Raw genomic sequence first — 122,625 nt, forward strand, 5'->3', positions numbered from 1 at the left:
AGTGAGAGGCCCGCGTACCGCCAAAAAAAAAAAAAAAAAAAGTTGTAGCAGTATTTCAAATGATTAATAGTATTGCCTCAAAACCAGGCCTCTGTTCACCAGTGCCGAATAGAAACGCGGAGACACAGCTTTGGAGGAGTAGAAAGGAGTAGCTTTATGACTTTGCCAGGCGAAATGGGCCACAGCAGGCTAACGCTCTCAAGACTGTGCCTGCCTTCCTGGGAAATAGGAAGGGGTCTTATAGTTTCAGAGTGGAAAATAGGGCTGTAGATGAGGATCGGGGCTGCTGTAGTCTTGGATTCTTCTTTCCTCCTGGAGACACGGAGATCATTAGGGCTGGCATCAGTGTTCTGGAACAGGTTCTGGTGGTCCTCGAGGTTATCTTTCTGTGACTTTCTGGAATGAAGAATGCTCACAGAGGAAAGGAAGGCTAGGGAGTGTTGTCTTGGGGAAGTAAATATCAGGGGCATAGTACAACCTTAGCTAGAGGGTAGTCCTTTTTAGAGTGCAATGAAGCAAGAAAGAGAGGGAAAAAAACCTGTAGACCGGTTGAATGGGTGGAGAGAATAAGGGCCAATGTAATGGGGGGGGGTCTCAGCTAGTTTCTGCTACAGCAATAGCAAGTGAGATTCTGAAATGATGTTGTTTCAGGAGGGAAGGAGAATCGGGAGGGGGATGAACTGTGACAGAACAGGCGAGAGCTGGTACCCGGCTGACGATGGGGGGATGGTGTGGAGGGAGAACTCAGGCTGCAGCGGTGGGAAGCCTGCAGAGGGGTCCTCAGACCACTGTCCATCCTGCCTCCTTCCGGACACGGGCTCGGGGCGGGTGGGAGTGGCCGTGCCCAGTGCTCAGGTTCTCAGTGAGCCTGGATGAGAGGAGGAGGGAAGGAGAGGATCGCGTCTCCCGCCAGCTGGTCTTTGAGAGAAATGCAAGGATCCCTTCTTCCTTTTCAAGTTCAGTTTTTACTTGTTCTTTTGACATAGAAGGTTGCAATCACATTTGTAGCTTTGTGGCGTGATAGATGGGGATGTCAAGGACTTGAAGGGTGTTTATGATGTTAAGGGTAGTAGGTTACTATTCGTGTGTTGTTTTTATTTCTCAAACATCCTCACGTGCTTGTTTCAGTTGCCCCCTGTGTTGCTTAGGACTCAGTTTGCCTGTGGGTCCTAGAATTACCCATGTTAAAACTGTTTTCACAGATAGTTTGTTTTGCTCTCATTCAAGAATCCTTGTACAAAGGCTCTGTAACAGTGTCCTGAGGCTGCCGTTACAAAGCATCACAAACCAGATGGTTAAAACCACAGAATTTTTTTTTTTTTTTTTTTTTTGGCGGTACGCAGGCCTCTCACTGATGTGGCCTCTCCCGTTGTGGAGCACAGGCTCCGGACGCGCAGGCTCAGCGGCCATGGCTCCTGGGCCCAGCCGCTCCGTGGCATGTGGGATCCTCCCAGACCAGGGCACGAACCCGTGTCCCCTGCATCGGCAGGCGGACTCTCAACCACTGCACCACCAGGGAAGCCCAAACCACAGAAATTTATTGTTTCACAGTTCTGGAAGCTAGAAGTCTGAAATCAAGGTGTCAGGAGGTTCAGGGTCTCTCTGAATCCTGCAAGGGGTGAGAAATGGGATATCTCCTACCATATCAGTAAACAAGATGTCACACCCATCAGCGATTGCAGCGCTCCATAATGAGCTGGTGAGCCCTGAGGAAACTCAGGAAGGGAAAGAATACCTGCCATCTAGCAGCCATCAGACTGCAGCCACTCCCTGTGGGGAGCCCTGAGGAAACTCAGGATGTGCAAACACAGGATACTGGCCCCAGATAGCTGAGATGCATATCAAGGGAATGATTTCGGTGAGCCCAGACTCTTGTGTCTTCCCATACATAGAAAAGCACTAAATTCCTTCACTTGGGATATCTGGTTTTCTTTAATTAACAGTAATCTTTTGTTCCCACTACTTGCCCTTTGTTGCAAAACTCCTATATATCCTAGCTTCCGCCTCGCCTCCTTGGAGCAGTTTTCTTGTAGTTATTTGAGAGGCTGCCTCCTGGGCTTGAAGTCCTAAGAATACTGCAGAGTAAGACTTTAGGTTGTGAATATATTGTTTTAGTCGACTCGCCTCTGTTAGCCTCTGGCAGTTGCAGGCACACCTTGGCGTTCCTTGGCTTGTAACCGCCATCACTCCAACCTCTGTCTCCATCATGGTGTGGTGGTTTTCTGTCTGTGTGTCTGTCTCTGCATCTCTCATAAGGCCACCAATGATACTGGACTCAGGGCTTGAAGCCGACTCTGGCCTCTGTATCCCGACACGGAATTAAATCTCGGAGACAGAGTTTTGGGTGAAGTAGCAAAGAATAGCTTTATTGCGTTGCCAGGCAGAGGGGGCCACAGTGGGCTAATGCCCTCAAAACTGTGTGTCCCAGCCTGGAGGGGGTAGTGAGAAGTGTTATATTAATGGTTCAAAGAGGGCGTGATCAGCTGGTGGACAGTCTTCTGATTGGTTGGTGGGGAGGTAAGTGGGAGTCAACATCATCGACCTTCCGGTTCCAACTGGTCTGGGGTCTATGTGCTTAACTGTTAACTTGTCCCACCTCGTGTGGGTTTCAGTATCTGCAAAACAGCTCAAAGATACCTTTCTGTGTGTCCCTGGATGGGGACCCAGGACCCTGCCTGCAGGGCTGTGCTATTGTTTTTCTTGACTGTTCCTCCTTGTCTCCCACCCCCTCCCTTCCCTAATTAACAACAGCTTGAACCTGCCTATTGGAACTCAGGGAAGGTCATGGAGGCTGGACGAAGCCTATTTCCTGTAATCAAAGAAATGGGCGACTCAGAAAGGCTTTTGAGCCCAGGAGCCCTACAGGGTCCTGCTCAGTATCAGGCCCACCCTACTCCAGTGTGATCTCACCTTAATGGATTACATCTGAAACAACCCAATTTCCAAATAAAGTCACATTTTGAGGTAACTGTGGTTAGGACTTCAACATAGCTTTTTTGTGGGGATACAGTTTCACCCCATAACAAGTTCTGTGGTTAGTATGATCCTCCAGGGTGTTAGGGACCCAGACTCTTTCTCTCTTGTTACTCCTCTGCATGTGGCCTTGACCCAGCTGGTAACCTCCAAGGCCCAGGCCGTGGGGTGGATGAAGGTCCTGGATGTTATCACTTTCCACCGGCCTGGATGTAGTCACATGGCTACACCTGTCTGCTCGGGGGGCTGGAGAGAGAGGGCCTCCTTCCAGGCTGCCAGGTGCCAGCTTAAATCTGGGGTTTATTACCTCAGAAGAACGAGAGCAGATTTTGAGGACAGCCAGCAGTCTCTGTCTGCCACACATTCACAGTTCTTGGCGGCAGGGGTTGGGGGGAATGGGCAGTGAGGGTGGTATTTCTCTACCACTGTAGCTTTTCTTGTTGAATTATGTCCAGCATTTGCAGGGCAAGAGGGAGTTTTCCTATATATGATTATGTTAGTTCAGTAGTGGTTCGCAGGACTTGGTTTGTTCAGCTGAGTTGCATTGAATAGCTCCTAAGTGGTATGAAGATAATAAGAAGTGGGAAATGTGGCCATTCCTGCTGTCGAGGAGGGAGGGCACTGACTAAGGAGAAGAGACAAGTGATTGTGAATAGATGCTTGTAAACTATTTCTTGAGAGATAGAAACTTAATAAGAGCATTTCATTTTTAGAGCAATGACTTGAGTGATAGTTAATGACAAGCAGTGATTGATTTAACGTGCCTGAGGAGTAAAGCAGAGTGTACTTAAGTGCCCAGGGAAAGGTCACGACTCAAAACAGGCAGAGCCAGGGTTTTTGTTCAAAGTCTCTGCCATTTGTCTTGTGTTCCCAGCCTGTCCTGTGCCACCTGATTCCTGAAGGCCTGGGAATGGCCTTCCTCTCTGTGTTCCTAGTATGTCACATGGTGCTTGGTACATGGTGGGATTCAGGAAATATTTATGGAATCATTTCCTACCAACTCCCCTGTTTGCTGTTAGTAACACAAAAGTAAAACAATAAAATGTCCAAGTTTTAAATGTGTTGGGGTTTGGAGCCATATATTCTTCTTAAGGAGGAACTAGTAAACCAGTATACTTGTTGAGAAAGTTACAACTTTTCTCATGGTCTGGAACTCTTTATTTTATATATATATATATATATATATATATATATATATACACACACACACACATACAAACATATATGATATATATATAAAATATATAATATATATAATAATCTATACATGTATACTATGTATACTGTAGGATTGTATATACTATATGCTATAATAATAGTATATATTATTCTATATATTATTTAGTATGTTCTGATGTGAACCAACATTTTAAATATAGTTGGCAAAATGATATATATAAGCTGTATAAAGTTTTTTATTACAAATTCCAGAAAAGCGATTATTTTTGTTTGTGTTTTGTTCCTGCAGTTTAAACAATCTGTTTTTCCTTTTCTGTAGACTTTTCTGTTACCTGATGAGATATCACAGTGCAACCCTCAGCTGCCATCAGATGGTAAAACCATGGTGGACGTGCAAGATTTCACTGCTTTTTGGGATGAGGTAACAAATTCTTCATTCTAAGAACTTGACTGCTAACAGACAACTGAAGACATAGATTTATCAGAGAATTTTCAGACTTTACACATGTTGTAAAGTGTGACTTGCTCATTTACTGAAAGTATGTTATAAAAATTCTCAAAATCAGGAATAGGTTTGCAACTACCTGAGATTAAGTATAAAATCAGCCTAAGACGTTTGACATGTTGCTCTCGATATCTCATTTTCAGGAGAGCTTTCAAAGTATTAGCACATTTTGAACTTCAAGTGCATACGTTTGTAATGTTAGACTTTATAGGATTGGACAGACAAAATGCTGCCGTATGGAATGGGTTAACTAACAGGTACATAAACAGTTGTTACAGACCAGAGGCTTTGGGGAATCAGTGTACATGTTTTGCCTTGGTTTCTCAGATCATCTTATTACGTATGGAGTGAAGCCGTGGATCTTCATACGGATCTTTACTGTGGGGCAGGGTGGAGGCTCCCCATCCTAAGCTTCTCGATGGTTCTGCCTACTTTGGTGGCAGCCAGGGACGGGGAGGCGACAGCAGGAGGGCATAGTGAGCACCAGTGATTCCCAGTTGAAGGGTTGCACTGTGTGGCAAGCTGACAGGGAGAACTGGTGATTTCCAACACTTGGTTTATTTATGATGTTCAGGCAAACAGAAAACACACAGGGTCTGCTCTCAAGAAGTTGTCAATATTTCACACCCTGTGCGGCCCCTTTACCGCCGACTGAAACGCTCCCCCTGCCCCGTGGTTCCATGGTCCTCTGTGCACATGGATTTACCTCCAGCGTGGTATTTCTCATAATGCACATTTATGGAAAGCATCATTAAAGTGCCATTATAAAGGCGACTCTGTGTGAATGCTAACACGTACTTTGAATGACCCATTACCAAATTTCTTTTGTACCAAACTATGTAGTGTTTAAAAATGAGCTCCTTTGTTCTTCTTTCAAGAACTTAGTAACATGTTCTCAGATTTCTGTGCAACTTGCATTATGCTACAGAACACCCTATTCTGTTGTCCTGGCCTTGCCTATGGAAGGATTCTGCTCCACGCTGGGGTCATTAGTAATTAGGACCTGTCAGCTTAGGTCATGGGTGAGAGAGCCCTCGGAGGGGGAGGGGCACAGTCATTGGAGGTTTTGGGGAGAAGCTGCTTCTGAATGAAGGGCATGCTGGGTTGGGAGGCAGGAGATAGACATGAGCTCTGTAACCTGCTCCGCTATACAGCCAGGTGGGCAGGTAGGGGAGGTTTTCGGGGACCCAGGTCTCATTCATGAAATGATGGGACTTGGTCTCAGTCTTGAAGCTTTAAAATAAATGGTCCTGTGAGGGCTTCCCTGGTGGCGCAGTGGTTGAGAGTCTGCCTGCCGATGCAGGGAACACGGGTTCGTGCCGCGGTCCGGGAAGATCCCACATGCCACGGAGCGGCTGGGCCCGTGAGCCATGGCCGCTGAGCCTGTGCGTCCGGAGCCTGTGCTCCGCAACGGGAGAGGCCACAACAGTGAGAGGCCCGTGTACCCGTAAAAAATAAATAAATAAATAAATAAATAAATGGTCCTGTGAGAGCCTCCAAATCTCCACGGGATTTCAAACGTTCTCTGCTACAGAGGGGCTCAGCTGGTGATCAGATGATCATCCCTCAGACGGTCCTTGTTGAGTCAGTGTCCCCTGAGCCTGAATAATCAGGAGACAGTCCCCGATACCCCTGGGCTGTCGAGTGCTGCCCCCTTCTGGTCACGGCAGAGCAGTGCCCGATCCTGAAGCCTGAACAGGGAGGGAACTCGGTGTCTGGCCCTGATAGTCTGTGAGGGGCTGCAACGGGAAGCTGATATTTGTATGTGGCTCATTGTTTTGTTGTCATAACTGAGTGAAACGTAGTAAAGTAGGAACCCGAGGTGTCAGACAGGAAGAAAGGAATGGAGAAGCTTAAAAAATGTTTGTCATGTATTAAAATCTAGCCTCTTATTGATAGATTTGTAATACCTTTAAAATCTGGGGCTAGTTTTTTTGGTGATGAAAAGTAATTGTCATTTCTTTTAGTATGTGAATGTTTTATAATTAGTTTAGTTCTTTCCAGCAAAATTTTTCATTTTGAAGATTATGCAGACTCTGCCTTTCGATCTTTTGGGCATTTCATTAATCAAGTGTAACCACTCTTTTTTTCTTTTTAAACAGCAGTTACTGACAATTTTCTTAACACATGCATACACTCTTACGTCTTTCAGGAATACTACCTGTGATTGGCGTGATGAGTACTTTGTCCTTCTCCCTTGCGTTGGGTTGTGTGCTGTTGCATGTATCTTCATGTTTTTTGTTTTTCTTACAGTAGAAGTACTTTATTGCCCCTGTTTAGCCAGGACAGGTAATGCATGAAACATGTATAAATATGAGGCTTTATCACTCTGACCCATGATGTCATAATTAATTTTTTTAATAGAGTTTTAAAAATTAATTAATTTATTCATTTATATTTTGCTGTGTTGGGTCCCCTGCACTGGCAGGCGGATTCTTAACCACTACGCCACCAGGGAAGTCCCCGTAATTAATTTCTTTATTCCCCATTTTTTTTTTTTTTTTTTTTTGCTGTTGGTGTTAAATTAGAACTCTCGTGAAATTAGAGCTTTGACCGTTATTTGTAAGAGTTAATTTAGCAAGAGTGACTTTATCATATAAAGTGCCCTTTTGTGTGCTGAGCATTACTGAGATTCATTCTTTTTTTTTTTTTTTTTTACGGTATGCGGGCCTCTCACTGTTGTGGCCTCTCCCGTTGCGGAGCACAGGCTCCGGACGCGCAGGCTCAGCGGCCATGACTCACGGGCCCAGCCGCTCCGCGGCATGTGGGATCTTCCCGGACCGGGGTCACGCACCCGTGTCCCCTGCATCGGCAGGCAGACTCCCAACCACTGCGCCACCAGGGAAGCCCGAGATTCATTCTTTATCAAATAAAAATGGAGCGATTAGTGGAGATTTCAAATTATTTATTAGTAGAGGGCCAGGCATGTATGCACTTATGCTGCCACCTTGTGGAGATTAATGAAATAGACAGTTAAAACCAAGGGTCATAATGAAAACTTAGAAATGATTAAAAACCTCATACTGAATATTCTATTAAGTACCTTATTTTAATAAGCTAGTAAGCACGTTGTGTTTTCTTTCCTGGTGCTTCATGTTACACAGTTGGGAACTGCTTGTCGGGACTTTGGACGTCTCAGTGAAGGGAGTTATTTACGTGACAGCTGTTCAGGACAGAATGAAGCAATGGGGACTTCTTTCTGTCACAGTGGTCCCTCCAGGAGGTCTGGAGGTTGTAATGGCTCTTCCGGGAAGCTTTGAGCATTTCCTCATGTGACTTGACTTGGTCCCGTCAGTGCACGTGTAGTGAATGTGCAGCCATGTGCTGGAGCTAAAGATACAGACGTGAGCAAGACCCAGACACCTCTGCCCTCCAGAGGCAGCCATGTTCTGGGGCGAGACAGATACGCAGGCAGATTATTTCAGCCCAGCGTGGTGAGCGCTGTGATGGTGTGGACACAGACACGCCACGTCTGTGTGTTGCAAGAGATTTTAAGAACATGTACACATGCACTTAGTCTCCTGTGTTCTGTACAACAAAATACAGAAATCTAAATGTGGGATGTGTACACAAGAGGGTGATGTGTACACAAGAGGGTGATGTGTACACAAGAAGGTGATGACGTCCTTTATGATGGACTTTTGCTCTTTGGACACAACTCACTTCAGAGTTCTTTTAATAATTTTGGATATATTCTTCACACACAGTTTAGAGGGTTTAGAATACTGTACTTAATCCTGTTCCTTTAGAATAAGATTCTAAATGAAAGGGTTTAGATTCTTATTTTTTCGTTATTCTAAAGGAAAGGGTCCTATAACGATAGGACCCAGGGTGGGGACAGGTGTTCTGCGGGCGTGTCCGTCCTGAGTGCCGCCTGTTCACGCGTGTGTGTTGCCATCTGTTTCAGTCGTCACTGTTGAGTGCTGTGCTGGGGGAGCTGCCCCCGAGTCAGGGGCTGGTCAGCGTGCACGGGAGGATCGCATATGTTTCTCAGCAGCCCTGGGTGTTTTCAGAAACTCTGAGGAGTAATATTCTATTTGGGAAAAAATATGAAAAAGAACGATATGAAATTCAAGTAATAAAGGCTTGTGCTTTGGAAAAGGTGAGTCATGATGTTTGAGTTGCATATACTCGAATTTCAAATAATGAGAGTGTTGATTTAAACTACAAGGTTTGTTAAAAGTTTCTTTCAAATTTTGAAGGATTTTTTTTTTTTTTTTTTTTTTTTTTTTTTTTTTTTTTGTGGTACGCGGGCCTCTCACTGCCGTGGCCTCTCCCGTTGCGGAGCACAGGCTCCGGACGCACAGGCTCAGCGGCCACGGCTTACGGGCCCAGCCGCTCCGCGGCATGTGGGATCTTCCCGGACCGGGGCACGAACCTGCGTCCCCTGCATCGGCAGGCGGACTCTCAACCACTGCGCACCAGGGAAGCCCTGAAAGATCTTTTAATGTTGTTTAATACTTTAATCTCGTCTTCTGGGTAAATATGCACACATGTATGTCACTATTTGAATCCTGATGTGATGACGACAATCATAGAATGTCTTTTTTTGGGGAGGGAGTTGTTTCACTTTGTGAAGTTTTATTCGCTTTTAACTTCTCTTTTTAATGGGCAATTACAAAAATTTGTAAAAATAGAGAGCACAGTGTAATGAATACTCATGAACCCACCCCCAGCTTCAGCCAGGATCAGCTCGTGGCCAGTCTTGCTGCATCTTTACCCCTGCCCACTGCCAGCCCCACTCCCACCCCAAATTATTCTGAAGCAGATCCTAGACCTCAGATTAGTTCATCTGTAAATATTTCACTAGTTTTCTCTAAAAGATAGGAAAGCCTTTGGAAAAAAGTCGCCACGTTATTACACCTGAACAGTAACCAAAATTCCTGAATATCATCAACCTTCTAGTCCGTGTTTGCATGTTGTTAATCATCTCACTGGGAAATCTCATTCACTGGTGGTTTGAATCAGGCTCCACATAAGGTCTGCCCCCTGCGCTTGGTTGATGCCTCCTCCTTCCCTTTCAGTCTGTAGGTTTCCCTCTCCACTTCATTTCTGACTTGTATCTTATTATTTAAGGAAAGCTGAACGCTTTAAAATTCCTTCTTAATATTGCATTGTTTCACTGGGGGAAAGGTTGTTTTCACAAATGGCATTGAGTTTCACAGAAAATGGCAACTGAAACATTGAACTCTGTTGGGATTTAAATGAACTTAGTGAATGAATGACGAAAACTGAACTTATCTGATAGGAGAATGTAATTTGGCAAAAAGAAAGAAAAATGTAAATACTGATAAATACTATGTTACTCTCTTGGATTATAAAAATCAGTGAATAATAGCATTAAAGGGTTCCCCCGGGGTCTGTTCAGTGCATTCTGGACGTCTGACTGCCCTTTTATGCTGTGAGGAAAAGGCTGGGGCAGGCTTTCAAGGGCGTGGTGTTGAGGGCTCCAAACCCGCCCGCTTTGTGAGGAAAGAGTAATTCTGCTTGACAATGGCTTGAACATCATGGATTGCATCCGTTGATGTGGACAAAACAGAATTGCTTGCTCGTTTAATGGGCTTCTATTTCTTTCTCCCAGGTTATTGTTAATGGGAGATTGTGCATTTGCAGAAGTGACATCAAGTTAGCAGTAATGAGCTAGATTTTTATTAAGTGGTATATATATTGTGGAAGAAAAGAAGGAGGAAAGCAAATGTGTAACAGTGAGAACAGTAGCTGCCATCTATTCAGAGTCCACGTGCAAATCATTTTTCTATCTCTCACAGACGCTCATGCGCACACATAAAAAGTATATGGGTTGGGCTTCCCTGGTGGTGCAGTGGTTGGGAGTCTACCTGCTGATGCAGGGGACACGGGTTCGTGCCCCGGTCTGGGAAGATCCCACATGCCGCGGAGCGGCTGGGCCCGTGAGCCATGGCTGCTGAGCCTGCGTATCCGGAGCCTGTGCTCTGCAACGGGAGAGGCCACAACAGTGAGAGGCCCGTGTACCACAAAAAAAAAAAACGTATATGGGTTATTAATTTTTTGTGAGCGTCCTCGATGTTACCATCCTCACTTTATAGTTGGTAAAGCTGAGGCTTGGAGAGATGAAACAGCTTTCCTCAACATTTGCACCTCACGTTCAGTCTGTTCCTGCATGACTCTAGACTCCATGCTTTTCCACGGTGTCAGCTGCCTCTCAAATGAAGAAATGTAAAAGAAGGAACTTTTTAAAAAGCGGGTGATGGATGAAGGTAAGGTTGAATGTGGAATAAGCAGTTCTCAGACGTTTCCTCTTTACCTTAATCACGTCCAGCTCCTGATTCCCAGATCATACTCCAGAGACCCAGGCCAGTGTGTGGGTGTTTCTTTCATGACCTTGCCTTTCTGGTGAAGCTCAGCCCTGTCTTTCCCCCCAACATTGAGCATCTCTGGAGAAAAGCAGGTGTTGAGATAGTGGCTGCCATTCAGCGTTCTCCCTGGCGGCTGAGGCTTTACCCCAGCCCCGTGGGGTGATGGGACCAGTGACTCGGGCCGTGTTCTGGGGCTTCACCCACCCTCCGGTGTCCCTGCGGCACAGACTCTGGTGGGAAGGGGCCCCTGCGGGATTGGGCCGCACAGCGCTTCTTCTGCACGTGACGTGAGGTTTACGCACACGGACTGCCCTCCTGTTGTGCTGCGTGGTCGGGACGTAGAGTTGGGGCCCTCGTGCCCATTCCCTCCTTGGCAGGAGGGGAGGCCCAGGGTGGAGAAGGAGCGCAGGGCGGAGTCCTGGCCCCGGCGTTGTCACTTACCTGCTGTCACTTTGGACACGTCCTGTTTCCTTCCTGGGCCTCTGACGTCTCTGCAGCAAAATGGGGGCCTTGGGTCACAGGGTTTCCAAGAGGTTTTGCTGCTGCTCTGAAATGTCGTCTGTGACTCTGATTAGCAAGGTCTTTACGACACCTGGGAACCACTTAATGAGTAATGAGATCCTCTGCTTGTCTCCTTCTGGAATCCCTGTGTCAGCGGATGGGCATTAGACAGTCACCGATAACAGTGGTATTCTGGAATTATTTTGGCCTGTAGATACAGAGACTGCACAGGTAGTAGAAAAGGCTTGGCCTTTGGAGAGAAACAGTCTTGGGTGGTAACTCCAGGTATTTGTCTGTTTCCTCTCTTATTAAATGGGGGAGGTGTGGGATTACTGTAAAGGCTACCGGCAGTGCCTATAAAATGCAAATATGCCAGGTTTTCAGTAAATGGTAGCTATTGTTACTCTTATAGCCCTTTTCTCTACATCCACACGTATGTACGTAGGTACATATAAATATAATAAAGGTTTCTCCTTACAGATCTCCTTACCTCCCACTTCCCCCAAATCCTGAGAAAAAAACAGAAAAAAAGCAACATTTCCTGTATTACATATGTTAATAACAACATAGATGTATGATACTAGGTCTAGTTAACGTAATTACATATGTTAATAATAATATATGGGCTTCCCTGGTGGCGCAGTGGTTGAGAGTCTGCCTGCCGATGCAGGGGACACGGGTTCGTGCCCCAGTCCGGGAAGATCCCACATGCTGCGGAGCGGCTGGGCCCGTGAGCCATGGCCGCTGAGCCTGTGCATCTGGAGCCTGTGCTCCGCAAGGGGAGAGACCACAACAGTGAGAGGCCCGCGTATCACACACACAAAAAAAAATAATAATAATAATATAAATGCATTATACTATATCTAATTGAAGTAAACATTAAAGTTCATTGAGCTGAAAACTTTTCTGTAACAAAATAGAGAGATAAGATGTAATCACATTTGGCAACATCGATTCAGGCTGATGACATCAACTCCAAGGCCCAGGAGTCAGAAGGCTCAGGGATTGGGTCTCAGTGTCTCTATGTGTTTCAGGTGTGTGATTTTGGTTGATTGAACCTTACAAGCCTGTTTCTTCATTTGTAAAGTGGAGATAATAATACTGTCAACCTCATAAAGTTGTTTTGAGGATGAAATGCAGTAATGATCCTAAAGCACCTGATTGCTAAGGATGTAACAAGCACTCTATAAATGTTAGAGTGATTTTGAAAATAAATTAGCTATTAATTATAAGCTCAGCTAGTTTTTGGCAGAATCACATCCATAAAATGTGACATGTAAGAAGGAAGGTATCTGAGTATTTAACTTCCATTTTTGAGTTGATATTTATATAGGTGCTCGACACATAGTACATTATATAAATCAACAATAAAATATTCTGTTACCATAACATAAGTAATATAGTATGTCATATTTGTCTGCATATTACCTTCAGCCACTTGAAGGCTCTTAAAAAGTTTCAGGCAATACATATTTAAAGGTATCACAGTGATAAATTCTAGTTTAATATTTTCTCACATAGATCGCTTGAATTTACAAACCCCTCTTGGGTGCCCACAAGCTTATACTTTTATTTCATATTTACCATATTCCTGCCAACTTGGACATTTTAAGATTGCCTTGACAGTCGCAGAATAATAAGTTTATTGATACTTCCTTATCTAGGTATAGAGGCCTTCAAGTCTTGAATTATTTTAGTATTGCCTTCATTTCAAATATACTTTTCAGTCACCACTTGGATAGCATGATGTGAAAGAGCAGAAGGCTATGAACTGCCATGAGCTTGGTTCAGATTCCAACTCTTCTGTTTAAAAGCTGACAGTCCTCAGACCAACGATGTAACCTCACTGAGCCTCAGTTTCCTCATCTGTGAAATGGGGCCAGTACTTACTGTGCAGCTTGTTGTGAGGATTAGAGATAATCAGTACCAGGGTTCAGAACAGTGCTTGGTGCACAGATCTTACCCTCCAGGAGCTGAGAGAAGGTCCTTCATGAAAGATGCAAACAAAGCCTTAGGAACCCAGCAGGAAAAGAGACGACTCCAGGATGGTTTCATGGAAGAGTGTGTTTGGGCTGAGCCTGGAAAGATGGGCAGGATATTGACAGGCTGTGAGAGGAGGGGCAATTCCAGATGGAAGAAAAACTGTGAAGAAAGGCAGGGGCCTCCTTCTGTTTGATTCTGGAACCCAGCCCTCCTCTGCCAGGACCTCACGTCCGTTCCTCATCAACTATTTCCACAGTCTGCTCCGTGATGTTTCTACTGTAAGTCTCCACCATTGCTGAAGGGCCCTTGATGTGCTTCAGGACGGGTGGCATCAAACCAGCGTCGCCATTTCCTTGTGTTTCTTTAGTTTATGTACTGCTTTTCAGTGAAAATTGGTGAAATTTAACTGAAAGGTAACAATTCCTCCAGTGGGAGGAACTATAATATATGCTCAGCTCAGGCTTTTCCCTTTAACCTAATCGGAAAATGGTGGCTGGGAAATTAGCCTGACTTGGATTTTACTTCAAATGCTTTGAAATGGTTTTCCCATTTGGGGCTGGTCCATAAATAATTTGCAGAGTAAATAACACACTTGAAGTCCTACTACCAGACTCAGCCTGTTTCTTATGCCTAACTGTGCTAAATGAAAGAGTGGATTTAAGTGCCTCTTCTAGAATGTGGTTAAGATTGCTGTGCTATAGCTTGGTGCAATTTTGAGAAGGAAACCAAAATGACGTAAAATCAAGGCGTAAAATCTAAGTGGAACAATTTGCAAGGACTGTCAACAGTGAAACGGAGGCTAAGTAACTGTGTGTGCGCATGTGTGTGTGTGTTTAAGGCTGGAAGCCTATCTTAAAATGGCTCATTGTTTTTCGTGAAAACCAAAAGCAAGAGATGGTATAAACTTTTGAGCCTAACAAAGAAATAATGTAAAATAATGATGCATTTTCACGACAGAGCAATTGCTGCCTTCATTTGATGCAACCCAGTGAGGGTGCAGGGAACCTGTGTGTGCCTGTGTGTCTTTCTGGCTGTCAGGGAGGCTTATGATGGAGATAGTATTTCTCGTCTTCTTAGGGTCATGTGATTTCCCTGTTGGGATTCACACTGTGAATGGGGTCCCACTGTTGGTTTGATGAGAAAATAGGGATAAGTCACCAATAGTAAGTTACAATCAATTCCTGTCCTTTTTCCACTTACAGAGGGTGTTCAAACACTTCTTTTTTTTTAAACATCTTTATTGGAGTATTATTGCTTTACAGTGGTGTGTTAGTTTCTGCTGTATAACAAAGTGAATCAGCTATATGTATACATATGTCCCCATACCCCTCCCTCTTGCGTCTCCCTCCCACCCTCCCTATCCTACCCCTCTGGGTGGTCACAAAGCACCGAGCTGATCTCCCTGTGCTATGCGGCTGCTTCCCACTAGCTATCTGTTTTATATTTGGTAGTGTATATATGTCCATGCCACTCTCTCACTTTGTCCCAGCTTACCCTTCCCCCTCTCCGTGTCCTCAAGTCCAGGACAGGAATAAAGATGTAGAGAATGGACTTGAGGACATACACTTGTTTTTTTTTTTTTTTTTTTTTTTTGCGGTATGCGGGCCTCTCACTGTTGTGGCCTCCCCCGCCGCGGAGCACAGGCTCCGGATGCGCAGGCCCAGCGGCCATGGCTCACGGGCCCAGCCGCTCCGCGGCATATGGGATCCTCCCAGACCGGGGCACGAACCCGTATCCCCTGCATCGGCAGGCGGACTCTCAACCACTGCGCCACCAGGGAGGCCCCATACACTTGTTTTGATTCTCACAGCATCCTTGAGTTTACTGACTCTTGTTTCTGCAGCACATTCTGTAGAAGAGGAAAATGAGACTTAGGGAGATCAAACGACTTGTTTTTCATGGAGACCCCAGTGTGCCACTTGCTTTCTCCCCAAAATTGCTGAAGTAGAGACCAAGAAATGAGGGCTTCATCTGCAGAAAGATTGTGCTGTGTATCCTAGGTTGATGCCTGAGGAGTTTAGTAGATGACAAACTCCCCACAAACTCTGCTTGTCTATACCATGTTCTGTCCAGTGATAATTATAGGCAATCAAGTAAAGGTTTCTAATATAACACTGTATGACTTAAATCTGGTTGTTATCTTGTCATCTGGGGGATGTTCTTGTCATCTTTTCTTTTTTTCCCAGGTACTCTGATTGGTCTACTTACTTCTTAAATAATATTCAAATATAACTTTTGATAGATTCCCAGATCCTCAAGTCAAAACTTCATATCCTTCTTAAATCTGAGTGTTTCTTGCTTCCACGGACAGGCACTTACTTAGTCCAGCTGATCAGCTTGGTGTCCCTCGAGCACACTGTCTCCTTCGCTTTTGTGTTTCCTGCCCAGCCTGCTCTTTCTGCTCCCATTTCTTGTATAGACCTTGTCTGTCACTGTCCATATGTCTTAAGTATCACTGTGAAGACAGAGGTCAGGTGTTATCCCTTCTCTGAAAGTGGGAAGCTGAGGCCGAGATCAGTAAGATGTCCAGTTTAAGACACACTTATTCCTTGATAAAAAGAGTCCTGTGCCTTCACCAGCCTGGGACACCAGCCCTCACACTTGTGCCTCTAGCACAGACCTTCCCACTTGCATATCCAGCTGCACTGTGACATCACCAAGAGGTTGTCTCGGCTCGTCCACAAGCGAAGTCTCCTCAACCTGCGTCCACCATCTTCCCCAGCTCCGTACGCGGAGACCCTGGTCTTCCCCTTCCTCACGCCCCAGACAGCACAGGCGTCCTCTTCTCTTGCCACCCACACCCGTCCCGTCAGCAGGCCTTAGAGACTCCACTTTCCCAATGTGTGTGGAGCGTGTGACCCTGTCTCTCTGTGCTCCCTTCTCCCGCTCTGGTCCTGGCCGCCGTCACCTCTCACCTAGGTTATTGCCATGGCCTCCTAACTGGTATCCTTTCTCACCCTCCTCCCTTCCTGTCTGTCCTCCACAAAGATGCAGGAGTGATTCCTTAAAAGCCTCAGACCGTGTCAGGCCCCCCATTCCCCTCCCCCTGTTACTGGGCTGAAACCAGGGCTCCTCCTGCCCTGTCTCTGCCCTCTTTCTCCTCATTCTCACTGCTTCTGCTCTCCTGGCCTCCTTGCTTGTCCCGGGACACCTTGGCCACCTGCCCCATAGCCTTTGTACTCGCTCATTCCTCTGTGTGGAGCTCCCTCTCCAGGTCTGTGTAAGCCCCTCTGCCCTCCAACAGATCTGCTCAAGCCCCCTCTGAACAGAGCCCTTTCTGACCCCAGTAGTGACTCACTTTCCCTCTTTTACTCCCTATCCCCCTAAGCCGGCTTCCTTTTTCTTCTAGTCCTTAGTACTTGCACTCATGGTAATTTTCCATCTCCCATCACGGAAAGAAACTCTAGGGACTTTGTTTCCTCTTGGCTGAATTCCTTGTGCCCAGAACAATGCCTGGTATATAGTCGATCCTCAATAAATGTGTGTCAAAATAGTCAACTGCCTAAATGCTGTGAAAAGCTACAGAATGAAAAAAAATGAAAAGCCCTGAGGTTTTTTTTTTAATGTTTAAGGTTACAATTTAGTCACTATAAAATATACCCATTGCTGTTGATCACATACTTGTATAAAGAACTGATGCTAAAAAGGTTAGCATGACAAGAGGAGAGCACATTTGAAGTTTTTCTCTTTTTCCCCTTTTCTGTCTCCATGTAGGATTTACAGCTTTTGGAGGATGGAGACTTAACTGTGATAGGAGACCGGGGGACCACGCTGAGCGGAGGGCAGAAAGCCCGGGTCAACCTCGCGAGGTAAAGGGCGTTTCCGTTGCCATCCTGCCCCTCCCTCCCCCATGGCTCCTGGTGGACGTGAGCACGCAGACCCCTCTCACCGGGTGGGCCTGTGTGAAGCAGGGTCTTGGCCCTTTTCCCTGGGCTCTTGGAATGAATCCTGATTTGTTGGACACCATCTTGATTCAAAGACGGGACCCGGGAAGCTGGAAGCGTTCTTCTCCTGATGTCTCTCTACGTTTCCTAGAGCCGTGTATCAGGATGCAGACATCTACCTCCTGGACGATCCGCTCAGCGCAGTAGATGCAGAAGTGAGCAGGCACCTGTTCGAACTGTGAGTTTTTTGCTCCTGTTTTCTGTCATTTCTGCTTTCCGAGAGCCCCATGGAGATCAGGGAAGAGAGCTCAGGAAAGCGCTTGTGCTTCAGGAGACTCCGCTTGTTCTGCACTGGGGTCCGCTCTTCCCTCCCTTCCCTCCACGGAAGATCCATCCTGGAGAAATTTGCATAATGATGAGGTCAAGACAGGAAAATGCAGAAAGAGCTTCCAGGGTGTGGAGGCCAGTGGAGGCCATGCTTTAGGCAGTAGAGGGGCAGATGGCAGGTCTCCCTGCTGCTTGCAGTGAATCACCAGACACTGGATGGATCCAGACCCCAGCAGTAAGAAAGACGGTGTATGGATTTCAAATCGGAGAGTGGGACTCGGTAACCTGGTACTTGGCTGCCGGTCCTTTGACTCCATCATTTGTTGAAGGCACGTCAGAAGTGAAGTTTCCAGTACTGACATAGGGCTTCCGTGGAAAGGCCTTGTTGGTTTACGCTTATTATTCTTTTGGTTTGGAAATACTTAATACAGTCTAGAACTTAATAATGAGTTATTCCATATCTAAGTATGACTTCAGATATTTAACACTGCTTCATGGATGCTTACTAGAATTAATACTTAGACCCACAGTGCACGGTTAACTTGAATTTGTAACTGGGTATCTAGAATCTGGCTGAAATCCTGACTTTCACTTTGAGTTTCTGGAATGTGTTGTCAGGGGCTCTTGTTTGGCCACGGAACCCCTGAAGCAGAACAGCTCTGATGCTTTTCTGTGTATAATGTGTCCTAACACACGCTGACTGAGGCCTCTGTGGAGTCTAGACTGGCCTCTTTGAAAGCCTTGTGGACTTGCTTTTTGTGAAACGGCACCCACACCTACCCCACGGGTAGTTGCCTTGCTGTTGTGCACCTTGTTAAAGCCAGCGAGCCCTTCCAGCTGCACTTATTAAAGCCCTACTGTGTGCACTGAGGTCCATGCCCTTACAGATGTTGCACACAACCTCTTAGTGTACAGAGGAGAACAGTGAGCCAGGAGAGGGGAAGGACCCACACGGGGCAGGATAAGGAAGACTGAGACGTTCAGCTCTCATTTCTGCCTCTAAGGAATCTGTCTCTTTGGAGCTTGTTAAGACGGATGCCTGGGAAAAGTTCAGCAGAGTCGCGGTTTAGAGGGTTTGGATATAGGATGGTAAATGCTAAGTGGAAGTAGAAGTGGGCAGCTATAGGCTTTCAGGTGAAGTTGGAAAGCTCCCTGTGCACTGGCCTTAGCGGGAAGTGCCCTGTGGGCCTGCAGGCTGGAAGGGTTTGTGGAGGCTGAGCATAGGATTCAGTTCCTTTTGCTAAAGGAAGAGTAGAAGCACAGGTGTACCGGTAGGAAGAAGCAAGGCTGTGAGAAGAACAGCAGGCACATCCTCAACTGGAGGATGCAGGTCGTACAGCAAAGAGAAGCTATTTGGAAATTCTCGCTGTCAGTTCCTCTATTAGTTTGCTAGGGCTCTGTCTGTCCAGGCTGCTCTCACAGGAGACCACAGACTGGGTGGCTTATAAATAACAGAAATTTATGTCTCAGTTCTGGAGGCTGGGAAAGTCTGAGGTCAGGGTGCTGGTAGATTTGGTGTCTGGTGAGGGCCTGATTCCTGTGTCTTCTTATGCTGGGAGGGGTGAAGGAGCTCTGTGGGGTCCCTTTTATAAGGGCACTAATCCCATTCATGCAGGCTCTGCCCTCATGACCTGTTCACCTCCCAACGGCCCCATCTCCAGTATCTTCACAGTGGGGATTAGATTTAATGTGTATGAATTTTGAGGACACAACATTGTCTGTAGCAGGCTGTCACAGACAGGTGGGGGGGAGCTTAAACAATAGAAATTACTTTTCTCACAGTTCTGGAAGCTAGAAGTCCAAGATCAAGGTGTGGACTTCTGATGGCATCCTCCTCACTGTGTCCTGTCGTTTCCTCTGTTCACATGCACCCCTGTGTCTCTGTCCTTACGTCTCAGTCTCTTCTTCTTAGGACACCAGTCAGATTGGATTAGCCCCACCCTAATTAAGAATAACAATTACCTCTTGAAAGGCACCGACACCAAATTCTAAGGTACTGGCAGCTACAGTGTCAACAAGTGAATTTGGGGAGACATGATTGATTTACAGCCTGTCCAGAATAGCAAAGTAGAGGGCTTCCCTGGTGGCGCAGTGGTTGAGAGTCCGCTTGCTGATGCAGGGGACGTGGGTTCGTGCCCCAGTCCGGGAAGATCCCACATGCCGCGGAGCGGCTGGGCCCGTGAGCCATGGCCGCTGGGCCTGTGCGTCCGGAGCCTGTGCTCCGCAACGGGAGAGGCCACAGTGGTGAGAGGCCCGTGTACCGCAAAAAAAAGAAAAAAAAAAAAAAAGTAGAGAGACTTCAGCAGAGGCAGCAATGTGAGAGAGAGACGGGTGAGGCAGCCCTGAGCTCTGGACACGAGGAGCTGGGATTCCACGTCCACTAAGCAGGGGTCGGGGGGCAGGATCCCGCAGAGTCAGTACGTACCTGTGCTTAGTGTTAAGGTGATGAAAAGGCCCTGCAGATGGATCGTGGTGATGGCTGCACAGCAGTGTGAGTGTACTTAATGCCACTGAGGTATATGCTTAAAAATGGTTAAAATGGTACATTTCATGTTACCTATATCTTAACACACACACAAAAAGTGCACAGTAGCATTGAATCTTTCAGCACACGAGAGGGCAGGGCAGCCGGCGCGTGGCATGGCCTCCAGCTCTCTGACCTGACCCCCTTTTCCCACCCTCTCCTGATCATGAGTTGATGAATTTTTCCCTTAGAGAAGTGCCTTGTGCCTTGTCACGAGTGCAGTGACAGGCACTGGTGCTGTGACAGAGGTTCCCCACTCCCACCCTCCCGGGTCTTGAGTAGCTCGGCCTCCCTGTTCCCTGTGCCCTGCCCTGCATTCACAGATGTCTGTCCCTCCGTCTTGTGCGTGTCTGCTCAGGTTCTCCATCACTCCAAGCAGTTTCCGCTGGCCATTGCATTCACGTCACAGGGAGGAGAGAGGACGGTGTTCTGATGGCCACGGATCAGCGTGCTTATCACAAAGGCTCTCCCAGGTTCTCTTTCCAGCACAGGAGGTGTTTATAAAGTCCTTTCCAACCTTTTGGATTTAATGACCTTGGATGGACGCTTGATAGAAGCAGCCTTGTTCAGACTGTTGTTTGCTAATCAGAACCACAGTTTTTGGGAAAACTTAGGGCAAGGAGCAGGAAGGCAGTTCAGGAAATCACTCAGCAGCACCTGGAGAATGTTCTCAACGAGTTAGAAAATTGGATGGAACAGTTTGCTATGGAAGATGGTGGTCGTGTCAGAGCTTAGTAATGGGGAGTGTTTTGTATTAAAGTGTATCAGTCGCATTTCTACTTGCTGTTGACAGTTTCCTTCAGTCATGAATATATATTGAAGGTTGTTAAGGTTTGTGAGTTTTACAACTATACGTTGTAAACCTTAAGTGGATTCTCTCACCTACGGAAGGTTAGAGCCTTAGGTGAACTGATGCAGTCTCACCTGTGTCCAGCAGTGGATCCCGTTTTGGTTCAGAGAGCCCCACGTGGCCAGACCCCCCGGCTCCTGCGTCACCAGCTCTCGGGTCTGTCCTGGTCAGGTGCCCACGCTGCTGCCCACACAGTTCGCCCTCCCTGCTGCAGCCCTTCACAGACTCCCCTCCTGTTCAGGCTGCAGCTCCAGGTCCTCAAACGGAGAATGAGCTTCTTTGCCACCTGCCCCCATCAGCCTTTCCAGCTGGTCCTCACACCCACTCGGCCTTCCAGCCATGCTGGCTTTGTGACGGGCCCTTTCTCTCACCTGTCTGTCTGTCTGTAGATACGGCTCCCTCTGTGCCAGAGCCCCTGCCTTTCCCTCCTGTTCCTTCAGGGGGAGCCTGTGCCCTTCTGTCTTCCCGCAGCCCTCAGTGGGTTGCACTTGACCATTTATCAGTCCTTCCCACCTGCTATAAGCTGTGAATGCATGAAGGTTCCTTAGCCTAGCATGTTCTGTCCCAGGACCCTTGGACCTGCTGTGCCTTCTTCTAGCGATGTTGCCCCAGATAGTCTCCCGTGTCACCCCCATCTAAGACCGCAGCCCCCCTTGCTTTTCCTTCAGAGCACACATCACGGCCCGATAGTGCATTTTCTGTACTTGTTCAGTGTGTCTTCCTGTACACGGTGCTGAGTAGTGTCTGCTTTTCTGACCTGCAGATGTAGGTCAAGTGCCTGACACTTCAACAAACCTCTGCTGATTGAAGGAATGAAGGCGGGACTCTGTCTTATTTGTATCCCCTCTACTACGGGGTGTGTCCCCTCTTAACACAGCCCTTATATAGGATTATATATAGGATTATAGGATCAACACAGCCCTTATATAGGAATAACAGGTAAACAACTGGTTGCTGAATCAATCATTTTTATGGCATGACTTGGAAATCTTTATTCTAAAAACTAGAGAAATAGAGTATTTCCTAGAGATCTGGATAAAATGCATTATTTAGGAAAAATTTAAAGTCATCAACTGATCACTTCATTGTAATTATTTATATTACCTCGTCTGTGATGGAATGTTAGGAAGAAAATATTTTAGAATTTTTGGGTTGCTCCATCTTGGACATAGCAGCCCTTCAGATTTGCTTAACATCCACCTTCAGGGACTGTCGGCAGCTAATTTTGAATTAAGGAGAAACAGTTCCATGAAAAGCTTTAGTACTAAGACTGAAGACGGGTTTACTCAGTTAAGAAACTTAGGTACGAAAAGCTGAACTAACACATGTCGAAGGGAAGAATGAACGCTTTTGGACATAATGGAGCGATGGTGTATGTGTCTACGTCCTGGAGTCCTGCTTTTTTTTTTTTTTTTTTCTGTACGCGGGCCTCTCACTGTTGTGGCCTCTCCCGTTGCGGAGCTCAGGCTCCGGACGTGCAGGCTCAGCGGCCATGGCTCACGGGCCCAGCCGCTCCGCGGTGTGTGGGATCTTCCCGGACTGGGGCACGAACCTGCGTCCCCTGCATCAGCAAGCGGACTCTCAACCACTGCGCCACCAGGGAAGCCCTGGAGTCCTGCTTTTGATCACAGACCCAGTGTCCAGCATGTCCCCTTAGGACTTTTCTGTCCTGAGTCCAGAGCACATGACTGCTCGTGGGTTAGCAGGAGTGCAGGAGGGGCTGACGTGTACTGAGCGGATTGGTGGTTTGATTTCTCAGAACATGTGGTGAGTTGTCATTGGCCTTGTTTTGAGATGAAGACACTGAGGTTTAGTAGCTTGTCCGACGCTGTCAGGCTCGTGAGAGGGACTGAGCTGCAGCCTGCTGCCTCCAGACTCTGCATCTGGCTCACTCAGCAGGCTGAGCTGTGGCCCAGGTCCCTGAGATTTGCTCTGCGAGGGGCTCAGGCACCCAGAATACACACCTGGAGCCCTGCTCGTGGTCACCGGGGCCCCGGACCCAGCTACTTGCCTCACTGGAGGGGTTGTCGTCCCTTGTGGGATGGGCCTGGGGCTGAGTCCCTAGGGGTCTGCATTTAAAATATGGAGCAGTCTGAGGGGTTACTGTAAACACACACGCAAGGTTGGATACGGAGGGTGTTTGTTGGGCTGCACCCCGCAGCCTGCAAGGCCTGTGTTTGCCCAGCTTAGACCTAAGAGCGAGCCCGGAGTCAGCGACAGAGACACAGATGGTTCAATGGCCAATGTGAGCTTCCATGTCTGAAGCAAGGTCCTGGAGGGACACCCCACCGTGTATGGTGGACATGGCAGCAGTCTGGGCTCCTGGCGGGGAGGCAGGGGAGAGGGAAGATGACCAGTTACAGGGGAATTGACCTCGGGCTGGCTCATCGGTTACCATGGGAACCAGGGAAGGAGCACACCCCTCACTGCCCCTCTGGTAACCATAGTGGAGCGTTCTGTTCTGATCTAAAGCTAGAACAGTCATTAGCTGGGGCCTGGGGCAAGTGTGTAGGAAGGTCAGTCGTGTGATTGGCGTGTAGGTGAAGCAGGCACTGGACGAGCAGGGGATGGACAGAGAGCAAGAGAACAGCCATCTCCGGGGGCCTGACCACACAGGGGTCTTGGCTATAGAGACTTGCTATGTCTTTGAGCTGTTGGATAATTTCCACTGTGATTTGTGCTGTTTGGATTCTGTTCTTTCATTTTCATATTTGGAAGGTGTTCAGTCCTAATGAAAAAGGATTTGCTTCCTGGATGGGACTGGGAATGTCGTAGAGACGGATGGAGGCCACGCTAGCATTCATTTTCTGTCTAGTATTATCTGGGAAGAAGAGTCTAGAAAATGCACTCTGGCAAAGGTTACCAAGAATCTATTAATTTTTTTGTTGTTAGTATGTACATTATATGTCATAAATAATCAGAAAACTAAGAAAAATGTACCCATTTTTATATGACATAAATCCGTCTTCTCCCATTCCCACAAGGTGATAAAATAGTGTTTTGGTTCAGTCAAGTTTTGGAATCTCAGTATTGCTCAATTGTTTTTCATTATGAAACATGTAAATAATTGTTAAGCTGAGTTTTTGAAAGAAAAAAACCTTAGCTCTTGGTGCGTCTTTCACTGGACTGCTTTTTAGAATTTTTTAGCAGAGCTAGATTCAAGTTTGCTGCTGATGAATTTGAGGCCTAGTCAGAATCACTGGCTTATATTTGTATTTAATTTGTATTATTTATACTGGTATTTAAACTGCACATCTTTAACTGCTGTTTTGTCTTTGTCTCATTATGTTTCCAAATACAGGTTTTCAGTTTGGAGCACGCCCATTAATGTGCTTTTGCATGCTGTACCTTTTACATTTGTAGGTGTATTCGCCAAGCCTTGCACGAAAAGATCACAACCCTAGTGACTCATCAGTTGCAGTACCTAAAAGCTGCAAGTCAGATTCTGGTATTGAAAGATGGAAGTAGTTTCTAGAAGCCTGTGGAACTTGCTAGCACTCAGGTGTGTTGAAGCCCACGCCTCCCAGCAGGTCACTCTCCTTGAGTTCAGGGTAAACAGCCTCGTCTCCCTCAGCTTTATGCCCCCTTCTTCTCAGAGCTGGTATTCATGCCTTTGAGGATGAATCCGAAGACCTGTAGAAATGTCACTATTACACCCGAGGCCACGTAAACCCTAAAGTATATGAAAGTGCTGCGCAGAGTTACTGAATTATCACTGTTCTAGTGAAATGTATTAAGGATAACAATGCTATTTTATTTAGAACTATTCGTGTTCCCTTTCCACAACTTAAGTCAAAGCGTATTAGTATTTGGAAATTAGAGATACTAAGACCTGTTTGTATCCACGTGATTGTCATGCTTGGTTTGCCTGAAGAGCGCCTTCCATTAACACCAGAAGGGAGGCAAGCACCCTAGTCAGAGACGCCCACGCTGCTGCTGTAGCCAGTTGCTGGTCTCACTGCCCAGGCCCCTTTCTGTGCCCCACACCTGTGAGAGCCTGTGCGGCGGTAGGACAAGGCCCTGCCTTCGTGGGGCTTCTGTTCTTATGGGGACACATGTGATGACAGAGAGAGGGGGTGGGGCTGATATCCTGACTCTCTGGGGAGCTGGTGCCTCTCGGGCCTGAGTGACATGAAGGTGAGGCCATCCAGGCACCTGGGGGAGGGGGTCCTAAGGAAGGAGCTGAGCTGGCAGGTTGGAGGAATGGCAGGATGGCCAGCATGTCTGAGGAGAGTGAGCAGGGGGACATGGAGGGCGCTGGTCTCTGAGCAGTGGGCCGCGGGCCAGGAAGTGGGATGGAAGCCGCTGGACGGTCCAGAGCAGGGGAGTGATGTGGTCTGACATGTGATTTAAAAGATTCCTCTGATGTTCACTGGAGGGGCGACAGCCAAAGCAGTTAGAAGTCTTAGTACAGTTGAGAAGACAGAAGTGTGGGCTCAGGCTAGTGTGTCAGTTTCTGGAGCTGCCATAACAAAATACTGCAAACTGGGTGGCTTAAAGCAACAGAAATTTATCATCTCACTGTTCTGGAGGCTACAGGTCCCAAATCAAGGTGCTGGCAGGGCCGTGTGCTCCCTGAAGGCTCTAGGGGAGAATCCTCCCTTCCAGCTTCTGGGGTTCACCGGCCTTCCTTGTGGTTCCTTGGCTTCCAGCTGCAGGACTGTAGTCTCTGCCTCTGATGTCACGTGGCCATTGTCCCGTGTCTGTCTGAGTCTCTTCTCATAAGGACATCAGTCATATTGGATTTAGGGCCACCCTACTCAATGTGACTTCATCTTAACTTGATGACATCTGCAAAGACCCTGTTTCCAAATAAGGTCACCTTTACAGGTGTCATGTTTATAGCTTGAACGTGTCTTTTTTTTGGAGGGGGGCACCATTCGACCCACAGCTCCTAGCATGGTTAGGGGTGGATTGGAGATTAGTGAGAACTTCTCAGACTTGGTGGTGGTTTGATGCTTCACTCCTTGGCTTGTTTGCCTCTGTGCCTCAGCACCTCCATCCTTAAGCACCGTCTGCTCCAATAGGCCCTTGGTGAACTTCCTGACTGGTCTAATGAATTTCTGCTCCAGGTAGGCTGTTAAACTGCAGAACCTCTACCTCTCTAGAAGCAGTTCCGTGGTCAACTGTTCTCTACCCCTCCAGGAGTGGGGGGCTCAGATCTCTCAAGCCTGAGAGCAGTTGATTTCATGCACAGAGGGGGTGATACTACTGTAAAAAACCCCAGCACTGGTACCACTATGAGCATGAAGCAGTGAGCAGGAGAACAACCTATTCAGCCAGTCCCTAGATGTTTTAAGGTCCCCTTATTGCTTCCTTTGAGGACACTACCCTCAATTTTACTATTATCAGAACAACCATTTGTCCACTGGTGAGCACCCTTGGGTGAGTTGGGGTCCATCCTTACTGTCTGTCTGGTCCCTCTCTCACAGCAGAGAGGGGATGACTGCCCTCTTGTCCCCTCAGAATTATCAGTGATTGGCTGCCTAGTAAAATTGCTGTCTTTGTACCATTAGTTGTTTCCTTGTGCATCTTACAGATACTAAGTGGGAAGTGATAATTTCATCAAATAAGGTGTATGAATTTTGCCTCCCAAGTGGAACAAGACACAGCGTATCATGAATAATTTTCTAATCCTGCAGTGTCAGACAATGCCCGAAGGCTTCATTGGGCTTCTAGTGGGCCACCTCAGGGGATAGAATGAGAGGGGTACCAGCTGGGGTCATGGGCCACCTTCTTTACCTGACCTGTCTTAACCAGACATACCCTACTTTAATTAGTTTTTCATCCTGGGATTTTGCCCAATATTTTGTTTGCCACTGAGTGAATCAGCTGAGTCTTGTTTCATGGGGTCAGAAAATAGTGAAAACATCTGCACATTATTTTATATAACTTTGTAAGGGAGGGAAACTGTGCAATGATATGTCACACGTGTTCAAAGAAAACGATTAGATTGGCTGTAGCTTAAGCAGTTGCCTGATTTGGGGAAGCCTGGTTGGCTGCTTGTGATGGGTTGTGATCGATTCTGGCTTAGGTTTTGGTTTGCTGGCACAGGCTGCCAAGGCATTAGAGCCACCCTGGTCTCATGGCCTCCTTGTTTATTAGCTATTTCATCAGCTGGAATATTGAATTTTCAGTTGGGAACTTCCTGTGTTTGTGGGGCAGTTGTGAAGACCATGAAGACGCAGCTCGTGGGTCCTCCGTCCAGGGCTGGTTCCTACATCGCTCGTCTCAGCAGGGCACATGATACTATGACAATGGTCAGCGAAGATTTGATGAGTGACCCTTACCTATGCAGATATGCTCGTGCCCACCTCTGGGTCAGTCTTAAGTTTCTTTCCTGGAATATCCTTCCCAACTGACTTTTTTAAAATCCTGCTTGTCACATGAGGCTTCTTTCAATTTCCATGTTGTCTAAACAGACTGTGTTGATAATATCACCAGCCTCTGTGCTTTTTGATTCCCGAAGTGCCCACGGTAGTTATGTCAATGGCCTCCATTTTTAACACACGAGCACACATTTCTTTCATATCCCCCAGTACCTAACACAGGGTTTGGCAGAGATAGAATGCTCAGTTCTGTTTCGAGTTGAAGCAGATTTGTCAACCAGAATTCCAAACCTAAGGATCATTTTCTTTGGAAAATCATAATTTAAGACCAGTTAACTTTTCTTGATTAGTATTTAGAATAGATTAGTATTATCAAATGCAAATGTATTCCTCTCAAATTCTTTATTTTAGGGCAAAATAGTGCAAAAGGGGACTTATGCTACATTTCCGAAATCTGGGGTAGACTTTGAAGATATCCTTTTAAAGACGGTGAATGAGCAGGCTGAACTATCTCCAGTTCCAGGAACTCCCACTCTGAGGAATCAGACCTCTGAGTCTTCAGTTTGGTCTCAACAGTCTTCCAGACCCTCGTTGCAAGATGCCGCTCCAGAGGACCAAGATGTGAGTTTCTCATCCTGCAAATGCCCTGGTCTGTCCGCTCTTGGTGGACTCATGGACCTTCAGTCTGCTCTGCTCATGACATCTTTGTTTGTCCCAAAGTAGATCCAAAGTTTCCAAGGCCTTTTTCCATGGAATTGGTAGAATTAAATTGCTCCCTGAATGGGGTTCTCCCTTGGGCGTAGGATGGAGAATCTTATGGAGATCAGTAGTGGGTGGACTGCTATGAATTTCTGGGTGTATGTGGCTCACACTGGTAGGAGGACTCTTCAGTTTACCATAGTTACATCCTACTTGCTGTGTTGGCTCCTGGGTTCCTTTATGCATCTAGAGGCGTGATGTTAAGACCTCCTTATATGGAGTCCTGCTGTGGCCCAAATTAAATCAGCTGCTTTCCTGTGTGTTAACTGGCACTGTAGGTGACTCATGGTATTATTTTGCCCCCTTGTCAGATGGTCTGTGATAGGCCAGAGGTAGCCTGTGCAAAGGACCTGACACACAACAGACAGTTTGGAATCAGTTCCCATCTTCCTTTCTTACCATTCAAGCCCAAACCACATCTTATCCACCTTCAATCCCAGTGGCCAGCGTAGAGCCCAGGACATCCTTGGCTCCTGTGACTCTGGAATGCATTCTAAGTCCTCCAGACAGAAATGCACTAGATCTCCCTTAAAAACATACACAGGTATTCCTCGATATCCAAACCCTCACTATCCAAACCCAGGATCCTGGATGATTCTGGTAAGTATTTAGATTAGTCCCTCACATTCCAAACTCAGGAATCCCTCTCTGAAATTCAGGAACCAAGTGGATTCTGATCATATGCTGTTCCCCTGCTATCCAAACTCACATGTCTCCAGCTCACCGTGTGAACTTAGTTTACTGTATTTGGCTAGTATTTTGAGCCCCAAGTATGTTTTATGTTTCCATCACTGAGTGACACAAATAATCTAGAGGGATACATTAGCTCCATATCATTTTGTGTATTATTATTTTGTGTATTATTTTAAGCTTCTGCATTTATACTTGAATCAGGTATGTTGTGTGTGTGCTGAGGCTCATGATCGATTTAAAGCAAAGCCACCCAACAGTGAATAACTTTGTGCAAATGATGTTTCCTTGTTTCTAATGGATTCCTAGGAATAGGATGGCTGGGTCCAAGGGTGAAGGCATACATGGCTTTGCTAGATAGTTCCACATCCTTCTCTGTAGGAGGTGGACCATCTTGCACTCCTTCCAGCGTACGAGATGTGTCTGTTTCTCCACAGCTTTGCAATGGAGCGAACTGTTGAACTTCTAAAATTCGGGGGTTCGTTATTTAAAATGTTGTCTCTCACTGTCATTTTTGCCTCGCAGACTGAGAACACACAGGTTACACGACCACTGCAGAGCTCTTCGGAGGGAAGAGTTCACTTTAAGACCTACATGAATTACTTCACAGCCAGTGCCCACTGGCTTATCATTTTCCTTCTTCTAGTAAACATCACAGCTCAGGTAAGTAAGGACATTTATTTTGGTTTGTGCCCTGAACTGGATATATATGTACTATTTATACTGTATTTATTTTATTATTATTTTTAATATGTATATTAAGAGATTTATTTCAAAGAATTGGCTCATGCGACTGTGGGATCTAGCTGGGTGAATATGAAATCAGTAAGGCAGGCCTGCGGGCTGATTCAGGCCGCTGACCCTGCAGTCTTGAGGCAGAATGTTTTCCCTTTCCAAGAATCCTCAGGTTTTCCTGTTCAGGCCTTTGACTGACTGGATGAGGCCCACCACGTTGTTGAGGGCGATCTCCTTTACTTAAGTTGACTGACTGTGGATGTGAACCACGTCTACAAAAGACCTTCACAGCAGTATCTAGCCGAGCGTTTGGTTGAATCACTGGAGACTGGCCTGGCCAAGCTGACACAGAAAACTGACCGTCACAGAACCTGTCAAGCGTTTTTCCTTCAAAAAATCCTGACATTTATACCATTACTACTGCATTTTGCAGTCCACTTGGATTTTCATTGAAATGCGTCATCTGTGGGGATCAAAACAAGTGAGGCTTTCTGGTATCACATGTGCATGATAGAGAGCTTTCAGGAGAGAAAGGAAGCCTTTTAGAGATTTTAAAATGTCACATGCCCTTCCCGACCTGTGGTTATCTGGGATGTGGGGCTTAGCCACTGACCTGAGCTGGAAGGACTGTCTCCGTTCTCTGGAGCCTTTTCATCACCCATTCTAGTGATGAGTGGGGTTTTGAGGGGGTCAGTAATGTCAGTGTTTGAGTGATTGTTGTTTCCTGCTCCACGTTGCCTACGTCCTTCAGGACTGGTGGCTTTCATACTGGTGAGTGATTCCTGGTCTGACCCAAAGTGCTGTAAAATCAAGAAGAAGCCGCAGTTTCCCACAGAGTCAGGGGGAGAGATGGGGCTTGTTCAGCTCCCTCTTCTGATCCTCACGTAGTTTCCCCTGCTCTCATGATTCAAACTGAGTCTTTATAAGGTAGATGGACACAGGGCCTTGTGAGCTGGGAACCATTTTCCAGCATAAAACACATCTTCCAAATTGAGGGTTTTTTTGGGTTGTTATTTATCTGAATTCTGTCCATACCACTATATATATATATATATATTTTTTTTTTTTTTTTTCTCTTTTGCGGTACGCGGACCTCTCACTGTTGTGGCCTCTCCCGTTGTGGAGCACAGGCTCTGGACGCACAGGCTCAGCGGCCACGGCTCACGGGCCCAGCCGCTCCGCGGCATGTGGGATCTTCCCGGACTGGGGCACGAACCCGTGTCCCCTGCATCGGCAGGCGGACTCTCAACCACTGCGCCACCAGGGAAGCCCAATACCACAATATTTGTTTCTTCCCTGTTCCATAGGGCGAATGGACAGCGTACACTGTACACCGTGGTGTATATGGAAAAGGAAGCTTACTTGTGGTGCCTGATCCTGACTGCTACTTTACAGTGTATTCAGGTAAAATCGGGTAATCTGGTCTATTATACAAGAGTCTGAGGTGCTTACAGTGAGCCTGTGTGAGCAACGAGGGCTTCCAGGAGTCATTCAGTAATGTCGTAGCGGGTTAAGAGTCTGAGTCGCATTTACTCTGTGAATTAATTAGAATGATTATTTTTAAAATCTACTAGAACAAAGAGGTTGAATGAAGACTCTTAATTTGCTCTGTACTGGATTTTGGAAGTTAAACCAGGATTGCACATTCAGAAAATCAGCCACTAGAAGTATGTGGCTATTGTCTATTCTAATAGGTTGCTTTAGCTAAATCTTACCTCATTAGATGGATGGGCAAGAGGATTAGAAACAGATCCCCACTGTGTGATTCAGATTGTTCCAATTCTGTCTGAATAAAATCTGGCTGTTATTGAACTTAGATGAATCCTTTGGCAGCAAGGGCCCCCAAATAAAAGCATTATTTCCTCACAGGTATGCAAAGCCCCCTTTCGCCATACTGCTCATCTCTTGGGCTTCACTAATTACTTAAGAGGGAAGCTAAGCAGGGAGAAATCCAGTGTCGGGGAATTAGGATTGCTTCTCTTTCTTACCTTGAAATTACAATGTTATCGTGTCTGCAACTGTGATTAATTTAGCATCTGGCTTGCTAGGCTAATATTAACACGGCTCTCTGCTTTCAAAAGAGTGCTTAGAATATATGTAGTGTTACATACTTTTTAGAGGAAATACTCATCTAAAATATTAAATATTCCCATGGGAAACCCTCATATAAGCTTTCTGCAGAGATAGAGTGTGATATCTTTGTAAGAACCCACTCATTGAAATTTGGTGTTTATTGTGTTGATCTCTTGCTAAGAAACCTAAATCCATTAGTTGTTTACCTTCTGAATTGGTGGACTATGGGAACTTAAAGGAAGAAGAAAGGGAATCTGTTATACATTCACATAGGATGATGGGCTAAGGCAAATGCATGTTGATGGAATTCAGGAATTTGAGCAGCTTTCAGAGTTGAAATAAGCGATGTGTCAGCTGGAGGGGAGAAAAGAAGTACTTGATGGAATATTTATTATAGAAGTTATGTCCACTCTATTTAGCACTGTCAGTTCAAGAGATGTAAGGGCTATTTTAATTTTTATATGCATAGCAGGTACTCATTTATGTTGTTAATAAAATATAAGTTTAAGTGATTATGTTCATTTCCAAATGCTTTGCATTTCTGTAAAACACTTAGAGATTAGTTGCTCATTTAGATTAATTATGTCATGTTAAAATATAATCTGTAGGGGCTTCCCTAGTGGCGCAGTGGTTGAGAGTCCGCCTGCCGATGCAGGGGACACGGGTTCGTGCCCCAGTCCGGGAAGATCCCACATGCCGTGGAGCGGCTGGGCCCGTGAGCCATGGCCGCTGGGCCTGCGTGTCTGGAGCCTGTGCTCCGCAACGGGAGAGGCCACAGCAGTGAGAGGCCCGCGTACCGCAAAAAAAAAAAAGAAAAAAAATATAATCTGTATTTTCTTGCAATTCAATTATTTAAGAGATTTTCTGCTTGCAACTTAATATGATGTTTTCATACTCTTTAAAGCTACTTGGGCCTGGAATTAACTACTTTACGTGGAATTAAATTTCGATGTAAATTTACCATTTACAAGGAAATGGTGAATCATTTCTCCTGTTCCCTGTTAATTCATGATGGTACCAAAGCATTCCTCAATTTTAGATTATGGGACATGTTTTAATTAGTAAGATTTGAAATATGGAAAAAGGAAGATTAACTACTTTTTATAATTTTCTTTCTTCTGAGTTTTTATTAGAAGTTGTAATTGAATTAGAAAAGCATAGAATGAAATTGTGGTTTATACATGATTTTTTTTCCCATGTGGTTTCTGTTTAATGAGAGGAACATAGTGATTTTTATATTCTTCCTTAAATGTATCATGTGAATGTATTAAACTCTTAAGTAATCCATTATATATATAAATTTATTCTATATTCTATTTATGAATTTATATATAAATTATATTTATAGAATAAAATACATAATATCTTTATAAACTGCCTGCCATGCTTTAGCATCATGGAAGGAAAGGCAGAGATCTTGTGCTGAATGACGTTTCTTTATTTCAGTTCTAACTGTAGGTACTGTCCTTTTCGGCATCACAAGATCTCTGATGATATTCTGCGTTCTTGTTAATTCTTCACAAATTTGGCACAACAAAATGTTGGAGTCCATTTTGAGAGCTCCGGTATTGTTCTTTGATAGAAATCCAATAGGTAAGTCGGACACCAAGTTTCTCAGCATATATATCTTGTTAATGCATTTAGTGCCTGATTACATTTGATATTTGAAATTGGAGAAGATTCTTGGGAGAAAATCACTGTGCATGTTGATCCATCTTGTACAAAAAGCTTTACTGATTTTTTTTTCCTACCAGAGAAAATCTGAATATAAGATCATATAAGCTTTTATTCCAATTTATGTGTGTGTGGAAAGATAAATGAACGTTCACTTTGCAGAATGATTTAGGAATCCTTTTTTTGTGTGGTGTATGAAACACCCTACATTCGATACAAATGTGTTTCAATGTTGTTGAAGAGTTGCTAAAACGTTGCCTGTGTCACATAGTGTTGAGCTAGGTTGTCCCCTCGGAAGGAACTTCTTACAAAGAATGTCTACACGAGACAGGCTGTGTGTTTCTTTCTTTCATTTCCCATCCATTTCTGGGATCACAGTGCTCTGACATGTGCCTATACTTTGAGGTTTACCTAAAAAGGTAATGAGCGTGGTTCAAGATGGCAGAGTAGAAGGCCGTGCACTTACTACCTCTTGTGAGAGCACCGTAATCACAACTAACTACTGAACAATCGACAGGAAGACACTGGAACTCACCAAAAAAGATACCCCACATCCAAAGACAGAGGAGAAGCTGCAATGAGATGGTAGGAGGGGCGCAATCACAGTAAAATTAAAATTGTACGTAATACGTTATAGACTTGTTTCAGACTCGTTTGGGTTTTTTCTACTTCTGACTTGACAAATATGCCACATTCAACCTTCTGATGAACTTATTAACTCTTGGGGATATGTTCCTAGAAATGGAATTTTGGGGTCAGAAGGGATGCACTCCTAGAGTTGTTTATACATATTGCTCAGCTATTCCCCCAAATCTGCCTTTGCAGAGCGATGTGGATTTTCATTTTACACATTTTGTGTAAAATGGATTGGATTCACATTGGATTCACATTTTGTGTCCAAAATGTGATCTGGCCTCCAGAATTTACTGTTATTGTTGGCTTCATGATTCACTATATCCTATGCAGGATAGGGGAGGTGGTGATACCAATTTACCCCAGTACCTGGGGCACTGATTTTAATCCTGAGCACAAGGCATTAAACTGAGACTGGCCATCTGAGTCTGGTCAAGAGGCAGCGGCCAAGATAGGACCCTGAGCCTTATGAAGGATCATTGAGGCACCAAGGAGTAGTTGCTGGAAAGGATATGATTCACTTCATTCAAATATTTGAAAGGCTGCCATATCAAGAGAGATTAGGTTCATTTTGTGTGGTTATAAGGGCAGAAGAAGCGGCAGAGGTTGGATGTTCCAGGAAGGCAAGATTCGGTTTGATGTGAGAAATCCCTGTCTAACAGAACAGACTGAAAATGGATTGGGTTCCCGGTGTTCATGTGAACCCCCTTCCCTCTACCTCCCTGGAGATACTCCAGCAGGGAGCACATGTCCTTTGGATGAAGAGTCCTGGCATGTGTGTGAAGGGAATTCATCGTAAGGATTTCATTTGGAGACTTTTGAGAAAACTTTAACACTATGAGGCCATGAACTGAAATCCCAGCTCTGTTTACAACAGTCTATCCCTAAGCCCGATGAAATACTCTGCAAATACCGTTCATTCTCTTAATGTTTCTTAGTGCAAGGAAGTAGCTACTGAACTTTCTGATTTCACATTTTCTACACTCAGCTCATTGGTGAACAAGACTTTAGTTTTTTGACCTGCTTTGACATTCGGTTCCATTTTTGTGGTCATTGTATGTGAGGAGATAGTTTTTCTCATTGTTTTTGTTTTCCTTGTATTTTACACTATTTGCCAACCCTCGGTCTCTCAGACCTTAAGACTTGCACATCTGGTAAAAGGTAAAGGGGTAGTTTTCACTTACTGTTCATCCCTGAGTAGCCTTTTCATCTTAAAAAATTCCTGTACTGCTTTCAACACTTTCTAAGACAAATCATACTTGCAGTGTTTCTGAATCCTGCTATGTTAAAAAGTTGCATTTTTCCATCAAAGAAATCACAAGCATTTAAACTATGTCTTTTGTGACGTCTATTTTCCTTATTTCTATATTGCTACTTTGGGAAGTTAAAAAATGACTGGGAGACCGCAAAATCCATAAGAATATGTGGAAAAATTGTCCATCTGATTTTAATATTTTTAAAGCAGAATTGATTAAATGATTCCCATCTTCTTGCCCCTCGAAGTGTGATCTGGGAAATAGCAGAAAGGGGGGGGGGTCACCTGACCACTGGGAAGAAATGCAGACTCTCTAGCTCCCCCCAACACTCCTGAATCAGCAAGTGCATTTTAACAGGTGGACATTCCTACGGTGTCTGGTAGACTTTCCCAGGTGACATGATGCTGCAGAACCTGGGGGAATAGTCATTATCTCACCTTGGTGGTTGACCACCCGTTAACTCACCGGGCATTGTGACTGGGTTCTTCACTGCATGAGCCCATTTAATCCTGAGAATCACCTTCTAAAGCAAGCATTCCTAGAGGCTCCGAAAATTTGTCCCTGGTCCTCCAAACATGTCACTAAAAGACGGTTTCTGGAGTCTGGATTTCCTAAGTCTGAGACAGGAGAATTGAGGCCCAGCCTGTAACGGCCTGGCCTGGCCAAGGGCGAAAGCCTCCAATGTCTGCAGCTCCCGGCTTGGGTGCACTCTGTGCTTCCGGTGAGCCAGGCGCCCCGTGGAGGACAGCAGAGCTGGCTCATCCCGGCAGCGGAAACCCAGCGCCCAACCTCTGCTCATTCAGTGTCCAGCTGTGGCTTGGTGTGAAGGGTCTCAGGAGAAAGTCACCTCTGACAGAGGTCAGGAAGAGCACCTAGAGGTCCCACATCTCACCTGCAGGCTGGCTTCCTGGAGCCTCAATTATGAAAGAAGTTCAAGGGCCTAGATAACATTTCTCAAGAGTTGCTACCCCAAAATAGGCTATATGTTTGTGTGTGTGTGTGTGTGTCTTCAATTTCTTTAAATTTAATCATAAAACGACTATTGTCGACTGAAAAAAAAAAAGTACAACCTAAAAGTTGAGAGTTATGCTTTATTCTGTGGACAAAACTGAGGACTTAAGCCCGGGACACGCCTCTGAGATAGCTCTGAGACACTGTTCCAAAGAGGCAAGGCAGGGTGGGGAGCCAGGATACATAGGAATTTTTGCAACAAAGAACAGGTAGTCAGCATATCAAAAGATTACTGTTAATAAAAGAAAACCAGATATCTCAAGTTAGGGAATTTACTGCTTTTCTATGTATGGGAAGATGCAACAGTCTAGGCTCACTGAAATCATTCCTTTGATGTGCACCTCAGCTATCTGGGGCCAGTATCCTGTGTTTTCTCATCCTGAGTTTCCTCAGGGTGCACCATCGCAGGGTTAGCTGCAGTGCCTGATGGCTGCAGTATCCTTTGTTTACTTGATATGGCAGGCGGCATTTTTAGTTCACATTAGATATTTATTAGAAATTATTTCTCATCTTCCAATCCTGCAGCCTTTAGGATATACTGTTTTCGTGGATTCTGAGAAGGGAAATAAAATTAATGATCATCTTTAGTCACTAAGTAATATCTCTGTTTTCCTGCTTCCATCCCTCTGGTCTTCTTGGATGCTTAAGCATGAGTCTGTGTTTGTCACACCCAGAGCACCTCTGAAAATAACAACTTATTACCCCAGTAGTAAACTCGCAACTTAGAAATGGCAGGAATCTACAATTTCCCAAAACGTGAGGTCCTGTGAACCATCTGGAGGGAAAAAATTACAGAGAAGTTATAATTATGTTTATTTAAAAAGTATCACTTAGCAAAATCACTTTTGATAACTAAAGCAAAATTAGTGTGACAATTAGGATTAATTTAGGTATTGTGCAACTGCTTATTTGCTGACTTAGCACTTGGAATGAGTCTTAGATGGGATGGATCTAAAAGGAGGGAACATTCTCAAATCCACCAGCCCTTCCCGTTATTGCCACATGATTTTCTCCCTATTCTTTTTTTTTTAAATAAATTTATTTATTTTATTTTTAGCTGCGTTGGGTCTTCATTGCTGCACGCGGGCTTTCTCTGGTTGCAGTGAGCGGGGGCTACTCTTCGTTGCGGTGCGCGGGATTCTCAATGTGGTAGTTTCTCTTGTTGCGGAGCATGGGCTCTAGGCATATAGGCTTCAGTAGTTGTGGCACGTGGGCTCAGTAGTTGTGGCACACGGGCTCAGTAGTTGTGGCGCGCGGGCTCTAGAGCACAGGCTCGGTAGTTGTGGTGCATGGGCTTAGTTGCTCTGTGGCATGTGGGATCTTCCCAGACCAGGGCTCGGACCCACGTCCCCTGCATTGGCAGGCGGATTCTTAACCACTGCACCACCAGGGAAGCCCCTCCCCCCAGTCTTTTATAATAAAAACCAGGTTTCAGTTTCAGCTCTCCCACCCACTGCCATTTGGTGGCATTTTTGTTTCTCTTTAGATATCATTCTGTTTTCTCTTTCTTTACCACTGATATTGGCTTATTTCATATGAATCTGTAATATATTACATACATATACTTTTAAAATATTGTTTTGATTTGTTTGTGAGTTGTTTCTCTTAAAGGGCCTGTCTGGGGAAATGAGAAATTTCTCATATCCTGTTCTTGCAGGAAGAATTTTGAATCGTTTCTCCAAAGACATTGGGCATATGGGTGACTTGCTGCCCCTGACATTTCTTGATTTCAACCAGGTAACGTGACAGTCATGTCAGAGTTCTCACAGTGCAAAGCAAAGTGCCTGTTTTTCAGGGCCTTTTCACAGGGGCTGAGATGGGCCTTTCAGCCTGACGGTGTTATCTTAATTAAGTAAAAGCCCACGTTTGTAAGAGAAAGGTGTGGTTGTGGTCGGGAGGCTGAGTTAACATGAGTGACACCTGCTGTAGGAGTGGCTACACAGTCACGGTCGAGGTTGGTTCGAAGCAGCGACATGCTTGGTAAGTGGTTCTCCCGCTGCCGTTCATGTATCTGGCGTGGATTCCCTTTACTGTGAGCACATTTCACAACAGAGAATCACCTCTCATGGTAGCCTAGATTAACTAAATTATGCATCGGATTACCACAAAGGACAGATATTTACTGCACCAGTTTTTTTTTGGATAAAGCCAGGTGTGGTTACTTACAAAGAAAAGAATAGTAATAATAAGGTGAAAATAATACTTTAACAAGGACAATAGAGACCGGTTATGGAAGACACAAAGCCTTTAAGAGCAAGTACCTTTTTTTTTTTTTTTTTTTTTTTTTTTTTCCTTTTTGCGGTATGCGGGCCTCTCACTGCTGTGGCCTCTCCCGCTGCGGAGCACAGGCTCCGGACGCGCAGGCCCAGCGGCCATGGCTCACGGGCCCAGCCGCTCCGCGGCATATGGGATCCCCCCAGACCGGGGCACGAACCCGTATCCCCTGCATCGGCAGGCGGACTCTCAACCACTGCGCCACCAGGGAGGCCCAAAGAGCAAGTACCTTTAAGCCAATAATTTGAGTAAGGGATCAGAGTCATCTCAGAAAGTGTCTTTTTTGTTTTTGTAGACAGCTTTTCTTTTCACACGTTGATTGCTCTGTCTTAAGGTGTCTTTTTTAAAAAAAAGACAGAAATACCCACAGGAATATCTTGTATCCAGCCTTTGTTTTGTCTGTGAGCTTGAGGTTCTAAAGAATAATGCTGGGTCATCTCATCTCTCATCCTCTCATTCAGTATTGCTGCTCATGTGGGATATTTTTTCTGTCGCTGAATTTTGTCTCCTTTAAAGTGATTCAGGCTGTGGGGACTTTCTTCATTAATTAATTAATTTTGGAAATGAAATGTATTTATCAGAAGCTGCACAGAGACTTGCAGCAATGAATATCTCACTGCAAACAGCAGAGCCTATGGGCAAAGGCTTCCACTGTTTACCAGCGTGAGCTAAGCTGTGACTCAGGGGCAGATTGCTTTTACTGCAAAGATGTTTGATGGGATATGTCTGATTTTTTTTTTCTCTTCTGCAAACTTATTTTATAAATATGTCCTGCTGGGTTGAGCCACGTGATTTATCCCCAGAAACAGTCTTTCACTATAACGGTGTCACGTTTTGACAGTGATTATTAATTACATTGAGATTTTGTGAGAAAGGTTCTGTTTCTTTGCTACTACAAGCAAGGCCAAGGTTAGGTTTCCAAAGCTGGCCGGCCCACCATGTGCTGAGCCCCTGGTTAGTTAACCATCATGATCAGAATCCGTCACGTGTTTTTGTATGACGTATAGAGGGACGGGGATAGATGCTACCTGATTTCAGATGAGACACGCGCAGTCGTGTGAGGAGAGAAAGTTCTGGCCTCACTGATTCCCAGTCCCAGCTGTGCCACTTTTAGTTCAGTTATCTTGAAGTTTGGGACCTCCAGGGGGAGGTGTCCTGCAGGTCATTGGACGTAAGAGTCTGGTGTTTGAAAGAGAGACCTGGGATGAGTATGGCACCTGTGTATTCTTCACTGAGCAGGTAAAAGCTGAATCTGTAAAAATGGATAAGATTGCCCAGAGAGAGAGTGAAGCATTTCGGGAGCAGAGATCCTTATGGAAGCCTTTATATTCAGAGAGAAGCAGAGAGAGGAGGGCAGCAGAGGAGACACACAAGGAAGAGAGGAGGAAATAGGTTGGGGGACCAAGGAAGGACAAGTCTGTTAAGTGCAAAGGAGAAGGTAAGTCCCTGGAAAGTTGTCGGTTGATTTAGAAATCAGGAGGCTTCTGGTGACCTAAGAAGCAGGTTTCAGATGGGAGGGGCCAGATTGCAAAGGGCTGAGAATGGAGGAGGCGCGGAGGAAGCTGAAGGGAAGGCAGGCTACTCCTGGAAGGAGTTTGAGTAAAACCAGAGAGAGGCCCATCCGGAACGTAGGGTCTGCGGAGGCGTTGCTGGTTGGGTGTTTAGTTTGGGGGTTGGGGGTGTGTGGTGGGTAATATTTTCCTCTGTCGCTCCTTCCCCTCCACAAACAGGGATTAGCGTTGACGCCCTGAAGTGCAGGGCTGAGTCAGGCCGGAATCCTCCCCTCCAGGCCCCCAAGGGGAGGGAGACACACAGAGATCCACCCCTTGCCGCCTTTGGAATCCTAACTGTGGCAGCGCCCTGGCGCAAATCCTGAAAGGCAGACTGGGTGTGGGGCTGGAGGTAGTGAGGGACCCTGGTCCAGGTGGGCGTGGCTTCTAGAAAGCGACCTTTGATCCCAGATGAGAGGTACAGGCTGCTGTGGATGGTGGGGCAGGAGGGGCTGCTGAAGCCGTGTTCCCAGTAGCAACCAGTCTTTTCTCTCTGTCGTCAACTGAGAGTGGAATCAGGAAGAGGCTTGAAGGTGTTGTTTGTTCAGTTCTGTTTTAAAGGACATAGTTGGTGCCAAATGTGTTCGAACTCATTTTTGATGATTCTGCTTATCCTTGGTATATTTGATAAACCTTGGAAGATACTTGATCATGTTCATTTTTATTTTTACTACTTCTAAAGTGTTTATTCCATATACTTTTCCTCATCTAATTCCTTGTCATTCCCGTAAATGAGATATCAGATAATTCATTTAATATTTTGTAATAGTGATGCCAAGTATGGCTGATGAAAACCCTGGATCCTGAGTCGTGGTCCACACTGCAGGACAGTCCATTCCCACAGGCAATGTCATTCAGAGACCACATCCCAACAGAGGGGCGCTCACGAGTTTGTACACCATCATGTACACTGACTCTTGCAGCTACCAGATAAGTTGCCTGTCCAGTCACATTATAGTTGCTGGCCAAAGTGGAGCTGTTTGCAATTCCAAAGGAAGAAGGAAGGAAGCATTAAAAAAAAATTATGTAGTGTGATTCCACGCGATAATCATTTATGACGTCAGCAGCTTTAAAGTGTGGTAGAGTGGGGACGCCCCCAGTCTCCCTTTCCAAGCTTGAGTCCTAGCTCTCCCTCTTACTGTCTCTGCCCCACAAAGCCACACCTCCTTATCTGTAAAATAAAATAATACCAAATTCTGTAAGGGTTGTTGGGAAAACAAAATGAAGTCGTTTTAATAAAATTCTTTGCATAACATCTAAGTGCATGTTGAGCACTAAATAATGGGTGGTTATTTTTTAAATACCACATGTAGGGACTCTCCTGGTGGTCCAGTGGCTAGGACTCCATCCTCCAAGTGCAGGGGGCATGGGTTCGATCTCTGGTCAGGGAACTAGATCCCACATGCCTCAACTAAGAGTTTGCATGCCACAACTAAAAGATCCCACATGCCGCAACGAAGATCGATGATCCTGTGTGCCGCAACTAAGACCCTGTGCAGCCAAATCAATAAATACATAAAAATTTTAAAATAAATAAACACCACATGTATTTTTAAGTAGGAGAAATAGTCTGATGATGGCATTATGTTGCATTAAAATTATTGTCACAGACAGTTTCCAGGCTCATAAATATCGCCTCGTGAGTTTGTATTACAGAGATTCTAGGTTTGTAATCCCTGAAGATTTTAATGGACATTTTCCCATGTAGACTCACAGAATAAAAATCAATTATTTTCAAGATAGACCATTGAGCACGAAATATTTCAAATTAATGTAGTTTTCATACGATTTGCCAGAGTCCCAGATAACACTGAGTAAGGAATCTTAATTATCTACAATGCTTGTCATTAAAATCATCACTTCCAAGAAGTCTTCCTATTAGTAAAATAAGTAAAGATGAAGGTAAGATGTGGAATTCAGGTTTAGGCATTTTAATTTTGTTTTAAAAAGTTTGGGACTGCTCTGAGAATGTGAACTTGCACACAGCTGCCCTCAGCAAAATGCTGTAATTTATTGAGGAAAATTGAATTGCAAAACCTTTTTCCCCACACACCCCTCATTCAGGGAAAAAAAAAAAAATCAGCAGCTTGGCTGAGCTTAAACAACTGACTTTTCATATCCTTTCATGGACACAAAGGGCTAATCCTGAGGCTACTTGAGCCACCAATGCTGGCAGTGGCGGGGACCACCATGGAACGTGTCATTCCCTCCTCACCACACACAAAACACATGGACTGCAGCTTTATGAAGTGAAAATGCCCAAGAAAAAGAAAATGTGGAGGAGGTGTACGCAGTCATTTCTTTCCAGAGGGGGGAGCGCAAAAGAACAAGCTGCTGCATCTGGATATTGAGAACAAAGCAAGCCTGAGACCAGGGCATAATAGGGTTGGGTCACTTGCTTTTATAGAAGCAAAGAGTGGAACTGCCTTTGCTTGTCTCAGTACCACTGACCCTTGCATTTCATTGTGTAGAGATGTCAGGGAAAGTGTGTAGAAAGCATCTCAGCCTCTCTCACTGAACAATGACTTTGTCATTTTGAGGTTTCTGTGGTGTGTTGATCCCTTCCCCACCCCCTCCCTCAAATCCCCATTGGAGATATTTATTTTAATATATATTTAATACTATTCCTTTGTGAATAGTTTCTTCCAGTCTGTGGCTTGCCTTTTTACATCCTTAATGGAGATCAAGTTTCAATTCTGATGAAGTCTAACATGTACTCTTTTGTTTCTTTTGTAGTTCATGTTTTTGTATCCTAAGAATCTTTTTATCCTTAGGAGCGTGAAGATATTGATACTTCCCTATTCTACCTTTTTAGAAATTGATGATGCATCTTGCATTATTTTTTGTGTATGGAAGAGTAGTACATGGTTGAGGTTTATTTTTTTCCAGTTATTCTAGCCACATTTGTTAAAAACACTTTTATGCACTGAATTGGCGCCTTGGTTAAAAATCATTTGACTGTATTTGAGGACGTCTGCGTCTGTATTCTTTATTTTGTTCCACCGACCTGCTTATCTATCCTTATATCAATACCGCAGTCTTGGTTATTATACATTTTAGTAAGACTTGAAATCCAGTAGTTTCGACCTGTTTATCTATCCTTATACCAATACTGCAGTCTTGGTTATTATACATTTTAGTAAGACTTGAAATCCAGTAGTTTAAGTCTTCTAATTTTGTACTTCTTTGTCAAGCTTGGTGTTTTTTTTTTTTCTTTTTTTTTTCAAGCTTGTTTTGATCATTCTAGATTCTTTTCTGTGTTAATTTTAGAAGGCTTTTCAAGTTGTTTTTTCCTGCTGGAATTTTTATTAATATTTTCTTTTATCTATAGATTGATTTGAGGAGCCTGAGTCTTAACAATGTTGAATCTGCAATTATGAATATGGTATCTCTCTACTTATTTAGGTTTTCTTTAATTTTAGGAATGTTTTGTAATTTTTAGTATAGATATCTTACACTTCTTTGGTTTAACTTATTCCTGAATATTTGATGTTTTTTTCATGACATTATTGTACTGTTTTTAATACCGTTTTCAACTGCTTGTTGCTAGTTTATAGAAATACAGTTGATTTATTTGTGAATTCATTTTGCATTTCCTGGAGTTGGTGGTGGTGCTTTTAAAAATTCTGTAGGATTTTGTACATAAACAATCATGTCAGCTGTAAATAATGACAGTTTTACTTCTTCATTTCCAATATTTATTTTCCTTTCTAGACTTATTGTTTTGGCTAGAGTTTCCAGTACACCATGGAATAGAAGTGATAAGACATTCTTGTACTCTTAGGGCAAAATCTTTCAATATTTTTTCATTGTGAATGATCTGAACTGTGATTTTTTAGGTAGATATCTGTTATCAGATTGAAAACTTTTCCTTTAATTCCTCAATTGCCAAGAGTTTTACTTTTTTTTTTTAAATCAAGAATAGGTGTTGAATTTGGACAAATATTTTTTCTACATCTCTTCAGATAATCATATAATTATTCACCTTTATTCTTTTAATGTGAATTATAGTGATTGGTATTTGAAGGTTAACCCTACATTCCTGGAATAAACTCCACTTGGTCATGATATAGTATCTTCTTTTTTAATGTATTATTGTATGTAATTTGTTAATGTTTGGCAAGAATTTTTGTTTCTGTTGTTCATGAGAATATTGGTCTGTAATTTGCTTTTCTTGAACTATTTTGTCAGCTTTTGGTATCAGAATTATGCAGGCCTCAAAAAAGACATAGGAAATATTTCCATTTTGTGGTGGTCAGTTTTACATGTCAACTTGACCAGACTACATTCCACAGTTATTCAATCAAAAGGTAATCTGGGTGTTGTTGTGTAGGTATTTTGTAGATGTGATTAAAGTCCATAATCAGTTGATTTTAAGTAAGAACGATTATCCTGGATAGTCTGGGTGGGCACAGTTCAGTCAGTTGGAAGGGCTTAGGAGCTAAGCCTTCCCTGAAGAAAAAGAAATTCTGCCTGTGGGTAATAGCCTCAGCTCCTGCACAAGAGTTCCAACGTAGCCTTTGTAACAGCCAGCCCTGTGAATTTTGAACTTGCCTAGCCAAGTTTGATTGTGGAGTATTATCATTTTTATATTGTTAGATTCAGTTTATTGGTATGTTGTTTCATGTTCCTAAGACAGTTTGGTTTATAATTTTTCTTTCTTTTAATGTCTTTGTCTGGTTTTTACATCATAATGCTTTACTCAAATTTCCTGGAAGAGTTTGGTAAAACTTCTTTTCTACAATTTATTTGTGTAGCCCTTTTGGCCTAAAGTCTTTTCTGTGGATACAAATTCTTTTATTTATTTATTTTTGGGGGGCCACGCTATGCAACTTGCAGGCTCTTAGTTCCTCGACCAGGGATTGAACCTGGCACCCCAGCACCCTGGCAGTGAGAGCGCCAAGTCCTAACCACTGAACCACCAGGGAATTCCCCTGGATTCAAATTCTTAATTCAATATGGAATTATTCAGATCTTCTGTGTCTTACGTCAGTCTTTGTATGTCATTTTTCAAGACATTTGTCATTTGCCTTAAAATTTAAAAATTTATCAGCACAATGTTTATTATATCCTCTTTATAATACCCATGGTATCTCTTGTGCTATTCTCTTTTAATTCAAATTAATGGTACATTTCCCATTTTTTGTTTTTGTTTTTTCCCTTACATTTCACGGTGATTTCAAAGAACCAAGCTTTGTATTTGTTGATTTTTCTGCTTAGAAGTTAGTTTTCTATTACATTCATGTCTACTTTTTTCTTATTTCCATTCTTCTACATACTTTAGTTTAATATGCTGGGTTTTTTTTTTAATTATAAGATATATTTTAAATTCTTGACTTTTAGCTTTTTCTTTTTGTAAGACTTTATTTTTTGTTAGGATATTTTTGCAGTTCACAACAAAATTACGAGGACGATATAGAGATTTCCCATGTATTCTCTGTAGCCTTTAAAAAAATGTTTAAACTGTAAATTTACCTCTAAGCACAGCTTTAGTTTGCAGCCCTCAAATTTTAATATTAGTAGATTTTCACTTTCTTTTGTCAAAATACTTTCTAATTTTATTGGAATTTTTGAACTAGGTAATATTTTCAAGTGTATTAGTGAGCTTCCAAACATTTACTAATTTTCTAGCTACCTTTTTGTCACCGATTTCTAGTTAAATCCATGTAGGTTAGAATATGTTGTGTACAATTTCTGTCCCTTGAAGTTTGTTGATTCTTGCTTTAGTATAGCATACATGTAACTGGAAAGAATGTATTATGTAGTTATTTACTGCAGTATTGTATATTTCTTAATTAGGTCAAGTTTGTTCATCATGTTTTCAAAATCTTCTATATCCCTCTTGATGTTTATCTGCTTGTTTTATCAGTTATTGAGGTGAGTTTAATTCTCCCACTGTGAGCATGGAATTGCCTATTTCTCCTGAGTTCTGTCAGATTTTCCTTTATATATTTTGGAGCTATGTTATTAAAGGATGCTATAAATTTAGATTTAAAAAAATATCTTCTGGATACATCGACCCTTTATTCTTATGAAACGTTTTCCTTATTTCTAGGAATCCTTCCTAACTTCACGTTCATAGTGGTGTAGATAGATACTCCAGCTTTCTTTTGGCTAGTGTTTTTATGGGGAACCTTTTTCAACGTTTCATCTCCAGCTTCATGTGCTATTATTTTTAAGGTGTGCCTTTTAAAAGCAGCAAATAAATGGACTTCAGTCTTGAATTTTGTAATAAGCATGAACCCTGACAAAAGGTAGAAAGGAAACTATTGATCAGTGAGATATGCTGAACACAAGGGAAGAAGTGCACTATGTTTCCCCAGTGCTTTCTGTTGTGTTGATTAACAAACTGTGAACCAGACACCACCATTCACTCTTCAGCGCAGTTAGCTGTAACTCTCAATTGGGAGCTAATTGAAGGATACACAGGTCCCAGAGCTGGTGTGGTTGTGAAAAGATCCAAGGCAGCCAAATGAGGGATGAAGGTGTGATTCGTGTATCCCAAGGAAAAGACAAGTTTAGAAAAGCTTACTCTTAGGGTTTGTGTACATCTCATCATACAGATATGACACCCCAGTGTTCTGATTGAACAGAGTTAACCGAGGTGGGTGAGGTCAAAGGAAACAGAGGTGAGAAACGAGGGATCTGGGAACCAGAGCTGATCTCTGAACCTCCTGAGAGGTGCAAGGTACTCTGTCAGCTTACATGCAGACTCAACACTAACCCTAGGTTGGCATTAAGTTTAGGAGCTTACATTTAGAAACCTTCCATGTTTTTCCTTTTGCTTCTATTTGTACTGTAATTGAAGGGTAGTGAGTATTGTAGGATAGGAGTTACATTTTATTTCTTAATTCTTTCAGAGTTTTGTGTAGTCTGTTCAGGATTTTACTGTCTCCACAAGAATCTTGTGTTAGCCAGCAGCACAGTCTGTGTGACAGCCATTTCATTGAAAGGTTGTTTTTTAATCTCATATGTTTCCAGAATGTATAGGTAAAGAGTCTCTCCTACACCCACATCAGTAAACAGCTTACTGATCAAAAACTAGTTGTCATTTTTTTCCCTCTCTAAATCACAAGGAAATCTTGCCTTGTTTTCTTGCCAAAAGTTTATTGCACTTAAGTTATATCTTTTGCAAAATCAGTAATAGTTTAAGGAAATCTGGATGATTTGTACTTATCACAGCTTGAAACAGAATTCTTAAGAGTCTGACCGTAGAATTAAAAGCTTTGAAATTCTTTTGAGGTGTTAGCAATCTTAATGATCCTGGTTTTATTTTTTAATACTGTAAACAAATAATAAAAGTAATGTCTACTGATTAAGTGGTTTTATGATTAAATATATATTTCACATTGTGCCCAAAATAGATATCAGAGTGAGCAAGAGAGAATTAAATAAGAATAGAGAGTGAGCCAGAAGTATGGATGGCATATTTATTTGCATTAAATAAGAAGAATACATTGTTACTGATGTTTATAGAAAGCACGTTCTTTGACATAGGCTTCACAGAGACTAGCAGGAACAGAATCCCTTGGAATTAAGTTTAAAGTAACACGTGGGTAGAGATACCTAGGAATTCCTACAGGACTGTAAGCAATTTGGAAGTTAAATGCCAAGGAGGCAAATGGGGCCTTGTATTTCAAACTGTGCTTGTGAAAGGAATGTGTTAAAATCTGCAATATTATAATACAGTGTTAATTCTATAGGTTGAGACTTTCTGGTGAAAATTTAATGTTTTTACCACCATGCAAATACAGGTGTTACACATTTAAACTACTCGGCCTCATTTTGTGTCCTTGGTGTTTATGTATTTATTAAAATTAGATAGGGTTTTTTTTTTCAAGTCATTTTGCTTTCTGGGCTTAGACCTCATCTTTCTTATGAAATTTTCTTTTTTCTTATTTAAAGAATAATTCTTAAATCGACACATGTTAGTGTGTTCTGTAGGCAAGCACTTTTAAGACCTTTTAATGATCAGTCTGCTTTGTGAGCTGAGCAGGCTGTTACTCCCTAACTAGCTGGGAATCTAGGACTGCTCCCCTCATGGGAGAGAACAGATACGATCCCACAAAACCCGACAAAAGTAGACAATGCAGACGGAAGGGAAAATATAATCCCAGTGAATTTCCTGGGATTCACTAGTGTACGAAATCCAGCTTTTGTACTTCCATTGATATCAACCCACGAATTCATGGTGCATGAAATAGCAAATATCAAATTGATCTTGTCTTTGGAATATATTGAATAATCTCATTTGGTTTTGTTTGTTTGGAGGTCCACCACATTTTCCCTTAGTCTCCCATAAATGCTCAGTAGCTTCATAACTAAGTCTTCACCAAGAAAAAGCAAAACTTGAAACAGAAAGAAGATATGGAATAAGAAAACAAACATCTCAAAAAATGTTGGCTTGCTGCCTTATCCCTAAGGTTATCAATCTTTGGAAGACCTAGACTTGGGAAGAAAATACAGAGAGGACAGAAATTGTAGGCATGAGGTTTATTGGTCATATTACTTTAAAAGTGCATCTTCAAACAAAATAGAGCTCAGATACGTTTTTCGCTGTGACCAGAGAAAAGCCACAATCCCTTTGGTACATGTGACATTATTACCACATCTAGGAAAAATAGCACCTGCTCTGATCCATCTTTGGATAGTACTAAGCTGTTCTAGTGGTTAGAATGAGCTGCCTCTCAAGGTCCAACTTCATGAGACTCATAAGATTCTTTGGGCCTGTAAGTCTATTAATACACCTCCTCTCTTCCCCCTGGCTGCTGGCACGCAGAGCATACTGAAGGGTGGTAATGATGGAGTTACAGTTTATATTTGTTATATATGAACTGGTAAGCCTTTTGTATACATTATCTTATTTAATTCCAACCACTATCCTTTTATGTTGTTGGTATATCCCAGTTTTTACTAAGATTAAGAGTAGCCGTAGGGTCTTACCCTCCCTGTTAATATTCAAGAAGGTTAGCCCTAAACCCTATCTCAGTACAATATGTGGCTAATGGAATTTCCACTCCAGGTGTAGGTTGTCATTCTCTGCAAACTAAAGAATGATTCTGAATTGTGAGAAATCACCATGTACTCTCAAGTGAAAGATTTCATCTAGGAAGTTCTTGTATTCATGTGGCTTCATAGACTTTGGATAGAATTTCCCAACTGCTGTGCTCCAAGTGGGTTATAAGCATATCAACATAATGATTCCCCTTATTTCTTGGGGCATTAGGACTTGGGTCACTTGCTTCTAGGTCAACATGCTTCTTGCTGTGTACACATCATCATCTCTGTGCCATAGTGTGACAGAGGTACAGAAGCACTGGCCATGGTGAGGTGGGTCATCATATGGGCCTGAAATCCAATCAGATGGGGGGAGTTGTGTGTGCAGCTTGGATTAGGCTCCTTGGAATTCCTGGAAATATGGAAGGAGAAATGGGATTTGCTTCAGGAAGAGTTGTTTATCATGTACCAGAATCTTTCTTTTCCTTCTTCAGATGTTGACTTTTTGCTTAGATACTATTTTTATCTTCTACCAACTTCTATAAACAGTTTGAGACAGCTGGCAATAAAAGATTCACATGTATATACATAGATACATATAAATGTAAACCCATGTATTGTATACATATATATTTTTTATGAAAAAAATATATTTTATATATTTTTATAATATAATATCCAGTCCACAATGAGGATGGCTATAGTATGACCAACAAGTACAAATAAAACTCTTGGAGAAAGCCTCTTTGAATTGCTTCAGAATTTAGGGGCATGAAATCTGAAGGACCTAACCTAACTGGGGAGCCTCTGAGAGCAACAGTTACCAGTCTTTAACGGGTACCCAAAGAAAGGTGTTGGCACAGCTCCCATGGAGCCCTTTGTTTTGATCTTACCTCTGCTTCCCAGGTAATCTGCCGGGCTGGGTTAGTCATAAAAGACCCTCACCTGGGGAGAGCCAGATTATTGAAACGTGAATGTTGTCCAATCAAATGATGTAAATCTGCTAAAAAACTGTAATTTGAATTTTTTCCTAATTGACATTTCAGCAGGTTTTTTTCCTGACAACCAACAATGGCAAGCCAAGTGACTTTACTTAAGGCTAGACATAGAAGGAGCTGGAAGGACCCTCCCCGTGAGCACAAAGGGTGTGGCAGAGTGGGATGCATCAGTTAATCCGGTGGCTGTAAGAAATTGTTCAGCCATAGGTATAATAGGAGAGAGGTCAGACAGCCCTATTTTTCTCCACTTATGATTGGAATTGTTCCTTCAGACTTCCATTCCTCTTCACTCTGAGTTTTATACTGATACCACGACAGAGACTGGGAGAAACAGGAAAAGCACATGGGTCTACCTCCAGATCATGCAATTTGGTTCACAAGGGCTCCTGGTCATAAAGTCACAGTTCTGGAAGCTTCCTCCTCCTTCCAGGCCCCTCCTGCCTGCAGCTGTGGCTCTGGGATTTCCTGAGTATGAACAGTTCCTGGCTTTCTCTAAGGAACGCACTAACTTTCCAGGAAAACTCAGGACAACTACTTACCTCCCAGCTTCATGTTTCTTATCTGTAAATGGAAAGGACAGTTCTTACTTTTCTTATTCACAAGATGGTCGTGAGGATCCCCTGAGAAAACTGATTTGGAAGAGCTGTGAAACGATAACCTGCATCTCTGTGATACGGGCATTACCCCGCTAACCCGTCCCTCAGAGACGCGCCGGGGCCAGCTGCCCTGGGTGACAAGGCGGGGAGGGCCCTGCGCTGGAGAGCACAGGATGCAGGTGCTGGCGCTGAGAGGACACAGAACAACTGGTGTTAACTCGGACAAGCATCTCAACCTTCCCAGCCCAGCTCCTCTTGGGTCCTAATTTCCATCAAATGCGATTACTACCTGCAAATTATTCACGCCACTCTTTCTGTTTGTTAAACCAGCCTGTGACATTCAGTTGTCAGTCTCTTAGAATCCTCAAAAAAGTGTTCACACATTCTTCCCTGTGTTTCCCCAGCGCTCTGTGACTTGTACAGATCACCACGGATTTGTATCCATCTGAGGCTGTAAAATTCAGAGGCCTTGGCTCAGGCTATGTGAATCTGCGCGTCCCCCCAACCCTACCCCGCTTTCACAGCAGGCAGATGCTAAGTGCTGATTGCATTCCTGTCGCCCGAAGCTGTACACCATGATCTCATACTTCTCCTGATAAAGATGGATGTTGAAATCAGCAGCCTTCAGTGCCTTGGGTTTCTATTCTGTCTGCTGTCTTTTTAAGCCAAGATCATTTCCTGAGATAAAATCACCTCAAGGGATGAGATGACGATGAAGTGAATGTTCATGGAACTCTTAGCACAGTGCCTTGAATACAGTAAACACCTGGTGAATGGCATCTGCTGCTGTTACAATCATTAGCCTTTGAAATGGACATTTTAAATACTTAGCATAATGATGGGAAGTTGGGAGCAAGTTTAAATGTGTCATGATGGCTCGTAACCTGGGCTCTCCAGCTCCGTGCATCTTGATCAAGTTGCTTTTCCTCTCCCTGTGCCTCAGTGTCTCCATCTGTAAGGTGAGATAATACTATTACTCTATAGGGCTGTTGTGAGGATTAGCTAAGTAAATACACGTGAAGTATTAAATGTACAGCCCTGTACACATTCAGCACTCAGTAAATACTGAGTGCTGTACACATTCAGCACTCAGAAAGAAAGAGGAATTCCTACTTCCAAAGGTCAACGTTTGAATTTTTTCATACTTTTCTGGACACTGAATTTGTAATTAACCACCTCTTTACCCCTACATGTATAGATGAAGCTTCTGAATTCCTCATCTGTGGTACCTGCTTGCTCATCTCTCTGGTAACACCTACTGACTCATGATAGTTTGGGATTCAAGTCCTACTCTGAGTCTCGAATATTCTCATCTGTGAAAAACAGTAATGCCTGACTCACAGGGCTACTGAGTGTATCACAAGAGCTAATACCTAGAAAGTTCTTAATAGTGTTTGACACATGCAATAAATAAATATGAGGACCACCTATAATTTTATTTCTTTGGATGGGAAAGCATTGCCTACCATTCCAACAAGTCTTTCAAGGAAAGGAATACAATCCTAACAAAACGGCCAAGTTTATCTTTGAAAAGAATCCTTGACAAGGAGGCCTCTGTATCTCTTTCTGCTATTTTAGACATTTCTCCTTGGGATTGGTGTGGCAGGCGTGATGGTGGCTGTGATTCCTTGGACTGTGATGCCCCTGGTTCCCCTTGGCATCATTTTCTTCGTTCTCCGGAGATATTTCTTAGAGACGTCAGGAGATGTCAAACTCCTGGAATGTGCAAGTGAGTTCCCCGGGGCTCTCAGGTTGGGATGGCAACTCAGGCTGGCTTCCATTTATGCTGTAATGAACCAGACCCCTGAAATTCTGCAGACTCTGTCTTCTGGAATTTCTCACTAAGTTAACATTCAGTAATTGGATATTATGGCCACTGTGAGTCCATGTGGCCCTTAAGGCAAATGGAGCTGGTGGCGGGTCAGCTGCAGCTTTGCATTTTAGCACGAGGAGGACGAATGTGAACACCGTGAGGATGGGGACTGTTTCTGTCTTGTTCATGACATACTTCCTCACACAGAGGAGCCACTCAGTAAACATTTTTCTAAAAAACAAACATGTCATCATGTTGGAACTAATGAAGAAGGAAAACGGGATTTTTCTTCTCCAAAAGTTACTAGAAGTGACAAGGAAAGGAAAAGATGAGGAAAAGGAAAGGAGACATCAGGAAACATGTGTCAGAAGTAATATATTTGACCCCGGTCTGGGAGGATCCCATATGCCGCGGAGCGGCTGGGCCCGTGAGCCATGGCTGCTGAGCCTGTGCGTCCGGAGCCTGTGCTCCGCAACGGGAGAGGCCACAACAGTGAGAGGCCCGTGTACAGCAAAAAAAAAAAAAAAAAAAAAAAAAAAAAAAGAAGTAATATATTTGAAAAATACATTATTTCTCATGTTCAAAGATGGCAATGAAGTTGCACTTGTTAACGCTTTAAAAAGGTAAGTGCTGTTATTTTCAGGTTTGCATTTATCATCACCAGTATCTGGTGTGATACTGCCCTGTTTGTGGACCCTCTTCCCCAAAGCTGTTCATATAAATGGCTGCTGAAAATCCCCTTAGAAGGACACAGGAGGGGGAATCCGTTCAGTACACATTTAGTTTATTACTCCATTCAACTTCCTAGTTTTAGAATAATGGGAAACACATTTTATGATTAATTATTCTATTCTTCAGGTAATCAGGATGAAATAATTCAGAGCTTATCTCACTATTAATGCACATATTTCATTAATATTGAAACAAAAAATATAAGTAGAATTGTTATATATTTTTTAAAAAGGTATAAGGATAATAGACAAAAAGTAAGGAAGGAAGATGTTTACATCAGAAATCCCAACCATGGGTAGTTATTGCAAATTAATACCAACTTAACTTTCTAGAAACCAAGCCAAGAAGAGAAGCATATTGATCCCAAGGTTCTTCATATCTACTAAGTGGAAAAAAATCTAAATTCATCAAGACAAAAGGAGTATTTTTGTTGTGGTACTTGTGTGGTTTTTTGTTTTGTTTTGTTTTGTTTTCGGTTCGCGGGCCTCTCACTGTGTGGCCTCTCCCGTTGCGAAGCACAGGCTCCGGACGCGCAGGCCCAGCGGCCATGGCTCACGGGCCCAGCCGCCCCGCGGCATGTGAGATCTTCCCGGACCGGGGCACGAACCCGCATCCCCTGCATCAGCAGGCGGACTCTCAACCACTGTGCCACCAGGGAAGCCCTGTGTGTTTTTTTTTAAAGTAATAAATTCTTAAGAGGCATTTATCCTAAGTATTTACGTAAAGGATAGTGGGCATCAGTTTCATAAAAGCTGTAGAAAAAATTTTCAGTCATCAAGAGAACCAGCTAAAGCCCCGTGAGGTCTGGTTTTGTGGGGTGTTTGAATGGACTGTGGAGCAGTAGAGTCCACATGTGTGCGCTCTTCTGCCCGTGTGACTTGGTAGGATGGTGGGACCTGGGGAAGCTGAAGAGGAAGTGATGAGCTCCATCCAGTCTTCTGTGCACGCAAGGCTTCAGATGTTGTATGATTTGAGGCCACTCATGAAAGGGAGTCATTCAGTAGTCTTGTTGCAAAGCAGATCTGGTACATTCAAAGAGTTGTTCCAGAAGGAATGCCTGACAGAGATTTTTGCCTGGGGCAAGGACCACCTCCCATCCATATGAGAGTGAGAGGAGGGCACCTCCTGAGGCTTTTTTAAAGAATCAGCGCAGGAATTTTTCAGTGTTTGTTATGGGGGTCTTGAAAACTTGGGCACTGCTCCTGTGGAGTATTTGTGTTGTCGGCACCCTAGCAGGCTGTGACAGTGTTAGACCATAAATTCAATCTGGATACTCCTCCCTCCACTCCCCCAGATCACTGAATGTGGTGGTCAGTTCATTAGAACTGTTTATGTTTTCTCTCTAGATAGCGGGTCTGTGTCATAAATAATAACACTGCTGCTTTCTCTATATGGTAAGTGATAGTAATTCTTAAGGCCACTGCTAGAGCCGCTAGCAAAAAGAAGGACGCCTGATTGCTGTGGCCAGACGACATAAACCTGCTTCATTTTCGTGCTCAGAAGAACTACTAAAGTCCTGAGGTTTATTTTCAGATCCTACTGTGTAGCTGCCTCTGGAAGCTTAGGTTAACTTTTGTCATCTTAATGACAAATCTGCAGCTGATTATAATGGGTTTTTTTTTGCATATTTTTGCAAAAGCGAGCATAGCAGTGGTCAGCCAGGGAGCAGTACATAGAACCAGGATGAAGTTTGGTTGCCTTTCTCTAGCCAGCTTTATTCACTTGGCAGTGCCTGAATGCTGAAGCCATATCCAAGGTCACAGACTCACACTGTCTGTCCCTGACAACAGCAGGTTGTAGCCTAGTTCATGGTGGGGAATGAAAATCGTAAGGGTCCTCCCTGCCCAGCAGCCTGAAGCCCACCTGTTCCCTGATGTGCAGGAGCCAGGCCCTGGTGCTCGTGTTCAGTGTGCGCTTAGAAAAGATGCCAGGAAATGAATGGCCAGTCATGTGACACCAGGCCCCAGACCCACATGAAGTCACTCAAAAGAGAATGGACATTAAGGCCACGGTCAGATTCTAAAAGAGTGATGTGAGTGTCACATGCAGAGTGACCTCCAGAAGCCTCAAGTATCCAGCAGGCAGTTACAAAAACATCCATCAGGTTCATGCAGTGGAGTCAAGACTATTCAGAGATGCCTCGGCTGCCCGGGTCCTACGGGCAAAAAGGCAGTGCGATACCCAGGCTCTGTGACCTGCAAAGAGACTCTTGATGCAGGTTCAGGAAAGTCCCGGGATGCAGGAAGACAGCAGACTGTCCACTCACCTTCCTCTCTCACCCCTGTCCTGTGCCTGGCACTGTTCCAGTTTGGGGGATATGCCGATTTTATCCAAGCCCTTAAGTTACTAATCTAAGGTGGAGATAACACATAGATAACTCATCAAAATTCAGTGTGGTGAGCACTTTCACGGAGAACTTAATTTAAAAATGCTGCCGACTCAAAAATTAGTGGATAGTAGTTACTCAGCCATGAAAAGGAATGAAATATTGCCATTTGCAGCGCAATGGTTGTACCTAGAGAATATTATTCTTAGTAAAGTAAGTCAGAGAAGGGCAGGATAAATACTATATGATATCACTTATATGTGGAATCTAAAAAATAATACAAATGACTCTATATGCAAAACAGAAACAGACTCAGAGACATAGAAAACAAACTTACGGTTACCAAAGCGGGCAGGGAGGGAGGGAGGAACAAATTAGGAGAATGGGATTAACAGATACACACCACTATACATAAAGTAGGTAAGCAACAAGGATTTACTGTATAGCACAGGGAATTCTAGGCAATAACTTGTAATAACCTATAATGGAACATAATCAGAAAAAAACTGAGTCACTATGCTATACACCTGAAACTAACACATTATTGCAAATCAACTATACTTCATCAAGTTTTTAAAAAATTAGTAAACAATTTCCAACTGGAGGGATATCAGGGGAGAATCTGGAGGGAAGCATGTTTGAGGAGGACCTTGATGAATGAGCTAGTAAAAGATTTCTTTATCTAAATCTAGCTGTGATTTGAATTTGGTCAAAGATAGGTTCAGAGAGAATCTTCATGTCCAGGTCATTAAAGTGAAGCTTGGTGTGAGCAGGAGTTGGAGGTTTCATGTGGAGGACCCTCTACAGCAGGGGCATCATCCCTCTTCTCCCAGGCAGCCCACCAGGAAGCCCTTATGGCAGGATGTGCAACCACGGAGCACGAGAGGCAGTTGGTTTCCTTGCATCCAGCCTCCCTGACTTTCCCTGCTGTTTGTCTCTACTTCCCCAGCTCGGAGCCCAGTATTTTCCCACTTATCATCTTCTCTCCGAGGACTCTGGACCATCCGGGCGTACAAAGCCGAAGAGAGGTTTCAGGAACTGTTCGATGCACACCAGGATTTGCATTCAGGTCTGTAAGTTTCTGGACATGGTTTCAAAGGATGGGAGGTGCTGCCTTCTGAGGCTCGAGTCCTTGTCGGGTGGCCTTGCCGGCCCCCACCTCTTTCTGCGCCTCCCCGGCCCTTCCTCTCAGCCTCCCCTCTGAGCTCCCCTCTTCCCCTGTCACACCCCTGCTTTTCTCCCCTCACTGGCTTGCATTGTCCTTCCATCACTGTGACCTGTGGCTTTCTGTCCTTTAGGGCAGGAGTCAGCAAACTTTTTTTTGCAAAGAGCCAGAGAGTAATATTTTAGGCTTTGTTTGCCATACTGTCTCTGTTGTAACTTTTCAACTTTCCTGTTTTAGCACAAGGACAGACAAAGATAATATATCAGCAAATGGCCGTGGCTGTGTTCCAATAAAACTTTATTTTCAGAACAACTGGTGGGCCGTTTTTGGCCCCCAGGCTGTAGTTTGCCGACTCTCTTTTCACAGCATGCAGGGCAGCAGATGTGATTGAGGAAAATAATTCCCTGATTTGCTGCCCACTTGCTGTGTATTATTCTTTGTATCAGTGAAGTTTTTTCTAGGTAGAAATTTCAGAATTTCCTCTAAGTCTATAAAATCCTGGCTCAGTTATCTAGTCTTTACTGTATTTTGAAGATAAAGTGGCATTTTGAAAGCCACATGCAGATCCTGTTAGCCGATGGTTGTTTAGATACTGGCTCGTAAGAATAAACGCTATGCAGGGCCCCGCAGTAAGTGCAGAAGGTGCTGGAAACAGAGTGTGAGCTGAGCTCTCTGCTACTGGAGAAAAGGGAATAGTTGACATGTGAGAGGATGAGCCTCATTTTGAGGCCCAGCACTGCAGCAAATGTACCAATGAGACCATTTTTCCATGTTCTTTATTGTGATTGTATTTCTGTTTATAACCTGTGGGTTGAATTTTTCAGTGCATGCTTCCCACAAAGCCCCTGGACTGATTCCTATGTGTACCGTATGTTGTCTTCTGTCAAAACCTAACTTTCTGGAGTCTTCAGGCTCCTTGGGTGTGGAGCTTTGCTGTCCTACCTTGTGTAAGATCTTCTGCAGCTCAGCTGAGCAAAATGCTGTCCCTCATTAGCAGCAGCTAACATGGTTTTTCTACTTATTTATCATGCTTATTACGGTTCACCAATCCAGAGGCTTGGTTGCTGCTTTCGACTACGTCCCGATGGCTCGCTGTGCGTCTGGATGCCACTGTGCCATCCTTGTCACTGTTGTCGCCTTTGGGTCCCTGATTCTGGCAGGAAGTAAAAGTACAGATGTGAATGTCTGTGGTGTGCCTACAGTTTATAGCTTTGTTTACAGTTATTAAATTAGACTCTTGCCTTGTCTAAGATACACTGTTTGGTTCTAATAAATTGTATTATAGCATTTATAGCGTGTGATTCCACAGTGTGGTCCATGTGAAGTCATTTGTGTCCTGATGAGACCTTTTATCTTTTTTTTTCTTTCTTTGAATGGGTGGAGGTCTTCGCAACTGTAGCAAGCTGACCTTCTGAACATTCCAGGTAGTGTCCTGTAGTTGGGAGGAGAGAACCAAGTTTACCATTAAGCTTTTTGTTCAGCTTAGCACTTTAGGTTTTAGCTTTAGGGCTACTCAGATCTCTTGGCTGTGGGTATTGAGGTGAGAAAGATTCCCTGTAGGGAAGAACAGTATCCTCCCTGCTGTGTGGGTACCAGATGAGCAGGTATTGGCCTGCGTGCCATGAACTCACCATCCCTAACTATTCCATGGTAACAACATTGAATAAGAAACAATGAGAGTAGTATTTTAGATTTAAAAGCACTGGTTCTTAAAACCCATTGCCTTGTTTTTCATGGTTTCACCTGCAGCTACATTGGACGTAGTAAGTGAAATTACATAATGATTCTTGAAACCGTAATGACAAAAGTCTGAATAATGACATTATTCCTCACCTATTGTAAAATGTATGTCAATCCTGTTGGGATTAATGAACGCATGTAACAGTCTTTCTAAATTTATAGTGGGGTTTTTTTTTCACTGTATTATGGTCTCAATCAACAGACAGTAAAAGTATGAGTAATACTATCATTGCATGAAATGATTTAAATAATGTAAAGGGGTCTTCTTGGTAAAGTGACAGAAGGGGCTGAGCAAGGGGTTGAGAATGAGACTGACTTTATTCCCCTTCTCCTTCCTCATTTAGCTTTGGATGCCGGGCAGGTTGGCCTGGCACTGTCTCTCGCCCTCACGCTCATGGGGACGATCCAGTGGTGCGTCTGGCAAAGCGTCAAAGTCGAGAATATGGTGATGTTTATCTTATCTGACCGTTCTTAGCTTTTTCAAGTCTCTTTGCCATTAAGTGGCATAAAAGCAATTCGTATGTAAAATAGTAAAACTGTTATTTTTACGTCATAGCTAAAAGATTTTTTTATATCCTCCTCCATCTGTTTAAAGTTAATGTAAAATAAAATATATATACCTTTTTCTCAGTCTTATGTGTGCCGTATCAGCAGGTTTTATATTCATCAAAGCTGTCTTCAAATATAATAAATGTCTCTGTAAGAGGGAGGTTCTGAAATCCTGGAGAGAATATAAGCTAATTTCTTAGGGGTTTGTTTATTTTTGTTTCTTAATGGATAATTCCTCATTTTTGGTAAAAGAAGAATTCAGTATTTTGAGGTTTATTTAATTAATAGGTTCCTCTGTTCCCCATTTTAGCATTTGATCTTGTATGTGTTGAACACCTGAATTTGCTGGTGTCCCTTTTTTCTGGTAGGAATAAGCCCCCTCTCAGAATGAGCTATCAAAGGTGTCAAATTAAAGTTGTTTAAAAGGCCTTAGTCAAGGGCTTCCCTGGTGGTGCAATGGTTGAGAGCCCGCCTGCCAATGCAGGGGACGCAGGTTCGTGCCCCGGTCCGGGAAGATCTCACATGCCGCGGAGCGGCTGGGCCCATGAGCCATGGCCGCTGAGCCTGTGCGTCCGGAGCCTGTGCTCCGCAATGGGAGAGGCCACAACAGTGAGAGGCCCGCGTACCGCAAAACAAACAAACAAACAAAAAAAGGCCTTAGTCAATATGTAAATTATAGTCTCATTTGAATATTAGCATCTTCTCCTAAAGGGAGAGAAACAATAAAAACAAAATCTTTCCATTTCTTTCCTTAATAGAGTAGAAAGTGATTAATTATTAAAATGAGGTTTGACGACCATCCAGTTCTGCTCATCTATAACAGATGGCCTTTCTGTAGCAACACATTACTGATGGGCGTCCGTAAGTATTCTTTTCTTTAACAAAATTCTTTTGCTTTTTATTCAGGTGTGAAAAGTGGATCAAGAAAATCTTTGCATTCATTTCTCTAATTCTTTAATAAAATGTTGAAGGAAGGAGCTGTAAAGGACAGTGTTACAAGGCCATAAACAAGTTTGCAAATCATCAAAGGCTTCATCAAACTCCTACTTCTGTCCTTTGTGTTTGCTAAGACCTGAGATATTCTTAACCATAGAAACACAGATGTAAAGATTTAAAAGCAGAATGCTTCATTTACAATCTCCAAACATCCATGAACAAGACCTTCCCTTCCTAACTCATGTGATGTCATGTGTGTTTCAGATGATTTCAGTAGAACGAGTGATTGAATATACAGACCCTGAGGAAGAAGCACCCTGGAAATACTTCTTTCATCGTCCACCACCAGCCTGGCCCCATGGAGGAAAGATTTTCTTTCAAAATATTAACTTAAGGTACAGCTTGGATGGGCCTCTGGTATCGAAGGACCTGACAGCAGTCATTAACTCAAGAGAAAAGGTTTGTTTAAGCCATTTGCCTCTTAAAAATCCAGCTTAAGATTTAGCACTGCATCAGCTGTTGGGTTCCTCGTCAGTGTGTTAGGGGGACTCTTCGTTCCTCTTGGATGCAGATTAGATCAGTGACATTGTAGGTGAATCTTTCTTGGAAACTGACCACGGAATGGGGATCCCAGCATTTCTTTCCCTGTGTGGTGAGCTGCCTCACGGTGGTTGGTGGGCCCTGGAGCCTCTTCGAAATGCAGAATCTCAGGCCCACCCAGACTTCTTGACTCAGAATCACATTTAAACAAGACCTCCCAGTAAAGTCGTTTCTCTCCCATAGGCAAATTTTTTTTAATTTAATTATTTTATTTATTTATTTTTATTTTTGGCTGTGTTGGGTCTTTGTTGCTACGTGCGGGCTTTCTCTAGTTGCGGCGAGCGGGAGCTGCGCTTTGTTGCATGGGCTTCAGTAGTTATGGCATGCAGGCTCAGTAGTTGTGGCTCGTGAGCTCTAGAGCACAGGCTCAGTAGTTGTGGCACATGGGCTTAGTTGCTCCGCGGCATGTGGGATTTTCCTGGACCAGGGCTTGAACCCCGTGTCCCCTGCATTGGCAGGTGGATTCTTAACCACTGTGCCACCAGGGAAGTCCCTCATAGGCAATTTTTGATGACTGATAACCTGTGATTTCCAAGAAATTGTCCTTTGACAGTTTGCAGTTAAGCTCATGAATCACCTAACCCCTCTTGTGTCTTAGCATGCGGCTCTAGAAAGTTCTGTGCCACTTACCCTACAAATTTACTTACTTTTATATTCTGCAAATCATGCCTTTACATTATAATCTAATTCTGTGTGATTCCAGTACATTTATTTGCATCTTTCCAGTGGAGTCTGTCTTCATCACAGGCAGTTTTCATCCTGCTGTCTGGCCTTCCCCACACCAGCCTCCTATGGGCACTATAGGTATTTCACCACAGGCTCGGCCCTGCCTGGGCTCGGAGTCAGAGACAGCCCAGTGTAGCAGTGTATGTGCAGCTCTTTCACTACCTGATGGGATCAAAAATTACTCTTGCTGCCCAATGCAGGGCACTAGGTCTGTTTGGCCTGTTTCCCAGGCATCATGTGCCTCCTTAGCTGCAGGTTTCTCTGCCAGCCCAGCTGTGGGTGCCAGTTCTTCCTGCTGACAGCCAGCCTACCTGAGCTCAGGTACCTGTGTCCATGTCTTGCTTTAACTGTCTGGCATAGGATCTGTATGGTAGGCCTGTTCTTTTAACTGCAGCTACACCTCTCCCCACTTTCTCTTCTAGCTACACAGAGGGGCATAATAAGCTGCCAGGCCATCCAGGTGATAAGGAGGCCATCAGCAGAATGGAAAGAGGCCGATGCGCATGTATTTGAGTCCCGTCCTGTGACTTACGGCCTCTGTTATTTCAGGCAGACTAATTAATCTTACTAAGTCTCAATCTTTTCTTTTGCAAAATGGAAATGGTAGGACCTAACCTCTAGGGTTGTTGAACAACTTAAACAAGATAAGACACTTAAAGCACCCAGCATGGAGACTAGCATAGAGTAAATGCCTGGACAAAGATTGTTGTCATTTTCATAGTGGGTAAAATGACCGTAACCACTTATACTGTATCAATTGTCTGCCCCATGAAAATGTGAGGTTGGCCATTTGCAATTGTATTTATGGTGGTAGGATCCATCTGCCATGTCTTTTCTCTGTCCAACTTATCATATACCTAAATAATATGGTAATCAATTTTCCATAAATTTCTCCAGCTTGAGTTAAAAATCTCAGCTCCCTACATAATGCCTCTTTGTCTCAGGACACCACAGGTAATACAAATAATACAAAGGCAAATCCAATACAGATCCTGCTGTCAACACATACAGTCCAGTTGAAAAAATAAGAAAAAGGCCATATTAGCTTTGTAAGATAGAAGGAGGTCATCATTTTTATGGAATTTTAGAAAAAGATGGTATCACGTCTGTGAGGGTTGAGAGAAGTCCACAGGAGGGGTCAGGGAGAGCATTTCTGAGGGATTAGGCCGGTGAGGCAGATTTAGTGATATATGGTTAGGGTTTCAGCAGGTGGAAATGCATGTGGAAGGCATTCCGGAAGGTGGGACCAGCATGAGCAAAGGCACGATGCCCTGATTCAGTGAATGAAGAACCGGGCACCTGCAGAGCATTCAGGGAAAAGAACTGCCAGGTGTATAGCACACATTTTCACGTTCAGCCGTCACAACTGCCTAGTAACCCCAGGGGAGCTGCCTCGTGGAGATGGAGGATGGAGAGGCTAGCAGGGACAGTTTTGTAGCAGAGACTTGCCGGGGTGGAGTGACGGGCACAGAGCCACCTTCGGGAGTTTAATCTGAGAAGTGGGTGCACGTGGACCAGAGTGGGCAGATGCGGAAGGCAGGGAGCCAGTAGCTGCTGGGCCTCCAGCAAGACATCAGGGAAAGTGATTCCGCTTTTTGGAATCAAACTGATGTCAATTAAAACAAAGTTATAACACCTAGGTTTGCGAATGTGCACCTGTGTTTATGAGTGGGAGTAGAAAATGGTATCCGGAATTCCCTGGCAGTCCAGTGGTTAAGACCCAGCACTTTCACTGCTGTGGGCCCGGGTTCAATCCCTAAGATCCCCCAAGCCATGCAGCACAGCCAAAAAAAAAAAAAAAGGAAAACAAAATATTATCATATTTCTGGAGGGTAGGTTGGCTCTACTTAACAGCTTCCTCTGAAAATGTTCATACCTGTTTCTTATCAATTGCACACCTAAGAATTTCTCTTAAGGAAATAATGAAGGTTGTTTGCAAAGATTTAGCTTCAATGATATTTAACAGAGTTATTTATAATAGCAAAATATTGGAGACCATCTACCTATCTGGAAATTGGCGTTTTGTTAAATAAATGATCACACATACTATAATATTATGTAGCCATTAAAATAAGTACTTTTATGAAATACTGAATGAAAGCAGATTACAACAGTATGTTCATGTTAATCTCATTCTGTTTAAGTATATGAGCTTGTATCTTCAAGAACACGTCAACATACAAGTCTAGAAGGTAAAAACATCAACATCTTAAGAATGGTTTTTAATCAGAGTGCTGGGGTATAGCTAGAATTTACTTTTCAAATTCATTTGCACTGATTATGATTAAGGGAAGAGTTTCAAAGGAAAGAGACTCAGTGAGGGGTTGAGTCATGAAACATTGCAGTAGTAGAATCTGCAGGGCTTGGCACCACGCTGAACTCAGGGAAAGCTGGAAGTAAGATGGACATTGTGAGCCCATGAGCCTGAGACAGAAAGAATGAGAGTAAAGTGGGGAAGTCAGAGGAAGCAGCTGTTTTGTGTGGGGCATTGGATGTTGATCATGTTGAATTTGACGTGTGAAGAGAGATCCAGGTGCAAATGTCTAACAAGTTGGTGTGTTAGTCAGAGGCCAACCCTGGCCTGTTTGAGAAAATAGAACAGGTATGTCACAAGACACTGAAATAAGACTGTCTCCAAGTGTCTTTGGTGTTAGGAATGTAAACTTACTGATACTGGTGACACTCTCCACGGGCAACTGGAAAAACCCATTGGTGTCCTGGGAAAGACTTCCAGAGTGTATTTTGATAACTGAGTGGTAGAAATAGCCAGAGCAGATTTTCTTTGAGTTGCCTTTTTCTCAGGCACTCACGTTGTGAGCAGCCCTCGGTGCCCCTGCATATCTCTGCCATTTACCAGGAGTCTACAAGTGTTCCAGTTTGCACAGATGGACCAGTTTCAGTAGAGCTGATAGTATGGGAACATATGCACATTCTCACAGACACAGTTCTCGCCTGTGTCCTGATGTGTGTTGGTTTACATCTGAGAACACCCAGAAATACAGGCATACCTGGTTTTATTGTGCTTCACAGATCATGCATTTTTTACAAATTGAACATTTGTGGCAACCCTGCGTCAAGCAAGTCCATTGGCCCCATTTTTCTTACAGCCTTTGTTCACTCCCTGTCTCTGTGTCACGTTTTGGTAATTCTTGCAGTATTCCAAATCTTTTCAATATTATTATATCTGTTATGGTGATCTGTGGTCAGCATTCTTTAATGTTACTACAACCCAGTGAAGTCTCAGATGATGGTTAGCATGTTTTTTTTTTAGCAATAAAGTGTTTGAAAATTAAGGTATGTACATTGTTTTTCAGATATAATGCTATTGTACACTTAGTAGGCTATAGTATAGTGTAAGCATAACTTTTATATGTACAGAGAAACAAAAAATTCTTATGACTTGCTTTATTTGGAGATATTCACATTATTGTGGTCGTCTGGAACCAAATCCACAATATGTTCAAGGTCTGCCTATACACAGAACACATGAGTCATATATATATACACGCACTAGGGCCTGCCTATATGCAGAGAATGGCCCATCTATATTACATATATTAGGGTTTAACATAGGGTATAAAATGGCTACAAAATAATAAAATTAGCTAAACTCACTTTTCTTACATTTAATCTCTATAGAGATAACTTCTTTTTTGAAATGCTATGATTGATTTTACAGACAAAGATTCGAAACTTTGGAGGCATTCAAATGACAAAATATGAAAAGTTCCCAGCATTCTGATTGCATGCTCAGAAAGACTTAGTTCTTCTCTGTTTAAAGCCGTGAGTTTAAAAAATTTGCTGAATAAATTTACAAATGATTGAAAGCATGTCTTAACACCCCACATCAATTCCAAATTTCTGAATAGAAATGAAATCATCTCTTGGGAAGCTCCCACCACGGAGCTGGGCAAGCTTATTGATAAAAAAGGCCAGTTTCTGTATAGTACATGTTTGGATGCACACATTTAAAAGCCAGTTTTTATAGTATAGTTTTATTCCTGACCAACATTTTACCTGCATTATATTGATTCCTTAATCTTATTCTTTTTTTTTTTTTTTTTTTTTTTTTTTTTTTGCGGTATGCGGGCCTCTCACTGTTGTGGCCTCTCCCGTTGCGGAGCACAGGCTCCGGATGCGCAGGCTCAGCAGCCATGGCTCACGGGCCCAGCCGCTCCGTGGCATGTGGGATCTTCCGGGACCGGGGCACGAACCCGTATCCCCTGCATCGGCAGGCTGACTCTCAACCACTGCGCCACCAGGGAGGCCCCCTTAATCTTATTCTTAATGAACTTAATTTCTCTCTACTTTGGCTTTAATAACTAGACTGAAACTTGCATGTATCTTTCCAAGGAGCAATTATAAGTATTAAGTTGTTTATAAAATGACTTTTGAACTGCTCAGATGAAAGGTCCCATATAAGTAGCAATTGTTGTTTGTGTTTTTGTTGATCTCATTATGTGTATTTTGTCTGCTGGCTACTGTCTTTTACGACACTGAGACCTGCATTTTATAATTTTAAGATGTTTCCTTTCAAGATAGGGTATAATTAAGATATTTAACATCAGGAAGTGATTTAGTCTCTCTACCAAAGAATAATTCCTCTTAAATAATAGATTCCTGAGAAGATGAGTACTTGTTTATGTCTAACACTTCTTACTTGACTTGTCGACATCTCTGTAAAATTACCCACATGATTCTCAAGGTCAAAATGCCTAGACAGTAGGAATAAAGCTAATTTAAAAGTGAACTTCTTATGGGCCACTTAGGGTGGGGTCCCCAACCCCCGGGCCGCAGACTGGTACCAGTCGCAGCCTGTCGGGAGCTGGGCCGCACGGCAGGAGGTAAGCAGCGGGCGAGCAAGTGAAGCTTCATCTGCCGCTCCCCATTGCTCGCTCTGGCTACCGCCGGAACCATTCCCCACACCTCCCACCCTGCCTGTCCGTGGAGAAATTGTCTTCCACGAAACCAGTCCCTGGTGCCAAAAAGGGTGTGGACCGCTGACTTAGGAGACTGCTAGCTTTTTTTTTTTTTAGTTATATATATATATATATTTTTTTTAACATCGTTATTAAGAGTATAATTGCTTTACAATGGTGTGTCAGTTTCTGCTTTATAACAAAGTGAATCAGTTATACATATACATATGTCCCCATATCTCTTGTCTTTTGTTTGTTTGTTTGTTTGCAGTACGCAGGCCTCTCACTGTTGTGGCCTCTCCCGTTGCGGAGCACAGGCTCCGGACGCGCAGGCTCAGCGGCCATGGCTCCTGGGCCCAGCCGCTCCGTGGCATGTGGGATCCTCCCAGACCGGGGCACCAACCCGTGTCCCCTGCATCGGCAGGCGGACTCTCAACCACTGCGCCACCAGGGAAGCCCCTGTCCCCATATCTCTTGCATCTCCCTCCCTCCCACCCTCCCCATCCCACCCCTCGAGGTGGTCACAAAGCACCGAGCTGATCTCCCTGTGCTATGCAGCTGCTTCCCGCTACCTATTTTACGTTCGGTAGTGTATATATGTCCATGCCAGAGACTGCTAGCTTTTCACTGCCAGTATATTGATTCTGTTATTTTTAACTCTTTTTGGGACCAGGGGGTCTCAACCAGGGGACATTTGTCAATATCTGATATTTTTGGTTGCCAAAATGTGGGAGGTGCTTCTGGTATCTAGTGGGTAGAGTCCATGGCTACTGCTAAACATCCTACAGTAATACACAGGACAGGCCCCTGACCCCCCAACAGTGAATTATCTAGCCCGTAATGTCAACAGTGCCATGGTTGAGAAACTTATAGACTACTCTATATAGAACGTTAAAAATTCATCTTCAACAGCCAGGGTTTCTCCTAGGTTTGTTGCATATTGTGAATTCTTAATCCCGATGGATCTCTTTACAGGTTGGCATTGTGGGAAGAACAGGAGCTGGAAAAAGTTCCCTCATCGCTGCCCTTTTTAGATTGTCAGAACCTGAAGGTGAAATTTCCATCGACGGGATCTTGACAACCATAATTGGATTTCACCATTTAAGGAAGAAAGTGTCAGGTGTACCTCAGGTATGCACGTCAGAACGTTCTCACATGTTCTTTTTATAAGGCACCTAAGTTTAACTGCTTTTAAGTTAATTAGTTTTTTCAAATTGCATGAAAGTGTTGATCCGTTTTCCCCCAATAGAGCATATTTTTAGCAGCAGGTGTTTTCAGCAGATACTTTCCTCAGATACCAGAGTTTGTTTGTTCTTTCATTTGTTTTGTGTGCATGTGATTTAATAACTGACCCAGACAGATTTCTGGACTCACACTTCCTCAGGTGCCACAGTTTTATCCACTGATAACCACATAATACTGAGAACAAAATGATAAATGATTAGCTTAGCACTGGAGAGTTTCCTGTAGAGAAACACGAATTTTAAGTGTCTTAAAGATGGAATTTTGCTGTAGGAAATAAAGCTACCTTTTCAAAGGTGATTGTCTCCCTGGAAGGCTTTGTGAAACTGTGGAGCTTTGAGGATTACAGGGTGTATTGATGCTCTGGGGAACCTTTTAGAATTCAACCCTTAATAAGTGATTAACCAGGCAGGCAGTACAGAATAAGGAGGAAGAGCACAGGACACGGAGTCCCATCTCTGTGCACCTCAGTCTTCTCCCCCTTACAAGGCAGCTGACAGGACCAACTCATCGAGCTGCTGTGAGGGCTACATAAGTCAGTGCATGTGGAGTGCTTCCCGTAGACCCCATACACAGTTGCTGTGATGGTGGAGCGTTGAACTGACCTTCTCTTCCTGGGCTCTAATTCTGTTCTCTTTTGTTCTGCTTCTTAAAGACGTATGACTTCCAGGTGTTGTTTTAGAGATTGGATTATATGCACAGTAGAAGCTCCTGCCATTCCTTATGGTTCACCCACCCAACATAATTCAGTGAATATTTACTGAGTAATTACTATCCTACAGGTATATACCCAAGGGCAACATAGGGCCTGTGCCTTCATCATCCATCCTGCCCTCTGCTTTGACAGCCTTGCTGAGTTTGTTTTTTAATTTTGAGGGTTTTTTTTTTAATTCTCTACAATTATCTGGCCATCAAAGGAAGCTCAGAAAAACACCCTCTTGAGATGAGAAACACAAAAAGGAGACGACACAAAAAGATCCAGGCACATGTTCATCCTGGAATGTGGGTATAATGAGCTCTGTAATGCCTGTTTATTAGGAAGCATATAGAACATGGCACCCAAAGGAAGGAGAACGTGGATTTGTGTCTTATGACTTGAGTACAGCAGTTGCTACCTAGCCCTGGCCTCTAAAATACCTGGAATTACTGTAAGTAATTTTGAAATCAAGATATTCCTTCCAGACCACAATGAGATGCCACTTCACACCCCCTTAAGATGTCTACTATCAAAAAAAAAAAAAAAAAAGAAAATAACAAGTGTTGACTAGGATGTGGAGAAATTACAATCCTCGTGCATTGCTGGTAGGAATGTAAAATGGTGCAGCCACTGTGGAAACAAGATGGAGTTTCCTCAAAAAAGTTAAAAATCTAATTATTATATGATCCAGTAATTCTGCATAAGGTTATAAACCCAAAAGAATTGAAACAGGGTCTTGAAGAGCTCTCTGTACAAGCATGTTCATAGCAGCATTATTCTCAATTGCAAAAAGGTGGAGGCACCCAAGGGTGCATCAACAGATGAATGGATAAACAAAATGTGGTACGTATATATACAATGCAATATTATTCAGCCTTACAAAAGAAGGAAATTCAGACACATGCTACAGCACAGATGAACCTTGAGAACGTTATGCCAAGTAAAATAAGCCAGTCGCAAAGGACAAATACGGTATGATTCTACTAATATAAGGTACCTAGAATAGTCAATTCATGGAGACAAGAAGTAGAATGGTGGCTGCCAGGATGGAGAAGTGGGGAGTTGTTGTTTAATGGGTACCGAGTTTCACTTTTGCAAGATGAGAGGAGTTCTGTGGCTGGATGGTGGTGATGGCTGTACAATAATGTGAATGTATTTAATACCACTGAACTGTACACTCAAAAATGGTTGAAGTGGTAAATTTTATGTGTATTTTACCACAATTAAAAAGAAATTTTTTAAGAGATCCCTTTCAGGAAAAATGGGAAGAACTTTTCAGTACATATAATCCCTGTATTTAAAGATTCCCTCTGGCTATTAGATTCATGACTTAGTGATTACAGTAGAAAATAAATGAGTTTAGATTCCCAAGTTTTAAGTTTTGATTGTACCCATTTCTGAAATGGCCAAATGAGACTACTTAGCAGAAATAATGGGCATGTCTCTAAAGTCCTTTCATATTCTCGGATGAAAGGAGCTGGAAGCGTGCCCTGCATTATCTTTAATGTTTCTTAATAAGAAAAGGCTGTATGTTTGTGTACGTAAAGAACTCTATAAAAGGTTGGATGATTCCTGGCTCTGCCGAAAATGTTTGGAAGCACATCTGAGCAAAGACTAAATATACCTTGACATCACCAGGTTTTGGTTCTATTCCATCAGTTTCCATCCTACTTTTGAGCATACTCTGTATACACACTCCAGAGAGTGTGTTTATAGAACAGTGCTAAGCTTTGTATCCATGTAGATAATGATCACCAACCACTGTAAACACAGAACCTTTATTTTCCACTTTTTATGTGTTTGTCTCCAGGGCACAGTGTTGGTTGATTAGAGGGAGAGAATCTGTAGATATTGTGCAATGTGTAAAGGTCCCAGGAAATCATTCAGGAGGCAGCCAGGGATAGAATATTTAAGAGCATAGACTGAGTGTTAATATGACCTACATCTTTATTCCTGTTCTGCCTCATACGAGTTTGTAGCCTTGATGAAGTCACTCGGCTTCCAAGCTTCATAGTCCTCCTCATTCTTTTTTTTTTTTTTTTTGCGGTACGCGGGCCTCTCACTGTTGTGGCCTCTCCCGTTGTGGAGCACAGGCTCCAGACACGCAGGCTCAGCGGCCATGGCTCACGGGCCCAGCCGCTCCGCGGCATGTGGGATCTTCCCGGACCGGGACACGAACCCGTGTCCCCAGCATTGGCAGGCGGACTCTCAACCACTGCGCCACCAGGGAAGCCCCCCTCCTCATTCTTAAACCAGGTCTGGGAACTACGGCCACACAGATTGGCTGTGAAGATGTAAGTGGGTGTGAAAACATTTGTGGCCCATGCCTGGTTCTTGGGAACACTCAGTCCATAGGAACTATCATTGTTCTTAAGGATCAGGGCACTAAACTTTTAGGTATTATTTCTACTTATATAAAAAGAGTAACACATTCTGGGCTGACTTTGCTCTTTAATTTCTGTTAATGTGTCCTTGGTGATTTTCTTTATATTTATTGCTTATAATAAAAACCAAATTGTTTCCATCAGGATTGCAGCCTATATGGAAATTCAAATATGGGTAACACTATGAAAAGTTGTATTCTTCCAATAACTCACACATGCTAAAGAGTATAAACATAAACCTATGTTTTTTAATATACAAAATTATAATCTCTAAAAAAACCCAAATTGTTTATATAAATTTAAAGAGTAAAGCAAAAAAAAAACCAAAACACAGTAGGAGTTTTGGGGACACAGAGAAATGTATCTAATATATCTAATATTTTCTACCAAGAACAAGAAGAGAGAATACCACTTTTTTGTAGTCTTGTGATTTCTGGCTCCCCTCCCAGCAGGTTCTTTCCTGACTACCACCCTCCACCCACCTGTACTTTCCAGCTCCCCACCAAGACCTCCGGCATTGTTTTCTCATCCCTCCCCACATTCTCGACTATATTCTTCCTCTCCTTGAAGAGAGGGCTGTCTCTCTCATTCCTGTTGCTCTAGTGCTTGTTGCAGTCCCTGACAAGTTACACAAGTATTAATACTAATTCCTAACAATCACAGAATCCTCAACACGCTTTAGCCTCTTTTCCTAATCCTCACAATTCTCTCATCATCCTTATCTGACAGATTTAAAAACCAAGGCGTTGTGAGCTCATCCCACTTACCAAGTAAGCGGCAGAGCCAGGATTCAAATTGTGTGTGTGTGTGTGTGTGTGTGTTTGGTTTTTTTAAATTGAAGTATAGTTGATTTACAGTGTTTCAGTTGTATAGCAAAGTGATTTTATATTATATATATAAAAGTTATAGATACGTAAAATTTTCAGATTCTTTTTTAATATAGGTTATTGCAAGATATTGAATATAGTTCCATTTGCTACAAAGCAGGACCGTGTTTATCTATTTTATATATAGTAGTGTATATTTGTTAATCCCAAATTCCTACTTTATCCCTCCCCGTCACTTTCCCCTTTGGTAACAATTAGTTTGTTTTCTGTGTCTGTAAGTCTATTTCTGTTTTGTAATTAAGTTTATTTCTGTCATTTTTTTAGATTCCACATATAAGGGATATGTATCTGTCTTTCTCTGTCTGGCTTACTTCACTCAGTATGACAATCTCTAGCTCCATCTGTGTTGCTGCAGATGGCATTATTTCATTCTTTTCTATGGCTGAGTAGTATTCCAGTGTGTGTGTGTGTGTGGTTTCTATGTCTTCGCTATTGTAAGTACTGCTGCTCTGGACATTGGGGTGCATGTATCTTTTTGAATTAGGGTTTTCATCTTTTCCAGATATATCACCAGGAATGGAATTTCTGGATCATATGTTAACTCTTTTTTCGTTTTTTAGGGAACCTCCATACTGTTTTCCATAATAGCTGCACCAATTTACATTCCCACCAATGGTGTAGGAGGGCCCCCTTTTCTCCACACCATCTCCACCATTTATTTTTTGTAGACTTTTTAATGATGAACATTCTGACTGGTGTGAGGTGATACCTCATTGTAATTTTGATTTGCATTTCTCTAATAATTAGTGACATTGAGTATCTTTTCATGTGCCTGTTGGCCATCTGTATGTCTTCTTTGGAGAAATGTCTGTTTAGATCTTATGCCTATTTTTTGATTGGGTTGTTTGGTTTTTTGATATTGAGCTGTATAAGTTGTTGTATATACAGAAATCTGTTGCATTTCTATACACTAACAACAAAATATCAGAAAGAGAAATTACAGAAACAATCCCACTTACCACTGCATCAAAAAAAAAAAAAAAAGAAAACCTAGGAATAAACCTACTTAAGGAGGCAAAAGACCTGTACTCCAAAAACTATTAAGATTCTGATGAAAAAAATGGAAGACAACACAGATGGAAATGTGTACTGTGTTCTTGGATTGGAAGAATCAATATTGTTAAAATGACCATACTACCAGAGCAATCTACAGATTTAATGCAATCCCTATCAAATTACCAATGGCATTTTTCACAGAACTAGAACAAAAATTTTTTAAATTTGTATGGAAACAGAAAAGACCCTGAATAGTAAAAAAAAAAAACAACCTTGAGAAAGAAGTAAGAAGCTGGAGGAATCACACTCCCTGACTTGAGGCTACACTGAAAAGCTACAGTAATGAAAACAGTTTTGTACTGGCACAAAAATCAGACCCATAGATCAATGGAACAGAACAGAAAGCCCAGAAATAAAACCACACACTTATGGTCAGTTAATCTAAGACAAAGGAGGCAAGAATATACAATGGAGAGGCTTCCCTGGTGGCGCAGTGGGTGAGAGTCCGCCTGCCGATGCAGGGGACATGGGTTCGTGCCCTGGTCCGGGAAGATCCCACATGCCGCGGAGCGGCTGGGCCCGTGAGCCATGGCCGCTGAGCCTGCGCGTCCGGAGCCTGTGCTCCACAACGGGAGAGGCCACAACAGTGAGAGGCCTGTGTACAGCAAAAAAAAAAAAAAACAAAACAAAAAAATACAATGGAGAAAAGACAGTCTCTTCAATAAGTGGTGCTGGGAAACCTGGACAGCTACACATAAAAGAATGAAATTAGAACATTCTCTAACACCATATACAAAAATAAACTCAAAATGAATTAAAGGCTATTAAACACCTAGAGGAAAACATAGATAGAACACTCTTTGACATAATTTGCAGCAATATTCTCTTGGATCTCTTAAGAGTAATGGAAACAAGAACAAAGATAAACAAATGGGACCTAACTAAAAGGCTTTTGCACAGCAAGGGAAACCATGAACAAGATGAAAAGACAGCCTACGGAATGGGAAAAAATATTTGCAAATGATGCAACCCACAAGGGATTAATTTCCAAAATATACAAACAGGATTCACATTTAATTTACGGAGATTTCTGACTCCATAACCTGAGAAGCTAACCACTCTGCTAATGACTTCAATGCACTGTTGACTGCTGACACAACAGAACTGCTTCCTATCATGATTTCAAGTGTGTGTGCACATGCGCACAGAGAGGAACAAAAATTTCACAAAACAATATTACTCTTGCTCTGTACTCTGATATTTTCTATTATATCGGTTCTGTTCTAGTTCATATAAAAGACAAAATGATGGTCATGGGGTACAAAATTGACATCATGATCCATTGGATGCACCTTCAGTTTGACAAACACCACCCCTCACTGTCCCCCTGGGCTAGGCTCCTGGTCCATGTTAGCATCACACCAGGAGCTTCACTGTTGCTCCAGATTCTCATAGCAGCCCCACAGGGTTAGCCCTGTTTTCCAGTTAGGGAACTGAGTCTTGAGGAGATTAATAACTTAGCCTGAGTCAAATAGCAGTAGAATCAGAATTTAAAACTGTCTGACTCCAAATTTATTTCTTTTCAATAAATGTTTGTTGAACTTAATGATGTTCTCATCAGATGTTTTCCCCATTTTTCCTACCACTCCATTCAAAATGATTCTCCAAAGCATAACAAAAGTGAGTAAGTATAGAGCAAAGGTGGAAGATACTACTCCTAATGCTGTGTCCCTCATTTGGAGAGTATCAGTTTAGAAATGTGTTATTCACTTATATGTCATGGGCTAATAAGTGTCAGGAGAAGATACTCGAAATCTTACCCTCCAGAGCCAAGAGTGCTTTCTGTTTACAATGTCTAGCTGACTGCGGAGGTGGAGAAAGTCTGGTCGTTTGGTTACTTGAAGTTACTTATCTAAGTGCAGAAAGCTTACATCCCTCTTCTCCTAAAATGAGTAGGAAGCAGTGTTGCATGTGTCTCAACACCCTGATTTAGGGAACCTACGAAACTGCGAGCAAGCTGCAGAGGGGAGCCCAGTGCTGTTTCTTTGAGTTGCCCCGCTTAGGTGGGCCAGGCCCCCATCATCTTCCCTGGCTCCCTGTGATCCTGGGAGTAGCAGCGAGCTTCCAGGATGTTCTCTCTCCCAGGCTTATCGCCGTCACTGCTGACCCCACCATGAGCGTGTTGGAATTGGGGAGATGGGATAGCAGCAAAGACCTGCATAGGAACCAGAGGCAGGGGAGTGGTGACAGTCAGTCTTGGAGTCCTGAGGGGAACTTTCAAAGACAAGTACTGTATTTGTAAGAATGAACTCCTCAAACTGTTCAAAATTTCAAGAAGAAGCAAAAAATGGAAGCACTTCCTAGGTAATTTCCTTAAACAAAACAGGTAGATGTAATGTATGCAGCATTTGTGTTCACCATCTGAAGTAATTAAGTATGTTCCCCAGAAAGAACACCAAGGTGAGATTATATTCAGGGAGTAGCTTGCTTATCTGAAAGGATCTGGAAAAATGGATTTCAAAACTTCTTTGGATGATCTCTACACCTAGAGGCCCTTGTCCTCTTGGCACAAAGAAAATGTTTTCAGTTGAAGAGGGCTTCCATGCAAATTCAGTATTTATGACTGCAGCCCAAGGGTTGACACACATCAGCAGCCATCATCTTTATCAGTGATTAAACAGATTGATATTTTGTATTTAATAGGTTTTATTTTAAATCAAAGCAAAAGCTAAGTATTTTTTTAAATAGCCCACTCTGCTCTTTTGGTATTTACATTCCCTGAGTTTTCTTCAGTAGGTTAAAGAAGGTGAACCACAGCTGTCTCTGTAAGACTTCTCCCTGGTTACCTGGTTTTATTTCCCTTTTTTTCTTGTTGAGAACAAAACTGAAAGAAGAGAAGAGGTGGCTATGCTGTTACTAGTAAAGAAATACAACTGGATTTTAGTCTAATGCAGTCGGCCCTTTGTCTCTGACACTGAAGTCTTCATTAAATCCCTTAGAACTGCTCCCTGGAGCCCCTGAAAGAGAACTTAATGGGACTTAAATTCTTTTCCCTTTGTTGGCAAAGAATCTTCTTTTCTGAGTATGGATGATGATCAGTTCATTCAGAGGCTATACGATTTAAAAAAGGAGAGCAAGAGGGAAACCAAGATTTAAAGTGATTTCAGATGATTCCCTCATTCTTGAACTAGGTACACTAGTTGACCCTTCAATAAGGTCCTCCAATTAGAAATGGGAACATACCCCTTAGGAAACAGCAGCAGTAGCTGCTTTTAATGATAGATTTTAATAGAGGGCAGTTTCCCAGTTTGGCACTGAAACAGGGCAAACTGTTGTGTATTATCTGCTTAATTTGTAACCACTTGTACTGCTTTTGCCTTGATCCCAAGTTGTTTTAAGCTTAGAAGGTGAGTGGGTAGGGTTTCTTTTTAAGATAATGAGGGTCTTGTCTTCCAGCAGAGTATGCAAAAGATCCAGTAAGACTACAGTTTTCAGTCTTGCAGTTGTGTTGAGGGATGATCAATTTACTACATTAAATGCTCTAATTTAGAGTGGCCATTTTTGGGTCACACGTGTAATATGAACTTGTGTTATGTTAGTAACAAAGGAAAAAATTACTACTGAATATGGCACAAAGGATTAGAGAAGTATAAACTTGAAACCATGATGAAAACAGTTTTGAAGCTAGTGCTCCATTTAAAATATTACATTGGGGCCTCCCTGGTGGCGCAGTGGTTGAGAGTCCGCCTGCCGATGCAGGGGATACGGGTTCGTGCCCCGGTCTGGGAGGATCCCATATGCCGCGGAGCGGCTGGGCCCGTGAGCCATGGCCGCTGGGCCTGCGCATCCGGAGCCTGTGCTCCGCAACGGGAGAGGCCACAACAGTGAGAGGCCCGCATACCGCAAAAAAAAAAAAAAAAAAAAAAAAGAAAAAAGAAAATATTACATTGAATAAGAGTATTTGTTTTCCTGACTTTGTTGTGCCAGCTAACTCTTATTAAATGAGGTTTAATTGTGTACCTTCAGAAAAAAATATACATGGGCCAGTAAATTTAGTGTATATTTACATGAAGTTTGTGTGTCCTACCATAAATCACTACACTGAAGTGTTCTGCCTGCACTTATTTATAAGATTAATTTATTAACTTCACTGCTTAGAGGTGGGTAATTTAAATAATCATATCTATCAGAAATGATTATTAATTTGCCCTTATCTGCTCTTGCAGTATGTGTCTACTGTGAGCACTTTTATTACCTTTTGAAGATAATATAATGGTCTCTTATTTGGCAAGTGATGAAGGTAGAATGAGCAGAAACCAAAATGAACACCATGCATAAAATACATTGACATATTTAAACGGACATTTTTCAAAAATTGCCTGCTGGCTTTAAAGAAAAGTATAGCTTCAATCAGTTGATGTTATAATAAATCATTCTTTTTTTTTAATTGAAGTATAGTTGATTTACAAAATTGTGTTAATTTCTGCTGTACAGCAAAGTGATTCAGTCACACACACACACACACACACACATTCTTTTTTATATTCTTTTCCATTATGGTTTATCACAGGATATTGAATATAGTTCCCTGTGCTATACAGTAGCACCTTGTTGTTTATCCGTTCTATATATAATAGTTTGCATCTGCTAACCCCAAGCTCCCAATCCATCTATCCCGCATCCCACCTCCCCCTTGGCAACTGCAAGTCTGTTCTCTATATCTCTGAGTCTGTTTCTGTTTAAGTTCATTTGTGTCATATTTTAGATTCCACATATAAGTGATATCATGTGGTATTTGTCTTTCTCTTTCTGACTTACTTCACTTAGTATGATAATCTCTAGGTCCATCCATGTTGCTGCAAATGGCATTATTTCATTCATTTTTATGACTGAGTAGTATTCCATTGTATATATGTACCACATCTTTTTTTTTTCAGAAATTTATTTATTTGTAACATCTTTATTGGAGTATAATTGCTTTACAATGTTGTGTTAGTTTCTGCTGTATAACAGTGAATCAGCTTTACCTATACATATATCCCCATATCTCCTCCCTCTTGAGTCTCCCTCCCACCCTCCCTATCCCACCCCCTAGGTGGTCACAAAGCACCGAGCTGATCTCTGTGCTATGCAGCTGCTTCCCACTAGCTATCTGTTTTACATTTTATGTACCACATCTTTATCCATTCATCTGTCAATGGACATTTAGGTTGTTTGCATGTCTTGGCTATTGTGAATAGTGCTTCCATGAACATAGGGGGTGCATGTATCTTTTTCAATAATAGTTTTGTCTGGATATATGCCCATAAGTGGAATTGGAACCTCCATACTGTTTTCCACAGTGGCTGCACCAATTTACATTCCCACCAACAGTGTAGGAGGGTTCCCTTTTCTCCACACCCTCTTCAGCATTTGTTATTTGTAGGCTTTTCAATGATGTCCATTCTGACTGGTATGGGGTGGTACCTCTTTGTAGTTTTGCTTTGCATTTCTGTAATAATTAGCAATGTTGAGCATCTTTTCATGTGCCTGCTGGTCATCTATATGTCCTCTTTGGAAAAATGTCTATTTAGGTCTTCTGCCCAGTTTACAATTGGGTTGCTTGGTTTTTTGTTGTTGAGTAGTATAAGCTGTTCGTATATTTTGAAAATTAAGCCCTTGTCTGTCTCATCATTTGCAAATATTTTCTCCCAGTACATAGGTTGCTTTTTTGTTTTATGGTTTTCTTTGGTGTACAAAAGCTTGTAACTTTGATTAGTCCTATTTGTTTATTTTTGCTTTTATTTCTATTGCCTTGGGAGACTAACCTAAAAAAACATTGGTACAATTTGTGTCAGAGAATGTTTTGCCTGTCTTCTCTTCTAGGAGCTTTATGGTGTCATGTCTTATGATTAAGTCTTTAAGCCATTTTGAGTTTACTTTTGTGTATGGTGCAAGGGTGTGTTCTAACTTCACTGATTTACATGCACTGTCCAACTTTCTAAACACCACTTGCTAAAGAGACTGTCTTTTCTCCATTGTATAGTTTTGCCTCCTTCATCAAAGATCAGTTGACTGTAGGTGTGTGGGTTTATTTCTGGGCTCTCTATTCTGTTCCGTTTATCCATAGTCTGTTTTTATGCCAATACCATGCCATTTTGATTACTGTAGCTTTGTAGTATTATCTGAAGTCTGGGAGGGTTATGCCTCCTGCTTTGTTCTTTTTCCTCAGGATTGCTTTGGCAATTCTGGGTCTTCTATGGTTCCATATAAATTTTAGGAGTATTGGTTCTAGTTCTGTGAAAAATGTCACGGGTAATTTGATAACAATTGCCTTAAATCTGTGGATTGCTTTGGGTAGTATAGTCATGTTAACAATATTAATTCTTCCAAGAGCTTGGGATAGCTTTCCATTTCCTTGAATCATCTTCAGTTTCCTTTATTAATGTTTTCTAGTTGTCAGCATAAGTCTTTCACCTCCTTCATCAGGTTTATTCCTAAGTATTTTAATTTTTTTATATGATTTTTGTTTTTGTTTTTGTTTTTGTGGTACACGGGCCTCTCACTGTTGTGGCCTCTCCCATTGCAGAGCACAGGCTCCGGACGTGCAGGCTCAGCAGCCATGGCTCATGGGCCCAGCTGCTCCGCGGCATGTGGGATCTTCCCAGACCGGGGCATGAACCCGAGTCCCCTGCATTGGCAGGTGGACTCTCAACCACTGCGCCACCAGGGAAGCCCTTCTTACATGATTTTAAAAGCGATTGTTTTTTTACATTCCCTTTCTAGTATTTCACGGTTAGTGTAAAGAAATGCAACCAATTTCTGTATGTTAATCTTGTGTCCTGCTACCTTGCTGGATTCATTTATCAGTTCTAGTAGTTTTTGTGTGGAGTCTTTAGGGTTTTCTATATACAGTATCACGTCTTCTATATATAATGACAGCTTTACCACTTCTCTTCCAATTCAGGTACCTTTAATTTCCTTTTCCTGTCTGATTCCTATCTAAAAAATCATTATTTTCATGCAACTTTTTATTGCAATTTTACTGATTTTGAAATACATATTTGGCATATCATAACAAAGAGGAATATTCTTATTTACTAAACTGTGTTCTTCCATCAAATACTGCTAAATAAACATGTGAAATTGCCCAATATGTCCTTTTAGACTGCCAGTATAGACTTAAGTGGGGACCCTTATTGCAGTGGGAAATCCTTAAACTTATTTTTTTTTCTTTTTATGACAATCAGAAGTGGTTTGATGATAATTAGCAGAACCTCCTTAAGGCCTAAAGAGTGTCTGAGGGCTCTGATTAAAGCTCAGAATGAAGCAGCTGCAGTCATTGGTCAGGGGCTCAGAAATGAGGGATTCCTCTTTCTGCAAAGAATGCCACTTTCGTCCCCCAGTTGTTGGGGAGCTTCATCCCCTTTGAGGAGTTTCCTAAAGAGAAGGTGAGGGAGGTGACAATAGAGAGAGGCTTTGATTATGAAATAGGTGATTGAACTTTAAGTGGGTATCCCTGTTCTCTTGAGCGACAAAAACCACCGTTCCCAAACGTGCTGATACTGTGAGCCCATTCATTGCTCAAGAAGGTCTATCTTTTAAAAACAAAGAGGTTTTTTTTGTGGATTAACTCAGGTAATGCCTCTATAGAGTGTACATTGAAAACCAGGTGGAAACTTCAAACCTTAGACCTCTTACAGGATGTAAATTTGCTCTATGAGTGGGGCCTGAAGGAAAAAATGTGATGGGCAGAGAAATGTTCTTGTCATTATTATAAGCAAAGAGACCCTGTCTCACTTCTCCCAGTTGGGCTCAAAGCTGGTTCATTAACCTGGCCTCTTTCAGGCCCTTTTATCTCCTCAAACACCAGTCCTTGAAGAGGCCCTCATTTGGGCCCCAGAGTAGAATCATGCCCATGGTTTAGAGCACTGGGGAGAAGGTGGAGGAGAGTCAGAGAGGGAGGAATATTGGGGACCAGCCTCCCCTTGACTGGCCATGTCATTTGTGTAAACCTCATGGAAACAGCTAAAGGAAGAGAAGTTGCCTGCATGTTAGAATCCTAGAGGTAATAATAATTACAAGGAGTAAAAAATTTTTATAAAAGTCTAAGTAAAATGATGGTTATTCCCCTGACAAGGAATTCTTACCTTTGCTTACATGGTTGCTTAATCTTTGATCCTAAATTTGAGAGTTTTAAGGGAGACCTTAAATTTGGCTCCAGGGATTTTTCAGTTCAATTCAGTAATCATTTTGAAATGTTATACGACCAGTGATTTTCAGTGCTTTGGAGGCATACTGTCCACTTAATCAACTTTGTGCCAATAAAGCTCCCTTTATAATGTCTTTTTAATTTTGGATTTTGCTTAGTGATACATCTTTTTTGGTGGCACACCATGTGTCTTCTGCATCCATTCTCTCACCAGACTTAAAACTAAGAAAATAGGGAAAGAAGGTACAGGAGGCTCTCTGAGTGTCACTCTTCACGGGCAGAGAAAAGAAGTGTCTGCCTTCTTCATCTTTCTTCTCAGGCTTTTGTGAAGTGAGAAGGAATAGTCCAGCCCCAAGACCAGGCAGGATTTGAGGCTGGTGATTCCGAGCAGTTCCCGGGCACTTGTGGAAGACTCAGATCTCCTCTTGTTCCCACATGTGTGCATCATATTGTTCTATCCCCTTCACTGAAAGGAGCCAATTGGGCTCTTCTCTGCTGCCCGTATTCTTGTGCCCTGGCTTACTAGAGCCTTCCAGAAGAAAACGTAAATGACCTGCATAAGCTTATGTACAAGATTCTCTCTTGAAACCCAGAAAGGCATATATTTCCAGAGTAATTTCCTTGTGGTTCCTCTCAAAGCAGATGAATAGGAAAAGCTTTTTAAATTAAAATAATTTTATTATGGCTCATGTCACAGTGGGTTTCAGGTTATCCTGCCCTTGCAGTTAGTAATGATGTTCTGTGAAGCTTGTAATCTTGATGCACAGGTGAGATAACGTGGGGATCAGCTGATGCAGAATCAGAAGCAGTCTCTTCATGAACAGAGATGCCACGGGCTCCTGTAGTTGACATTCTCTTTGAACATATGGAGATGTTCCTTTCACACATATGGAGAGATTCCCCATCCCAGAAGGCTGTTGTACCAATGGAGAAAATATCCTAGTTCATTCTTCAGTGCCAATGTGGAAAAATTTAACAATTTTGCTTTGAGGCACAAACCTCAACTAATCATGCTGTTGGTATTTCCCAGTATCACACCAAGACTGACAATCAATTTATCTAACTCTCTTGATGTAAAGTTACTCAAATTAGTAAATCCTCATTTTTTTTCTGAGCAGATATTACCAGGAAGGTATTTTTAAAAAATCAAATCTTCCTTTCTCTGCTTCAAGTTTTTTTTTTGTTTTGTTTTTTTTTTTTTTTTTTTTTTTTGCAGTATGTGGGCCTCTCACTGTTGTGGCCTCTCCTGTTGCGGAGCACAGGCTCCAGACGCGCAGGCTCAGTGGCCATGGCTCACGGGCCTAGCCGCTCCGCGGCATGTGGGATCTTCCCGGACTGGGGCACGAACCCGTGTCCCCTGCATCGGCAGGCGGACTCTCAACCACTGAGCCACCAGGGAAGCCCCAACTTCTTCTTAAGATGACACATTTCCATACATTCTTATTAGTGTTCAATCATCCAAATGATATTTTGGAGCATACTTTGTACAGTGGAAAATTAATTGGGAGATACTATTTTGTAAAAAAGCATTTGCAACCTTATTAATGATTATAGGGAATTTTGGTGGTTTGTTTTGTATTTTAATTATGTTCTGTAAGCATTCAAACATGATGAAAAGAGTTTAAGGTAATAACATTCACTATTTGGGGGTATTTAGGAACCGGTTTTATTCACTGGAACAATGAGGAAAAATCTGGATCCCTTTAATGAGCATACGGATGAGGAACTGTGGAATGCCTTAGAAGAGGTAATTTATTGAATGTAATTAACTTGTTAGTATCAGTATGTGTGTGTGTACATTTATAGCAGCACAGGTAATTAAGGGGAGCTTATTGGTTTAACTGACTTTAGCTCCAAGGAGAACACTGATGACATGGGTACATGTGTAAATTAAAACATGTATATTAATGGTGATGAAAACCAACAAGATAATGCCTTATGCTTTCATTTTAGCTTTTCCCTAGAACCCAAAGAAACTAGGTACTTTATCTTGTCCTTAGTAGAACACTAAACTAGAAGTTATAATTATGAGTTCAAATTCTACTAAGTGACCTAGTGAATTAGTTACCTTAATTACCTTGCAATGTTCATTTTATTCCTCTGGTCTTAGGGAATATCAACTAAGTGGAGACAATAGTAGTTTTTCATTATTAACTGAAAGATAAATGAGATCATACCAACAAAATGCCATGAAGTTTCATAAGAAAGTGTCTATAAAGGTAAATTATATAATTGGAATGTGATGATAGTTATTTATTGGCGCTCATGTCCTTTAAATGCCGCAGCATGAATGCAGGTAAGAGAACCCTGGAGCTTTTGCTCAGTTTTTATATGGATCAGTTCATTTCTAGAGGATTTTCTGTTATTTGTGTCATGTTTCCCTTTGGCCCACTTCTTTGAATTTCCTCACCCTTGCGTGAAAAGGATTTTGACTTGTTAAAGTTGCTGTTGGTTTGTATATTTTGATACAAATTATTTTGTGTATTGGTCCTAGTTTTGCAAATTGATTCTACTAATGGCAGAAACTGTATCTAGACTTCTAAACCATAAACAGACTTCTAATTTCTCATAGGACCTAGCTCAGTCTTATTCTTTTTAAAAAGTAAGCACTTAATAAATAGGTACTAAATGTTTGATTGATCTCATTTCAGACAAGTGTGGCTTATTTCTTTAAAAAAAAATTTTTTTACACATATCCAAATGACTGATTGTTCACACTGTTGTTTTGACTTGGTGTGTTTGTCATTTAGTGTCATCCTTCCAGGGAAGCTCTGAAATCTGTAACATATAGATGAGCTTTGACTGTGAGCAAGCAGATTTGGAGGCCTGACAATTTCCTGCGGGGAATTCTGGTTTCTGAAGGCATGTCAGCACTGAGTCTTTACAAACTACCCCTCTTTCCAGCAACTGGGGGGATTTTATTTTCCTAAATCAGGCTGATTGCTTCGCCTTCTCCTACTTGAGAAGCAGTGGACCTCTGATTTCATTTAAGCTTGTGAGTCTTTCTACAGTGAAATTCTAGAGGTGGAGAGAGCAGTTAACCATTAAATATAAGGAAAGAAGGATGATCCACTGCTCTTGAACTCACAGAACAGATTTAATGGTGAAATTGTGACATCTTAAAAAAAAAAAAAACTGCAAGTACTGGTAAATTATTTTCCTATTTGTTTCCAAGCTCGAGATCTCTCTTAACAGAGTCTCAGGTAGTAAAATTACTCTAGAATTTTGGACAGAGAGGAAATATTAATTGGGAGACAAATCCTGTAAAAAACTATCTTAGAACTTGACCCTAACTTATACTTAATTCATCTGTAGGAGCCAAAATTTAGTAGCCTCTCAATTCTAAAAATGATGAGGTGGCGGAAGTGGTAGACAACACTGAGATCTACCTTTATTTAAACTACATTTGGAACTTACTGTAAAAAGAAATAAATGAGTTTATTTCACAAAGTGAAGTGTGTGGTTTCCATGTATTGCTTCTGGAATTGATCCTATTACTTTACTGATATGTCTTAGAGTGAGAAATCATCCCATCATTTTGTTTGCTAGAAATTGTTTCTTTATGACTTTTTAAAATAAAACCTACCACATCTTTTATTGAAAAACATACAAATACATCATAAAGAAATAATTACCAGAGAAACAGAATGATGGGATGATTTCTCACTCTAAGACGTAGCACTAAAGCAATGAGGTCAATTTTTTTTTAACGAGGTCAGTTTTTAAGTGAACTAAAAACTCCAGTCATTGTTTAATAAATGATGCCAAACTGGACATGTGAACCCAAACGCATAGAGTTGGCCTGCAAGTGAGTGAGAGGGCACCACTATGTTTTCCTCTTTAAGAACTTCAATTAAAAGAAAAAGATGCTTTAAAAAAATTTTTTTAGGTCCCCTTAGTTCTGTCTCCTCCTTCTCCCTTGGTGGAGATGGACATTCAGAAGGGAGACAGTCCTAGTAATGGTACCCATCTCATCTTGGTTACTTTTCAAAATATGCTGAAATATGTTTTTCTTATACTGAAGAATAGTCAGCTGACTGTAAACTGAAGAAAGTTCATCAGAAATTGGTGCCAATTAGGCACCTAAAAAGCAAGGGCAGCTCTACAAATATAGCATAAGTAGTGACTGAAGAAGGTGAAGCACTTTATCACTCAAAGGTTAAAAGAGCACAGTAGATAAAACTCTGGAAATGAATCACTGATGTGTTGCTTCTGTTAAAAAATAAAAACAAAACAGCTTAGATACTGGGATTTACAATTGAGAGTGCTATGTCATGTCAAAACTGTGAAGAAATCACCCAGTTATGTTATGTTCTACGTTGATACGTTGATCCTCTGTTAGGACACAAGTATGTCTCATCATACTGAAAACCAGGATACAGAAATCTGGGTATCAGCGGCCTGTGCATCGGGAACCACGTGATTCAGTCCTGGCTTTGGCGACAGGTCACATGTCCATTTCTCTGGGCCTTGTATTTAGGTGAGCAGGCTCTCCTTTTACTTCATTTACTGCTGGCTCTGCTCTACTAAAAGCTCTTCCCCATCTGTTGATTGCATTTCACTCTCTCTTTCCAGCCCACACCAGCCTTTCTTTTTGAAAAGAAGGTTCCATAAAATGTGGAAACCATCTGACATCTGTGTTAACTTCCTATGAGGGGCGTTGGCACCTGGTTGGTAGATACAGTACACGCAGTAGGTTACTTTGAAAATGTTTATGATGATAGAAATAAGGTGCCTTATTAGTTCAGTTTATTTATATATTTATTTATTTTTAAAATTTTATTTATTTTTGGCTGCATTGCGTCTTCGTTGCTGTGCCCGGGCTTTCTCTAGTTGCGGTGAGCAGGGGCCACTCTTCATTGCGGTGCGTGGGTTTCTCATTGCGGTGGCTTCTCTTGTTGCGGAGCATGGGCTCTGGGCGCATGGGCTTCAGTAGTTGTGGCACGTGGGCTCAGTAGTTGTGGCTCGCGGGTTCTAGGGCACAGGCTCAGTAGTTGTGGCGCACGGGCTTAGCTGTTCCACGGCATGTGGGATCTTCCCGGACCAGGGCTTGAACCCGTGTCCCCTGCATTGGCAGGTGGATTCTTAACCACTGCACCACAAGGGAAGCCCCCATAAGTTCAGTTTGTTACATTTTAGTTTTGCTATAGTTTATTATTTTCCGAAGCTCAAAAAAGATCTGAAGTAGTCTATACTGAGATGTATAGTTTTTAATAGTATTATATGCTCCATTTTCCTTAAATTATAACTTTTTAAAGTTCCTTCCACAGTTTAAAGTATGATGTTATGATATCTTGGAGCCAGTTAATTGTTTAATAATATATTCCTTTTACACTTATATTTAATAAGAAAATAGTGTTATATATAAATTATCTATTTATATGGATTTATTTTCTAATTTATAGGAACAGACATGTCACAAGAAGAGATGAACTTGTGGCTTCATTCATACAGCCAACAAATATCTACTGAGAGCTTTCTAGACAGCCACTGTTTCAGATTCTGGGGTTATCACAGTCATTAAAAGAGACAAAGTCTCTACCCTTTTGGAACTTAAATTCTCCTGGAGAAGATGGAAAACAAGCCAATGCATATGTAACAAAGTCTCAGTGCTGATACTTGCAAAGGAGAAAAAGCAGAATACGAAGAGGGGCTAGCTGACAGCATTATTAATAATGGGCAATATCTGTTGATTTCTTTGTATCAATCACTGTTGTAAATTCTACACATAATGACTCATTTTATACTCTGACAGTGTTAGGAGGTAAACACCTTTATTATTACTATAGTCTTATTTAGAGTTTAGGAAGCTAAGATAAACTTCAGGAAGTTGCCCAGTTGGCAGAGCCAGGCAGGACTTATGCCCAGGCTGTCTGGCTTCAAGGCTCCAAGTTTTTTGTTTTAAAATTTTCAGATCACAAGAACATGGAAGGAGTAGTATGATGAACACATAGGCACCTTCACCTTGATTCACCAGCTGTTAATATTTTTCCACATTTGCTTCCTCTCTTCCATATATTTTGCTGAACTGCTTGTAAGTTGTAGAAATGTTTATTAAAAGTTGCAATTCACCTTTAAATACATAAATATACACCTTGTAAGAACAAGGACATTCTCTCACATAACACAGTGTTCTAAATCAAGAAATTTAATAGTAATATCACACTATTATCTGTTTTCAGATTCTCCAGTTGTAACTCCTAGTTATTACTGTCTACTGCCTCTATTGTGTTTTTTTCCATTCTAATACTAAATTATACTGGGTTGGCGAAAAAGTTCGTTCAGTTTTAAGTATAAAAATAAAAGACACTTTTCATGTTCACCAAGACCTTTATTGAACAATGTATTCGCTAACCGAATGAACTTTTTGGCCAACCCAATAACTTGAATATATGATTATAGAAAGCCTTCATATTCGTATTATTCTCATAACCACCCCTGATTCATAAATGAAGACAGAATCTCAGAAAACAGTATTTTCTGAAAAACACTGCTTCTCACAACCCTTATTCCTCATGAGGCAAATATGGACAACTGGAAGGAAAGTAAAAAACCAGATTAGTGATGAGATGCCATCCCAGTAACGGGCAAGTGTAAAATTATTTCTTCAAAGTCAGGATGTCAGTCTTAAGAAACACCAACCCACTTGCACAACCATGCAAATCTTACCCTTTAGATTTTTGTATTTTTCATGCAGTCACTAAATACGAATACCATATTTAATCCTAACTCTGAATTCCCCTTTCTTGGGATTGGACTCCATCAGGAGCACAGTTCGGGATCACATTCATAGAAGTGCTCCAGCATTTAGGATACCACGAAAATATTGCCCACTTACCCTTGGTGTTTTGTTATTTGACACTATAATTCTGTGTCCCTGCTCATTGGCCATCACTCATCAATCTGTTGGTGTCTTAATTTGAAATGTATTTACTCTTTGTTCTTTAACTTCAAATATAGCCTGAGTTTGGTTCTTGTTCTATAGTATTTCTCCAAAATAAATATTCATTGAATTGATCCCTACCACCCAATATACTTTCAGATTAACTTCGGAAGTTAAAAGTTTAGTTTTCTTTTTTATTTTATGATTACAGTTTTATGAAGATACATTAATATAAACACCACTTATACCCATAGTCTGGGGGAAGTAACATGTTATGTTGTATCCTGTTTTTCATGAATTTTCATTCACTGCAAGACATTTTTGACATTGAAGAAAACGCACTTAACTGGTCCAGTATTTATGAGATTAAACTTGGGAAAGAACCATTACCAGAATAGGCTCCAGGATTACTAATGTATGAGGTGCAGTTTGCCATTGTTTGAATTCGTATTTTTTTAAACTTCTAGACCTTCCAAAATTGTAAAGTGCTGATAAGATTATATCTTTAGAGAACCATACTTCCTGTAATATATATATATATATATATATATATATATATATATATTTAAGTTTCCCTTTAATGTACCAACCCATATGCAAAATGTACTTTGGTAAACTTGACTCAACCATAAAATCCTTTTAAATTTTCCATTTAAACCACACTGGGAGAAATAGCTTCATTTTTTGAGAAACTTCCTTAACTAGGTGGGGTTTCTGGTAGGTGTCATGTGGCAGGGAAGGGGGACACTGATATTCTTCTGTCCTGACTTGACTCTACATCTTTCTCAGTGAATGCTAATTGGAAATAGCTCTCCCCATCACGTGGCTGTACATGTAAGATACATAAGAAGTCATGAGGACTTCAAAGCTCTAATGTCTAAGAGGACTGTCTGCTTCAGTTGCAGTTTGTTTAGGAAAAATGTTCGTTCTGTATCCACAGGTATAATTTAAAGAAGCCATCAAAGGTGTTCCTGGTAAAATGGATACTGAATTAGCAGAATCAGGATCGAACTTCGGTGCTGGACAGAGACAACTGGTGTGTCTTGCTAGGGCTATTCTCAGGAAAAATCAGATATTGATAATTGACAAAGCCACATCAAATGTGGACCCAAGGTATGGAGCTGAGGTCCATGAAACCTGGTATCCAAAATTTAAGTGTTGTAAATGGAAAACATTTAGTGATGCCAAGAAATGTTTCTAAGTGTTCTCTTTGCCCGAAAGATATCTCTTGTTAACATTAATTCCAGAAAACAAAAGAAGAAACCAAAGCATGTTATATGGTGTTAATGTTGTTACTAGGCATCCTATGAGAGCTAGATTCCTAAATCCAGCTCCTGACAGTTTCAAGCAATTTTGAGGGAAGACTATTTTCCATTGTTTTATGAAAAATAGTAAATTTCTAAGACTTTTTATACTTAGTTATTGTAGGAACAAGATTATGTCTTAAAGTATTATTTTAAAAACATTATAAAATATTATGATATTTTAAAGTCTTAAGTCCACTTTTCCTGTCTATACTGAACTAAATCAACTTCTCTGATTCCAGAACTAATGAATTAATACAAAGAAAGTCCATGAGAGATTTGTTCAGTGCACTGTGCTAACCATCACAAACAGATTGACCACCATTATTGACAGCGACAGGATAATGGTAAGACCTTCACCTGTGGAATTTCAGTTGTTTCCATTTATGTTCAATTTTTCAATACATCCTTCCTTGTAAAACTTGATAGGAAGGAACCTCCAATAATTTAATTTTCTCTTAGTTTCTCCTCTCATTCCTGACAATAACTCAAGTACTTAACTATACTTTCACAATGTGCTATTAAATAATATATCCAGTAATTTCATATTAACACATTATTGACTGGGGGATTTTTGCAGAAATTAATGCCTGTGGCTGGCGATTTGTTATGTAACTGAATATTGAAATGTCTCTGGTCAATAATGTTCAGATAACAAAAGACATATTATATGTCTCTGGTCAATAATGAGTTAAAAGTTTATTAAATTGTCATTTTTTTAAGATGGCCAACCATGAAAATATTCCAAACCCGTTATGGCTTCATATTTCAGAGAGGTAGAAGATGGTCATCTTGGCTGTGTCACAGTTGTTTCAGCATTTTTGGATTCCCTTAATCAAAAAATTAGCCTTTCATTTAGACTGCCACAAGGTTGTTGGCTAAGGTTGCAGAATTTCTCAGCTGTTGCTCTCAGGGGAGTCCATGAGAAGAAAGGGCCTAATGAGAAAAAGTATTTCAACAGAAAGGATTTAATAAAGGAAATTTGTTACACAGGAATTGGAGGGCTAGAAAAATGAAACACTGGGGTAATAATTTTAGGAAGCATCTACTGTGTCCTAGGACAGATCTCCAGAATAAGAACTCAGAAGAGAGGCTCTAAAGAGTCAGTGCTCAGACCTCCAAGGAGAGGTCTAGTTGCTGGCCATATTTGTGAGGGTGCACAATGAGGCTAGTTCTCCATGTGCTAATAGAAGCTGGGAGCTGGAGTCAGGTCCCACTGCTGAGATGATGCTGCAGGAGCAGCAGAAACCAGGTAGACAATTAGCTCTGATTCCCACCTTCAGTCTCCCTCTAGTGCCCCCTACTGACAAAACCTAACAAAGGCCAGCTGGCCAAAGGTCTTCTGAAATGAGATTTGCAGAGACCCAGCCTTTGCATCACAGATGAGAGTACAGAAAGAAAAGTGGATCAGGGGCTGAGATACTGCATATAAACAACTAGTAAGTCTCACACAGTAAATCTGGACTCTGCACACAAAGCTTGGGCCTCTGGATATCTGTCTAGTATCTTCCTTCCAGGTTTGATTGGCTTTTTCTTCCTTAGTAATTTAATATTTCCTTCCTTCCTGCCTCTATTGCTTTTCTCTCTCATTTTCATCTTCTTTCTTTGTTCTTTCCCTGCTGAGTTTCAATAAATGTTAGGATGTGGCTTTATAAAATGATAAGAGAATCATCCCTCAAAGGAAAAACCTCTGGCTGCATATAATGTCAAGGAATGCAGGGTATTTTAAGGTTAACCTGTAGCCTGTGACAATGAGCTGATTTCACTCATCTTATGGATGGTAACTACTGTCAGGAGACACCACAGTATCCAGTGATGCTGATCAGTAATGAAATAGATAAAGAATGCCTGCATATAATGCATAGGAGGCAACAGATGAAGTTAACCAGTGAATTTGATGGTCCATAAAAAAACAGGTAATAATCAGTAATACCCAAACTTCCTTACGTTTAATGATAATGGTACTATCTCTCTTGACTTCTTAGGCCGTTTCTGGAATATCACGTCCCATCCTACTTCACATTCATTGTCAGATGGGATCATCAGTGGGGGCACTGAGTAGATAGCAGACTGTCAGCACTGAAGCAGTGCCTTTAGCCTCACTCCCCCGAGCTGGACGTGCACAGGAGTGAGCTCTGGGGAGGCAGACGACAGGAGTGGGGCATCCCCAACCAAAGGGATGCTCTAGGCTCCAAGCAGTGTGTCTGGTCATCTGGACTAGGACATCACAGTAGGAAGCAGGCCTCTCCTGCAGACTTCCATGAGGGATCAGGTAACATTCCAAGATTGCAGGACAGTGACCTTTAAATTCCAAAACATTTAGCATCAGGCATCCTTAGTCCCTCACTTTGTGTGTTTTTTTAAAAAATATTTATTTATTTGGTTGCACCAGGTCTTAGTTGTGGCCGGAGGGCTCCTTAGCTGTGGCTCGCTGACTCCTTAATTGTGGCATGCGGGCTTCTTAGTTGTGGCATGCAGACTCTTAGTTGCAGCATGCATGTGGGATCTAGTTCCCTGCCCAGGGATCGAATCTGGGCCCCCTGCGTTGGGAGCATGGAGTCTTAACCACTGTGCGCCATCAGGGAAGTCCCTCTCATTTTGTGGCCTTGAATGAATGCTAATTGGAAAAGTAACATTTTAGTGCTACTTTTTACCTCTCACTTTGTTGTTCTTACCTCTCAGCATTGCAGAATTGTATTTCTCAGACTATCCCCAGAAGTGTCCTTCTTCCACAATAAACGAGTGATGCCGTGAAATCTACCTGTTTCAAGCCCCTTGTCAGGATTTAGAGGCAGCAGCAGAAAGAAGGCTTGATCTCTAGCTCAGTTAGGGGTCCATTCAAATAAATTCTTTTCTCCTAAATGCACCCTGGAGTTTTATTTTTGGTTTTTGGTATCGCAGTCACCTTGCAATATATGATCGGTTAGGGAAACAGTGAGGCAGGACAAAATTTGGCAGATGTGTCAGCTCTTCAGTCCTAAGTCTTATCCATCAGCACTTGATCCACAGGTGTGAACGTCCATAGATGTGAATCAATCAACGTTGTTGCCGTTATCAAAATATGTCCATTTGTTTAATGCTTTAGTTACCAGTATCTTCTGGTAAATTTCTATAACCTCAAATTTTTCTCTCTTGGTCAGTGTCTTTGAACAAATCTTTAACATGGTTTTTTTTTTTTAGAACAAATGAATTTATCAAGGTTAAAGGATATAAGTCAATATAAAAACTCAATTGTATTTCTATATGCCAGCCACAAAGAAAAGGAAACCATAAAAAGAAACCAGGAATGACAACACTAAAAAATCAAATATTTCTTGATTTCTCTGAATTAACTATTAGTGTACAGAAATGCAACAAATTTCTGTATATTAATATTTTTTTTTGCTTTATAACAAATTTAATCAGTTATACATATACATATGTTCCCATATCCCCTCCCTTTTGCGTCTCCCTCCCACCCTCCCTATCCCACCCCTCCAGGCGGTCACAAAGCACTGAGCTGATCTCCCTGTGCTATGCGGCTGCTTCCCACTAGCTATCTACCTTACGTTTGGTAGTGTATATATGTCCATGCCACTCTCTCGCTTTGTCACAGCTTACCCTTCCCCCTCCCCATATCCTCAAGTCCATTCTCAAGTAGATCTGTGTCTTTATTCCTGTTTTACCCCTAGGTTCTTCATGACATTTTTTTTCTTAAATTCCATATATATGTGTTAGCACACGGTATTTGTCTTTCTCTTTCTGACTTACTTCACTCTGTATGACAGACTCTAGGTCTATCCACCTCATTACAAATAGCTCAGTTTCGTTTCTTTTTATGGCTGAGTAATATTCCATTGTATATATGTGCCACATCTTCTTTATCCATTCATCCGATGATGGACACTTAGGTTGTTTCCATCTCCGGGCTATTGTAAATAGGGCTGCTATGAACATTTTGGTACATGTCTCTTTTTGAATTATGGTTTTCTCAGGGTATATGCCCAGTAGTGGGATTGCTGGGTCATATGGTAGTTCTATTGGTAGTTTTTTAAGGAACCTCCATACCGTTCTCCATAGCGGCTGTACCAATTCACATTCCCACCAGCAGTGCAAGAGTGTTCCCTTTTTTCCACACCCTCTCCAGCATTTATTGTTTCTAGATTTTTTGATGATGGCCATTCTGACTGGTGTGAGATGATATCTCATTGTAGTTTTGATTTGCATTTCTCTAATGAGTAAAGATGTTGAGCATCCTTTCATGTGTTTGTTGGCAGTCTGTATATCTTCTGTGGAGAAATGTCTATTTAGGTCTTCTGCCCATTTTTGGATTGGGTTGTTTGTTTTTTTGTTATTGAGCTGCATGAGCTGCTTATAAATTTTGGAGATTAATCCTTTGTCAGTTGCTTCATTGGCCAATATTTTCTCCCATTCTGAGGGTTGTCTTTTGGTCTTGTTTATGGTTTCCTTTGCTGTGCAAAAGCTTTTAAGTTTCATTAGGTCCCATTTGTTTATCTTTGTTTTTATTTCCATTTCTCTAGGAGGTGGGTCCAAAAGGATCTTGCTGTGATTTATGTCATAGAGTGTTCTGCCTATGTTTTCCTCTAAGAGTTTGATAGTGTCTGGCCTTACATTTAGGTCTTTAATCCATTTTGAGCTTATTTTTGTGTATGGTGTTAGGGAGTGATCTAATCTCATACTTTTACATGTCCCTGTCCAGTTTTCCCAGCACCACTTATTGAAGAGACTGTCCTTTCTACACTGTACATTCCTGCCTCCTTTATCAAAGATAAGGTGACCATATGTGCGTGGGTTTATCTCTGGGCTTTCTATCCTGTTCCATTGATCTATCTTTCTGTTTTTGTGCCAGTACCATACTGTCTTGATTACTGTAGCTTTGTAGTATAGTCTGAAGTCAGGGAGCCTGATTCCTCCAGCTCCATTTTTCGTTCTCAAGATTGCTTTGGCTATTCGGGGTCTTTTGTGTTTCCATACAAATTGTGAAATTTTTTGTTCTAGTTCTGTGAAAAATGCCAGTGGTAGTTTGATAGGGATTGCATTGAATCTGTAGATTGCTTTGGGTAGTAGAGTCATTTTCACAATGTTGATTCTTCCAATCCAAGAACATGGTACATCTCTCCATCTATTTGTATCATCTTTAATTTCTTTCATCAGTGTCTTATAATCTTCTGCATACAGGTCTTTTGTCTCCTTAGGTAGGTTTATTCCTAGATATTTTATTCTTTTTGTTGCAATGGTAAATGGGAGTGTTTCCTTGATTTCACTTTCAGATTTTTCATCATTAGTATATAGGAATGCCAGAGATTTCTGTGCATTAATTTTGTATCCTGCAACTTTACCAAATTCATTGATTAGCTCTAGTAGTTTTCTGGTAGCATCTTTAGGATTCTCTATGTATAGTATCATGTCATCTGCAAACAGTGACAGCTTTACTTCTTCTTTTCCAATTTGGATTCCTTTTATTTCCTTTTCTTCTCTGATTGCTGTGGCTAAAACTTCCAAAACTAGGTTGAATAAGAGTGGTGAGAGTGGGCAACCTTGTCTTGTTCCTGATCTTAGTGGAAATGGTTTCAGTTTTTCACCATTGAGTACAGTGCTGGCTGTGGGTTTGTCATATATGGCCTTTATTATGTTGAGGAAAGTTCCCTCTATGCCTACTTTCTGGAGGGTTTTTATCATAAATGGGTGTTGAATTTTGTCGAAAGCTTTCTCTGCATCTATTGAGATGATCATATGGTTTTTCTCCTTCAATTTGTTAATATGGTGTATCACGTTGATTGATTTGCGTATATTGAAGAATCCTTGCATTCCCGGAATAAACCCCACTTGATCATGGTGTATGATCCTTTTAATGTGCTGTTGGATTCTGTTTGCTAGTATTTTGTTGAGGATTTTTGCATCTATGTTCATCAGTGATATTGGCCTGTAGTTTTCTTACTTTGTGACATCCTTGTCTGGTTTTGGTATCAAGGTGATGGTGGCCTCGTAGAATGAGTTTGGGAGTGTTCCTCCCTCTGCTATATTTTGGAAGAGCTTGAGAAGGATAGGTGTTAGCTCTTCTCTAAATGTTTGATAGAATTCGCCTGTGAAGCCATCTGGTCCTGGGCTTTTGTTTGTTGGAAGATTTTTAATCACAGTTTCAATTTCAGTGCTTGTGATTGGTCTGTTCATATTTTCTATTTCTTCCTGATTCAGTCTTGGCAGGTTGTGCATTTCTAAGAATTTGTCCATTTCTTCCAGGTTGTCCATTTTATTGGCATAGAGTTGCTTATAGTAATCTCTCATGATCTTTTGTATTTCTGCAGTGTCAGTTGTTACTTCTCCTTTTTCATTTCTAATTCTATTGATTTGAGTCTTCTCCCTTTTTTTCTTGATGAGTCTGGCTAATGGTTTATCAATTTTGTTTATCTTCTCAAAGAACCAGCTTTTAGTTTTATTGATCTTTGCTATTGTTTCCTTCATTTCTTTTTCATTTATTTCTGATCTGATTTTTATGATTTCTTTCCTTCTGCTAACTTTGGGATGTTTTTGTTCTTCTTTCTCTAATTGCTTTAGGTGCAAGGTTAGGTTGTTTATTCGAGATGTTTCCTGTTTCTTAAGGTGGGATTGTATTGCTATAAACTTCCCTCTTAGAACTGCTTTTGCTGCATCCCATAGGTTTTGGGTCATCGTGTCTCTATTGTCATTTGTTTCTAGGTATTTTTTAATTTCCTCTTTGATTTCTTCAGTGATCACTTCGTTATTAAGTAGTGTATTGTTTAGCCTCCATGTGTTTGTATTTTTCACAGCTCTTTTCCTGTAATTGATATCTAGTCTCATAGCATTGTGGTCAGAAAAGATACTTGATACAATTTCAATTTTCTTAAATTTACCAAGGCTTGATTTGTGACCCAAGATATGATCTATCCTGGAGAATGTTCCATGAGCACTTGAGAAAAATGTGTATTCTGTTGTTTTTGGATGGAATGTCCTATAAATATCAATTAAGTCCATCTTGTTTAATGTATCATTTAAAGCTTATGTTTCCTTATTTATTTTCATTTTGGATGATCCGTCCATTGGTGAAAGTGGGGTGTTAAAGTCCCCTACTATGATTGTGTTACAGTCGATTTCTCCTTTTATGGCTGTTAGTATTTGCCTTATTTAACATGGTTTTTACAAAGCAGTTTACATCCTGGTCCCTCCCCACCTTTCTAGTTTTGTCCTTCTCAGCTCTCCCTCTTTCCTTTAGAGCTAAAACCACATTGATGGTCTTTCAGTTCTCCAAATGCAGTGTTCACTCTCTCTTACAGTTGTGCCCTTTCTCTACTCTTGATGGCTTAGACTAAGGTGCTAGCAGTGGAAATGGTGAGATGGTTGGATTTGGGGTGGATAACAAAGTGGAGCCAAGTGGACTGTGTGATGGATCGAATGTGGGATCCGAGGGAAGAGAGAGGAGTTGATACTGGTTTCTGGGTGTGGAGACTGACCATCTGGGTGAATGGGGAAGACGGAGGGAGAAGGGAAATGCAAGGGTTCTCTTTGGAGCCTGTCACCTTTGCGATGACCAACGTTCTTCATGGTGGACCTTGTCCTTCACTGTGGAGCTGCCCTTCCCACTCCTGTGTTGGGAGACCTTCGGTTTAGGGCTCCCTGGCCAACCAAGATTTCATCAGTGATAATACGGGGAGGTCCCACCAGGAGTTGTAAACATGGCCACTTGTTTATATCCTGGTCCGAGCTGGTTGCAGTCGCTGACTCCTTTTGTAGGAATGGCAGGATTAGACCTCAGAGGACCCAAGAGACATGCATCCCCTAGCTTCAGAGCTGGGGAATTGTCTTCTGTGCTCCATCCACCCCAGGTGTAAACCTTGTATTTTGTTCTAGAGCTTCTGATTATCAGTTGGCTTTCAACTCAACAGAAACACCAATAAATAATGTTCTTTCTCAAAACTTTGATTTTTGAGGCAATTTTTTTCTTGCTTGCTTTAGAAATAAAGGATATTTTTAATATTTCTATTGCACTTCACAGATACTAATTTTTTTTTTAACAAATTGAAGGTTTGTCACATCTCTGTGTAGAGCAAGTATATCAGTGCCATTTTCCCAACAATACTGCACACTCAGTGTCTTTGTCACATTTTGGTAATTCTCGCAGTATTTCAAACTTTTTCACCATCTCTACATCTGTTATGGTGATCTGTGATCAGTGATCTTTGATGTTACTATTGTGACTTGCTAAAGACTCTGATGATGGTATTTTTTAGCAATAAATTATTTTTAAATTAATGTCTGTACATTGTTTTTTTCCACACAATGCTATTGCACACTTGACAGGCTGCAGTATAGTGTAAACATAACTTCTATATGCCCTGGGAAATCAGGAAATTCATGTGACTCACTTTATTGTGATACTCACTTCACTCTGGTGTTCTGAAACTGAACCTGCAATATCTCTGAGGGAAGCCTGTACCTCTTTCCTTTGTGGAAAGCAAGTGATTGTCTGTTCTGAAAGCTTTGTTTTTGTTTTTGTTTTTTTTAAAGTAATGACAGATTCCAGAAACCCAGTCCAGAATATCAAACCATACTCTCAGGGATTGGGCCTGTATTTTTTTTTTTAACATCTTTATTGGAGCATAATTGCTTTACAATGGTGTGTTAGTTTCTGCTTTATAACAAAGTGAATCAGCTGTACATATACATATATCCCCATATCTCTTCCCTCTTGCATCTCCCTCCCTCCCACCCTCCCTATCCCACCCCTCTAGGTGGTCACAAAGCACCAAGCTGATCTCTGTGTGCTATGCAGCTGCTTCCCACTAGCTATCGATTTTACATTTAGTAGTGTATATATGTCCATGCCACTCTCTCACTTTGTCCCACCTTACTCTTCCTCCTCCCCGTGTCCTCAAGTCCATTCTCTAGTAGGTCTGCGTCTTTATTCCCGTCCTTCCCCTAGGTTCTTCATAACCCCCCCTTTTTTTTTAAGATTACATATATATGTGTTAGCATACAGTATTTGTTTTTCTCTTTCTGACTTACTTCACTCTGTATGACAGACTCTAGGTCCATCCACCTCATTACAAATAACTCAATTTCGTTTCTTTTTATGGCTGAGTAATATTCCACTGTATATGTGTACCACATCTTCTTTATCCATTCATTTGTCATTGGACATTTAGGTTGTTACCATGTCCTGGCTATTATAAATAGTGCTGCAGTGAGCACTGGGGTACATGTGTCCTTTTGATTTAAGGTTTTCTCAGGGTATATGCCTAGCAGTGGGATTGCTGGGTCATATGGTGGTTCTATTTTTAGTTTTCTAAGGAACCTCCATACTGTTCTCCACAGTGTCTGTATCAATCTACATTCCCACCAACAGTGCAAGAGGGTTCCCTTTGCTCCACACCCTCTCCAGCATTTATTATTTGGAGATTTTTTGATGATGCCCATTCTGATTAGTGCGGGGTGATACCTCATTGTAGTTTTGATTTGCATTTCTCTAATAATTAGTGATGTTGAGCATCCTTTAATATGCCCCTTGGCCATCTGTATGTCCTCCTCGGAGAGATGTCTGTTTAGGTCTTCCACCCAGTTTTTTGATTGGGTTTTTGGTTCTTTTTGATATTGAGCTCCATGAGCTGTTTGTATATTTAGGAGATTAATCCTTTGTCTGTTGCTTCGTTTACAAATATTTTCTCCCATTCTGAGGGTTGTCTTTTTGTCTTATGCTTTTTTGCTGTGAAAAAGCTTTTAAGTTTAATTAGGTCCCATTTGTTTTTGTTTAAAAATATATTTTTTTTATTATTTTTGGGTGCATTGGGACTTTCTTGCTGCACGCAGGCTTTCTCTAGTTGTGGCGAGCGGGGGCTACTCTTTGTTGCAGTGCGTGGGCTTCTCATTGCAGTGGCTTCTCTTGTTGCGGAGCACAGGTTCTAGGCATGCCGGCTTCAGTAGTTGTGGCACACGGGCTTAGCTGCTCTGCGGCATGTGAGATCTTCCCAGGCCAGAGCTCGAACCTGTATCCCCTGGCAGGTGAATTCTTAACCACTGCACCACCAGGGAAGCCCTATATTTTCATTACTCTAGGAGGTGGGTCAAAAAAGATCTTGCTGTGATTTATGTCACAGAGTGTTTTTCATGTTTTCCTCTAAGAGTTTTATACTGTCTGGTGTTACACTTAGGTCTTTAATCCATTTTGAGTTTATTTTTGTGTATGGTGTTAGGTAGTGTTCTAATTTCATTCTTTTACATGTAGCTGTCCAGTTTTCCCAGCACCACTTATTGAAGTGTCTTTTCTCCATTGTATATTCTTGCCTCCTTTGTCATAAATTAGGTGACCATATGTGCATGGGTTTATATCTGGGCTTTCTGTCCTGTACCATTGATCTATATTTCTGTTTTTGTGCAAGTACCATGATGTCTTGATTACTGTAGCTTTGTAGTATAGTCTGAAGTCAGGGAGCCTGATTCTTCCAGCTCCGGTTTTTTTTTTTTTTTTTTTTTTTTTTTTGCGGTATGCGGGCCTCTCACTGTTGTGGCCTCTCCCGTTGCGGAGCACAGGCTCCGGATGCGCAGGCCCAGCGGCCATGGCTCACGGGCCCAGCCGCTCCGCGGCATATGGGATCCTCCCAGACCGGGGCACGAACCCGTATCCCCTGCATCGGCAGGCGGACTCTCAACCACTGCGCCACCAGGGAGGCCCCCAGCTCCGGTTTTCTTTCTCAAGATTGCTTTGGCTATTCGGGTTCTTTTGTGTTTCCATACAAATTGTAAAATTTTTTGTTCTAATTCTGTGAATGCCATTGGTAATTTGATAGGGATTGCATTGAATCTGTAGATTGCTTTGGGTAGTATAGTCATTTTCACAACACTGATTCTTCGAATCCAAGAATGTGGTATATTTCTCCATCTGTTTGTTTTTTTTTTTTTTTTTTTTTGTGGTACGCGGGCCTCTCACTCTTGTGGCCTCTCCCGTTGCAGAGCACAGGCTCCAGACGCGCAGGCTCAGCAGCCATGGCTCACGGGCCCAGCCGCTCCGCGGCATGTGGGATCTTCCTGGACCTGTCATATTTGATTTCTTTCATCAGTGTTTTATAGTTTTCTCAGTACAGGTTTTTGCCTCCTTAGGTAGGTCTCTTCCTCGGTATTTTATTCTTTTTGTTATGATAGTGAATGGGATAGTTTCTTTAATTTCTCTTTCTGATCTTTCATTGTTACTGTATAGGAATGCAAGAGATTTCTGTGCATTAATTTTGTATGCTTCAACCTTACCAAATTCATTGATTAGTTCTAGTATCTTTCTGGTGACATCTTTAGGATTTTCTGTGTGTAGTATCATGTCATCCGCAAACAATGACAGTTTTATTTCTTCTTTTCCAATTTGTTTCTTTTATTTCTTTTTCTTCTCTGATTGCTGTGGCTAGGACTTCCAAAACTATGTTGAATAAGAGTGGTGAGATTGGACATCCCTGTCTTCTTCCTGGTCTTAGTGGAAATGCTTTTAGTTTTTCACCATTGAGAATGATGTTTGCTGTGGGTTTGTCATATATGGCCTTTATTATGTTGAAGTAGGTTCCCTTTACGCCCATTTTCTGGAGAGGTTTTTTTTTTTATCATAAATGGGTGTTGAATTTTCTCAAAAGCTTCTTCTTCAGCATCTGTCAAGATGATCATGTTTTTTATTTCTTATTTTGTTAATATGGTGTAGCACATTGATTGATTTGCATATATTAAAGAATCCTTACATTCCTGGAACAAATCCCACTTGATCATGGTGTATGATCCTTTTAATGTGTTGTTAGATTCTGTTTGCTGGTATTTTGTTGAGGATTTTTACATCTATGTTCATCAGGGATACTGGTCTGTAATTTTCTTTTTTCTGTGATATCTTCGTCTGGTTTTGGTATCAGGGTGATGGTGGCCTCGTAGAAGGAATTTGGGAGTGTTCCTCCCTCTGCAATTTTTTGGAAGAGTTTGTGCAGGATAGGTGTTAGCTCTTTCTAAATGTTTGATAGAATTTGCTTGTGAAGTCATCCAGTACTGGACTTTTGTTTGTTGGAAGATTTTTAAATACAGTTTCAATTCCATTACTTGTGATAGGTCTGTTTATATTTTCTAATTATTCCTGGTTCAGTCTTGGAAAATTGTACCTTTGCAAGAATTTGTCCATTTCTTCTAGGTTGTCCATTATATTGGCATATAGTTGCTCATAGTAGTCTCTTGTGATCCTTTGTATTTCTGAAGTGTCAGTTGCAATTTCCCCTTTTTCATTTCTAATTTTATTGATTTGCCCTCTCCATTTTTTTCTTGATGAGTCTGGCTGAATTTTTATCAGTTTTGTTTATCTTGTCAAAGAACCAGCTCTTAGTTTTACTGATCTTTGCTATTGTTTCCTTTTTCATTTATTTCTGCTCTGATCTTTATGATTTCTTTCCTTCTACTAACTTTGCGTTTTGCTTGTTCTTCTTTTTCTAGTTGCTTTATGTGTAAGGTTAGATTATTTCACATTTTTCTTGTTTCTTCAGGTGAGATTGAATTGCTATAAACGTCCTTCTTAGACCTGCTTTTGCTGCACCCCATAGGTTTTGGGTCATTGTGATTTCACTGTCATTTGTTTCTATGTATTTTTTTTTCTCTTTGATTTCTTCAGTGATCTCTTGGTTTTTTAGTACCACACTGTTCAGCCTCCATTTATGTGGTTTTTTACAGGTTTTTTTCCCTGTAATTCATTTCTAATCTCATAGTGTTGTGGTCGCAAAAGATGCTTGATATTTCAATTTTCTTTAATTTTCTGAGGCTTGATTTGTGACCCAAGATGTCATCTATCCTGGAAAATGTTCCATGTGCACTTGAGAAGAAAGTGTATGCTGCCACTTTTGGGTGGAATGTCCTATAAATATCAATTAAATCTACTATCATTGTGTTACTGTTGATTTCCCTTTTTATGGTTGTTAGCATTTCCCTTATGTATCGAGGTGCTCCCATGTTGGGTGCAGCTGTTACATCTTCTTCTTTGATTGATTCCTTGATCATTATGTAGTTTCCTTCCTTGTCTCTTGTAACAGTCTTTATTTTAAAGTTTATTTTATCTGATATGAGTGTTGCTACTCCAGCTTTTGATTTCCATGTGCATGGAATATTTTTTTCCATTCCCTCACTTTCAGTCTGTGTGTGTCCCTAGGGCTGAAGTGGGTCTCTTGTAGACAGCACATATATGGGCCTTGTTTTTGTATCCATTCAGCCAGTCTGTGTCTTTTGGTTGAGGTACTTAATCCATTTACATTTAAGGTAATTATTATTATTATTATTTTAATTTATTTTTTGCTGCGTTGTATCTTTGTTTCTGTGCGAGGCCTTTCTCTAGTTGTGGCAAGTGGGGGCCACTCTTCATCACGCTGCATGGGCCTCTCACTATCGCGGCCTCTCTTGTTGTGGAGCACAGGCTCCAAACGCGCAGCCTCAGTAGTTGTGGCTCACGGGCCTAGTTGCTCTGCGGCATGTGGGATCCTCCCAGGCCAGGGCTCGAACCCATGTCCCCTGCCTTAGCAGGCAGATTCTCAACCACTGCGCCACCAGGGAAGCCCCTTAAGGTAATTATTGATATGTATGTTCCAATTGTGATTTTCATAATTATTTTAATTTTGGTTTTTTTTTTTTCTCTATGTGTGTCTTTTTCTTCTGTTTCCCGCCTAGAGGAGTTCCTTTAGCATTTGTTGTAAAGCTGGTTTGGTGGTGGTGAATTCTCTTAGCTTTTGCTTGTCTGTAAAGCTTTTGATTTCTTGGTCGAATCTGAATGAGATCCTTGCTGGGTACAGTAATCTTGGTTGTAGGTTTTTCTCTTTCATCACTTTAAGTATATCCTGCCACTCCCTTCTGGCTTGCAGAGTTCCTGCTGAAAAATAAGCTGATAACCTTATGGGGATTCTCTTGTATGTTATTTTTTGCTTTTCCCTTGCTGCTTTTAATATTTTTCCTTTGAATTTAATTTTTGTTTGATTAATACGCATCTTGGTGTGTTTCTCCCTAGGGTTTATCCTGTATGTGCCTTTCTGAGATTCCTGGGTGGCTATTTCCTTTCCCATGTTAGGGACGTTTTCGACTATAATCTCTTCGAATATTTTCTGAGACCCTCTCTTTTTCTCTTCTTCTTCTGGGACCCCTATAATTCGAATGTTGGTGCGTTTAGTGTTGTCCCAGAGGTCTCTCGGATTGTCTTCAATTCTTTTCTTTCTTTTTTCTTTATTCTGCTCCTCAGCAGTTATTGCCACCATTCTGTCTTCCAGCTCACTTATTCGTTCTTCTGCCTCAGTTATTCTGCTATTGATTCCTTCTAGTGTATTTTTTATTTCAGTTATTGTTCATCTCTGTTTGTTCTTTAGTTCTTCTAGGTCTTTGTTAAACGTTTCTTGTATTTTCTCGTGTGCCTCCATCCTATTTCTGAGATTTTGGATCATCTTTACTATCATTACTCTGAATTCTTTTTCAGGTAGGTTGCCTATTTCCTCTTCATTTATTTGGTCTTGTAGGTTTTTACCCTGCTCCTTCATCTGTAACATATTTTTTTGTCATCCTTTTTTCTTTGATGGGTGGGACTGTATTCCTGTCTTACTGGTTGTTTGGCCTGAGGCTTCCAGCACTGGAGTTTGTAGGCCAGTTGTTCAGGGGTTGCTCCCATCCCCAGAGTCTGGTAGATGCCCTAGTTGTGGGGAGATGTGAACTCTGCATCCCCCTACTCCACTATCTTGACCACTTTTCTGCCCTTAGGAGACTTAATAAATGTTTCCAATTAAATGACATGGGATGGAATTAACTGCAGTACTAGATATGGAAGAACAACCTGTGTCCTGTTTAGAGTTGCTGCATATTCTCTTAAGATAGTTACTCTACATGAAGAACTAAGTACCACCTAACATCAGAACTATCTTTATAGCTATGTCATTTGGGCCAATTGTTTCAGATTCTTTTTTCCCCTCTAAAACCATTATGCAAAGCCACTACTAAGTAGAAAGGCAGAGTTAAGACCCCCTCTCTCTCCCTTTTAATTTTCAACTAGGGATATATCAATGTGAACAAAAGGGCTGAATGGCAGACAGCTGAAGAGAGAGAGAAAGAAAAAGAAGCAAAGAAAGATAACTTGTGAACACAGATTCAGATCCTCGGCAGTTCAGATTGGGCTGTTCCCGGGTACTGTGCAGGCTGTGAGCATTAGAATTTGAAGCTCAATTTCTTGCTTCTTTAGTCCTAGTCAAAGAAAAAATTGGATTTCTTGGTATTTCTTCTGTGCAGAGAAATTCTGCTAATGCTGCTTATGTAGCAGCTCTTTTTGCCAGCCTTTCACTCTCAGAATAATAAACTACAGTCAAAGCCAAATTGAAGAAGCATCTTAACCTCTCAGACAAGGGATTCTGCCCCTCTTAGCAAAGCAACTAACATAATCCAGGACCCTGTCGACTGAAAAAGAAAAAAAAAAGCACAACCTGGAAGTTGACAGATATGTTTTATGTGGTGGACATGGTGAGGACTTAGGGACAAAGCATCTCATAACACTGAGAAATGGTTCTGAAGAGGCAAGAGGATGAGCCAGGATATGTAAGAGTTTTTGCAACAAAAGACCAGGTAGTCAGAACATTAAAAGACTACTGTTAATCAAAGAAAACCAGACATCCCAAGTTAATGAATTTAGTGCTTTTCTATACAAGGGAAGATGCAAAGTCTGGGCTCACTGAAATCATTCCTTTGATGTGCACCTCAGCTATCTGAGGCCAGTATCCTGTGTTTTTCTCATCCTGAGTCTCCTCAGGGTGCACTGTTGGGGGTGGCGGCACAGATTCTGGTTCCATCCTGAGTTCCCTCAGGGCTTATTGTCGGGGCAGCTGTAATGTGGTGGCTTGATGGCTGCAACATCCTTTGTTCACTGATATGACAGGCAATTTTTTAGTTCATAACCCTAAGGAAATTCTGGAGGCATTTACTTTTTTCCCAAATACTAAGATTCTGTCAAACCAACTTAACAATTGCTGTCAGGTCACTACCATCTGGTTTGTATGACATCAACCTGATTTTAGATAGAGTTTGATTTTCTTAAATCAAGAAATTTCCCAACTCTGTGTATCTGTATAAATAGCCCTTAAAGCTCAGAGTCTGAGAGCTAAAAGCACCAACTAATGATAACCACCCCAAATGCCCTTCACAGAATATAAAATGCCAGACTGCTGACTGCTCTACTTGATGCACTGGGGTGACCTAAATGGGGGGAAATCCAAAAGGGAGGGGGTATATGTATATGTATGGCTGATTCACTTTGCTGTGCAGTAGAAGCTAACACAACGTTGTTAAGCAACTGTACTCCAATAAAAATTAATTTAAAGAAATCATAGTCTAAAACTCATTTCTCTTCCTTTCCTATAACATTATAGTAATAAAAGGTCAGGTTAGGCCTTTATCTGCCTAGTAAAACAAATTAATCAAACCATTAAAACACCAGCCAGGCCTACCACCCAAACAGATTTTCTCTATTCTTCCCCTCCTGTTCCTTTACAAAATATTGTCTGAGTTATAATACTTTATTGTGAAACATTGTGTGCAATGGGTTTTTTTTCCTGCTGATTAACAGGTTTTGGATTCAGGGAGACTAGAAGAATACGATAAGCCATATGATTTGCTGCAAGATAGAGATGGCCTATTTAACAAGATGGTGCAACAACTGGGCAAGGACGAGGCTGCTTCCCTCATTGAAACAGTAGAACAGGTAAGCCTGCCACAGGGAGTTGTGATTAAAGTTCGTCTCCAGGATTTACTCTTCACACGATCTCTACCAGGGGACTGGTGATAAGCACTCTGTGCCCTTTTCAATTATAAGCCTCCAGAGACAAAGCTTCATGACTGGGTCTTAACAACACACTGCAATGCAAGTTGAAGGTGGGTCTGCTGAGCATCTGCAGAAGCGGTGAGGGTGGGGTGCAGGACGTGCACATGCACGTGTGCCTGAGAGATTTCGGATTGGACTTTCCACATGTTTGGACTTCATGGGTTCAGATTTCCATAGAGCACAGAACACTCTCATTTTGCAGACCCTCTACATCTCATTCTGATTGGTGCTCAGCACATTGTGATACGAGTGCTGTCAAGGAACATCCAGGAAGTTTGAGGGGAAAAACATCTGGAATATTTCTGGCCTAGGGAGATCTACCAGGGAAAGGTGTAGGTCACTTCTGTTTTCTAACCTTCTAGGAGTAAAAAAACTCCTACATGATACTGTCACTTTCTCCCTAATTCTTTGTTGTTTAGAATTAGGTCCAGTTGCCCCCTATGCTTCCTGTACCTTCTAGATGAAATTGTCACCAGGACAAAAGAATTCACAGTAACCCTAACACTGTAGTCTGAATGGTGCTTGAAGGTTTACAAAGTATTTTCACAGAGATGAGATGTGTGAAAGCACTAAGCACTGTACGTGGCGTGAGAAAGGTGCTTGACGAGTAACCTTTGGGTCACGTACCTTTCTAACAATGGTCAGGTGGTAGCATCTCCTACAGATGTGATAACTGAGGTCTGATTTAAGGGTTAGCCATTGCATGCAGCTGCCTGTAATTCTTTCTGGAACAATGTGGGAGTGGGATTGATGGAAGGAGGGAGGGAGGGAGGGAAGGTCTGGTGTTCTTGCCCACTGAGATGAGTGGCTCATGTGGGAAGAGGTTTCCGATTGTATATGATAAGTCTTCCCATCAAAACTTTATCTCTGGGCATTAAATTCCTCCTCCTTAGAAATGAAGAGCAGTACCTTCCACTGTTCATAGAGTAGGCAATGGTCCAGGGTCACAGAGCTGGCTGAGGAATGGGCAGAGTTGGAGTTCATATCTAGGCTTAGGGATGATGAAGTCTGTGTTCTGAACTTTTCATAAGTACTTATATTGTATGCAAACACACAGAAGCTGCCCTTGGAGCCCTATATTTTTTTATGCCTGAAATTCACAGAGCGCTTTCATTTACTAGAGTGAAACCTTCCTTCTGAAGACCTGATAATAATTTGAGATTCCCTGTATAACCTAGTCACAAAATGGCCAGGAATCTCCCAAACGCTTTTGGTCTTTTGACCTTAGGCATTTCACATCAAAGAGAGATGTCTCCACCTGTGTGTCAAAGTCTTCATTTAAAAGGTGTCTTATAAGATAATAGGGTTCAACATCCTCATTTTACAGGTGAGGAAACTAAGGCCCCTTAGAAGGAAGGTGGTCTTCTATATATAACTAATGTTAAGCTAGTTTGCAGCAGATACACAATTAGAAATCTGTTCTTCCAGTATATGTTTTAAATCAACTGTAACATAAATACAAAAGCAGGGATAGGTCATAGAAATAGAAAGCCTGTGATTCCTGGTCTAGTAATCCTGCACCTACTTTAACAAGATTAATGTTAAGTTACATTTGTGTAGTTCTTTATAATTTATTTTACATACTTCTCACATGTATGATTGCACTTAATCCTCATCACAGTCCTTTTTTTATCCCAGCTCATGGATGAGGAGACTGGGTCCAGGGCTCACCTAAGGTCACAGAGCTGGTCCAGAGAGTGCAGGGGGTGACTTGGTGGGGGAGGCTGAGTTCCACCCTAGGTACTCTGCTCTGTGTCGAGCCTGAGAACGCTGCTCCTTTCATGTGGTAGCCAAGGCGGGGCCAGTCAGCCAAGTTCACAGGGTGGCAGAACATCACTCTTGGATTTCAGTCCTGCCACTGGCTCAGATCGCCTCTACAGAAAGACATAAGGAAATCCGTATCTTGATTCCCATCCTAGTTGAATATCCTCTTGACATTATTTCTGCATATGCTCAGTCTTCTTAGAACAACCTGTCAGGTTGTCAACTTTTTAAGTGTGCAAGCATCAGATATCAGTGCATTGTTCAGAGCTGTAACACAGGGAGGACTAGCCTAAGTCAACAAGCTTTTCACTCTAACAGAACAGAATTCATTCATTTGAAAAGAAAATATCTGGGGAGAGGTGCTTCTAAGCCACGTATTCTTGACCACATAGTTGCTTCTCTGAAAACGTTGGTGCAGGCAAGCTGAATCACTGTCTGATTGACCCTTTTAGATGATCCATGAAATCGTAGAGAAAGTACTTTTTAGATACATAAAGTTGAATGATGCTAGTTTGCTAGGGCTGCCATACAAGGACCACGTAGTATGCGACTTAAATAAGACATTTATTTCCTCACAGCTCTGGAGGTTGGAAGTCTGAAGTTAAAGTGTTGGTAGGGTTGTTTTCCTCTGAGGCCTCTCTCCTTGGCTTGGAGATGCTGTCTTCTCTCTGTGTCTTTGCATGGTCATCCCTCTGTGTACCTGTGTCCTAATCTCTTCTTATAAAGACACCAGTCATATTAGATTAGGGCCCACCTATATGACTTCATTTTAACTTATTCACCTCTTTAAAGATCCTGTCTCTAAATACAGTCACATTCTGAGGTGCTGGGGGTTAGGACTTCAACATAAAATAGAAGGTGACAGGACTCAGCCCATAACAAAGGATGAATGCCTGTCATTCATTTTCTTCTGTGATGAAGCAGACATGATTGAGGTTTTTTTGAAGTTTCTTTGTCCCCAGTGTGTAACAGAGGTGTCATTTTATCTACTCATGAAATCACTAGATACAACCCAAAAGTTATGAAATCCTAATATCCTAGGAGCCTGGACCAGTTTGAATAGGCTGCAGGAGGCACTTAGCCATGTGGCCTTATGTCCCCTAAGGTCTCTGAGCCTCAGGGTCCTCACCTGTATGCAGTGCAGGGATTACAGCACTGCCTAGCTTCTTCACACTTATTACAGGGATCAGAGGAGATAGCAGATGCCTAAGTGCTCTAAGTGCTTTGAGAATATAGTTTTATAATATAAAATGGGATCATTTTTTAAAAGGCTATAGATTAAACCCTTCCCTCCCAATAATAATTTAAAAATGCATCCACAGTTCTTTTAAGTAGCTTTAGAGACACTAAATAATTAAAATGTATTATTTTTAATAATCAGTTTTTAAACATGATACATCTATTGCTACAAAATTCAAACTTTTAAAAAAAGTCTTTGTACATTTTTTATTTCATACATTTGTCATGTTTAAGAGAATTTGGCATATTAGAATAGTGAGTACAATTTAAAATATCTAGTTACTAATTTACATTTGTGATTTTAAGATGAAAAGTATAAAAATATTTTATCACAACTTATATACTATATTTAAGAGTCCACATTATTAGAGTTGTTTTTTTAAATCTTTATTGGAGTATAACTGCTTTACAATGTTGTGTTTTCTGCTGTATAACAAAGTGAATCAGCTATATGTGTATATATATCCCCATATCCCCTTCCTCTTGTGTCTCCCTCCCACCCTCCCTATCCCACCCCTCTATGTGGTCACAAAGCACCAAGCTGATCTCCCCGTGCAATGCAGCTGCTTCCCACTAGCTAGCTATTTTACATTTGGTAGTGTATATATGTCCATGCCACTCTCTCACTTCGTCCCAGCTTACCCTTCCCCCTCCCCATGTCCTCAAGTCCATTCTCTAAATCTGCGTCTTTATTCCTGTCCTGCCCCTAGGTTCATCAGAACCACTTTTTTTAAGATTCCATTTTTATGTAAAAACTTTACTTTTTAAATAGGTTTTTAAAATTTATGAATAAGTCACTCTGCGACTCCTGTCATCACACAGCTCCTCCCCCAGGACGGAGCCCCAGCACAATTGTTGACTGTTCTGTTGACATGTTCTGTGCATCAGTAAGAACTAGTGCATATCTAGCCTTCCTTGTTTTTAAGTGCAAATGATAGCTGTTCCTTGATTTTTCATTTAAATATCTCAGATTATATTAATACATAGTTACCTCATTCTTTTTAATGGCTACACAGTATTTATGCTCTCTCCATTCCCTACTCATTTTCCCTTCTAATGAACTGTTACAGTTTTGTTTTTTCCCCCAAAGAAGGAACTCTCACATTCACTTACTACTTGTATTCTTTTTGATAATTTATCACTTTCTGCATTTCAACTTTAATCATTCCTTCCTTCCTTTGGTTTCTTTTGTTGTTTCTTCTTACCTCTTGAATACATTTGTTTTCTTTCTTTCTTATTTATTAATATAAATATTTTAAGGCTGTGTACTTTTCTCTGAATACTGTTCTAGCTATATCCCATAGGTTCTGGTGTGTAGTGCTTTCATCATAGTTAGGTTTTTATTTATAGATTCTGCAGTTTTGGTTGTCATTTCCTCTTTGGCCTAAGAATTATTTAAGAGATCTTTAAAATTTCCTGTGGATAGATTTTTTTATGTTTGTTATGTTTTCTATTTTACTCATTTCATTGCCTTATGATTAAAAAAAAAGTTCTCTGTACCATTTCCACCCAGAAACAGTGTTTAATAATACTTTAAGTTCTAGTTTATAGGTAATTTTTGTGAATGTTCTTTGGGCATTTAAAAAGATGGACTAGGGGCTTCCCTGGTGGCACAGTCGTTGGGAGTCTGCCTGCCGATGCGGGGGACACCAGGTTCGTGCCCCGGTCCGGGAAGATCCCATGTGCCGCAGAGCGGCTGGGCCCGTGAGCCATGGCCGCTGAGCCTGTGCGTCTGGAGCCTGTGCTCCGCAACGGGAGAGGCCACAACAGTGAGAGGCCCGCATACCGCAAAAAAAAAAAAAAAAAAAAAAAAAAAGATGGACTATTGGCTATTTAAGGTATAGAGTTTAATTTTTAATTATAGTGATTTTATTAATTACATTATTTAGGTTTTCTCTATTCTTATTTATTTTGGTCCATTTGATGTGACTTGGACCTAGAGAAGTGAATTAGTCTCATACTGTACCAAGTTCCATTTTATACTTCTTGTAATTTGTTTTGATAATTTCAGTGCTGTAATTATTCAGTCCCTAGATATTCATGACTTAGGTTTTTCACTATGAATTACATTTTCTACTAGTTTAAGGTGCCTTACTTTTTTGTTTTAAATTTTATTGGAGTACAGTTGATTTACAATGCTGTATTACTTTCAGGGTGCACAGCAAAGTGATTCAGTTATACATATATCCATTCTTTTTCAGATGCTTTTCTCATATAGGGTATCACAGAATATCGAGTAGATTTCCCTGTGCTATTCAGTAGGTCCTTGTTGGTTATCTATTGGGTTTTGGCCAAAACGTTCCTTCCGTTTTTTCCGTAAGTCAGCTCTAGTGGTGCTTAGCTGCCTTTAACTTCATTCAAAACAATTTTCTTAGACTGTATCGTGACAGCTGTCATATCAGCCTGCGTTTAAAAAAATAACTTAAAATTGGTGAATTTTTGTGTAGCCATTTTAATATTGAAGATTGAAGAAAAAAGCAACATTTTGGCATATTATGCTTTATTATTTCAAGAAAGGCAAAAGTGCAACTGAAACGCAAAAAAAGATTTGTGCAGTGTATGGAGAAGGTGCTGTGACTGATTGAATGTGTCAAAAGTGGTTTGTGAAGTTTTGTGCTGGAGATTTCTCACTAGACGATGCTCCACGGTTGGGTAGACCAGTTGAAGTTGATAGCAATCAAATCATTAATTGAGAACAATCAACATTATACCATGCAGGAGATAGATGACATACTCAAAATATCCAAATCAAGCACTGAAAATCATTTGCACCAGCTTGGTTATGTTAATCGCTTTGATGTTTGGTTTCCACATAAGTTAAGCACAAAAAACTTTCTTGACCATATTTCCACATGCAATTCTCTACTGAGACTAATGTAAACAGTCCGTTTTTAAAACAAATTGTGACAGGCGATGAAAAGTGGATACTGTACAGTAACGTGGAACAGAAGAGATTGTGGGGCAGGTGAAATGAACCACCACCAACCACACCAGAGGCACCGGTGGTCTTCGTCCAAAGAAGGTGATGTTGTCTATATGGTGGGATTGGAAGAGAGTCCTCTATTATGAGCTCCTTCCAGAAATCCAATGATTAATTCCAACAAGTTTGGCTGATGCCACAATCTTGGCTCTCTGTTCACCAATGCCAAAAAGAAATACCAAGAGTTTTAGCAGAACGAGAAAAAGTAGCTTTTATTCTTTAACAGGCAAAGAGAGGACACAGCAGGCTACCACCTCAAGAACTGTGCCCCCCCCCCCATCCCTGGGGAATAGGGAAAGGTTTTATAGGCCAAGACTCCATGGTCTGGGGTAGGTGATAAGGCTCAAACTAATGAAGGTCTTGCATTTCCTTCTTCTGCAAATTTATGGCCGAAAGCTGGCATCAGGTGGCTCAGCAACCAGGTCCGGTGTCCCTGAAGTTATCAGCCATGACCTTGTTTTTGAAATGCAGAATGCTACAGGGGAGTGTAGGGGGAGAAGAATGCTAGGTGCAGAGTATAATTCATATGGAGTCAGAGAGTAATTGGCTTTGTTTAGCTTTGTGAAGGACAAGTCTAGCTACAAGTGTGTGTTAGTAGGAACAGCTAAAGAATAACCAAGACTGCTTAACTCTTGCAGGCCTGTTTGGCTGGTATGTGCCTAAGGCCATTTACTCATTTCTGGTTTTGCTGCAACACTGCTCCCAATGAGACCAACTGAAAGCAGCACTTGACAAAAAGCATCTGGAATTAGTCACAAGAAAATGCATAATCTTCCATCAGGATAATGCAAGACCGCATGTTTTTTTGATGACCAGGCAAAAACCATTACAGCTTGGCTGGGAAGTTCTGATTCATCTGCCATATTCACAAGACATTGCACCTTCAGATTTCCGTTTATTTCGGTCTTTACAAAATTCTTGTAATGGAAAAAGTTTCAGTTCCCTGGAAAGCTATAAAAGGTACCTGGAACAGTTCTTTCCTCAGACAAAAAGTTTTAGGAAGATGGAATTATGAAGTTGCCTGAAAAAAGGCAGAAAGTAGTGGAACAAAATGGTGAATACATTGTTCTATGAAGTTCTTGGAGAAAATGAAAAATGTCTTATTTTTACTTAAAAACTAAAGGAATTTTTTTGGCCAGCCCAAAATTTTACATATAGTAGTGAGTGTATGTTAATCCCAAGCTCCTGATTTACCCCTCCTCCCCAGACGTTTCCCCTTTGGTAACCAATAGTTTGTTTTCTATGTCTGAGTCTATTTATGTATTGTAAATAACTTCATCTGTATCATGTTTTTAAGATTCCACATGTAAGTGATATCACAGGATATTTGTCTTTCTTTGTCTGACTTACTTCATTTAGTATAAGCTCTAGGTCCACACATGTTGCTGCAGATGGCATTATTTCATTCTTTTTTATGGCTAATATTCCATTGTATATATATGCCATGTCTTCTTTATCCATTCATCTGTCAAAGGACACTTAGGTTGCTTCCATGTCTTGGCTATTGTAAATAGTGCTGCAATGAACATTGGGGTGTATGAGTATCCTTTTGAACCATGGTTTTCTCCAAATATATGCCCAGGAATGGGATTCCTGGATTATGGTTCTATTTTTAGTTTTTTAAGGAACTTCCATACTGTTCCCCATAGTGGTTGTACCAATTTACATTCCCACCAATAGTGTAGTAGGGGTCCCTTTCCTCCACACCCTTGCCAGCATTTATTGTTTTAGGCTTTCTGATGATGGCCATTCTGACCAGTGTGAGGTGATACCTCATTGTAGTTTTGATTTGCATTTCTCTGATAATTAGTGATGTTGAGCACCTTTTCACATGCTTTATGGTCATCTGTATGTCTACTTTGGAGAAATGTCTATTTAGGTCTTCTGCCCACTTTTTGATTAGGTTGTTTGGGATTTTTTCTTTTTTTGATACTGAGCTATATGAACTGTTTGTATATTTTGGAAATTAATACCTTGTTGGTCATCACATCATTTGCAAATATCTTCTCCCAGTCCGTAGGTTGTCTTTTCATTTTGTTTATTGTTTCCTTTGCTGTGCAAAGCTTCTAAGTTTAATTAGGTCCCATTTGCATATTTTTGTTTTTATTTTCATTACTCTAGGGAGTGGATCAAAAAAGACATTTCTGCAATTTATGTCAGAGTTCTGCCTATGTTTTCCTCTAAGAGTTTTATAGCCTTACATTTTTTGTGTGTGTATGGTGTTTGAGAATGCTCTAATTTCATTCTCTTACATGTAGCTGTCCAGTTTTCCCAGCACCACTTAATTAAAGAGACTGTCTTTTCTCCATTGTAGTCTTGCCTCCTTTCTCATAGGTTAATTGACAAAAACTATAGGTGTGTGGATTTATTTCTAAGCTTTCTGTCCTGTTCCATTGATCTATATTTCTGATTGTGCACCAGTACATACTGTTTTGATGACTGTAGCTTTGTAGTATAGTCAGGGAGCGTGATTCCTCCAGCTCCATTTTTCTTTCTCAGGATTGCTTTGGCTATTCAGGGTCTTCTGTGTTTCTATACAAATTAATTTTTTTGGTTCTAGTTCTGTGAAAAGTTATCATTGGTGATTTGATAGGGATTGCATTGAATCTGTAGATTGCCTTGGGTAGTTATAGTCATGTTGACAATATTGATTTTTCCAATCCAAGAACACGGTATATCTTTCCATCTGTTTGTGTCAGCTTCGATTTCTTTCACCAGTGTCTTATAGTTTTCAGAGTACAAGTCTTTTGTCTCCTTAGGTAGGTTTATTCCTAGGTATTTTATTCTTTTTGATGCAGTGGTAAATGGGGTTGTTTCCTTAATTTCTCTTTCTGATCTTTTGTTTTTAGTATATAGGAATGCAAGACATTTCTGTGTGTTACTTTAGTATCCTGCATTAAGGAATTCATTGATGAGTTCTAGTAGTTTTCTGGTGGCATCTTTAGGATTTTCTATGTATAGTATTATGTCACCTGCAAACAGTGTCAGTTTTACTTCTTTCCAATTTGGATTCCTTTTCTTTCTTTTTCTTCTCTGATTGCCATGGTTAGGACTTCCAAACTATGTTGAATAAAAGTGGTGAGAATGGACGTCCTTGTCTTGTCCTGATCTTAGAGGAAATGCTCTCAGCTTTTCACCATTGAGTATGTTGTTAGCTGTGGGTTTGTCATATATGGCCTTTGTTATATGTTAAGGCAGTTTCCCTCTATGCCCACTTTCTGGAGTTTTTTTTTTTTATCATAAATGGGTGTTGAATTTTGTCAAAAGCTTTTTCTGCATCTCTTGAGATGATCATATGGTTTTTATTCCTCAGTTTGTTAATGTGGTGTATCACACTGATTGATTTGCAAACACTGAAGAATCCTTGCATCCCTGGGATAAATCCCACATGATCATGGTGTATGATCCTTTTAATGTGTTGTTGGATTTGGTTTGCTAGTACTTTGTTGAGGATTTTTGCATCAATGTTCATCAGAGATATAGCCTGTAATTTTCTTTTTTTGTGGTATTCTTTGTCTGGTTTTGTAATCAGGGTGATGGTGGCCTCACAGAATGAATTTGGGAGTGTTCCTCCCTCTGCACTTTTTGGAAGAGTTTCAGAAAGATAGGTGTTAATTCTCTAAATGTTTGATATAATTCTCTTTTGAAGCCATCTGGTCCTGGAATTTTTATAAATCACTGCTTCAATTTAGTACTTGTGATTTGGTCTGTTCATATTTTCTATTTCTTCCTGGTTCAGTCTTGGAAAGCTGTGCATTTCTAAGAATTTGTCCATTTCTTCCAGGTTGTCCATTTTATTGGCATATAGTTGCTTGTAGTAGTCTCTTATGATCCTTTGTATTTCTGTGATGTCAGTTGTAACTTCTTTTTCATTTCTAATTTTATTGATTTGAGCCCTCTCCCTTTTTTTCTTGATGAGTCTGGCTAAAGGTTTTTCAACGTTATCTTTTCAAAGAACCAGCTTTTACTTTCATTGGTCTTCTCTGGTTTTCTTCGTCTCTGCTTCATTTATTTCTGCTCTGATCTTTATGATTTCTTTCTTTCTACTAATTTGGGTTTTGTTTGTTGTTCTTTCTCTAGTTGCTTTAGGTGTAAGGTTAGGTTGTTTATTTGAGATTTTTCAAATAAACTTCCCTCTTCAAACTGCATTTGCTTCATCTCATAGGTTTTGGCTGCTTGTGTTTTCATTTTTCTCTAGGTATTTTTTGATTTCCTTTTTGATTTCTTCAGTGATCCATTGGTTGTTTAGTAACAAATTGTTTAGCCTCCACGTGTTAGTGTTTTATACATTTTTTTTCTCTAATTGATTTCTAATCTCATAGTGTTGTGATCAGAAAAGATGCTGGATAGGATTTCAGTTTTCTTAAATTTACCAAAAAATGATGGTTAGATGCCCTGAAGCAGATGGCAATGCCTTAACCATTTGCATGTTGTCAGGCCCAAGGACCTCTTCCATCCTTGTCAAGGGGAGTGCTAACCTTCTCTTCTTTCATAGTGCCTTTCTTTGATTCAGTTTCTGACCCTGAATCCAACCTGGTTCAAAACTGAAATTAAGTCCCCAGTTTTCATTTGCCTGATATGTCTTTGATTGTCTTTTGATAACAGATTGTAGATGTGTCTCCTGCAATGGCAAGTATTATAGTTAGGTTTAGGCCTAAGATTTAATCTTAGCCCTTAGAGGTATGTTTTATCTTAGTTCTTTTATGCTTTCAGTTTTTAGTATTCTTATTTTAAAACCTTTTATTTTGTAGTCTGTAATTTTTGGTTTTTTGTTCATTATTTTGTGTGTTGCTTTAATTTCTTCCAGGAATACTTTATTTCCTTATTATTGACTCCACATTAAAAACATTGACAACATGTTTCCCTTTTCTCCATTCTGCCAACAAATTTTAGTTGTTTAAATGGTTTTTCTTCTACTGTTCACCTTCAAATCTTTAAAAATACTTAAACCTCTATTATTTTACTTACCTGTGTTAAATGATATTTTTTGCATCTCTAGTTGACTAAAGTTTGTTCCTTGTATACTGTTTTTAAAAGTTTGAGTTGTGAGTCCTTAGTGGGCCTGTGAAATCCATTTAGTCAGTCATGACCAGCATGTTTTAAGAAATGAAATAGAAAAGAATGGAATGGACAAAGAATAGCAATGTATCTTTCCTAGTAACAGTAAATATTTCATTAAGTTCCTTTCAGAATAGATGAATATAAATATAGACAGTGAAATCTGTACTGGTACTCAGTCTGTACTGGTACTCAATGTAAATTTAAATATATTTACTACTGTGGGTGGCAGTACAAATAAAGGTTTGAAAACAAGGCTCTATATCATTTTGTGCATTGGAGTTAGAATCCCTGACTTATTGTAAATATAGTTAACCCTTGAACAGTACAGTTTGAACTGCACAGGTTAACTTGTGTTCACTTTTTAAAAAAATTGTACTGCAGTACTACATGATCCACAGTTCGTTCAATCTGTAGATATGGAGGGTGACTGCAGTGTTTTATACAGACTGTCCAGAGGATCAGCGCCCCAACCTCTACGTTGTTCAAGGGTTAACTGTATGAAATATTTACCTGCTGTATCTCTAATTTGATAAAACTTGATCTTCTTTCCTGGATTCTTAAAGGATTCTTTCTGTATTTTGAAGGTCATTAGTTTTTCCTAGGACATCATGCACTCTTGATCTCTAGATTCGAGTCTTTTATTTCTAAGCATTTGCTTGAATTACATCTTTGAATTTATTTGATTAGACTCTCCTCTTTACAGCTATCTATAATGTATGTGTTGCTGTCCTTTGTCTATTTTATAAAGCTATTACCTCCTTAATCCTTTTAAATTTTTCATTAATTTAGTTATTTGCCTTGCTTTCTCAATCCTATCCTCCATGTCTCATGTTGTTTTTTCAGCAGTGACTAATCTTCATGCTGCCTTTTAGAATGATTTCTTTGATGTTTTCATTTTTCTCTTCCATTTCACTTTCAGCCTCTGTCAACTCATGTTTCATCATTGTTGCTGTGCCATGTTTTCCTGTACTCTTGGATGTCCACAGGTTGACTGTTCTACTACATTTTCTTTGAATGTATTATATTTTTAAAATAATTTTCATCTTTTCAGTGAGTATTTTTTCATCCATCATATGCTCATCTTATTCCTTCATTTTTATTTGTGTATTTTACAGATCCTATACTACTTTTTTATTACTGTTATTCCTACTACTCACCTTTGAATTGAGTTTGTTTTAGACCATACATCTGTGGGATAGTTGTGGCTAGGGCATCATTTGAGACTAAAGGGAATCCTCTGTGCTTAACACAGAAGTTCCACATGGCCTAGAGAGAAAAAATAAGCAAGTGAGAGAGAAATCGAGAACACAAATTCATTTAGCCTGTATTCCTCCCTAGCCTGCAGAAATGGGCAGTCAATGGTGCTTGCATTTCAAAATCTCTCTTCTCCTAGGACCTCACCAATCTACATGCTTCAGGCAAAGATACTGATTCTATATGATTCCTCACTGGCATTTGCCCCTTAGTTGGAGAGCTATGTTCTCCCATGATGCTGAGATCTGCTCCCCTTACGTACCATCTCTGTTGTGCCACAGCCCACTGGATCCAGTTGCTTAATGTAGCCTGTCCAGATATTTTGTCCCTTGGAATTTCAAATGACTCCTGATTTCATCAAAGATTGGGCTTATTTTTTTATCTCCCAATATCCTTGCTGTTTAGGGTGATTTCTGAAAGAATAAGGGGAAAGAATATTCATTATTCCGTTAAGTTAAAAGCAAAAATCCTTTCTAACTCTCCAGCACTCTTTAACTTCGGTAATGTACCTGCCAGTATGTACACAAAGTTAGACCTGCTCTCAAGATGAGGAGTTTGAGGGTTACTGGGATTGAACTAGGGCCATGAAGTTCAGGGAGAATAAATGTATAGTCTTGAGCCAGAATTCTACATATATTGAAGCACTAATTGCTGGCTTTTATCCATGCAAGTGAGCTTTTATTGCTGTGTTGCTCTTAGTAAGATCTAATTCCATGATGGTGGTTTTATTTACAAGCTGGAATTTACAAGCTGGAGTTTAAGTACTAGACTGTTTTAACCTACATTGGAGGAACTATAATGAACCATGCCCGAGAGAAGAAAGGGAAGAGGTCCAAGAAACCCACCACTCACTGGTCTTATGTTCTGCTTACCATGAATTGAGTATTTTGGGCGTTATCTCTTTTAATCTTCACAACCATTCTGAGCTGGCATTATTATCCCTCAGATGGAGAAACTGAGGCAGAAGAACTGAGGTAACTTCTCAAAGTAACAGATTAGAAAGAGTAATTTTTTAACCACCTTTCTGCCACCCAGGTTACCATGTTCACTGAGCTAAATGTGTCTCCACTGGGCTTCTTTTAAGATAAAACTACAAGATTCACAAAAGGGCCTCTGAGATGTTCTGTTTTCATCATTCAATCTGACTGATGCTGCTACTTTCCGTGGACTAAGGGGCCACGTCTCTGAGCAGTATCATAATCACACCCAACACTTAGCTCAGCGTGTTTTAAACCTGCAGTTTGTGGCCATCACTTAGTTCCTATGAGGTAGGTCATTGTCTCATTTCACAAATGCAGTGGAGAAAGCTTAAGTGATTTTTCCAGGGTCAGCAGTGGTTCCAGGAGAGAAAGAGAGAGAGAGGCGAGACTGGGCCTCTCCATTCAGGCTCAGCCCATCCACAAGGGCTCTGCTAACAAGTGTTCAGTCATCTCAACTCTCTTCATAACCCGCCCTATGAAAAAGATGCCTTCTGTCACTTCTGCTGTCAGCCAGAGTGTAGTCTACACCATGAGAAAGAGAAGGGTCAAATCAAGGCTTTTATACACAGAAAGCTTGTTTTCTGTATTCGGTTTCAATTATTGCAGACCATGAAGCAAAGGCCATTTTGGTTAAAAGGTGCTAGTAATATTTTCTGGGCTCCCCTGGTGGCGCAGTGGTTACGAGTCCGCCTGCCAATGCAGGGGACACGGGTTCGAGCCCTGGTCTGGGAAGATCCCACATACCGCAGAGCAACTAAGCCCATGTGCCACAACTACTGAGTCTGCGCTCTAGAGCCCGTGAGCCACAACTACTGAGCCTATGTGCCACAACTACTGAAGCCCGTGCACCTAGAGCCTGTGCTCCGCAATGAGAAGCCACTGCAATAAGAAGCCCGTGCACTGCAACAAAGAGTAGCCCCCGCTCACCGCAACTAGAGAAAGCCTGCGCACAGCAACGAAGACCCAACACAGCCAAAAATAAATTAATTAAAAAAATTTTTTTCTTTTAAAAAATTACATTGAGAAGAGTTATAGGGAGAGGAACCAGGTGATTTTGGGAGGACCGTCAAGCAGTAGAAAGTTAAAAGTATTTCCATTTGTCTTCGGGCTGTTTTTAGTTTCACCAAGAGAGTACATAATAGATAACCACACAAAATATGGCTAGCTTTAAAAAATGGAGGAGAGAGATCATATGCAATTAGCCTCCCCCCAAAGGCCTTATTTTTTTAAATTCTTGCATTATAATGGAAATAGCCTCAGATTTCACCCAGTGGGGTCCACGCATTCTTGGAGAATTTCATATTTTTCTGCTTAACTTAAGGGACATTTTAATGTATAGCATTTCATATTCAGTGCTGTTCAGAGGCGGGTAGCAAGTATGCAAGCAACAAGAGAAAAAGAAAGTACACTTGATATGAAGGTAGGTGTCTCAGTGCTTTTCTATTTCATGTGTGATGTCCATTATCTCTTAATATAACTTTGTTGACAGCACCCACAAATGTATTTGGTCCCAGGTTTTATAAAATAAATCCGTAATCCTATGTTTAGGTGACCCAGATCCTGACACAAGTCAGCCTCAGATAGATGGTACATTTTCTGTTATAAAGATTCAAACAAAACATTTCACATTCCTCTTTGGGGGAAAAAAATGACATTTGAAGTCCTTTTTCAAAGAAATACATTTTGAGATAACAGCTCACAAACCTTGACATTATTTCATTTTGTTCTGCACATCTGTCAAGGAACTGAGATACAATACAGCTACTAAAAACTGATGATTGTGGAATAGAGAAACTTGACAGCATTTCATTTCCTTTATGTTCTGATTATACATTTATCAGAAAACCTTTATTTCTTCCAGTTCAGCTAGAAATTGGTAGAATTGAAGAACTCAAAGGCCTGGCAAAGACCTGTCCTATTATTTGGTATCATCTTTCTTTTTCGAAGTTGCTTGGTTGAGTCTTTGTTAAAGCTTTTGATTCTCTTTTCATTCCTGTGACCCACCATCCACAGATCACATTTCTATAGGCCCTATAACTGCTTTGCTGCACAAATTAAATGCCAGCATATTTCATACATATATGCCAGTGTTTCAATGCTTGTCAGTCCGAGTTTATAAAATATAGGGATGACAACGTGATATTAACATCCAAATCTGGTGTGCTCATTTTATGTGTGAAAATGAGAAACCCTTTTCAGACACTAGATTTCCCAGCCTCTCTGTCACCGTTTTTAATATATCTCCAAGTTTTGAGTCAGTAAAATGATTCTGCTTAACAATGTAATATAGTGATAAAACATATCTGTGAATCAGAATGAGCAGAACTCAAGTGGATCTACAGGTTGTTTGGTATTAAGCTCAGCCCCACTGAGGGTTTTAATGGGGCTACTTCCTCCATAGAATAAATACATCCCTGGTTTTTTTTATTGTGCCTCCAGTAGTGATATGATTTGCTTCACATAAAGAAGTGGACCTAGAAATGCATTGCCTTAGGGAGGAGGACTTTAAAACTTTTAAACATGTTGTTTCTGTCTTTTTTCCCCTCAGGTGCACTTCAAAATGACATAGACAGATATTACTCACAGTGACCATGAGGTTATGAACGCTTCCAATGGACAGCCCTCAGCCTTAACAATTTTTGAGTCAGCACCATGATTCTACCATGAGGTCAAGTCTATTCCGAAGGCATTTCTCCAATAGTTTTTGCACTGCATAAGCTAGATTGTATTTTCTTTACACCAGCAACAAATATTTACACATACAAGATGTTCATTTATTTGGATTATTTTCTCCAACTTCACCCAACGATTCTAAGCTCTTACAAAAGGATTATTTTTATTATGTTATACTACTTTTTTTCTTACCTAAATCAGAGGTACAAGCCGCCAATAAAAGCTGTCTCCCAGTTTTTGTGCCTTGAGAGACTCCAGAGACAAAGCACATTTTCTAAGGTGCAAGACAAAGTTGTCACAGATGTTTCTTACTATTCCCCAAATTATATACCCCTGTCCAATTATATCAGGGATTCTATTTAGTCGAAGTATGTGAAGTTGCCATTTTGTCTCACCACTTTAACAGAACTGGGTTCCATACCCAAAGACCTCTGGTTAAAATAGTAAGAGAAAACTAATAGGAAAAACAAAAAATATACCTTAGTTTAAGTGACATTATATGAGAGAGAGGCATCCCCTCTCCAGAAGAAAAAAATAGATATAGGGTTAAAATACAGAAGGACAATATTATATGTTCTAAAAGAGAAGGGAGAGAAAATACACTTTTTCAAAATAGGAGCCCTTCTAGGGGATTTCATAATGAAGGACAGATGTGTGATCAATTGTCTTTTAGACTGAAGATCTTATTTTTTAATTTTTTTATTGTGGTAAAATATATAACATAAAATTTGCCATATAACCATTTTTAAACATACAATTCAGTGTCATTAATCACATTTACAGTATTGTGCAACCATCAATGTCTGGTTAATTTTTGGTAATTATTTTAGGACTATTCAGTTTGTTATTTCTATAGAGTCATTTTTGGTACGTTTTATTTCTCTAGGAGTGGATCTCCTGTGAGCTTTGAACTTGATTGACATAAAGTTATTCACAATATCTTATATGTTTAAACTCTGCAGCACCTATAATTGTGTTTTTTTGCTTTTTATGGCTTGATTGATCCTTTCTGGTTTTTTAAACATTTTCTAGTTCATTATATTATTCTTTCTTTCCTTCAACTTTTTATTTATTTTGAGATTTTTTTCTCAGTTCTTAA

At 41.4% G+C, this 122,625-nt stretch overlaps 1 protein-coding gene across 1 annotated transcript; it reads left to right on the top strand.

Annotated features, from left to right (window-relative positions):
- Positions 1–675: 675 nt before the first annotated feature.
- On the top strand, positions 676–121,422 carry LOC309792645 (ATP-binding cassette sub-family C member 4-like; the record flags this gene model as incomplete). Its single annotated transcript, XM_082602364.1, is given in 28 exon segments — positions 676–729; positions 3,113–3,358; positions 3,848–3,907; positions 4,472–4,573; positions 8,565–8,759; positions 17,191–17,285; positions 17,512–17,598; positions 24,425–24,525; positions 27,812–28,011; positions 29,365–29,502; positions 30,308–30,345; positions 30,882–30,988; positions 33,094–33,240; positions 37,879–37,958; positions 52,215–52,365; positions 56,457–56,576; positions 57,726–57,779; positions 57,782–57,835; positions 58,757–58,857; positions 60,162–60,356; positions 67,118–67,273; positions 82,197–82,286; positions 88,363–88,365; positions 88,369–88,535; positions 88,969–88,985; positions 88,988–89,073; positions 105,321–105,455; positions 121,402–121,422. Coding segments are annotated over 28 exon segments (3,000 nt in total).
- Positions 121,423–122,625: the final 1,203 nt, after the last annotated feature.

The sequence above is a fragment of the Mesoplodon mirus genome (genome assembly GCF_964341445.2).
Source record: "Mesoplodon mirus genome assembly, chromosome: 17".
Taxonomy (NCBI): domain Eukaryota; kingdom Metazoa; phylum Chordata; class Mammalia; order Artiodactyla; family Ziphiidae; genus Mesoplodon; species Mesoplodon mirus.